This window comes from Pristis pectinata, chromosome 17 (assembly GCF_009764475.1).
Source record: "Pristis pectinata isolate sPriPec2 chromosome 17, sPriPec2.1.pri, whole genome shotgun sequence".
Classification (NCBI taxonomy): Eukaryota; Metazoa; Chordata; class Chondrichthyes; order Rhinopristiformes; family Pristidae; genus Pristis; species Pristis pectinata.
This window is the reverse complement of record NC_067421.1, coordinates 24,972,503-25,116,681: the sequence shown is the minus strand read 5'-3', so window position 1 is coordinate 25,116,681 and position 144,179 is coordinate 24,972,503. Positions and strand designations below refer to the sequence as shown.

The window sequence follows — 144,179 nt, the reverse complement described above, 5'->3', positions numbered from 1 at the left end:
AAGTGATAAAAGGATCTTAATATATCTGTGGCCAAACACCAACTCTCCAGTAATCGTCTATCTCCCTTTGAACTATGATCCAGTCACAAAAACATCACTTGTTATTTGCTTGTTAGAGTGTTATGAATATTAACTTCAAAAAATCTTATTCCTTATGCTTCCAAGTATACATGTTCCTCCCCACATTTTCAGTTTCTAGTTTCTCTCTAAGGTATTCAAGAACTGTCCCAAAATACTGATTGTTCCAGTTTTCCCCTATTTTTCTACTCTTTTTCAAACCCTCTAATCACTTCTGCTCTTAACCCTTTTGCAAGTGTGACTTTGAGAATGACAATGAGTAGGCAGTGGGAAGTAGTCAAAGGCTGAAATAGAGTAGGATTTGAAGTCGGGCTAACAGTGTGAGGAACAGAGAAATTAGGTAATGGGGAAAATGCAAGTTAAGCTGCCAGAATTTGGAAGTGCAGCTGTAACTGAAGCTTTTTTGGGAACAAATGCAGAATCAAGTCGGTTTGGAATGGAGTAGGGTTTTGGAGATGACATTAATATGAGCAAGTAGTTGGAAATAGCCTAATCCAAGACAGAAACTGTGGAAGCATAGGATAAATGGGAGATGCCATAGTAGAGAGCTGGCTATGAATGTGGATAAAAGCAGAGCACCAAATTCAGAAGACGGAAGTTAAAGTGGAGATATATATTCAATTTTGTTCAGAACTTCTCAGAAAATGAAGCAGTCCAGACCTTCATGCAGCCAGATCTTGACAACATTCAGTATGGGTTTATAAAAGGCAAGTAGCATTTTCATCACGAAGGTACCAGGCAATGCCCATTTCCTAAAAGAGTTAAACCACCTGCCAATGACATTACCAATGCCAAGCCACCCACTTAACATCCTGGGGTCAATGACCAAAATCTCAACCGGACTAATCATATAAATAAGGAGCAGGTTCGAGGCTGGGTATCCTGCATCAATGAATCACCTCCTGACACACCTAAGCTACAATAAGCAAGGTGCAAGTCAGGAACATGGTGGAATACTGTTCTCTTGCCTGCTTGAGTGCAACTTTAACAATACTCAAGAGAACCTCAGTGTTATCCAGGACTAAGCAACCCAATTGACTGGGACATTGTCCACCCTACATAGATACTTTCACCATTGTTGGCTTCCTGTGGCTGCACTGTACACCAGCTTTAAATGCACTGCTACTACTTACCCAGATTACTTTGAGAGCACCTCCCAACTGCACAACCTCTGTCTGCAATGTGATAATATTCCCATAGCAGGCTTATGGGAACACTATTACCTTCAGCTTCCCCTCCCAGTCACAAATCATGCTGACTTGGAAATACATCTGAAAACTACAGGTGAGAACACCATTATCAGGACATCAGCAGTTCAACAAGGCAATTTACCACAACCTTCCCAAGGGGAATAAGGGATGAGCAACTAATGCTGCCCTGGCCATTGACACCACAGCCTGTAATTGAATCATTCAATGTAGCAATAGAGGGCGTACAAAGAGCTGGCATAAACTCAGTGGGCTGAATGGTCTCCTTCTGATCTGTAACTATTTTATCATTCTGTACAGGAAGATAAATAACAGCAAGAAATTTAGGGTGGAATTTTAAAGGGAGGCAAGTTGGCTTTAATGTAGGAGATACTCAAAGTAGAAGAAACCAAAAAAAGAAAAAAATTGCTGTTTCAGCCTCTAAGATCTCACATATGCTCCAATATTTGAGTGATGCAAAATGTTAAAAATGTTTTCTCAGCAACTGATTTGCCAGAGACTGTTACAAATTTGTGAACACCTTTCTTCAAATGAGCAGTTGCTGACTACAAATCCAAGCCATTCATTTCGTCTCCATGACTAGAGTAACTGCTAGTTCTCCCTTACCCGCCCAACCCCCCCAGTTCAGTTCAAAGGTTTACACTCAAAACACTCACAATTTTTTTGCACATGTATAGCCAGTATTTTCCTGTTTTCCAGTAATTACACTTCATTTTATTGCAACAATATTCCCTGTCCTTTGTCCAAAACTGTATTTCTTTAAAATCCAAGCTGCTTTAATGAGTATCTATTTCAATGTGACCCTTCCAGTGATAGTTTCATTCTGTTGTAAATACGACCATGCAGTCATGTACACTGAGCAACAAAGCAATGTGTAAATGATGTAAAATTCTAAAAACTGCTCACAGAGTCACTAGAGGATACAAGGAGATGATAGAATATATACATTTCACATGAGGAATGTTTCAAAACTATGATATACTTGTATGCTTTATAAATACCTCTCATCGTGTCATTTAGATACTCGCTTATTTTTGCTGCATTTCAAAATGAAATACACCCATTTAATACATTATAAGACTGAGTGCAAGCAAAACAGAAATTATGATCTAATCTCTGACATTTCCAAAAGTCTAAAGAAAGAATTCTTTGGGGGGCATGAATTTCAGTTTATTCCCAAAGGAATGAAAAGAGCTGATTATTCCATTTGAGCCAAAATGTTCTATCGGAAATAGCATGGAAACCACATTCATGATCTTTTATAAAGAATGGATAAACACTTTTAAAAGTTTAAATGGTGATGGGGAAAGAGAAAATAGAGAGAGAGAAAGAGCACAAGCAATAGATCGGTGACAGCAAACCTCGATGCATTTCATCATGGATGAGTGTAGTAGGACGAATATGGTATTCACTAAGTGCTTCTCTTAATGGTAACATGGGGGGGAGGGTGGGGGGAGAGCAAATTGCTAAGAGATCATCAGGACCCATTTAGATAGTGTGGACTCAGCATTTTCTCACTGCACACCACATTTGGCATTATAATATGAAAAAAGTGTTGAAAACCTGCCATGACTGCTATCATTTCACAAATGGGATGGTTGGCAAAGCACTAGAAGTTTAGCAATTTATGAATGGACCTGGTTTTTTTTTTAAAAACACAAAATACCATCAGAATGGTAATAGCTTTTTTTATTCCGTAGTTTGAGAGTATCTTTCCTTGAGCACATTGCCAATAAAAAATAAATCCCCTTGCAATAATACTAAAATACTTACTGCAGCATCAACATTAGCAGGCGAGTCACTGTTGGGATCAGCTAGCATAGAGATGACACTGATGAGAATAGTCTCTACAGTGTGAATGGGTAGCCAACGTTCCTCGGGTTTCTCGTAACCAAATTTATCCTCACCAGGCTCATGCAGAATTGAAATGCACACATCACCATTCTTGCCAACTGTAAAAAAAAATCATTCATTTGAGCACTTTCCCAAAAAGTTTATTAATGAAATGTGAACAGTTTCAACAAAGGTGTGAAAGGCAACATCAATTCTACAGCTAGTTAAGTTTCAGCTGCATATAAATTGACATGCAGCTGCAGCTCTAATTAAACCATCGACAATAGCCACTAGAGATGTGCATGTGTTCTGTGCTTCGTTCTAAATATAGCAGTTTATGTAAGCTTACAAGAGCCTGTCGCAAAATACATCCATGGAAGTTTTCCCATAACATATCAGTTCACAGGTATCAGGGACATGATTCCAAAATCAGTTATAACTGCAGCAAAGTTTTTAGAACATAGAACAGTACAGCACAGTATAGGCCCTTTGGCCCACAATGTTGTGCCAACATTTTATCCTACTCTTAAGATCTATCTAACCCTTCCCTCCCACATAGCCATTCTTCTGTCATTCATGTACCTATCTAAAAGTCTCTTAAATGTCCCTAATGTATCTGCCTCCACCACCTCTGCTGGCAGTGCATTCCATGCACCCACCACTCTCCGTGTAAAAAAAACTTACCGCTGACATCCCCCCCCCCATACCTTCCTCCAATCACCTTAAAATTACGCCCCCTCACGTTACCCATTGTCGCCTTGGGAAAAAGTCTCTGACTGTCCACTCGATCTATGCCTCTTATCATCTTGTAGACCTCTATCAAGTCACCTCTCACCTTCCTTCGCTCCAAAGAGAAAAGCTCTAGCTTGCTCATCCTATCCTCATAAGATATGCTCTCCAATCCATGCAGCATCCTGGTAAATCTCCTCCGCACCCTCTCTAAAGCTTCCACATCCTTCCTACGATGAGGTGACCAGAACTGAACAAAATACTCCAAGTATTGGTCTAAGAAGAGTTTTATAGAGCTGCAACATTACCTGACAACTCTTGAACTCAATATCCCGACTAATGAAGGACAACACACCATATGCCTTCACCCTATCAACCTGCGCGGTAACCTTGAGGGATCTATGGATGTAGACCCCAAGATCCCTCTTTTCCTCAACAATGCTAAGAGTCCTACCACTAACCTTGTATTCTGCTTTCAAATTCGATCCTCCAAAGTGTATCACTTCAGACTTTTCTGGGTTGAACTCCATCTGCCATTTCACAGCCCAGCTCTGCATCCTATCAATGTCCTGTTGTAACCTACAGCAACCTTCTACACTATCCACAACACCACACCAATCTTCGTGCCATCTGCAAACTTATTAACCCACCCTTTCAAATGGGTTAATGTGACAGTTAGAAGCAGATTATGCTTCTTTGTCTGTGGGATATACCCAGAAGGCCAGACTATACTAATAGAGGGAGCACCTCTGCTCTTACCCTCTCTCCTCCTTGACAGACCAAGAACAGAGTTCCCCTGTCCTCATCTTCCACCCACCAGCTTCTGCTTCCAACAGAATTTCCACCAGGTTCAACAAGATTCTACCGCTAGACACATCTGTGCCCCTCCACTCTGAGATTTCAAAGGAATCGCTCCCCTTGTTACTCCCTGATCCACTCTTCTATCCCCATCAATCACTCCCTGTCTTATGGCACTCCCTTATGCAATCACAACATTTGTAATAGTTGTTGTTTCATTTCTTCCCTTTCCATCATCCAGGAACCCAGTTTTTCTAGGTAAAGCAATGATTCACTAGCACTCCCTCCAATTTACTGTACTGGTGATCAAAATGCAGTCTCCTCCATATTGGAGAACCCAAACAAATTTGGTGATTAAATATAGGTGCTCCACAAAGCAGTCTGCGGGAGTAACCCTGAGCTTCTGGTTGCCTGCCATTTTGATTCTCCATCCCACTCTGACCTGTCTGGCAGTGGCCTCTCATGCACCGTTACAACAAGGCACAATGAAAGCTTGAAGAACATCACCTCATCTTCCACCTAGGCACATTACAGTCTTGTGGACTTGATACTGAATTTCCCAACTTCAGGTAACTCATTCTTCCATTATGTCTATATCAGACAGGTCCTTTCCACTAGTTATCTATCTGTGGTTTTGGCTGTTTTTTCTCTCTCCATCAGTACAGTGTGGACTACTGGGTATTTCTGACAGCCATGCTATTAGCAATCTAAAACATGGACAAAGAAGAATAATCTTTTAACTGTCACATTAACCCGTTTGGTCTTACCCTATCAGAGATTTGTTCTACCCATCCTTACCTCATTTTCTCTGCAATTGAAAACTAACATTGTCACTTTCCCAGTTCTAACAAAGGGTCTTGGACCTGAAGAGTTTACTGTTCTTTTTCTTTCCAAAGATGCTGCCTGATCAGCTGAGTGCTTCTAGTTTTTTTTTGTTTTTAAGCCCTAAAATATATAGCAAGAACTGTACTTTATATACTGAACCTTAACTGTTAATTTATCGTTGCTGCAGAGTTTGTCATTATTAACCATGTGTAGCCAGTGGATTGCATGAAAAGTTTGTAGGATTTAATCCATCAAATAAATTCTCTCTCATGTAGATATCAACTTTGGGAGCTCTATGCTAATAACCAAGTCCTTAAATGGACTACAGCTTACACTCTGCTGCTACTGTTTGAGTGATTTAAATGGTTTCAAAATAAAACAAGACAAAAACTTCATCTATCACCTTATGGTTTAAAAACCGATAATTCAATCAATCATGATTTAATGTCAGAAATACACATTTTACCATTCGGATGCCAGATTTCTGTGATGAAATTCATCTTTGGCGGCCGCAAAGGATAATCATTTGGAAAAGTCAGGTGAGCTTTGAAGAATCCACCCTCACTAGGCAAAACAAATTAAGAATCATGATGAATAAAAACATTCCCCTTCTGACCAATATTTTATAAGATACTGCTTAATAACTTAACTCTTGACCAAGAAAACAGGAGAATATTTTCCTAATCAATTTCAAAGCTATCAAGAACATTACAAGGTTCTGTGTCAAGTCATATTAATCTGCCTCACAAGACAAGGAACTGTAAATAATAGTATCCACAGAAATGTTGTTGGAATATAAACTTACATTAAGAGACTATGCTGACTGTTGACATCCACTGATAATGCAATAAATTTAAAAATGTCCCTGGAAATGCATGTTACCTTTGCACAACCTTGGAACCCAGGAATTCCACAAACCATTGCATATTACTTAACAACAAAACTTGAGAACTAAAGGCTAAAATCTGATAGTTTATATATTCTCTTGAACCCTTGATTAAATTTTGTAGCCTTGTAATTTGTGTATGATCATCATTTCTAGATCGACAACCTGTTTCATTTTTAAAGAGACCAGCACAGTAAGACAAGTATATTTAAAGGGATTATCAGTGCCAAAACCTGTGTCAACTTACTTTAACAGAAAGTAGCATCTCATTTTTAAACCATACTATTAAAAAAAACTCCTGAAAAAGTCAACTTACTTTTCTCCTGCCCAGGACTCTGGGCAATAACTGACAGTTCAGAAATCTATGGAAGACAACATTACCTCACATCTGTTATTGTACTAAATGTTACTAAAGAATCAAGTCTAACCAACAGTGGAAGGAGTAGGAAGCATGTTGCCAAGACAGTGAATGTAAATCAGACCTAAAGTGAATGGTTGCAAACTATAGTTCCATCTACTGTGAAAAGTCTGCATTTATGTTGCACCTTTCACATTCTCAGATCATGACCAAAATGCTTTACCATCAACTAGTTGTTTAGAAGTGTAGTTACTTTTGCGTATGCAGACTGATTAAAGCTTCTGTACTTCTGCAATACTTTGCCCCACCCCCCTTTTCTTTCTGCTTTCCTTTAGCTAATTCATTCACTTTTATCTTAAATACATTTATAGTATTAGTCTACTTTCAACATATTTCCCCCTTCTGGAAAGCACGTGTCTGCTCTCAGTGCCTGGCTTGACCATCCTGCTCAATTCTATATTTTGTAAATAGAGTCATAGAGTCGTAAAGCACAGAATCAGGCCTTTTGGCCCAATTCATCCATGCTGACCATGATGCCTGTCTACGCTAATCCCATTTGCCTGAAATAGGACCATATCCCTCTACACCTTTCCTACTGAAGTACTCGTCCAAATGCCTTGTAAACACTGTAATTGTATCTGCCTCTAGCACTTCTTCTGGCAGCTTGTTCCATAATAACTACCAGCCTCTACGTGGAAAAACTTGCCTCTCAGATCTCCAAAACAACCACTGTGTCCTTTCCTTTACTGCATTAAACACATGATGTTGATGCAACCCGTTTGTTGTAAAAGCTGCACAGACTTGGAGAAAAACAAAGAAACAAGGATAGGCTATTCAACTTCTTGAGCCTGATTCACCATTCAGTTGCATCTTGGCTTATTTGTATTTCATCTCTATTGACCTGGTTTTGAAACTTGTTACCATGATCCAACCAATTATTATTATTAAAATTTCAAAACTTAATCAATATTACGAGTCTCTTACATGACATTTCAAGATTTCTAGTTTGTGAGAAAATAAGTGCTCTCTACTTTCACCTATTTAATGGTATAACTCTAGTTTTAACATCTGGCCCCAATATTAGTTAGACAAGACCTCCAGTCCACAGATTAGTATCAACTCTCTGATCAGTTCATACTCGTCCAAGTGATCAATCATTTCATCTCATATGATAGTTTTTTTTTTAAGTATAGCATCACCACAGCTAACGCTAAATTAACAGGACTGTAACTTCCTGGATTTTCCTGTCCCTTCCTAAATATTGATGTAGGCTTTGCAACTGTACAATCCCTAAATATAAAGCTTCGGAAAACAATGAGGAAACCTCCACAATTACTTCTTTTAATATCCGAAACTGGAAACTAACAGGTCCAAGAGATTTCTAAGACCCATGATAATGTTTTACATAATATAGATTTAAAATATTGATAAAGTCCAATAAGTTCCTGTCAAAGTTTTCGATCCCCTTGTATTGTTGACACAGCTTCCACTATGAAAATGAATACAAGGTATTCATTTAACACATTTGCTTATATAGTTTCTCATATCTGCCTTGGAGGGGTTCCATATCTGCCGTGGTAACACCATTTTATTTCAATATTCCATTTTTATAACATTTCAGTTTTTTTCTATCCTTTTTTCTGTTTACCACTCTATAGTCAATTTCCACATTTGAGCATTCTCTTTTAGCTTCATCATGCCTCTAACCTCATCTGTTAACCATAGTTAATTGCTTTTGCTTTTTACGAGTAGTATCTGTTTGTATTGTAACAAATATTCTAAATATTTCCCACTGATTGTGTGAACATTTACTCATTAACAGATCAGTCCAGTTTACTGATTCCATTTATTTTTAATCTGTTTGAACTTTGCCTTGCTTTAATTTAAAATCTTGTTTTGCAATTCCCCTTCACAATAATACATACATTCTTATTAATGGCCACTGTTCACAAGGCCGTCCTTCATCATGAGATTGTCAATTAATTCTAAGACCATTCCAGAAAACTATTATTCGAGAAATCTGTCCCAAATACATTCTAGAAATTTAATCAACTACTCAAACTGTGTTGCCAAATCATTCAAAAATTAAAATCTTCTATTGTAAGTGCATTGTTTCTATTTCTGTTGTACATACCTGACCCCTGCATTACTATAGTCAGGAGGTCTGTAGACAATTCCTAGATGTATCTTTTGCCATTCCCTGGTTCAACTGATAACATTTCTTAAGCAGGATTACCTGCCTGACTAAAAGTCTTTCATTTTTGAATACAGGAATTGTATATTTTATTGTTCTCCTTTATCAAATTCCCTGTCCTTTCTAAGACCCTGTAGCCTGGAATAGTAAACTTCCATCCCTGCTCCGCTTTCAGCTAGACTGTGAAGGCCATTAGATTGAATGTTGTGGCTCTAACTCTTTTCCCCCCCCACCCCCCTCATTTATGAGGATACAGGTGTTTGTCTGTGGTTCACTTGGACAACTGTCCCCAACCAGGAATATTTCTTCTCCTGGGAATTTTTGTGTTTTCATTTTTATACTTGTACTCTTATCCCTTCCTACATATTGTTAAGGACTCTCCCAACCTTGCCCCTCCATTCAATAGGTAAAGTCCACATGTTGCTTCTGTTAGGTTTTGGTTATAGTCCGTATCAGGTGTTGGTCATCCCAGCAGTGAAGAGCCTTCCTGTCCTACTATCAATAATCAAAGTTTCATTATCCTGTTTTCCTCATATTGCTCTTTCAACCAGCTTTATTTTCTTTATCTGTTTATTCCCAAGAAATAAAAGAAGATTTGCATTTATATAGTGCTTTTAACATCTTCATTGCATATCAAAGTGCTTCACAACCAATGTACTTCTGAAGTGGAGCCATTGTGATGAAGTAAACTATGCCATTTTGTACATGACTCAGCTACCAAAGCCTAGATTACAACATTTGAAATCTTGCTTTTTGATTTAGTTCCAAGTTCTTGATACTTTCTAAGCAGAGCAATATTTGTAACCACACTGATCTTCTCAGGAATGATTTGTAAAATTCAGGCATGTATGAAGGATATAGATGTTAAATTGAGAAAAAGTCCCTTCCATTTCACTCATCATCCTTTTTTATTTCAGTTAATTCATTTATTCCAAAAGTTTAATTTAGGTGGTTAACAGGCAGTTTCAATTTACGGTGTTACAAACTTACAAAAGAGTATCTGGCGGGCCAATGATGACAACTTCCCATCGGTATATGTCGTCATCATCTATTAATCCGGCAGAAAATCCATCCACTGGATTCTTATTTAGTTCTTGGGAGAAAAAACACACAAATGAAATACTGTAATAGACAATTTCAAATTAACCAGAAACCATGTTTTTGTATAAATAGATACTGCAAGTTGGTTCATTGAACATGCAAAATAAAACATGTGAAGTGGGTTTTTCCTTCATCTCTTGGGATGCTAAAGAGAAATAAAATTCATTTCCACTTCTGGATGCTGATTTTGGTGTTCCAATCCAATTATGAAGGATAGTTTTGGCCACGGCTATATCAAATCTTTATTGGGTTATTCTTATTTGTCACCAGTGATCTGGCTAGAGGCTAAGTTTTTGTTACCTAGAGAAGGCATTTTTGAAATATCAACATTTTAAAAAAGTTAGAAAAGGCAGAGTTATAAATTAAAAGTATTTCTGAAATATTCACTCCTTACCAGAAAATTAGTCTCTTAAATTCATGTAATATTTTTACAAATGTGATGGGGTTACAATTATATGTATGGAAAAAGAGATTAGTTTATTATTGTTGCTTAATAATCCATGCTGTCAGTTCTAATGTTTGTTCAATCATAGCTTGCACCCCTCCCCCAACCCTTTCTAGAGAGAAAAATAAAATCCTTTCTATGCTGCCTTCCCAACATCTGATTGAGGACAGACTAAACCCAACCTACATTATGTAAAATGCCCAAGCAACAAGGAATTCTAGCACTCAAATCTGAAACAAATAAACTTAAATACTCTTCCATTTCAACTGCTAATCCATAGGCCAAATACTGTAAAATTCCAAAAAATCAGCATCTGATTGTTCATGAAATCATGATTATCCAGCATCTGGCTTGCTCATTAGTCCAGAATGTGAGCAACGGGGGTGGGGGAGGTTGGGGATGTCGGTCCAGAGTGCAAGCAGAGCATGCAGCCAGAGCCACAAGTCGCTGGGTGTGTGGCTGGTGGTTATGGTACAGAACCCCAGAGATCATGAACATGCGTAAGTTTACAGCTGGAGTTGGGGTCCAGAATGCCTTTATATTTCCCCCTGTTTGAATTTGCTGGATTCATTGGGAAATTTATTATACCACTATGTAACATGTAAAAAAAAGAAATAGTGTGCTTGGACGTTAATACGAGTAACTTCCAAAAGTCCAGAAAACCAACTAGTCAGGCACCAAAGACCCAAGGGTGCTGAATTATCAGAGTTTTACAGTAACTGTCAAACTAAAAGTATGGATTTTAGCAATCTTATTTTACCAAAAAAATCTCAAGTACCACCAAACATCATCTAAAAACTATTTTAGTCCCAAAGTCATTTAATAACTGTAATTCAAATGTGGGAGCAATTAGTCAATGATACATGTTTCTGTGTGCAGTGTTCAAAGAACAAATCCCAGTCAGTAATCAGTAAGTTTGGCATTTTTCACAAAATCAGAAAAATGTGGAAAGTCTCTGCAGGTCAGGCATTATCTGTGAAAAAGAGAAACAGAGTTAATATTTCAGGTTGAAAACCCTTCATCAGCTTTGCTGCCAAAAAATAATGGTAGTGAATGGTGGAAATATAAAGCATTCTCCTTCTAGTTCTGTGTGTGATCTTTTGCATGCATGATCAGACCTCTGCAATAGGACATTCCAATCCACACAATTTGCAACTTAATCTGGTAGTAAACAAAAATATAAAATCTGATGAGTTGTTAAACACAATACAAATTTACATTAAAATTACAATAAGTTAACTTATTTTGTATAGGTCTATACACATGTAATTACACTTTAGAAAAATCAGCATAGAATTTTAAGATACCAAATTGTTTCAATTTGTACTGTTGTTTATCTAGAGGAAAAGGATTTTAACAATCTTAGTTGAATTACAAAAAAAAGTACCACCAAATATCATCTAAAAACTATTTCTATCCCATTATTTAACTACAACTTAATGATTTAAATAATTTGATTAGATTCCAGCCATAGCTATAAAATGCCCTAATTAAAAAAAACTATTCAACATGCTATTTACTCTTCTTAATGAACCAAGCTTTGCACATAAATTGGTTTTTATTTTAAGAATATTAATTTAGTTTTTAAGTATATTAATGATTTTTCTCTTTACTTACCATTCCAGCATATTATCCATGATTCACGGTAATAATAGAAATTGAAGGAAAACATTTCTCTAAAGCAGCATTTTAATGTAAACCAAATAATTACTAGTAATTCACACGTTAAAAGGATGACTATACTTTTGCCAATTTCTGACACTAATGATGTGAAGAACACCAAAGGAAATGTAATAATTCAGCTAACTAGGATCTTAACAACAGCCGAGTGTTCCACATACATTGGAAACGAATAAAAATCTGTTCTCTGATCAAAAATAAGACAAAAATATCCATTGCCCATATATTTGACAGTTCGCGGTTATGCAGTGTAATATTTTTCTACACAAGCAAATTACTGCAGATGCTGAAAATCTGAAACAAGAAAACAGAAAATGCTGATAAGGCTCAGCTGGCAACAATTGTGGAGACAGAATCATCTAACATTTCAAGTCAATGATCTGCCATCATCACATCTGAAAAGTGAGAGATAGCCAAGTTCCGAAATAACCCGAAACGTTAAGTCCATTTCCTTCTACATAAAATTCTGTCCAACCTGACAATTCTCTTCTTTCACACGCACTGTAATCTACAATCTCCCAACTTAAGATATCAAATGCACTAACTACAAAAGTATTCTACAAACATTAAAAAAACTGCAAGTGCTTAAAACATGTGACCATAACACGGACACTTGCCACAGTCAGTCTGTCATAATTAATGATAATGCGGAGCTGGGGAGGGGGTGGGGGAGCTCAGCATAAAAAAAAGTTACAAAACAATGGCTTGCAAAAATATCAGATGACAATGGATAAATGTGGTCTAAAAATTCATAAACAGAAAGGAATAAACATTAATAGCGACTGAGTGTCGAATTAAAATCAGTCGGGGGGGGGGGGGGGGTTCATGGGGTCGAAGCCGAACTGCGACAATCCTCAGCAAACTTTCCAGAGATGCTCGTACCTGCCAGCTGTTTCCTGAGGAGCAGAGCGGACTGGTCGGTCATTACTGAGGTCAGAATCAGCACAAATAAAGTATGACAAACACGTAGTAAATGTAAAGCAAGTGGGTGAGATAGATGGTCAGGAGCGCCCGCTCCACATCCAGCGGGCCCTCGCTACCCCCACCTTCAGGCTGAGGCCACGGCCTGTGAGGCTCCTCCGTCCCCGCCTCCCTCTCCGGCATCGATGTTGCACATGCGCCTTCCGCCTAGCAACAGCCCGGCTGCCCGCGCTGCGCCGCTTTGCTTCAACTGCCGCATCCCACCACCGTAACCCGCAAACCGGACGTAGCTGCGCATTTTAATTATTAAGCATTTTGATATATTATAACTGTCGCCTTGAGGTGTGTTTTCTCTTTCAACCAGCAGTTTATTTTTTCCCCTCAGCCGGACGTAGTCAATGTGACGGACGGTTCCACAGGCGCGGGTCGGGTACCTCAGACTGGTGGAGGCCCACAGCGCCATTTTTGATGTGCTGCTGTGGCGTCGGCTTCGTGCTCGGAGCTGTTAGCTGCAAAAATGAACGTTATCGACCACGTCCGGGACATGGTGGCCGCTGGCCTGTACTCCAACGTGAGACTACTCAGCAGTTTGTTGCTGACCATGAGCGACAACAACCCGTAAGTGGTAACTGGCGAGCTTCGCTTGTCTTCCTCCCAACTTTCCCTCGGCACCTGCCCTCTCTGTGGTTTAAAGTGTAGCGTCTTTTGAATCAAAAATGTTACGTCCCCTTCTCCTCTCTCGGTATTTCTAACCTCACCAAAAATTGACGTTCAAGGTTAAATATACCTTTGTCATAGAGGCACAAGAGACTGCAGGTGCTGGAATCTGGGGCAACACACAAAATGCGCCGGAGCAACTGAGCGGGTCAGGCAGCTTCAATGGAGGGGAATGGACAGTCAGTTGACGTTTCGGGTCGAGACCCTTCATCTGGATGGTCTCGACCTGAAACGTCGACTGTCCATTTCCCTCCATAGGTGCTGCCTGACTCGCTGAGTTCCTCCAGCACTTTGTGTGTTGATGCCTTTGTTGTAGTTGTCTGGCTCGCAAGAGCTGTTATTATCACTGAGTTGCGAATTGGGGATGTAGCAGTTTTTGTATTTAAGTCTTTGTATTTAAGTGTCCAAGGTCTTGTAGTACTGTCGCCTCTGAATTAGAATGGATTCAAGTTTCCATGATGCTGTAAACATTGACTGTCAGAACCCAATGTCCAGAAAATTATGAAAGTTATATTAGAAGATGTAAGCATGTAATCTGGGTTATGTTCATTGTTTGTTTGCACCAGCACATTGAATATGCCATCTACAGATCTCTCCTGGCAGTTTACTATCTTTCTGTGTATTTCCTTTTCGTACACCCTGCCCATCGTCTTTATTGATGGCAGAGCATTAAGCAGTCTTGACCCCTTAAATTTCTTCTCTAAATATGTGTTCCTGACCACTTTTCTTTATCGTTATGCCCCATCTGAAAAGCCTTTTTTGTCTGATTTAAGCTTTGTGTCATTTTAATTCTGACATGTCTTTTTTTTTCCTCTGTAAGCCTCTATGGAATGTTTCCTTTGCTAAAGACACGTTCTTAATTGAATGCTACCTTATTGGGGGGATTGGTCTTCAGATACAATGACAAACATTGAATGCCATCTGCCATTTCACTGATGTATAGATGTTAAAGAATCCAAGAAATTCTGGTACCCTACTTAACACCACAAAAAACCAGCTAAATATTTATCTCAAATAAGATATTATTAGTCACGTGTACATCGAAACACAGTGAAATGCATCTTTTGCATAGAGCATTCCGGGGGCAGCCCGCAAGTGTCGCCACGCTTCCAGCGCCAACATAGCATGCCCACAACTTCCTAACCCGTACGTCTTTGGAATGTGGGAGGAAACCGGAGCACCCGGAGGAAACCCCTGCAGCCACGGGGAGAACGTACAATCTCCTTACAGACAGCGGCAGGAATTGAACCTGGGTTGCTGGCGCTGTAATAGCGTTGCACTAACCGCTACACTACTGTGCCTGCCTGGGTTGCTGGCGCTGTGCTACCTGCTACATCTGGAAATTCTGAAATAAAAACAGAATGTGCAAGAAACACTCAGCAGGACAGCCATCATCTGCAGAAAGAGAAATAGGTAATGTTTCAGGCTCAAGACTCTCAGAAGATGGATCTTTGATCTGAAATGCTTTTCTTTCCATAGGTATTTGACTGAACTGTAATGTTAACTACTTCAGTCTGATTATTTCAGTTGCCTGATAACTGCTGCACTTCATATCAATGTATATATCATTCTCTTATTCCCCAAATTGTGCATTTCCCTAAGAATTCTTTAAAAAAAATCCTGCGGAAATTTCAGGAACTCTGGGAAATTCCTGGAGACTATTGGGCCATTGTTGTCTGGATAAAGAAAAATAACTGCAAATGTTATTATTATACAAAATATTAATAAGCACAAAGGAAAAATTCAACAAATTCTGAGATGTAGTAAGATGAATTACAATTCTCTTCTTTGTTGCCACAGCAAGATATTTGTATTCCCAGGCTTTTTATTCTGATTATTTATGGCAGACATCCTACCGCCTATGTTAATTTGGTTACCCAGGGACAGGGATCATTGTTGCTTTGCTTCTGAATCTGTTTTCAATGGTCCCTTCAGCTTTTACCTTGCAATCATTTTGTTGGTTTTCCTCAGCAGTGGGTATTTGTTGTGGGAACTAAATGGAAATTCCTGGTCTTGCAGCAGATCAGCACCAGCTCATGGAATTTGAGATGGAGCCGCACCATTAGGAGGAAATTGCAGTGATGAGATAAAGGACAGAATATGTCTTTTAAGAATTGGGGAAGCTTATGGAAAGGGAATGTCATTGCAAAAGGAAAGGAAGTCATTGTTCAGGTAGAAATGCGTTTGCCATCGTATGGGTTATGAGATAACATTCTGCTATGATCAATCATACAAAAGTGAGGAAAAGGTCCATCTGGTCCATCAGGTGTGTACACATGCGCAGGCACACACTGTATGCATCATTCTGTCAACCCTTAAATGTGCATTCCCCTTGCAGTTGCAAAAATCCTGTGGAAACTGGAACTCTGGGAAGTTCTGCAAATATGGAGGGTAATCAAATTAATCTCAAAGACTAACTGTAATCCATAATAGCAACAACAGTTTAATCCCAATACTACAAGTTGATTTCTCTTGAAGTTGTCCCATCTCTTTTAAGTTGTTCTAGCGAATCTTCACCCTGATGTTTCAGAAATCTGTTTTTGGATGGTGATGACTTTGAAAGAAAAGTATTTGCTTGTTATCTAACACACTATTTACCTATGATTTTATCTACATGCCTTTGTGTTTTCCATAACTACCTATCTCAAGTAATTCATTTAGCTTGATTGTGTCTAATACTTGCATTTAAAAAAAAAAGCAGTCTCCAAAGCATTCTGCACTATCAGTCCTTATGACTCTGGGCTGGATATCCTTGAGTTGCACATCCCTGCATATTTTCCAGATTCTCTGTATCATTCAATGTTTGCAGGAGTCAAATCATGGATACAATTCCAAGAATAGGTTTAATAAAGCCTTGTATACTGTCCTTGAAGGAATGCAGTATCCTCACTGACTCTTGGGAATCTTTAGCCCATAACCACTTAATGCCAAAGAAGCATTCAGGATGGTGTTGAGAAGCTAGAGCCCTTGCATGAGGGAGCACACAAAGGCTCCACATAAGGAGTGGGCCACTTCATTAACTATCCACCTGTCTGCCTCATCAACCCCATATAGGGAAGAGTCTACAGTTCCCACATTGGCTTCCTAGACCCCTTAAAACCATAGTGAAAGCAAATCATCCTTGACTCCAACGGACTGCCTAAGTAAAAGGAATAGAAGCAACTACTGTAAATGCATTATTCTTTAAAAACCTATCCAACAATGCTATTGTTTTCCATGTAGCTAAATCAAACATAAGGTTTTGAAATGCTATTATCTTCAGGATATTTTGGTTAATATGTTACCTTTAACAGATGTTTAAAACATTCAAATACATGTCTTGAACTTTCCATTCCTAAAGACACTGCTTTTGTCTACATTAACCAATGTCTGCCACACCAATACTTTCCCTTGTAATGTTTTGATTTGGACTAATATTTTAACATAAGCAAATTTAGGAATAGTTTTAATTAGGACCTCCTGAGCCATTAGTGAAAAGTTTAAACAGCAATGGCCCCAGTGCAGAATTTTGTACAACTCCACTCATGATTACAAGTCATTTAATTCTGTTTCTTTATAGCCACCCTGTTAAAGTATTTCAAATAGTTACCTATTTAGCATAACATGTCCTGTCATTCCCATATGGTTTAATTCTTTCCAATAGCTTTATCGGAACACTTATTGGAAATCAAGATATACAGGACTACCATCAATCTGGTCTTCTCCTGAAAGGACATAATCAGGTTAGTGAAGTAGGCCCCCTATGTTCTGATGCCATGGTGAGAAACCACTAAAAGTAGCCAAATTTCCCAAGTAGTCATAAAATTGCATTTTGTAACACTGGGCTACAACTTGTACCAGTCATGGACCCACAATTTTAAAGTCAGATTTCATCCCCAAAAGTAATGGAAACTGAAACCAGAATCTCCTTCCAATTCGAAGAACCAATCTGGAGCTCTATCCTTTGATTTCAATGGCATTTTGGGGATTTAAAAAAAAGAACTGGTCTAGCAGCACTAAAAGCTTTAAGTTCATTAATCTTTACTGTGATGATTTCTACACTTCTTTCTATTGAAGCAGTTTTTAGTTGTGCACCCATCTTGTATCATTGGGATTGTAGAGAATTGAAAGCATGCGAATTAACTATTTAAATCAAAGCATATTTTTATCTTTATGTAAAACCTGTTCCTCAAAACATAGTTTTTTGGCTTCTAACAGAAAGGAAGTAAGTACTTGCATTTATATAACCTTATTTTATGGGATGCCCAGAGTTCACTTTTGGACCATTAATGAACAGCCGATTAAAATGCCCATTCAAGCAGCACTACATTGTTCTAGTCTGGTAATGTGATCAATCATCACTTCTATTGCTCAAATTATTATCATGGTCAATAATCAAAATATATTATTTTGTGCGTTTTCTTTTCCATCTATCTGTCCCTTGGACTCCCTGCAATTGAGTGTGCAAGGCTGTTGAAGTAGAAATGGAGCTAATGTTTACAAAAAAGTGCCTGTTTCTAATTTCATCTGAAATGAATTTAAAAATCAGAATTGAGAAAATAATTTGCTTATCTGGGAAAATTTGTGTTTGTAAGCAGTTGTGATCTTGGTGAGCATCCACCTTCTCCGTGCAATATCAAAAGTGTCAATGAAGGTTGGAGGAAGTCTTGCAGATGCACTAATTTTCCTCTTGTTCTTTGCTTTTTAGAGAATTCTTCTCTCCAGTGCAGAAGTACCAGCTACTTGTCTACCATGCAGATTCTCTCTTCCACGATAAGGAATATCGTAATGCCGAATCAAAATACAAAATCGCTTTGCAGCAGAAGAAGGCACTGACTAAAACTACAAAAGTGAGACCAGCTGGTGGGAGCGCCCCTTCAACACCACAAACGCAGGTAGTGTGTAAAGGACAATAATTTTTAAAGGTATTTATTATGATTTTGTGTATTTGGAGGGGAAAAAGTACTCTGGATAAGGTTGACAAGAAAAGTAAAGGTATGTGCAATATTAGGACATGAGCAGAAAGACATTGAGCCGTGAAAATTTCTGATTACTATTTGAAGCCAATGAATTATAGACAACAATTCCATGCTAAAATGGTGTGTGTTAAGCAATGATGCTTTTTATAATGGCATCAAAATGTCCTCTATCTTTTGAAACAAACTAATTCTCTTCCACTAATAACTGTCTAGTTTGAGGCTAGTTATTGCATACGGAACTGCAAGTACTGTTTCAAACTTTGTGAATGGAGTTCACTGTAGTAGCATTTTTGTAAGTTTACAATATTAAACATATTGTTTGATACATTAATCCTTGGTGAAACAAACTGTTGAGAAAACTATCTTTAATGACTCTAGGGTATTAAAGTCAACATAATTGCAAGTCTTCTTTACTGGAGAGTATTAAAGGAAATTAAACACTTCAAATGTAAAACACAGGCAAATTATATAACCAGGTGTGCTATAAAGATGTAACATCTGCTGAAGTTAAAAGTACAGCATAAAGAAATGATAAAAACTGGTGTCATGCAATCCAGCCAGGAATAAAATATAATGGTCATGATGGTGCTAGTTATAATTGGAAATTGATATCAATTTATAAAAAAGCTTTGCAAGAAACCAATGAGAGATAACCCTTGAATGCAAATGTATCCCAAAGTGTAAGGCAAAGGAAGGAATCATTGTAGCAGCTAAATTGCTTCACACTATGGACAGCTTTTTTTTGTTTCCCCCAACATCTCAACATTAGTTTATTAAAGGGCATTAGCACAGCAGCTGTTGTTGCTGCTCACAGTTCCATCAACCTGGGTTTTATCCTGATTTTTCAGTGCTGTTGGTATGGAGTTTGCATGTTTTCTTTGTGAACGTGGATTTCCCTGGGTGTGTCTCTTTCATCCCACATCCCAAAGACATGCTTCTTTCATTGTTAATTGGCTACTGTAAACTATCCTTCCTATAAGTAGATGGTAGGGGAAATCAGGAGGGAATTAATGAGCATGTAAGTGAGCATAGGTTGCAGAGAAATAAGTGGAGGAATGGGCTTCCTCTGAGCTGGTATAGACTTGATGGGCTAAATACCTTCAGTGTCATAAGGAAATATAATAATTGATCAGAGATTTACATGCTATACTAGCATCTCCTTCATCATGAATACCTCTTCAAAATACTTCTGCCTTAATTTGTAGCTAAACTCCTTCAGCAAACCAAATTTGATATAAAATTGGCTTGCTCTTGGAAGGCAGAGGGTAGTGGTGGAAAGGTGTTATAGAGTCATAGAGTACTACAGCACAGAAACAAGCCCTTTGGCTCATCTAGTCCATGCCAACCTGATCTTCTGCCTGGACCCGGACCATATCCCTCCAAACCACTCCCATCCTTGTACCTATCTGAGCCTCTCAAGTGTTACAATTGAACCCGCGTCTACCACATCTGCTGGCAGCTTGTTCCACACTCGCACCTTGTTCCACACTCGCACCACCCTCTGAAGAAGTTCCCCCTCAGGTTTCCCTTGTATATTTCACCTTTCACCCTAAACCTATCTAGTTCTAGTCTCACCCAACCTTAGGGGGGAAAAAAAGCCTGAATGCAGTCACTGTATCTATACCCCTCATAATATCATATACCTCTACAAGATCTCTCCTCATTCTCCTGTGCTCCAGGGAATAAAGTCCTAACCTATTCAACCTTTCGCTATAACTCAGGTCTTCAAGTTCTGGCAACATACTTGTAAATTTCCTCTGCACTCTTTTAAGCTTATTGATATCTTTCCTGTAGGTAGATGACCAGAACTGCACACAGTACTCCAAATTCAGCCTCACCAACATATTGTATAACTTCAACGTAACATCCCAACTCCTGTACTTGATGAAGGCCGAAGTGCCAGAAGCTCTCTTTATGACCTTATCTACCTGTGACGCCACTTTCAAGGAACTATGGATTTGTATTCCCAGGTCCCTTTGTTCTACTGCACACCTCCAGAGCCTGACCATTCACTGTGTAAGTCATACCCTGGTTTGTCCTCCCAAAGTGCAATACCTCACAATTGTCTGTATTAAATTCCATCTGCCATTTTTTAGCCCACTTTCCTAGCTGGTCAAGGTAATGTTGCAAACCTTAACCTTCCTCACTGTCCACTACGCCCCCAATCTTGGTGTCATCCGCAAATTTGCAGATCCAGTTTACCACATTATCATCTAAATCATTAATATAGATGATAAACAACAACAGACCCAGCACCCATTACTGCGGCATACCACTAGTCACAGGCCTCCAGTCAAAGAGATAACCATCTATCACTCTGGCTTTTCCCGCTAAGCCAATGTTGAATCCAATTGGCTACTTCATCCTGAACACCAAGCGACTTAAGCTTCTGGAGCAGCCTCCCATGCGGGTCTTTGTCAAAGGCCTTGCGAAGGTCCATGTAGACAACATCCCCCATCTTTCTCTCATCGACCTTCTTGGTAACCTCCTTGAAGAACTCTATAAGATTGGGTAGACATGATTTACCACACATAAAGCCATGTTGACTATCCCTAATCAGGCCCTGTCTATCCAAATACTTGTATATCCCGTCCCTTAGAATGCCTTCCAATAATTTACCCACAATTGACCTATAATTTCACGGTTTATTCTTAGAGATTTTCTTAAACAATGGAACAATATTAGCTATCCTCCAGTCCTCTAGCACCTCACCCATAGTTAAGGACATTTTAAATATCGCTGCCAGGGCCCCTGCAATTTCTGCACTAGCCTCCCACAAGGTCCTTATCTGGTCCTGGGGATCTATCCCCCTTCATTCACCTCAAGATCGTCAGCACCTCCTCTTCAGTAATCTGGATATGGTCCATGATCTCGCTACTCTTTTGCCTATGGTCACTGTGTCTGTCTCCAGAGCAAACATGGATGCAAAAAATTCATTTAAGATCTCTCCCAGCTTTTTTGGCTCCATGCATAGATGGCCATGCTGATCTTCAAGGGGACCAATTTTGTCCCTTGCTACCTTATTGCTTTTAATATAGCTATAGAAACTCATGGGATTCTTTCACCCTGTCTGCCAGAGCAACCTCCTATCCTCTTATTGCCCTCCTGATTTCTCTCTCAAATGTTCTCTTGCATTTCTTATACTCCTTAAGCACCTCATTTGATCCTAACTGCCTATGCATGATATGTGCCACCTTGTTTTTTTTCCCTTTACCAGGGCCTCAATATTCCTTGATAACCAAGGTTCCCTAAACCTGTTAGCCTTGCCTTTTATTCTAACAGGAACATACAGATTCAGTATTCTCAATATTTCACTTTTGAAAGCCTCTCACTTACCAAGCATCTCTTCGCCAGAAAACAGCCTATACCAATCCACGCCTGCCAGATTCCTTCTGATGCCATCAAAGTTGGCCTTACTCCAATTTGGAATCTCAATCTGAGGACCAGTCCTATCCTCCATAATTATCTTGAAACTAATGGAATTATGATCAGTAGATCCAAAGTGTTCCCCTACACACACTTCTGACACCTGCCCTGTCTTGTTCCCTAAGAGGAGATCCAGTATTGCACTCTCTCTAGTTGGGACCTCTACATATTGATTGAGGAAACTTTCCTGAACACATTTGACAAACTCTATCCCATCCAATCGTTTTATGGGAGTCCCAGTCAATATGTGGAAAATTAAAATCACCTACTATCACAACCTTATTTTTCTTGCAACTGTCTATCGCTCAACAAATTTGTTCCTCTATATCCCCACTGACTGTTGGGAGGTCTATCATATAGTCCCATTAATGTTGTCATACCTTTCTTATTCCTGAGTTCCACCCATATTTTCTCAGTAGATGAACCCTCCATTATGACCTTTCTGAGCACTGCTATGACACCGATGAGTAATGCCACCCCTCCCCCTTTAATTCCTCCCTCCCTATCACGTCTAAAACATCGGAACCCCAGAACATTGAGCTGCCAGTGCTGCCCCTCCTGGAACCAAGTCTCACTAATGGCTACAACATCATAATTCCACTTGCTGATCCATGTTCTTTCGTCTGCCTTACCTACAATACTTCTCACATTGAAATAGATGTCTCTCAGAACATTAGTCCCACCATGCTCATCAACCTGTCGATTTCTGTCTTTGTTTATAGGCTTAGCATCTACTTTCCCCACAGCCACTCTACTTGCTGCCCTGCCACTCCCAACCCCTGCAATCTAGTTTAACCTGCCCCCCCCGAGCAGCACTAGCGAATCTTCCCACAAGGATATTGGTCTCCTTCCAGTTCAGGTACGAACCGTTCCATTTGTACAGGTCCCACCTGCCCTGCAAGAGAGCCCAATGATCCAATAATCTGAAGCCCTCCCTCCTGCACCATCTTATTAGCCACATGTTAAGCCACTATCTTCCTATTTCTTGCCTCACTAGCACGTGGTACGGGTAGCAATCCTGAGATCACCACCTTGGAGATCCTGTCTTTTAACTTAGCACCTAACTCTCTGAACTCGCTTTTCAGGACCTCATCACCCTTCCTGCCCGTGCCATTGGTACTGATGTGGACCACAACTTCTGGCTGCTTAACCTGACCCTTAAGAATGCTGTGGACTCAATCCGAGACACCTGTGACCCTGGCACTTGGGGGGCAATGTACCATCCGGGAGTCTCATTCTCGTCCACAGAATCTCCTGCCTGTTCCCCTAACCAATGAATCCCCTATCACTACTGCACTCCTCTTTTCCCCCTCTTTCCTACTGATGCACAGAGCCAGACTCCGAGTCCTGGCTGCTGTGGCTTTCCTCCGGTAGGTCGTTTCTTCCCCCCCAAACCCCCCCCCCCCCCCCCCAACAGTATCCAAAATGATATACAAGAAGTCCCCGATTTATGAACGCCTGACTTACACCTGTACTTACGAACCGAGGTCGGTTCGTAAGTGGGCCCGGCCCCCGATCCTGCCATGGCGGCAGTAGGCAGTACACCTTCTTTGGCCCAACCCCAGGCCAAGTGTGCATATGCGGCTGGGGAACCCTGGGCCAAGTGCGCATGCACGGCCACGATCCCCGGCCCAAGTGCTCATGCGCGGACACTGTTCGGAGTTACGTTCAAAATCGGGTTACTAATAGTCTCAAAAATGGAACTCGTTCGAAACCCGGGGACTTCCTGTACTTGTTATTGAGGGGAACAGCCACAGGGGTACACTGCACTGACTGCCTATCCCCTTTCCCTCTCCTTACAGTCCCCCAGCTACCTGCATCCTTCAACCTAGGTGTGACTGCCTCCCTGTAACTCCTGTCTATCATCTCTTCAGTTTCCTGAATTCTCTTCCTGGAGGTCTGTGATCAGTGGTGTTTTGCAAGGATCAGTGGCAGGACCTCACCCCTGTACATGATGTATATAAATGATCTTGATGAAAATGTAGGTGGTCTGATTAGTAAGTTTGAAGACACCTCGAAAATTGGTAGAGTTGTGGATAGTGAAGAAGGTTGTCAAATGACTGAGCAGGATATAGATCAGTTGGAAATTTGAGAGAAGAAATGGCAGATGGAGTTTAATCTGGACAAGAGTGAGGTGTTGCATTTAGGGAGGTCAAATGCAAGAAGAAAGCTTGGATTGTTTTCACTGGAGTGTCGGAGGCACAGATAAGATAGAGGCACGAGACTGCAGGTGCTGGAATCTGGAAAACAAACTGCTGGAGGAACTCAGTGGGTAGAGCAGCACCTGTGGGAGGAGAGAGATTCTCAACATTTCAAGTTGTGACCCGACATCAGTGCAGAGGGAAGATAGCTGGTATGAAGAGGTGAGCGGGTGGGGTGAGATGGCTGATAGGTGGATCAAGGAGGGGTGAAGAATGATGGGCAGAGGTAGCCAGGAGGGGGAGGGATGGAGTTGGGAGATGGTGATAGGTAGAGGCCAATTGTGGGGGGGGGGGGGGGGGGGTGGGGGGGAGGGGGAGATGTGAGTAATGGTGAAGCTAGGTGGGAGATGGGAGGGTGATGGTGGAGCCAGGCTGAAGGGTGATAAGCAGGGACATAAGGGCTACAAATGCTGGAGCCCTGTCTCACTCACCCCTTCTCTCCTCTTCATGCCAGCTATCATTCTATCATTCCTTTCCATTCTCGGTCCTGATGCAGGCCTAGACCCAAAAGTTGACACATTCTCTCTCCTCCCCCCGCCCCCCCCCCCCCAACGAATGCTATTCGACCCTGTGTCCATCCAGTAGAGGTTTTAGGTGAGAAGGGTGAAGTTTAAAGCAGATGTGGGAAACAAGTTTTGTTTTATTACACAGGGTGGTAGTTGTCTGGAACACACTGCAAGGGGAGGTGGTAGAAGTAGATTCAATAGTGACATTTAAGACGAACAGGCAGGGAGTTGAGGGGCGTAGGCCACATGCCGGCAGATCGGATTTGTTTAATTTGGCATCATGGTTGGCATGGACATCATGGGCTGAAGGCCTGTTCCTGTGCTGTACAGTTCTATGTTTGTTTCCCAGCATTTCTGTGAAAAAATTGTTTGTGAAGACAGAAATTCTTACGTGAAGACAGAATCAAGCTATTTGTTTAATTGCTTTCCCATTTTTGTTCCCTATTATAAATTCTCCTGTTCCTGACTGTAAGGAACCTAAATTTATCTTCACAAATCTTTTTCCATTAATACACTTGTAGATGCTTTTACAGTCCATTTTTATGTTCCTTGCAGACTTACTCTCATTTTCTTCATCCATTTTTGCTGAATACTAAACACTTCCCAGTCCTCGACCTAGCTACTTATTCTGGCAATTTCATATTACTCCTCTTTGGATCTAATAGTAATCCCTGCTTTTGTTAGCTGTGGTTGGGTTACATTTTTTGGTGCAAAACCACAAAAGAAAAAACACTATATAACTGTTGTTCCTACATTCAACCCTTAAAATATTAGCCATTGCTTATCCATTGTTGTGACCGATGTATCATAATAGGTCACTTTTCACACCTTCATGATTTCCTTTATTTGTTCTTTTCCCATCTTGATGAAGAATTCTATTATGTTAACTAACCTTTTCTCATTCCACAATACTACCCAATCTGGTTGGTTTCTTAAGATACTGGTCTTACAAAAACGTTCCATACACGCTTCAGGAATTTGTCGTCTACAGCATTATTGCTAATTTGGTTTGACCAGTCTATGTTGGTTGAAGTCTCCCATGATAACTATAAAACCCATGTTACACCTCCAATTTCCTGCTCTTTGCAGTCCCCTACATTTACCACTTCTGTTTGGAAGTCTATAGACAACTCGCATAAATGTTTTCTGCCCCCCGGTGGTGCTTAACTCCACCCAGACTGGTTCTATATGGGGGGAATTTAAATAAGAGAATGATAATTTTAAATGTGGGCCTTGGGAGATTTATCAGCAAGATGATCTCAATGGGACTGGACTAAGCATGAGGCAGAAACTGGCAGTCTGATGATATTGGCTTTTGTCATTATGAGGATATAGGGTTAGAAGCTCAGCTGGGATCAGAAGGGATGCAGTGGTTTCACCCAGTCTGGTTGAAATTCTAGTCCAGGGCAGGATAGAATTGGAAACATGGCATTTCTCAACCCTCTGCCCCTCTCCTCCCTTGCCCCCCCCCCAACCTCCTACCCCCAGAAGTACAACAGTAAAACAAATGCTTACAGCTGTCAATTTTTATTTTTGGTGTTAACCCATAAATTGCCCAATTGTTTGAACTCTTATTGAATGTTTGTTGGCTTGAAGTATATTTGTCTTAACTTCTGTACTACCATTACCTCTCTGTTAACAAATTATAATTTCTACATTATAATGTAATAAAGTTTATAATTGTATCATACTATAATTTTACCAACAGGGCTCCAGTATCTTGCCCAAGTGACCATTCTTCATTTGTGGAGCTAGTAAACAGCATTTGCTGTCAAACCTGATTTTTTTTTCCCTGACACTGAATGCAGACTTCCACCAGGGGTCAATGTAAAGCTGAGGAGTGGAAATTGCTGATCATTTTAAAATGTGCCAAGGCTAATTGTAGCACCTTGGTTATTAGCCTGACTGATAATTTGCAGTCTATGCCAGTTTGATGGCACACTGTCTGCTGGTTTTACCCAGTAGAGTGACAAGGGAATTGAACCTAAATTAAACTTTCACTTCTTTTGAAATTTTTAGAAATTCATAAATGCCATTGGTTGTATAAAGAAAATAGCAGTTATCACTAATGACAATAAGTGCAGAATATTTATTAATAAACATTGCTTGTAAAATTCACATCCAGTTGTCTTAGACTGCTTATCTATTGTATGCGTGTGCAGATTACAACAAATGTAGACAAATTATTTACCAGTATAGGTTAAGTTTGGCATCATAAGATGGCACTTTTACTCTTTAAAGCACTTTAACACAATTGCTGTCAGGGAGTTGGTCATAAACTAAGGTTTATTAAAAGGGCTTGCTACTGCTCTATTGCCTGAACTAGAAATCCCATTTTGATGTGCTGGACATTCATAAAAATGGAGAAGTGAAAACATATGTTCCTTTGATTGAATAAAAGGTGAAACATGGTGAATATGAAAGTGGAAATCCTGGCAACAATCTTTTATAATTGTACAACTACAAAGTGATCAGCATAAGAATAAGGTTAGGCCCATTATGTTAATAATGCCTACTGCATTTTGTGTATGTTTGTTGATTCTAAAATACTGTATGTATTAGATGCAACTGCAGTTTTCACAAAATGGTTCCAAATTATTCAGAAAATCATTGGAGGCGATATATGCTTCACAATGAAGAAAAAAAAGAGGCTTTTCTAGGGCACTGTATATTCTGAGCTGCATAAGGTGATTTATTGTGAGACTCAAACTGTGTAACAGCTGGAGAACATATAAATTATAGAAGAATGAATTGTATATAACATTCTTATTTGTATTCTAGTGTCTACCATCAGAGATTGAAGTTAAATATAAAATGGCTGAATGTTATACAATGCTGCGTCAAGAAAGGGATGCAGTTGCAATACTGGACACTATTCCTACCAGGCAGCGTACTCCAAAGGTTAACATTGATTAGTTTCTTTATATAATAACGTTTGTGGAATTTGAGTAAAATGTTAAACAGAATTTGCCTCCCATTTACTAATTATTGCCAACCTAGTTTAAATTTTTATTTAATGTTATTTAAATTGAAATGTTTTTTTATATATAACATATCAAATAGGTTTATGGAATTAGTTTGGAACCACAGTTACTTTTCCTAAATGAACAATTTTTAAAGAATGATTTTACACTGCTATATATTTTAATTTTGATTCCATTTTTTAAAAAAAGACTTCAAAGTTAGGAGCTGGGTTGATTTGGCTTCCTGATTCACTTATAACATGGTTTGGTTTTTGAACTATTAATCTTGTATTAGATTTTTAGAATATTAGTACTTTTTTTCCTCATGGCTATACCTGAAATTATTCTAGATGGCAAATTACTTTTATTACTGACTCTTTTTCTCTGTAATATAGATTAATATGATGTTGGCCAATCTGTATAAGAAAGCAGGACAGGAGAGGTCAGCTGTAACCAGCTATAAGGAAGTTCTACGACAATGTCCTCTGGCTATGGATGCAATACTAGGTAGGATTTTTTTTAATGGATTATAATTGTTTACTTGTACAATTGACAAGCTGGGGAGAAATGGAACTGAGAGCTAGTGGGAGAAGTTCTGATTAGGAAGACAGACAGAATGTATTCAATACTGAGCGTGCACATGTAAACTGTAATAATAAGAGTTTTTCACTTGTTTTATAGACTATTGCCACAGCAATCTATTTTCCCATAAATTGGGGGTTGGCATGTTGGCTCTTCCTAGATCATATAATGGTGATCTTTTAGTGGAAAAATACTTTGGGTAGAAAATACTTTTATTCTCAAACACTTTTTTTTGTAATTTTGGAAACTGGATATTTGGATCAAATTTTGATCCTTTTAGGAATGCAAAATAGCTATCTAAGTTCACCTTGATCTCAGAGTCAATACAAAATGGAGGGAAGCCATTCAGCCTGCCGAGATAGCATTATCTCAATGTAAGACCATTACAGTTAGTAACACTTGCCTTCCCTTTCCTCATAGCTCTAATTTCTTTTCTATTAGATACTTATCCAGTTCCCTTTTGAACACTTAAAAATGTTAACTTTTAACAACTTAAAAGTTGAACCAGCATTGTACCACTGGGATCTTTACTCTTTGATGTATACATTAATGACTTGGATTTTGTGAAACGTCAGCATACATCTTTCACCTTTACAGATGCTGCTTGACCTGCTGAGTTCTTCCAGTGTTTTTTTTTGTTTCAGATTCCAGAATCCCAGGATGTTGCCTGGGATAGTGTCCCAGTTATGAGGAGATACCAGATGGGCTGGATTTATTTTCCTTGGAGCTGAGGGGGAATTTGATAGAGGTGTACAAAAATTATGACAGTCATAGATAGGGTAGATGGTGGTAAACTTTACCCGATAGTAGAGGTCTAGGGAGACAGAGGGCATAGGTTTAAGACGAGGCGTAAGAGGTTCAGAGGGGATACAAGGAAGAATTCTGTTACCCAAGGAATGATTGGAGTTTGTGGTGGAGGCAGAAATTCTCCCAACATTTGAGAAGTACCTAGATGAGCACTTGAATTGCCAAGTCATAGAAAGCTATGGACCAAGTGCTGGTAGATGGGATTGTCTGGGTGAGTACTTAGTGGTTGATATGGATAGGGTGAACCAAAGGACCTGTTTGTGTGCTGTATGACTCTGACCTGTCCTCCACTGCTACCAATAGGAGTACATTCTGGAACTTAACCACTTACTGTTTAAAGATACTTTCCTCGTGTCACTTCTGTTCTTTTGCCAGTCAAAGAGTGTATAACCTTCAGAATACATGCGTTTCTCTACACTTTTGGTCTAGTCTGTTTTCCCTGTGAAATTGACCTAGGTTGAACTTCTCATTCCTTTTAATGTATCCACCTTGTAGTCATGTGTTATTGTTTGTCCCAAAATGAATTTTGATTTGTACTGGCCCCCCATTTAGTGCTCAGGATGTATTTTCAGGAACAAGAGCTAATGGACTCTATGTTAAAAGTGTTCATAACAGCATTTATATAAAGAGAGATGCATTACAGTTGGTGCTGTTATGCTGGGAACCTGGCACAAACCCCCTGTCCGCTCTTTTGCTGCACATTGGCCTGCCAGGTATGTGGCAGAAATCCAGCACTAAATCCAGCACCCTGGCCAGCAAGGTCTCTTTTTCCAGTAGAGCTACACTAGAAATTTCATGTTTGGATATATTTCTATCTTGAGGGTAAAATGTGGCTCGGACAAGGTACAGGCAGACTCTCTTCTAAAGGGGATACTTTAATCCAGTCAAAACCAATCCGATCTTGAGAGAAATGTGGGGTCATCTTAAAATCACTGCAGAAAAATCCTTTTTAACATGCTTACAAATATTAGAAGGTTTTTAAAAAAAAAATAAAATGAAAGCCAAAGGGTGCTCAAATAATTAAGCAAGAAACATCTACCTTGTAAATCCACAAATAAATTGCCTTTCCTGTCACTTCCTCCAGGCCTGCTGTCTCTTTCGGTGAAGGGTGCAGAGGTAGCATCTCTGACTATGAATGTGATTCAGAGTATTCCAAATTTGGACTGGTTATCTGTTTGGATCAAGGCATATGCTTTTGTTCACACCGGTGACAATACCAGGGCAATCAATACTATCTGGTAAGGAGCTGTTTTATACTGTACTTCAGGGTCCACTTGTGTGTGTATTAAAATATTCTGCTCCTGGTTGGTGTTTTATGTATGTCTCCACTCAAGAGGACATTCCAGTTCTAGAAAATTATTTTACCTTTTAATAACATAATGCGGACAGTTGGAAGTTGGCATGGCTTAGTCTGCTTGCACTTTTATTTTAAATGAGCATCGTGCCCATGAAATCATTTCTGGAAAGAAGTGATGCAAAATGAGATGTTAGCAAGGATGTTTTTTTGTAAATGTAATGGATAGGTTTCTAATCCCTGCACTGTAATTAACAGCACACTTTTACAACCATTTAATCCACAGCTCCTTGGAGAAGAAGTCATTATTGCGGGATAACGTGGATTTAATGGGAAGCTTGGCAGACTTGTATTTCAGAGTGGGTGACAACAAAAATGCCATCCTGAAGTTTGAGCAAGCTCAGATGCTGGATCCATATATAATTAAGGGTAAGTAACATTGAAATAGATACAAATATATTTGAATTTTCCAGTTGATTAAGATAATCACTAGCTTTTCAGTTCACTCAATAATTATAGTTCTAAATTTTGCTTTTAAAAAGGATGTCTAAATGTTTGAAGATTTGATGAGGGTTAAATTGGTATTTAGCTGTATATTCAGAGACATTTGCATTTGTACAGTGACGTTTATGTCCTAAATAATGAAGGAAACTCACACAATATTTGCACTGCCATCTCCCTGAAGTAGCGATGTGACCAGATAATCCTGAGACAAATTGTTTGAGGGATAAATTTGACTAAAATTCCAGGAATAAATCCCCAGCTCTTTTGAATTAGTGCCATAATATCATTTACGTCCAAATGGGATGTTTGGTTATTAGCTCATCCTGAAGACAGCTCCTCTTGCTGCACATCACTTTGGTAATGCAAAAAAAAAGAGTTTAAAATTTTGTGCACATGCATCACCTTAATTTCTGGTGTGGTTCTTGAACCTACAATCTTGAGTTTCAGAAGAAGTTGTGACTGATTTCTTAAACTTAAGCAGAAATAAAGTTTGGATGTCCGCTGGGCATTTGTTACAATATAGCACTTTGTAGATCTGGAATAAGTTGCTGAACAAGCATGATGTGTATAGTACTTACCTAATAGAAGCTTTCAAACAACTATCTCACTTTAGGAATGGACGTCTATGGGTATCTTCTGGCAGGTGAGGGCCGACTAGAAGATGTTGAAAATTTAGGTGGACGTTTATTCAACATCTCCGATCAGCATGCAGAACCTTGGGTTGTCTCAGGGTAGGTATTAATGTTTTAAAGTTTTGCAACAAGAAACAAGGCATTCTTTCAGGTTAATAGATATCTCGATTAATGGTACAGTGGGTAATTTGTATTTGGGTAATATAGTCTTCACCATTGCTCCCATAGATTGTTATACAGATTCTCATGTGCTTTACTTGTACAGGTTTCATTGATGAATGAAAAATGGGTATCTAATTTTACATTTTCCAGCTGATCTTGGGTGAAATCTCAGTTCATCTTGACCTACGTGCTGGAGCTGAGCTACATAAGACCATGTCCAACTGTTTAACCCAACTCCACCCCAAATAAGGTTTTGACAAGTAACAGCTTTTTAAGGTTTTCTTCCCTCTCTTGCTCTTCGGCACAAGCTTTTTGATGCCAACTAATGACACGAGAGAAATGTCTCTTTCTTACCTAAATTAACATCAACATTAATCAACAGTTTTCACAATAACTCAGTAATTTCAAGGTCACCATTACTAATATTAGCTTATCATTCCGTAATTGCTTGAATTTAAACTCCCCAGCAGCCTTAATGGGATCTGGATATCCAAATCAAGCATCTGGATACTAATCCAGTGTCTCAACTACCTTGACACAGTACTCATTTACTACCACATTTCCTACTTTGACTTTGAAATTACTTAATGGGCTTTAAAGTATTTTGGGCATCCTGAAATAATACAACATGTTACTTAAATGTATGTTTTGTTTTAACTGAACTTTGAGGATTTCTGGAAAAACCAGGGGAGTACAGTTATGCTGGTGGGTAAGAGCTGGAACAGTACACATTGCATTTGGAGACGTGTGAAATTGGTGATATTGACAAAACAACTCTGAATCAGCAGTGTTCCACTGACAACAGGAATGCTTCAGGACCTGAAATGCACACTGCTGTATGTAACTAATTTATATAGCAAGGCAGTGCACGTGGACAAAGAAAGTTATGACTACCACTTGCAACATGTATCTAAAAGTGTGTACCCATTTGTATACACTTATTAACCACTTATAGGACCATTACATTACCATTTTGTTCACATTTTGGTAGGTCGGCTATGACAAACGGATGGCCGTCAACAATCTTCTCAAACACTGGCTTCTCAGCTGTAATTTTGTTTTGTAAGTGTGAGAAAGGCAGGTGGATGGGTTACAGCACAGAAGATATTGGGCTGGATCAAGCACAATTTAACATCAGTACAAGTGACAATAATAAACCAGTACCAATATCTTACTCCCTGCACTAATACTGTGACTGCACTTGCATCCTTGAGGATCTGTCCCTGAATTGCTCAGATGTTTTTTTTTGATAGTTTCCCACTGTCAAGGATTTTAAATGTCTCTGATTTGTAGATTTTAAAAATGGTTTGAAAGGATTTAAATAATAAACCAAAAAAAATTACTTTTAACTCCTAAGTGCTATAAATTAAAACAATTGTAAATGCCTGCACCTGTCTTTTTCAATCATGTTGGTGACCCATTCAAATTGATGAGATTATGCTGGTGGAGTAAAACTGGGAGGTAGATGTGAAGTGCATCTGGTTTTTCAATTCAAGTTGTTTGTGCTGCACCCTGGATTTGTTACTTATTCCAACAGCAGAGTAGGAGGTCAGATGTGTGGAAGTTAGGAGCAAGCTGAACGGTGCACTGTAGTTAGCAATAAGTTCTCAAAGGAACCATCAGCAAAAGATAAGTACTTTACAGGTCATTAAGTTCTAAGGTAGTAGCCAAGTGTAATGAATGAGAGTCTTGCCAATACTTGAGTCAATGAAATGATTATTCAGACTTTACCATTTCTGTATTATTGCTCTGCTCATTGTTAATTCTGGGGAATTTAAAATGGGTCACTTCATCAAGGAGACCTACTTGTGATTCTAACATTTTCTGATGTAACCTGCCAATTACAAAATCAGATAAGTAGTGTGACAAACTTCTTCAATTACAGTGCTTATTCTTGCAATTAAGCACTTATTTGTAACCCATTTTCCTCTTGTTCTCTTTTAATTTTGATTTTTCTTAAAATTTATGGAAAATTACTATCAATATTGAAAATGTCTCAATATGTTTCAGAATTTTAAGTGAATGTTAAGGTAAAGAAACTAGTACAAGAGAAAGTCATAATAAGATTGGCATAAAAGACATCTTTGAAAAAACACTAAGATATAATGGAGACGAAGTAGTCTTGAGGGAGATCCAAAATGCGTGGTCTAGGGCCCTGAAAGCAAACTTTAAATTCAATATGAGAAAAAGAGGATAGTGTCTAATAAATGGATAAGTTGACGGGCATTACAGCTATAAGAGCGGGAAAGATGATGAAAGGATTTGAACACAATACAAATAGGAAAGTTGAGAGCTAGAGCAGGTCAATGAGGATAAGGTTAACTGTGAGCAGGAAGAAGCAGTGTGGGTTTTAATTTTGTATGAACTGGTTTATGAATGAAGAGTAAAGGAGGGTGCAAGGAAGACTTTGAAATAATTTAATCTGGAGCTGATCGAGGCACATGTAAAGTTCCAACGCACATTGGGTCTGTGATGGACGTTGTCATGAGATAAGAGTACTTTCACCACATGGTTGAATTGAGCCTGTGAGTTGTCTGATTCAGTCTGTGATGATGGTCTGGAAGGGATTAAAAGCATTGTGGTGGCTGGGAACAGTAGGTTTGGTCATACCAATAATTATTGGCAAGAAGGTGGATATTTTACAAGAATTTGTTTTAGACTAACAGAAGAGGTGAGGGTAAGCCCCTGAGAATCCAGAAATAACACAAAAAAACTCTGGAGCTTTCTCGAAGCATGCCCTTTTCATTTTCCCAGTAACTCTCATTTCTTCCACTCAATGTAGTGCCTAATGTATCCACAAACTCTGAGAGCTCCTTATTGCTAAAATGTCATGATTCAGTCCATACAGCTAAAATATGACATTTTGGGCATTGCAGTTCTCGTGCTGTTGCAAGGCCCGGCCCATGTTGCACATTTGAATTCATTTTTACTGTGAAGTTGATTTGACCTGATAGGTGGCAGGTCAGATGATTGGACAAAATATTTTTTAAAAATGCAGCAAATATCCAAAAGATTAATGAGTACAGAAGAACTTAAAATACAAAACAAAGCCGGCTAGAAATGCAAAAACATAATTCTTTTATAAATATCTGTAGAAACTAACTAGGTTTTTCTGGAAGAAAGTGAGTCAGAGGAATTAATAATGGAAAATAATGAGAGATGAATCAAGCTGGTATCATTCTTCAGTCTTCACTATAAAGGATGGAAGTAACATCCCAGAAACAGCTGTAAATTGGCTATTGGAAGGGAGAAAGAAAATTTAATAGCTGCCAGGAAAATGCTACTGAGCAAATAGTTGGAGCTGTTGGCTGACAAGTTCCTGGGTCCTGGCAGACTTCATTCCTAGAGTCTTAAAAGAAGTGGCTTGTAAGATAGTTTTTTTGCATTCGTTTTAGTTTTCCATAATTTACCAGATTCTGAGAAGGTTCATTAGATTGGAAAATAGTGAATGTAACTCCTTTACTTGAAAAGAGAAACAGCAGGAAACTACTACAGTGCTGCATACAATTTTGGTCTTCACATTAAGGAAGGATATACCTACATTAGAGGCAGTGCAGAAAAAGTTCACTCAATTGAAGAGGTTGATATATGAAGAAAGGTTGAGCTGTTTAGGCCAATACTGATTGCAGTTTAGAAGAGTGAGATGTGATCTTATTGGAACACGAGTGTTTAGTTGACAGAGTGGATCCTGAGCGGATATTTCCCCTACTGGGGTATCTTGAATCAGGGACATATTTCATAATAAGGACCAGCCCATTTAAGAGGGATAAGAAGGAATTTTTCCTTTGGAAGATTGTAACTTTTTGGAATTGTCTAACCGAGAAAACAATGGAGGCAGAGTCATCAAACAGAAGACTACAGGCCCAATTCAGGAAAGTAGGATGAGTATAGGTGGGTGTTGATAGCCAGCATGCACACTGAGCTTATAGGGCTTGTTTCCATCCTGTATTACTCTTATGACTCTACAGGCAGTTACCATCTGTCATAAGGAAAACTATTGGAAGCTATTATTTTCTAGATGTTCCAGATGGGCACTTAGACAAATTCAAGATGATTGACCAGAGTCGACACAGTGGATACAGGGCCCTGTTTCTGTTATTCTAGACTCTTACGGTTTTGTGAAAGAGTATCAAGTTTGACCAAATTATTGGAGTTCTTTGAAGAGTTAACTTGTGCTGTGGATAAAGGGTGGTTGTATAAAAGCTTTTGATGAGGTGCCACATCAAAGATTACTGGGAAAACAAAAGCTAATAGTTTAGGAGGTAGCGCCGATGTGGATAGAGGACTAACGAGCTAACAATGACTATGCCTTGATGAGTGTTAAACCTGATTAACACAATATAACCAGTGGTGTGCCACAGGAATTAGTCATGTGGCCTTGTTACAATTTATATAAATGATTTGGATGAAGGCACTGAAGATAGTTGCTGGTTTTTTTTATCATGACAAAAGAAAGATGGAAAAATAACTTGTGAAGAGGATATAAGGAAGCCACAAAGTTAAGTGAGTGGGCAAAGATCTGCGAATGAAGTATAATGTGGGAAAATGTGAAATTATCCATTTTGACAGGGAAAGTACTGGTCATGAGTGGCCTATTTTGCTCCTAATTTGTATGATCTAGTCAAGCAACCATAACATGACTGCAGAAAGCTTTACTCAGCCCTTGATTTTGTATTTAAGTATATAAAAACTTTACCACAGTCACTGATGTGTTGGAAATGTTACCTCTGACTTTTCTATGCCTTATTGTCTCTGCAGTTATCAATGTTTGTACAGCAAACGATATTCACGTGCACTTTATCTGGGAGCAAAAGCAATTCAATTGAATAGCAACAGTGTGCAAGCCTTGCTATTAAAAGGTGCTGCTTTGCGAGCCTTGGGCAGAATCCAGGAAGCTATTATACACTTCAGAGAAGCTATGCGTCTCTCCCCTTGCAGAATGGATTGCTATGAAGGCAAGTTATTTCTTGACTTATTCTTGTGCCTGTATGATGAATGTTTTCAATTCTGCCCAGGGAAATTGTGTAACAATCACATGTAAGTAGTGAAAAGTAGAACAGCTCAGAATTATTTTGATTTGTTGGCTTTTATATTATTTGAAATTGCAGCATTTCAGTTGGTTTGGAATTTAAGTGGCCTTAGACAATTGAAACAATGCCACCAGTTATCTGATTCTTGTATAGTTGCACCCTCTTTATTTTAAAAAAAGACTTTCGTGTAAACATTCTTCATTAAAGAGTTATTTTAAATTTGTTAACAAATACTTGTCCTCATTAGGCAATCCTTTTGAGGTCAAGGATAACTTTGTTCTGAAGTGACTAATGAGTCCAATGAGAGGTCTACAGATGGCACAGGCGGAGATTGATGGGATGGGTTGTTTGGATTGCTTTGCATTTGGTCTTAGCGTGCTTCCATTGGCAAGACTCGTGCTTTTCCTCGATGCTACTCTTGCCAGTTTGAATGGTATTGGGCCAGGAATTTCCATGAGTTGGTGAAGATATTACATAATTTTCAAGAATACTTTGAGGATGTTCTCAAAGTCTTATGTCCTGGAAATTGCTTGCCATCATGGAGCTCAGAGTGTTCTTCAGACGTGTATGTGGCTTGCCCATTGAAATTGGTTGAGTGTAATCAGAGCCTTGTGGCTGGGGATGTTGACCTGCAAGAGAAACTCCTGCGAATTGATGTAGGAGGATTTTGCAGAGAAAGTTGTGGTAGTACTCCAGCATTGGTACTCCATTTGACTCTGCCTTGATCAGTGTTGAAGGGTTGGCGCGATATAACCAGTGGTGTGCCATACGAATTAGTCATGTGGCCTCAACTTTGTTACAGTGTGTATATCAGAATCTGGTTTATTACCACTAACGTGTCATGAAATCTGTTGTTTTGCAGCAGCAGTACAGTGCAAGACATAAAAATTACTATAAGTTACAAAATTAAATAATGCAAAAAGAGGAATAATGAGGTAGTGTTTATGGGTTCATGGATCGTTCAGAAATCTGATGGCAGAGGGGAAGAAACGGTTCCTGAAACGTTGAGTGTAGGTTTTCAGGGTCCTGTATCTCTTCCCCGATTGGTAGTAACTCGACCAGGGCATGTCCTGGATGGTGGGGATCCTTAATAATGGATGCTGCTGCCTTGAGGCACTGCCTCTTGAAGATGTCCTTGATGGCGGAGAGGGTCATGCCCCTGATGGAGCTGGCTGAATCTACAACCCTCTGCAGCCTTTTGCTTTCTAACTTCTCTCTTCTCTTCCATCGGGTAGAAGATACAGGAGCCTGAGGGTATGTACCACCAGACTTAAGGACAGCTTCTACCCCACTGTGATAAGACTATTGAATGATTCCCTTATACAGTGAGATAGACTATGACCTCATGATCTACCTTGTTGTGACCTTGCACCTTATTGCACTGCACTTTCTCTGTAGCTGTGACACTTTACTCTGTACTGTTATTGTTTTTTTTACCTGTACTACATCAATGGACTGTGTACTAACTCAATGTAACTGCACTGTGTAATGAATTGACCTGTACGATCGGTATGCAGGACAAGATTTTCACTGTACCTTGGTACAAGTGACAATAATAAACCAATACCAATCCTATGCATTGGTGCCTCCATACCAGGTAGTAATGCAACCAGTCAGAATGCTCTCCACTGTACACCTGTAGAAGTTTGCAAGAGTCTTTGGTGACATACCAAAGCTCCTCAAACTCCTAATGAAGTACATGCTGCCTGTTTGATTGTATCAATGTGTTGGGCCCAAGATAGATCATCTGAAATGTTGACACCCAGAAACTTGAAGCTTTTGACCCTTTCCACCACTGACCCCTCAGTGAGGACTGGTGTGTGTTCTCCTGACTTCCCCTTTCCACAATCAGTTCCTTGGTCTTGCTGACATTGTGTGCCAGGTTGCTGTTGCAACAACACTCAGCCAACCGATCTATCTCACTCCTGTACGCCTCCTTGTCACCATGCGAGATTCTACCAACAGTGGTGTTATTGGCGAATTTATAGATCGTGCTTAGCTGTGCCTAGCTACACAGTCATGAGTGTAGAGAGAGTAGAGCAGTGGGCCAAGCACGTGTCCTTGAGGTGCACCTATGTTGATTGTCAGTGAGGAGGAGATGTTATCACCGACCTGCACTGACTGTGGTCTCCCAGGAAGGAAGTTGAGGATCTAGTTGTAGAGGGTGGTACAGAGGCCCAGGTTTTGAAGCTTGTTGATTAGTACTGAGGGGATGATGGTGTTGAACACTGTAGTCAATAAACTGCAGCTTGATGTATGTTTTGCTGTTGTCTAGGTGCTCCAAAGCAGAGTGGAGAGCCAAATGAGATTGCGTCTGCTGTAGACCTGTTGTGGCAGTTTATATAAATGTACTCCAGAGCTTCAAGGTGCTCACTGTAGTTTGTTCATGTCTATGAAACATACAGGAAGGCAAGAACCCCTATTGCACAGTAGACCAGTAGGCTGATGTCAAATTGGAGGCTTTAGTCTTAAGACACGTTTGCCTCTAAGACTTCCAAAACCTGTGCTCTGCACTGGAGGCAATGATGTATGGTTGCTTTAGTTTGCAAGAAATGATCCAAAGTGACCTGGGCCTTGTCGTGGATTTTGATTAGCGGTGGGTGACGCAGTGTTGTGTGGAAGATGCTTAATGTAAAGCCCTTGTACATTTTTGTGGAACTCTGTTCCAAGTTCTGTCTATGTATGGAAGTTGATTACTGACAAAGAAATTTTCTTTTGTTTCTGGGGTACAGATGATAAGTATTGAAAAGTTCCTGGTAATCTTGTAGATTAACTCCAATCCAGTAGGGAACTTGTTGGAAGTGTTACGTACCAGTAACAAAAGAAACACACTGAGTCATGTGCTAGAAACTATTTTGTTAATGACTACTTATGATAATAAGAAAAATAAAAATGTTAGATATTAAACATTAACCCCAAAAACTAAACCCGAAGTGTGTGTGGCAAATTCCCAAACTCCCAAGTCCAGGAATAGTTTTCAAAGTTCAGTTCAGCAAGTCATCAGGTGAAACGTGAGCAAAGGCTTTTGCAAAACCACCATTGACTGAAGAGAAAATGTAGAGAGAGTGGAGAGAAATTACAAAATCCAAATGTTCCACAATGGAACCCATATGACACCTCAGTCACTGATCTCCACTGCTTAGTTCCAAAGTATCTGCCACACCGAAAAGCATCCGAGATGTGGCCGTCCACAGAAATACCTGTTTCCCTCTACAGGTTAACGACAAAGTGGACTCCACTGGATTATTCCAAAAATCCATACGTGGATTATAGTGTGTGAGACAGTTATTGTTTTTCATCTATCGATACAGAGACCAGCAGGCAGTGTGTCTCTCTCCCTCTCTCTCTTCTCTGACTGAACCAAAATGTCAGCACGTCGTTATCTCCTGTTGTCGTAGTAATGATGCCACACACACAGACACACACACACTACTGTACTATGTCTTAAAGGGACATTCACCAAATAGTAACCTAATCCGTAACAGAAGTAAGATGAAGTGGTGACGAATGACACTGCCTTTCTTGACTGCAATCTTCACCCGGATAGCTTTTAGCAGAATGTAGTCTCCTGTTTTTCCTCTTGGTCCTCCCAATCCCCAGGAATTAATCTCAGACCTGTTGCTAGGTTTTGTGAAAGGAAAGGCTTGACCAATTTATTGACTTCTTTTGAAGTAACATGTGAATGTACCATACCTGGATTTCCCGAAAACATTTGATAAGGTGCCTTATCAAAGGTTATCACAGAAAATAACTCATGATGCAGGATGAATGCTATAAGATTGGCTGGCTAACAAGAAACAGAAGGCGTAAATTAGTCTCTTTTCTGGCCAGCAAGCTTTAGTAAGTGATACCTCACAGGGTTTACTGTCAGGGCCTCAACTTGTTGCACTTTGTGAATAACTTGTGGAAAAAATGTGAAAGCTCTGTTGGTATGATTGCTAAATTTGCTAATGACAAAGAGAAAATAAGTTGTGAAGAGTATACAAGGAACCTTGTAGGTTAAGTGAGTGGGCAAAGATCTGGCAAATGGAATACAAGTAAGAAAATGTAAAATTGTTTCTCTTTTTGGCGGGGAAAAAATAAACAGGATGAGAGAATCTGGATGATCTAGTGCATTGGAAAGGCTAGACTACAGGTACAGGAAATAGGAAAGCTAACAATGTTATAGTTTATTACAAGGGAAATTAAATACAAAAGTAGGAAGGTATGTTTCAGTTATACAGACCATTGGTGTGACCACAATACTCTGCACAGTATCAACCTATTGAAGGAAAGATACTAATGCATTAAAAGCATTTTCAGAGAAGACTTACCAAATTAACACCTGAAATTTTAAGATTGCCTCATGAGAATAGGTTAGACTTGCTAAATGTGTATTTGCTGGACTTTCACGGAAGTGAGAAAGGATTTGATTGAAATACAAGATCCTGAGGATGGGTGTAGAGATGGTGTCTTGTGGGAGAATCTAGAACTAGGGGGCACGTGTTATAAATAAGGGATTGTCCATTTAAGATTACAATGAGTTTTTTTTGAGGGTTGTGAGACTCGAATTCTCTTCCACAAAGGGTAGTGGAAACAGACTTGGATCTTCTAAGGCAGGCCTGGATAGATTTGTGGTGGTGAAACATTACCAGATGTAGGTAAAAATTTGGAGGTTACAGTCGGATCAACCATGATCATATTGACTGGTGAAGCAGGCTAGAGGGGCTGAGCAGCTTACTCTTGCTGTTAATTCATACATTTACATATATTCAGTTCTCATTACAATCACCTTTGCTGCATATTAACTGCTAATAGCAACCTTTTCTCCCATCATTCACAAAGGTGTCGTACATTTTTCTTCTAGTGGTCCCAGTTTCATGAGCTGCTGCATTCTCAGCCGCCAGCTCTACTCAAAACTAATCTCAATTGATTTCTATCACAGCCTGCTGACATAGACATCAGAGTCGAAATGTATTTTGGTACCATCCAGGAACACAAGTCTTCCTGCCTCATCCACACAGTATCTATCCTCTCCTAATGTTTGCTGACTCTGTGGCCTAGGCCCTGTTCCATTTTTCTTTCTTGTATTTCCCCCAATGGTAAAGTATATTCAATACATTTTAAAGATGTACTTTTTTAATCTAATTGTTTTTATTCCTTCTCCGGCACCCATGTTCTCTCCACCATCCTCCCTCAGTTCTGAGTAAATTCTGCATCCTCCACTTCCCCTGAAGCCTCCATCATCCTTTGCTCAACTCTGCCCTCTGACATTCCACACATCGCTTTCATTGCTTAAAACAGTGCCTTTAGTTATAAGGAGATGGTGATGAGGGATGCAAGAAAGTGATCTGAGACAGCGTAGTCCTGTTTTGCTGAGTCTGCTATCCCAGCCTTGGCTGAAGATATTACTTAGATTCTGCTACTTGCAGAAGGTCAACTGGTATATAATTTTTTTTAAAACAAATGTCTTTTAAATAAAAAGCTAAATTATTTTATGGGCATCATGAAGTGAAAACAATTGAATGTATAGCTAATTGGTAATAAGCTTATTATTATATGGATACATTGAATAGATTATTTAACCCACTTTGATTGTACTGTCGTCTTAGAGCTAGCTGTCCTAATCCTAAATTTGTTATTTTCATGCTTTTTAGTACTTTCTTCCAATGTTCTTGATGATCTTTGCAAAATGCATTCTAATCTTCTAACCCATAGTTGATGTAATTTGCTCATGGTTTCACTGACTTAGTACTTTTATTTTCCTTGTCAGTCAGAATTTTGAACACTCGTAGATCTTCCTCTCAACCTGTGTTCCAGTGAATATTGTCCTAGTTTTTTTAAATGTCTCATCAGGGACACTGTCCTATTTTAAATGCATAACCTCAAAAGTGAAGGTAAAATATCGTGGATGAAGTAAAAACAGAATGCTTAAACTCAGCTCATGAGGCAGCACCTGTGGAGAAAGAGAAATGGTTAATGTTTTAGATTAATATCTTTTCAACAGAGCTGGAAAAAGATGGAAATTTAAATAGTTATAACAAATGAGGAAACAAAAAGGAAAAGTGTGAGATGGAGTGGAGGGATTAGTCTGATGTCTTGACTTCAATTGTAAATTCTGCTGTTGCCATTTAGGCAGACTCATTCTACGTAACTTGTTTAACATCATCCATTTGCATTGCTCATTATACATTTTTGTCATTTAACTCCTAGTTTGTCCAATTCTGATGAAGTCATTGACCCAAAAGATGAACTGTTTCTCACTCCATTGATGCTTCCTAATCTGCTGAGATATTCCAGCTTTTGTTTATATTTTAAAAGCAGAATATGCAGTTATGTCTTCAAAGTATTAACTTTGTTCCATCACAATCTTAGACTTTAACTTCTATAACACTTTTTCCTATTCTACTTTTAAACATTTTCCCCCAAAGATGCATTATTTTTGCACTTTGTATCTATAGGACTAGTTGAATGCTATTTGGCTTCAAACAGCATACGTGAAGCAATGGTAATGGCAAATAATGTTTTCAAAACGCTGGGTCCAAATGCCCAGACCTTGACACTTTTTGCCACTGTTTGCCTGGAAGACCCGATGACACAAGAGAAGGCAAGAACACTTCTGGATAAAGCTCTGGCACAGAAATCTGATTATCTGAAAGCAGTGGTCAAAAAAGCAGAACTTCTGAGTAAGATATGTCTTTTTAATTCCTTTTCATTTTGTGTGTGTGTGTGAGAGAGAGAGAGAGAGAATCATTCAATATAAGAATAGGCAAGTGGTTGAATATATGCTAAACACCAGATGGGCACAAGTAGAGCATATTGTATTTTTAGGTGTTCCATTATAAGCACCTTAGAAGGTGCTGCTGTAATTCAACATTACATTTCCTACATCTCCAAAGGAAGTTTTGTTATTAGGGAATTCTGGAATGTGGAGTTTTTAATCATTACAGAGAAAATTCTTTTTGAAATTTAAAAGTTTTTAATACATTGTTCCTGCCAGCTGGCAAATCAATAAGCAGATACAGATTTGGAGCTGGTGATAGAAAGAAGTATTGTATCTTACACCTTTAATGTCCTCAAGCATGCTTTAAAGCCAGGAAGTTGCATTTGGAGATTAGTGATTTTGCTTTGAGCAAATAAGGTGATGAGTTGTCACACAACAAACTTTCACTTGGTGATGTAAGTAAATAGTTAACCTGAATTTGTTGTAGTAGACATGAGGGAGAAATATCGGCAGGAATCAGGGTAATTCTTCCCACTCGTCTTTTGAATTGTTCAGAATGATTTTTTTCATCCCTCTAAAGAGCAGATATTCCCTCTCAAGAAAGACTGTATCCCCATCAGTACAGCACACAGTTAGCATTCCACTGAAATGTTGAACTAGATTATGTGCTCAACCACTCTGATAGACCTTAAACCTATGAGCTTCTGACTCAAAAGTGACATTGATCACACCAAGGAAAGGTCTAGAAAGAGTCTCAAAGAAATTCTTTCAAATACATTCATTGGAACAAGATATTTTTCCCTCAATGCACAAAAGTGAAATGGTAAAGTTTTTACAGGAAGATATGATATAAAATGAAAGGATAGTGGGACTTATAGTAAATGCTCTTCATGAATGAATTACCAGTGCTGCTGTGGACTATTGTCCTTTATACTGTAAATTCTATGACCCTATTTTAAGATATGAAGATATACAATTCACCTACTTGCAAGTTTATGCATAAAATTAACACTTTATAGTAACTTTCTCCAGTATATGAGCAATTGAGAAAAAATGTAGTCTTTAGACTAAACTATTGATAGGTAGTGCCTGAGGGAGAGCTGATAATTTATATATTTGTCTGTTTAGAAAGTAACCCGCATTTCTCTACATTTCCTCGAGAGAATTTTGGGAAAATTGCAGCAGGAACTTGACAGGAATGTTCATTTTTCTGGAAATTGCTGCCCAGAATATTTTTTCAATTTTCTTAAAAACTTTGCCCACTAATCTTTTAGCATTTGATGCCACTACATAATGGAACAGTTATTCTAGGCTAAATGTGCATAGATATACTGTACAAATATAAGAAAAAAGTCCAAACTAACTTTGTATTGCTTAATATTAAATTTTTATAAACTTAATTTGTCATCTGTACTCCCAATGTTTTGTGTTAAGCCACATGACCAGTAAAAACAAATGTCATACTAAATAATTTTTAGCAGAAAGGGATGGATTTAATTACCCAATGCTGGTCATGTTTAACATTGCATTAGAGTATCATTGTTTTTAGTCAGGTGAAGGATTAAGTGCACTGATTTTTTTCAAATAAAAACAAAATCAAGTTTCTAACAAATCTCCCAAGAAGATAGTAAATTCATAAAATGGTTAATTCTTAATTTCAGTTAATCCATCTGAGAGAGGTTGGAGCAAAAGCAAAATGCTTCTCCATAGATGGGAAAGGAAAAGTAGAGCAAATGAAGCACTGCATCTCCTGTAGTCTGTTTGAAAGCTGCACAGCCTGAGAACTGGTGACTCACTCACCCAGTGTTGGCTAATTGAAGGGATGGTATGAAGAATTTGCTTTAAGTAACTTTATATTTTGCACTTTGAATATTTGAAGATTACTAGTTTACTAGTCAAGTCTTATCAACTTTTTAGGCCGTGAACAGAAGTATGAAGAAGGCATAGCTCTTCTGCGAAATGCATTGGCAAATCAGAGTGTTTGTATTCTGCATCGGATGCTTGGAGATTTTCTTGTAGCTGTAAGTGATTACCAGGAAGCAATGGACCAATACAGCATTGCATTAAGGTACATGAGTAAGAATGTTTCAGTTGCTGTCTGCTCTTATACTGGCATTTTTTGGGTACCTTTTAATTGGTTTGTAGAAATTGTACATGAAGTTGGGCACATATGAATTAAGTACAGTTTCTGAAACAAGTTTAGATTGAGCATATGTCTGACATCTAGCCTCATCTGGTAATTTTTGAGCTTGGTGAGCAAATCTGGGAAAAGTAGAGGAATATGCATTGAGTCATGTGCAAGGCAAAGTTTTAAGTGACAGAAGTTTCACACCTTCGTCCAAAATATCTTCAAATTATGCAATTCAAAAGAATTGCAATCAGGTATCAGTTATATTAAAGTGCTTTTACTCAATTTAAATAAGATTTTTCATTCATAAATCAATTTCTCCTTTATAATTTAAGATTAATTTGGTTCTTGTTCATGTTAAGAGTCAGTGCTCAAGATGTCCCTGATGTCTGCTCTGGCTTTGAACTGCATGAAATTATTTCTCCTCTTTGTGGGGTTCTGCTATATACTTCAAGGTGGGATGTTCAGTAGGGAACTTGGTATATGATATGATAAGCTGTAGACGTACCAAAAAGGTTATGGACAGTGCCAGGTTTGACTGTAATGTTTCCCTGCTGAATAGCTCATTGATATTCAATTTTTGTTTTCTAATGTAAAGCCTAGAAAGAGCTATTGCCATCTATTGAGCCATAAATTGGCATAAACTGCCATTTTGAGAGGAAGACTAAAGGGGAATGTAGTGGAAAGAGGTTTGAGGGTGAGAAAGGAATCTTTTGTTATTACCTTTGCTTTCTAGATTAATGTTCTATTTGGGTTTTGCTATACCCACAAAATGTAACTGCAAATGTAACTTCTGCAATTGACTCACTAACAAGAAAGCACACCAGTGGCTCCAGCATGCTTTAAGGCACGAAGGCTAGGGAAATTCAACATGTTCCTGGTGACTTTAATTTTTAGATGCACCATAGAAAGCATCCTATTTGGATGCATCACAGGGTATGGCAACTGCTCTGCCTGCAAGGAATTGCAGAGTGTTGTGAACGCAGCCCAGCACATCACACAAACCAGTCTACACTTGTTTGAGAGCACATCACTAGACTTGAGGACAACTTCTATTCCACTGTTATCAGACTCTTGAATGGACTTCTTACATGCTAAATGATGAACTCTTGATCTTCCAATCTACCTCATCATCACCCTTGCACTTGTCTACCTACACTGCACTTTCTGTAACTGCAACACTATATGTTCTTTTTGACTACCTTGATGTAATTACTTAATGGTGTGATGTCTGGATGGCACACAAAACAAAAGCTTTTTACTGGATCTCAGTACATGTGACGATAATAACATTATTCTGTACATCCTTTCAATGAACATTTATTTTGCATTATTTAAAAACTTGTTCCTTTTGGTCTTTGTTATTCTTGACAATGGAGATTGGAACTTTAATCAATCAACATATCCCTCCCTTCCTCCAAACTCTTTATGTTTTGACTTAATTTCACAAGTAGAATTGGACCTCATTCTTTTTTTCCAGAAAGTAGAATTTCTAGAAATAACTCACTTTCTTTTGCAGCCTAGATCCCAATGATCAGAAGTCTTTAGAAGGAATGCAGAAGATGGAGAAAGAAGAAAGTCAGACAGAAGCAGCACAAGAGGAGGATGTGGATGATATGGAGGGTAGTGGAGAAGAAGGAGACCTGGAGGGGAGTGACAGTGAGACTGCACAGTGGGCAGACCAAGAACAGTGGTTTGGCATGCAGTAAGAAAAGCACTGAAAACTTCACAAATAACATGGGCCTCTTCAAATGAACTTTCATGTTTTCTGTTATCCAGCTGCCTTGGACTTTATAATTAATTATAATCATTGCTTCATGATACCGAAGGAATATGGTCAGGAATCTGTTATCTCATGTTGTATTTCTATTACAAGTGTACATTTTTGTACATCTTATTTTGGTTTACAAAAATACTCTTGCTCTCCATAATGTTTTATTCAGACCAGTTAACTAACGCAATGACAGTTGACTGGGCTGCTGTGATCTTCATAATACTTATAAATTAAACATTTCAATGTGAGACTTCATTATTCAAACTTATGAAATCTACAGAGTTTTGGGTAAAAAGAGTTTATATGAATTAAAGCCAAACTAAACTCAATGCTGAAATATTTTGCTAATTTTCTTCATGAAAACTTTAAAGTCAAAGTGGGATGACTATGAAACATTAAAATGCATGAATCCTGAAGCTATAGAGAAAGTGATTGATTTCATAAATTTGTGTTCAGATATTTAAACTATTGACTACTGTAATTTTTACCTTGAACTGAGTTTTAATGGAGTTTTCCCATTTGAAGGCATCAATTTTTTTTTCCCAATGCCCTAAAGGTTTTGAACTATTCTCAGATCCATTACCAATTAGATTTTTACTTTGAAGACCCAGATTTGCTCTGATCCTTGGTGCTGGCTAGCTCCTTTTGCACCATGCAAGAATTAAATTTGCACACTGCTGTATCCAGTTTCACCAGACATTGTGGATCATATATAACTTATTGTTTGTATTAAATCCTTTTGACAGCTGTGATGCTTTGTATGCTGTCTCACCAGCTAGTTCTTGCAATAACTGTTTTGATAACTGTATTGTGTATTTTGTAAAGAATGGAGGTAAAATGAAATTTTGCAGTACTAATTAAAATGTATACAATGTATACACTGTAGTAGTGAGTATCATTGTATATGAAATGCATGTTTTATTTCCTTTAAATAAAAATTAATGTCCTCCTTTGTTAGTAGCTACTCTTTTTAGTTTTGTAACTTTTAATTAGTATACTGAAATTGGCTGATTTGTTTTGGATGTACATCATTGTCTGCAAGGAATTGCATTTCAAAGTGTCTGTCAACTTGACTGAATCTCTCTCTTTGGTTGACTGCTAATTCATCCAATGTATACTGGTGAATTTGAGTGGTATGTTCATAAAGCCCACTCATAAACTAAATAAGTACTTCGGCCACAAATCAGTCACTAATTTTTGTTTTTTTAAAGTCATTTCGGTTCCTAAATTCAGTCAATGTACATTTTTTAAAAAATCTATTGTATAAACTAGGATACATATCTGGGTCAAACACTTACAGTAGGTTGCACTCAACTGTGCCCTTAAACTTTTCATTTGCCCTCCATCTAACTACAGCTAATCTTCCTTTAAGTTTCTTGCTTTGTGTTTTCCCTTCTGCTTGGCAAAGCCCACAACCTGTTTTAATATCTGACCTGAGTTTCTGAACACAGTGTCACTTTTTGTAGCCTAACATTCATTATTTGGCTGTACCACTCCCTTGGCAAGAAACCTACCATAAAGTAGTTCACTGTACCTTATCACAAATCTCCTCTCTGAAGAGCTGGAACATCTAATAATTATGCCTTTATTGAAGCATAAATCTGACACCAGCTCACCCACATTACTGCAATTACACTGAATGCAATACAATGTGATGAACTCTGGCTTCTTATCTTTCATGACTTTTTGCTTGCCTTCAAATCTTTAACAGAAATCATTTCATACCAATGAACCAGTGTAATTTTAGATTTTGTTTTAAGAAAATCTGCCTCTGGTACTGCTGTATCCTGGTTCCAATCATGACTTGGTGGTGAGGAACTTCCTATATTTTTTGTTATGGATTTATTTACCAGGATATCAGAACTCAGTTGATTAGCCAGGTCATGGCAAATCTTTGAGGTCATCATCAATCATTTTGGCATTTATATAGCACAGCAAAACTCCCCAGAAACTTTAGCACAGCTAATACATCCACCATGAGAAGTAAAAGGGGAAAAATACAAATATTTTGAATTATTTTCTACAATGAAAGATTTGAGATCAAAATAGGGAAAATAGAGACTATAGTACTAGAAGAGGTTGCATGAATTGTACCCAGAATGTGCTTACATCTGTTAGATTATAATCTAAATTTGATTACATGCAATGAATTTTGTCGTAGTAAAGCAGTGCAAATGGGTTAGCTTAATAAAATGGAATTGTTATATTGTTCTTTAGAGTATTTTTTTTGATGAATTTAAAGATAGGGGCCTGTACAGTTTTATTAATTCAACCTAAAACCTGATTTATCACAATGTTTGTTATTTTAGCAAATGTGAAGGCTGACCCCTGTGAGTAATGGTATCTTATTAACATCATCAAATAAGTTTTAATTAAGAAAGAACTTGCAGCCATTTAGGCATCTATTATGACCACAGACAGTCCCAAAAAGCTTCACAAACAGTAAAATATATGGTAGTGTCACAAACAGTGAACAACTTACTTAATAGTTTAAATTACATGGAATAAATATTTACCCTGTCCATCTTCAAGTTGTGCCAGTACAACTTTTACATTCACATTAAGCAGCAGCAGTTTAAATCTTCTGAGAAAATGGCAGGCTCACTAGTGTCTGGCTGGATATGTGCTCAAGAAGATTTCAAATCCACAATTTCAGATATCCAAGAATACTAGTCCTGATAATGAAATAGTCTTAGAAATATAATTATGCTTTTAAGATTTAAAAAGTTGTAAAACATTTAATTCATATTAGTTGAATTGATTTAATGACGCATTATAGCAACAGTCCACCTGCCATGTTCTTTAGCTTTTTGTGGCATCAGAAATTCCATTCCAAAGCTTAGATTGAACTTAGTCTTCAGCTTGCAAATAATGTTGGAAAAATAAACATTTTACATGAATTACATTGCATTGGAAATGTGGCAAGTTTTGTTATGGAATTATTTTTGAATCTTAAAAGAAGTCTAAACTTATTTCCAAGTTTTTGTATTTTTGGCAGTGTTGAAGAGAATCACATTTGTAAATTCCTTTATTTTACCAATCCTCATTTTCTTAGTGCAAAATCAATTGGACAATTTTGAAAGTAGAACCAAAAATTCCAGAATGATTTGCCATGCATAGCTCATATGCATCTATGCACAAGCATAACTCTTTTAGATTAGATTACCTGAAAGCAAAGTGAGTGAACATTTAGCCCTTGGTTACCTGCAGGCTGCCATGTTGGGATGGCTAATTTGTTCTCATGCTTGATACCAAATTCCCAAAACAGACTATTCCTAGCTCTATTGTGGGAGGAGAGTACCTGGTGCAGAAAAAGATTCAAGTATGTGTTTAAAAGCTTTGAAGAAATGCAATGTCCCAGACGACACCTGGGAACCTTTGGCCCATGGCTTCTAGAAGTGGAGGAGCAGCATTCAGGACGATACTGAGAACTGCAGGGTCATGCACGTGGAGCCCAAGAAGCCCTTTGTAAGTAGCAGAAGGACCAAACTACTATGCAAACTACCCACCCACCCTATTAGCCACTTTCTGCCCCTCGGTGGAAGATATTAGACCAACAAAACTAACATGGAAGCAAGTCACCCTCAATCCTGAGGAACTGCCTAAGAGGAGACATTTAAATACATTAAAGATCCTGTACAAGATCCAGGATCTCATGTTAATGTGAGAATTGGAAACAGCAAGCACTTGAGGGCAGAAGGTGTATTGCCAAGATAGAGAACTACCACACTGTAGGCTTGTAAGTAGCATAAGGCTTGTAAGTTATAACATGACTCTCCAAAAAATACACAGAATGTGACAAGGAATACCCTATTAAAAGTAAGAACAGGCTACTGGCAACATAGTACAACCAAAACTATAAATGCAAGCTGCTGTCATCTATTAGAATAGTTCTTTCAAGAGTAAACATATCCAATTTATCAGGAAATCAGACCCCTGTTTATATTGGTTCACTCAACAAGGCCTATTCAGTGCTCCAAGCAATTTTTAAACTATGTTTTGACGTGTTGAATTGGAATTTTAAAAAAATCTGAATGAGGTCACTGCCAAAATAGTGCCTTAATGTTATATAAATTGAGTCCCAGAGGACAATGCTGTTCAAAAACTTAATCCCATGGAGAATTTTTGAGATTAATATGTTCTCTTGCTAGATAAGTAGCTGCACTGGTCAATGTCCTATATTCCACTAATAGTCCCACCTGGGGAGATTTCAGAAATACAGCAACAGATTTTACAGTTCAGAAATGCCGAGGTCTCAGCCACACCTATCACTGGAGACCAGCATGACTATTTGTCCCCAATGTGGACCCTGTGATTATACCCACATTGTTTGGTTGCACTTAGGGAACCACATGCAAGATAAAAAAAATTTCACATAGGATAGATCACAGTTATTAACTGAATCCTTTCATTTGTAAGCACTTGTACTTTTAACATGTGACTTGGAATGGAGGCAATCAAAGAAGATTGATCATGTGACATCCTATCAAGACAAGTTTATTATCATGTGCACAAGTACCGTGAGGTACAGTACTTGTTTGCAGCAACAGAGACAACACATAATATGAATTACACAAATTATGTATATACTTTTTATAGTCAAATCCTGGTGCTGAATATTTTTGCTTGTGATTTTGTGCTGCTAGTTGTTCAACAAGTTTTAAAGACTAGAGAACTGTGAGAGTAACAATGAGGGGAAACTGAGGGACCACTTACCCACTCACTCACCTCACTGGGGGATTGTTTTTTTTTGGCTCCCCTTCCACCACCCCTTCCCCTCTTCCACACCCCCCCCCCCCCTACTTTTAAGGGCTACTTTTATGAACTGAATGTACTATGTCATCTGACACTGATACATTGTTGTACCAGCCACTGCTGTTTAGTCAAGAGTTACTGCCTTCAATACAACTTCTGTTGACCACGTCATCTCTGCTTTGAAAGCAGCAATACTAAAGAGCCCAGTTAAATCTGAATTCCAAACTTAACATCAGCTGCTTTTCAAAAGGACACTTTTTCCTGAAGATTGTATCTAGACCTAGATCAATTTTCCTGCTGGAGTGCAGCAATTACTCTTTGCTGAGAATGTTGTTACAAATCAACCAGCTTACCTTGTCCAGTTTCACTGATGTTTTTCAAGAGCTCACTTTGGCACAGACAAATTGCTTTCAAAGATTTACAATTAAATTGTTCAATTCAGCATCCCTGCATGCTGATTGAGAATATAACCTCCAATGAACTTTTGACACTAAAGCCTGAGGGGTTGTTTGGAACAGAGCACTTGGCATTTTGATCAGCAAATCAACAACATCTAGATGATGAGCATTCTCTGTTCCTTCTGAGATTCCTGGAGCAACCCTTTGCTCACTCTGCTTCTGGAATGCTTCAACTTGCTTTGATTTAGCTTTCAACCCATACACTTTCCATCACAAAACTGTCCAAATTCACTTCTAAAATATTGCCCAACACTGCTCCTGCCTTCACGCATCAATTGCTTTCCATGACCATATTATTGCTTCCTGTTCTATTTATTTTAACTCTCACCTGACTTTAAACCTGTAAACTCACAACTTTATTGCTGATTTATTATTCCGCAGCAATCCTTTCCCCATTCTGCAGTGGCTCCTGGTCCAACAAGAAATTCTCAGGCCCAGAAATCTCTTCATGACATTGCATCCATGACTTCTCTTGCTCTAGGCCGTCATTCACCCTTTTAAAATTTAGCCTTTTAAACATACCCTCTTGCAGCTACTTCTAAGGCCCTTCTTACTACTCATCTATATGACCAAACTCCCAATTCCACCCTTTCAATATTTCTTATTAATGTAATGACAAAAAAATTGAAGGATTTTGGTTCATCTTTTGCATTAGAAGCTGTATTTTAATTACATACTTTTGCTTTTGAATGAATTGTATATTGGAAAATTGGGTGGGAAAAATAATGAATCAATGATGCACCACAAGATGGCAGTGTGGGGCTCTCACAAGATTGCATGCACCAATTGATACATATAGAATGCAACAAAGTACAATGCAAAATATTGGGGATGATGGAAACATGAAATATAAACAGGAAATACTGGAAATACTCAGTAGGTCTCTGGGGAGAGAGAAATAGAACTAATTTTTCAGGCTAATGATTTATTTTATCAGTTTTTAAAACAATGGCCATTAATTCTAGATTCTCCCAAGAAATATCCTCTCTGCATACATCCCTGTCAAGTAACTCAAGATCTCATATGTTCATTCAGGTTTACTCTCACTTTTCTAAAATCCAGCCTGTCCAACCCTTCCTCACAGGACAATTTGGCATTTCAGGTGTTAGTCCTGTAAGCCTTTTTGAACTACTTCAAATGCTTTAATATCTTTCTTTAAAGGCGGCAACAATTATTCAAGGATGTGCTCTTAACAATGCTCTTTTGTTACTGAAGCATAATCCCCCTACTTTTGTATTCAGTTGCATAAACATTAAATAATTTTCTATTAACTTTCCAGATTACTTGCAATACCTCTACACAAGACCTCTGAATTGCACTCCATGACTCCAATCCTTTGGCATCTCAGAGTTCTGTAATCTCTACCATCTAGAAAATGTGCTCTCTTTTTGTGATTGCAGCCAGATTGGATAATTTCACATTTTCCCCCATTGAACTCTATTGCCAGATTTGTGCCTACTCATTTAATCTCTAAGGTATGCTTTCATCTACCTTAGCAACCACATCGTCAATGCATTCATCTAAATCATTTATAAAAATTGTCGGGAGTTAAGGCCTCAGCACCAATCCCTGTGGCACACCACGTTACATCTCATCAACCAAAGAACCTCCTCTCCCTTTCTTGTTGGCCAACTAATCTTCACCCTCTCTAGTATGGTATCTAGTACACCATGAGCTTTTATTTTTTGCACTAGCCTTTGCTGTAGCCCCATATCAAAGTCCCTCTGGAAAGTATAGTACATCTACCAGTTCCCACTTTACGCACAGCATATGTTACAGTTCTGCTTATCAAAAGAATTGTACATTTTTGGAAGGGGCACTGTGAAGGACAATAGTAATTCCAAGTGTAATACTAATAAGCTGCATAAACTCCACAGTTTGAAACACATTAAATGATTGCGACACAAGAGATTCTGCAGATGCTGGAATCTGGAGGAACATCCACACACCTTCACCAGCCCTGGTGAAGCGTCTCAATCCGAAATGTTGACTATTTCCCTCCAATCGATGCTGCCTGACCTGCTGAGTGCCTCCAGCATTGTGTGCGTGTTACATTAAATGTTTTCAGTGTAGTAAATCAAACACATGTTCAACAGAGAACATGTTGAGGAGATGGGGTACATTGAACTTGCATTTCTATATCATCTTCAGTGCAGAGAAAGTGTGCCAGGGTTCGCCACAGTATAGGAAACTCCCATTTCCTATTCAGCACTGAGCTGTTCAATTGCATCCCGGAGTGACTCATCACTTCAATTACTGAGCTTAAATGAAACCTCAAATTCAGGATTCAGTTTAGATAACCACTTTTCTTGTCTTGCTGATTATGTGCACGACTTTCAGAGAGACAAATATAGACAGTTTTTGAACAAAAAGGCTAGTGAATAATATACTCCTTTTGTTGCCATAGATAAATCATTTTCTTATTGCATAACATCATTCTAAGATGGCATTTTATTTGTAGATAATTTGGGAATGCATATGCTGAAGTGCTATTGGTTGATATGTTAGGGCTTTATTTAGTTCATCTTATCTACTGAATGTGTCTTCTAAATCCTGCTGCATAGTGATTAGGATCACTAAGATATACTCTAGTTTTCTTGTGAAATTTAAATTTAAGAATAGCAACCCAGTACCTTCAATTAATGGTATCAGAGGTGGTGGTATTAGGAGCAGTGACTAAGAAGCTTGTCAAAAAAGTAGGGTTTAGGGATAAATCTGAACATATTCAGAATTTCTAAATTGAAGACCTGGTGGACTGGGAGTTAATGGTGGACAAGAAGATTTTGGATGAGCTCAAGTTTAAGATGGGAGGCAAGTCAAGAAAGCAATGGCATAAGCGATCTTTAACTTTAAAGTTTGCAGTAGCATTTTACCATTGGCAGAGATAGGTTATGGCAGAGAGCCGCTGAGATGGGAGAGAATACCAGGGCAGTTGGAGTACAAAGATTGAGAACCATCTGATTCAACCTGTGGGAATTGTAAAATGAGACTATTTTAAATAAAAAGGTGGCCTTAGGATTTAATGAGGAAGTTCTCCATGAACGATACTTGACAGCAAAAATTCCAGAATTAAGAAAATGAACGTTGCAATGTGAGGGGAGATTGTTGGATTCAAACTAGGCAAATTGTCTTCCTATCCATAAATTTAATCCCAATATTCTAATTATCATTAGACCTGACTCATACACCTGTCTCTGAAGTAGTTGCATTCAAAGAGATCCTTTGCCACTCTTAGATTATTACAAAGCACATTGCAGCCAGAGGAAAATCCTTAAAGGTTGCTCTAATTTAGGAAGTGCAGCAGCCCAATTCATGCTGCCACAACAGTTTGGGGGATAAATACTGGCCTGAACACTGGGGAATAATCCTCTGCTCCTCTTCAACATGCTGTCATGTAATATTTATATCCAGCTGAGAGAGTAAACTTGGCTTTGGTTCAACATCTCATTTAAAAGAGGGACCTTCACATGGCAGTGCTCCCTCAGTGCTGCAGTAGAGCGTCAGACTAAATTTTTGAACTTCAACCTGCAGCTTTGTCTTTCAGAAACAAAAGCTCTACCAGCTGACATGCAGCTTATAGTGTCTTCCACACCTTCAGAACAGACCAGAGCACTTCACAGCCATTAAATTACGTTTGAAGGATAATCATTTGGAGCAGCCAACATGCACACAAGCAAAGGAAGGTCTATAAACAGCCAACAGAGAAACCAGTACAATGGAATTCCTCTATAACAAGTGTCACAAGATCTTTTAAGGTGTAAAGGGTCTTGGTTTAACATCTCACAAAAGACAACATACCCTCAGTACTACATTGAAGATGCTGCCTTAACCACATGCTCCAACCCTGAAGTGAGCCTTAACTATACAGCTTCCCAACCAAATACACTGCCCCCAAACCAAGTTTACACCATGCGGGATGCTTAATCCTCAGTATGTGATCCTTTTTATACACGTTCTACATTATTGGTTTATACTGTGGGAGATCTTTATGCCAGTGCCCCGTTTGAAAGGGCACTAACTAGTCCTCCTCCCCTCCATCATAACAATGAAGTATATATCCAATTCCCTACTTGCACATTCTTCCACAATCTTTACAGGCATTGTGTTCCAGACCACAACTTTGTTTAAAACACTGAGCGGAAGTTGTTGCCAGTGGCAAGACACCCATGCAGCTACAAATTTCCCTTTTGCTGTTCCAATCTTGTCAACTTGAGCTCTCAACAGCTGAAGAAAAAATTGGCAACCTCTGCTTTTGTCTGGAGTCAAACTTCAAAAAAAATGGTATATTACTGAATGTCATTGACATTCAAAAACTAGTAAAAGGAATAAAGCATTCAAAATTATATTTCTAATGATATTAATTGATACATCTAAAACACTTAAGAACACATCTAAACAATAAAAGAAATTCAACCAATTCAAAAATTGTAAATAAGTTACTGACCTTTCTCTCTCACAGATGGTCCTCCCTATATACAGTAAATGGAGATAGTATTCAATGTGCCAAGTCTAACCAGGCACAGATTCAGTGGGCAGATTCCCCAGAATAAATGCTGCAAGTTTGTACCCTGCTGCTGGACTTCATGCTGTTCAATGTTGGATTGGAGTCAAAGAAGTTGTTGATTAAGGTCATCCAGCAAGTTTGGGAATTCCTAATGTGTGTGGAAATCCTGAAGTCGGTGGCAGAAAAATGCCATAATTTCCATGCAGAGCTGCTGATATTTTCGTGCAGGCTCCATTTTTTTCTGGAATATTTATTAATGGCAATCATTATAATCATTGCCTTTACATTTGCAAGTGTTTTCTCTTTACTCACTCCTATCCAAATCCTTACAGAATTTTACTACCTCTATTAAATCTAACCTTTTCTCCTCAAAGGAGGAAAAACAAACGTCCACATAACTGAAGTGTCTCACACCAATCCTGTAGTCTCTTCACATCTTCCCTCTGGTGTGGTGCCTCATTGAACACAATACTATAGTTAAGGCTAACAGTGATTTGTAGAGTTTTGTACTGTCTCTTTTTATTACAGCAAAGCTTTCTTGTATATTCTCTTCACTGTTCCCTGCCATCTTCAAAGATCTGTTTACATACACCTTAGATTTCTCTGCTCCTACAACCCCTTTAAAATTGCACTGCTTAATTTGGGATTTGCATACAGCAAAGTGAACGAAGGAACTGTTTTCCCTAATAACTCTTAAGAAATATATTATGAGGAGTATGGACATATGCCTGTTTGCCTCATTGCAACGAGAATGAATAGAATGCAATAGATTTAAACTCCTGCTTACTCCGCTGCACATAATTCAACCTCATCTCACTCTTCCAACCAAGACTTGTATTAAATATCAGTCCCTTTCACCAATCTATATTCTGTGAAAATCAGTTATTATTCTCACCATTGCTTACTAAATTTTTAACTTGCATGCAATCTGCAAGCTTTGAATTTATGCTTTGTATACTTGAATCCAAATCATTTATGTCAAAATGAAGTGTCAAGAGAACACTACTGTACATATCCCCCCATCTGCAAAATCACCATTCACTATTACTTTTCTTTGTCCTTCATCCAAATAGGTATCTATAATTATCACTTTGCAAAATCCCATGGGCTTTAACTTTGCCTCTAAGGCAATAACGTCATTAAATGCCTATTGAATACCCAATCAACCACACTATCAAATCTGTTACTTCAAAAGAGCCCAAAGTTAATCAACCATTATTTACCTTAAACAAATCTGTACTTCCATTATTAACTCTTTGTTTAGACAATGCAGACATTGTTGACAATTTAACATTATCCATGCCTAGTGATTTACTAAACAATTTCAGAGGACCGTTGAGTCACATTGGTGGATCCAGAGTTACTAGGGCAAGGAGGGCAGTTTCATGAGCATTCACGAACAGCATTAGTTTTTATAACAATCCACTAATTCCATGGTCATCATTGCTGCCACTGACCTTTTCCCCCCACATTTCCAGATTTTATTTAAGTACTTGAACTTTAATTCCCCAGTCGCAATGGTGAGATTCATGTTCCTGAATCAGCTGCCAATTCTCTGGCCACTGGACAAGTAAATTAATCACTTTGCTACTGTCTTTCACAGTTCAGTGCCGATTTTGTCCCAAATTATTGGCTTTAAAAAGCAAATTAAGGACTAATAGACATTATGTCTTAGTCCCCATCACCTCACCTTTCTCACCATTCATTTGGAATGAAACTATAAAGCATCAGTCACTGATCCACTTTTAATTTTGAAGAGTTATAGGAAATTGTCAACAACTTGATGTGAAAGAGAAATAAGTTAGATCAGCAGTCATTTTCAAAACAGTCTTGAGCTTTGAACCTGGACAGCACTTTTCTTTTGTAGAATCCACAGTACATCAAATGACTTCAAAAGCACAAGTGAAAATGGCACATAAGCAAACCCTTACCAAACTTCATCTTCAGTTACGTCAGTTACTGCAATAAGCTGGTCTTTTCAAAAAACTTTTTAATCAATTGTTCATTTTGATATCCTTGTGTAGATGCTAATGGCACAGGAAAAATATAATCATATTACATTTCCTTGCTTACTATTTAATTTCTAGTATATGTAAAAAGAACCCATAACTTGCAAGCAAGAACTTTAAAAAAAATGAATTAGTGTATTATTTTGTTAATAATGGACCCCAACTGACAATTCACCATTATAGTCTTTAATCCCTTTCAGTAGAACATTTTGAAATAAAAATAAAAATCACATCACAAATTGCTTAGGGTAAAATGGGGGGAATATTAGATGTAAACTTTCTTAACGAAGGTGCATCAGATCTCAAAATTAAATACTATACATAAGACATGGCAAATTACTTTCATTTCTAAAACTACTGCATACACTGATGTGTCTGAATATTCTCTTTTATGTGGCAGTGGAGCAACAACTAATTTAACACTTAAATGTTGAAACTAAATAACTGCATCTGGGGTAGTAGACTGCATCACCATGAAACATTTTTCACATTTAATGGGTTGCATATTGGGTTGTTAAAGGTTGCATTGTCAGTTCCTGATAACCAGAGCTACATATTGCAGAAATTCTTAATTTATGTCTGGATTATATGTTGCTTATAAAGATATCTGGGTTTACCAGCTATGTGTAAAAGATTACATTTTTCATGGACTCATTTGGCTTAAGTATTAGATCCAGTGCCACAAGCTTCAGAGTTGCGTAGGAGTACAAATCTGCACCACTTTTGTGAGTTGATTAACATAACTTCATAAAGCTGCCTTTCTCCGTATTTCTTGATGCCTTTAGTCATCAAAACTATCACTCTCAGATTTAAAATTAGCATAAACTGTACATTGCAGACAGATTCCAAATTTATACCATTCTTTCCTAATATCTGAAAGGCTCAGCTCTAATTTTTAAACTATGCCTCAAGTTCCCAGACTTTACAACAGTAGAATAGTTTATCATAAACATCTTGAACACTTCAATCAAATTTGCCTCTTTGCCTCCTGAATTCCAGGGAATACAGCTCTGGTTCATGTAATCTGTCCTTGTCATCTTACCCTTAGCCCAGGAATTATTCCGGTAAACTAACACTCTCACATCGCACTCTGGTTGTGGCAGAATGCAGACATACTTCAGCTTGAACTTTATATAGCTGTACCCCATTTGGTCATTTCACTAGATGTGAAGCCCATTATTTCATTAATTTTTGATTATTTTTGCACCAATCTATGATATGCTGCATAGTTCCAGCATTTTATTTTTACTTACGGCATTTTAATGATTTTTATTCTTGGACTAAGTCAATCCACTGTTTTAAGCATTTCATATGCAGAAGTAATATTGTCCTATTTTTAAAACCTAGAATGGAAGGCTACAATATAATCCATCTGTCACTGTCTGTCCATTTATTTATTCTGTTTATACTTTTGTAATACATTCGAGCTGCTGACAATGCAATCTACTTATTGCATTGTCAAATTTAATCATGTATCTTTCTATTCTGTGCATGTAATTTGTAAACTTGGCAGATATTTGCTGCCTCTATCGCTCAGTGGTCAAATAGGCCCATAAAGAGAATACTGTGAGACTGAAAGCATGCCAAGGAATTACTTAGACATATGTTATGAGCTGACAAGGTTTACTTTTTAAATATGGAGCTCTCATGTACCATGTCCTGTTATATGCATTGCATGCAATTTGTCACTTAGTATTTACACATACTGCAACTCAGTATTAATTGGTGGCTGATCAATTCAGTATTCAACACAGATCTCATTGCACGATTGGGTGTTGTTTTTAAAAAAAGGCACAAGTGAAAACAAATGTCCCACCATCCTCAGTAACCTGCTTTATGCTCTGCTAAAACTATTTTCCAATAGCCACACTTCATCTGTCAAATTTTAAAAGAAAACATTGGACAGGGAATAAAAAAACCTCTCCATCAGATTTAAGACAAATTTAAACCGATTAACCGCTTAGGTTTTGCTCCAAATCAGCTGCAATTTTGCTCATGCTTCCAAGATTTAATAGAAGAAAAGGCAGCAGTATTTCCATATAGACATATAATAGATGTGTGAAAATAAAACTTTTTAAACATTTCTAGTTATGAGGTGGGAATGGATTGTTCATTTTCCAAATTTTAATTAAGCAAAGTAATTGGATGAACAATTAAAATGCAGGCTCATCTAAAATTAGCAACTCATTAAAGTGACAATGACCTTTCACCTGTAAATTCAAACTCGTCGGGGGGAAAAAAGTGTCCTTATTACATGCAAATTTAAAGAAAATGTCTTTAAAGTCAAGATTTAAAAGTGCAGGCCCAAGATTATAAACCTGGTGCTACAATAAATTAGAAAAGTTGCTGTAGACCAACATGGTCTTAATGACCACAGATTCACTTTTCACATATTCCAAAATACCATTAATGCTCTTATCCTTTTGGGTAGCACAATTTTTACATTTTACAGGTTGGAACATTAAATTCTGTTCTTGTGCATTAGGATGCACTTTCGGCCACTGCACATCTAGGTTTCCCCCATTGCACCACGTTTTAAATCCCAGTTTCCCCATCACACCGCACAAAGCATCTCCTCACTCCTTTTAGCTCCACGCTTAATGCAGACCCAAGGACTCCCCGGAACACCACAATCCTAGAGCCTGGCAAAGCCATTGGCACTGCACGCATTGCAATTCTATGGCATATTGTTCCAAGTGAACTTGCTTAAAAAGTATCCTCTTGGAAAGAACTATTACTGGAATAGTTTATAGCATTTGAATTTTCAGGCAGCTGTTGAGTCAAATTTCCAAGAGTCCAAATTGTAATTTAAAACTCGGGTTCAATGATAACACCCTATGCATTCACTGCTTCCCAAAAGCCATTGGCTACAGGGCAGACAAAACAAAATGAAGCCACAGAATAGAAGTGCAGCCAACTAAGACCTACTGCCACATCCAGCCCATTTAATCCTTGCTACACAAATGATTTAAAATGAGATGGAGTGTGTAGCTCTTTGTGTGAGTGAAAACTTTTTTGAAAAACAAAAAATAGTTAAATAATGAGCAAGATAGTCAGGATGTCAGGTTTACTTTTAAATGAATGTTTCACTGGAATTTATTTTTTTAACCACTAACTAGTTTCTGACTTCTGATTTGAACTTTTCCTAAGTGCCACCACTTCCAAATTGAAATGTATGGAAGTTCACTGATCCCAGAAAATTCCAGCCCAATATATCACCCGATTACTATAATTCCCCTAGATGATTTCTTGTTGAAAGGTACAAATTAAAAAATGGGACAATCTCTTTCCATATAGTAGCTGCCATTTGTATTCATTTGGGATTGCAGGGGGGCCAGGTGGTTCCATTGTACTTAATTTGCTGAACATAAGGTAGATTGAAAAGGCATGTTCAGGTTAACTCCAGAAACAAGATTCTTACTTCACCTCTTCAGTTACTAAACAGAGGGGTGGGATCATCACCATAAGCAACTTCATTTCAATTTTTTAAATGGACATCCACCACAAACCACCACACAGGTATCAAGGCAAAAACAGTCAAAAAAAAAGATTTTGAGGAGGAAAGGGAAAGGCAGTAGAATGGGAGGAACAATTCATACAGGAGAGGGGGTAGATGACATGTAGTGTTGGTGGAGGTTACAGAAAAAGAGTAAAGGTCTGGAGGACAATTTTAATTTGATTTAGATAACTGGGAGACAATCAGACCAAGGTCAGCAAATGGAAATTGGTAAAAGGATATGAACAGCAAAGGTGACAGAATGCATAAACTAGTATGGTGATATGAGAAGTAAAAGCAGGTGGTCGTTGGTATGGAATATGCATTTGGGATTGAAGGGGTAGGAGTGTGCTGGAAACAGTTGGTATTTTGAGCAACTGCCAAAATGAATTCAACATTAATCAGAGGCAAGAAATTTGTACTAGTTGATTAAAAATACACAGATATGGCACAATCATAAGTCTTATCAAATCAATTATTGCATTTCTGCATACTTAAAAATTAAAACTAAAAACTAAATATTTTGTGCATCATAAAATCAGCAAGATCTGATCTCCCCCTCCTCCACTCAACTCAAAATGTCATGTAATATAATGGCTGATCATTTATTTTGTTGTTTGATATATTTCTCTCTCAAAACCACTGAGTGCTTTAATGGGCGTTAAAAGGTTGCACGTACCTCAGGATTTATGTTCAGTCCAACTTCCAGATTGGAACCTTAGTCACGAGTTTTCAGGATGAAATATAATAAAAACAAATCCAAATTCTTCATGCTTATTTTGCATGTCTGGTTTACAATGCATTTATCCATACTTTGAAGTTATTCATCAAGTTGAATTTAACTGATGTAATTTTGTGCTCCACTTCTCCAAAATATAGAACATTGTTGTCAGGTTCCACTATTTTCTTTAAAAATACCAGATGGAGGTCCTAAAACTAGAAATAACTAAACTAGGAAACCCTTTACAAAGGAATATGTAGAAATAACCCAAATTCTCCAGAATTACAAGGGTAGAGCATGACATGGGATTCTGTCCATTACCTGAGTAATGCAGAACAGAGCCAAAAGGAAGAATTGAGCATCATGGGTCTTCAGATAATCACCAATTGCTCCATACTTTAGTAAAATATCAGCAAAATGTGGAGACATCCTTATTTAATACATTTTATCATAAAATGAATACTTGAACCAACTGAAAAATTAATGTAATCTTTCAGGGATGTTTATTGACCTGTACTTCAATTTCTATGCCAATTCTGTAGAATTCTGAACAGGCAATCCTACTTTAACAATGTCTCATCTTTCCTCTATAAAACCCCCCACCGCCATTTTTAAAAATCACATGAAGGAAACATGGAAGAGATTACTATACTTTGGTTTGTGCTTAAACAGGAAATATCACAGAGGATATAATGTAGAGTAACTTTATTTACCTGAATTTACGAAATGTGTGTGTTGCATGTTACAATGTCAGCACTGAAATAAACATAGGATCTTATTTAGTTTTCAACATTAAACATGCTGTTTTCTGGCAACTGACAGGTTCTTGTTATATCTGCATCACAATATTCCTAATGCACTAACAGTTCTGTTAATGCAATACAACTTAAAATTGTTAAATTACAGTGCAAGAAGGAATTCTCTCATTTTGCCTCACATCAAAGAGAAAAAAAAAACTTTCCTTAGAAAAAAATACATTGAAGTTATGAAAGTGTCAACCTACGATGTAATTTACAGTTCAAACATTCATGATTTGTATCTTCTCTAAGTTTTCCATAAATATATTTGCATTTGTACATAGCCATTTTTATAAAGTAGTTCTTCGTTGTCCTGATGACCTAATACACAGACTCTGTTACTTAACAGAAGGCGTGCATTTCCATAATGTACAATTTAAAAATTCAATAAAATTTTACACACAGATGTGGGTCCTCCACGGTGGTGACTCATCATTTTAGCAAAGAACATTTCTTCTCTGGGAGTACTGTAAAGTTCATGAGGATGTATTGCACAAATGTACAGTTTCTCTGAAGTCCTAAATTTTAAACACACTTTTCCTCCAAATAGCATACTATCGTTGCACATTATACATGCAATGGTCTTGGTAGTTGTGCTTAAAAACACACATGCACGCGATAACAAAAGAACCTTAGATTTCTGAAAATTGTTATAAGGGAATTACTTGTTCTCCTCTTCATCTTCCAGAGCTGTTGAGAAATTGAAAAAAATAATCAGCTTAGGGGCTCAAATAATGCATTTCTTAAGAGTAATCAAGTTTGCTCTGGGAAAGCAAGCAAGCAGAGTGCTGGACACTGCTTACTGACAGTGACAGAAAGCAATTCCAATAGAAGATGATATACAAGCCATTCTGAGGAATGTGAATCATATTTTTTTTAGAACAGGCAATTTCTGTTTTGTAAACACTTAAAGCAACCGTGCTACAGGTAGACATCACGTACCAGGTTATAAAGGAACTGTGAAAGTGAATGAAACATGCACACAAAGACTTTCATTAAAACTGTGGGGGTGAAAAGAATGACAGAATACAGGCACCATGTGCAAACACTGCTGTTAAATACCGTTATCCGGTCGAAAGCAATGCAATTGGAATATTGAATTTCACCACCCCCCACCCCTCCAATCGATAATAGCTTATATCAATTTCAGCATGTCAGTTCTTCTGTAGATTTTTCTTTATTATCAAGCTGTACACGTGCTTTTTCCATACTTCTATTAAAATTTGTTCCTTTCAGCAATGTGTAGTCAAATAGGCAGTGCTGAACGCCATCTGCTGGACATTGTGTTCCTCACCTCTCCACCTCCTCCTCCCTATGCATAATAGAACTAAAACAAGAATTGGTCAATGGAGGTTCTAAGGATTGAATGTTAGCCCTATCACTCCAGTCTGAACAGTGATGTGCCCTGTTTAATTCCTCCCCAATGCCACGCGAGTTGATTCTCTATACACTATAGACTTCAGTTGTCCTCAAGTTTCTAACTCATTCAGTCTGATCTTGTTCTCAGCTGACATCCAGTATTAATGACCTGGAACCCTGACAGATTTTCTTCATCAATAGGCATGTGGAGAACCTAAATGTCACTCTGGTGAAATCAGCACATAATGGAGATTGTAACAGAATATCCTATTTTCTTGTATGCCTTAGAATAGCTAAGGCAAATGTGGACACTCAATGATAGGAACAAAGTAAATATCTGCAAGCAACATCCTTTCCACTTTATTTTAGAATATTTCTTAAAACAGGATTCCATGAAAAGCTGTTTTGTGTTATTCCAAATGCTTGGTCTGTTCCTATTGCCTTTTATTGAAAGACAAGGGTGATTAAAAACCAATGGGTAATATAGACCAAAGTAAATTTAAACAAAGCTGTAATGAAAGCAGAGGGTTCTATTTCCCCTTCCTTCTACTCCTCCCAACTCTTACACAAAGCAAAAAAAGAAAGAGGCTAATAGAAAGGTACATGTTTAAATATCAAGAAAGATACTGCCTTCTTACAAAATAAAGAGAAAATGCTGGAAAAACAGCTGATCAAGCAGATTCTTTGGGGAAAGAAAAGCAAAATTTCAAACGATGCGTAAAAGAACTATAAAAAGTTAGAGTACAAGAATAAACGAACAAATAATAAAGAGAATAACAGCTTCTACAAGTATATGAAAAGATGTGCCTAGGCACTGGTCCCTTACAGGAGATGGAGAAGTTAATAATGGGAAATGGCAGTGATTCCAAATAATTTTGGTTCAGTTTCCATGGTGGAGACACTAAAAACATCCCAATGAGGGGGTTACAGGGAGGGTGGAATGTAATGCATTTGGACTTCCAAATGCATTTGAAAGGTTGTCTCATAAATGGTTACTGCACAGGTTAACAGCACAGAGGCTGGGGATAATATACTGGCAAACTAACTTATAATAAATGGAGAGTTGGGATAAATGGATCATTTCCAGATTGGTACTCAGGAAGCTGTGGAATGCCTCAGGGATCAGTGCTGAGGACTCAACTATTTGTACTCTATGTTAATGACCTGGGTGAAGGGACAGAGTGTAAAGTAGCAGAATTCATTGACAATACCAAAAAAGGTAGGTTTAGCAGGTAGCGAGGAGGACAAAGAGCTTCCAAAGGAATACAGGTATATTAAAATCAGTGGGCAGGAAGTTGGCAGATGGAGTATAATGTGGAAGAACGAAAAAGCAAATTATTTAAAGAGAGTGAGATTACAAAAGGTTGAGAGTCAAAGTATATGAAATAAAAGAATAGCATGCAAGTACTACAAGTAATTAGGAAGGCTGATGGAATGTTGACCTTAATTGCAAGGAGGATACAAGTGAGGAAGTTTACATGGAACTTTACAGGGCCTGGTTAGCCTGTAGTTGTAATACTGCATATAGTTTTGGTCTCCCTATTTAAGAATATTTTATTTGCATTGAATGCAATGCAGAAAAGGTTCACTAGAGTGCTTCCTGGGATGAAGGGGTTGATACAAGAAAGTTTGAGTATTGCCCGAATAGTTCACTAGAGCTTAGAAGGTTGCATGATTTTTACTTCAATTCATAAAATTAAAATTCTAAGGGGGTTTGACAGACTGGATGCTGAGAGGATTTTTCCCCTAGTAGGGTGATCTAGAACTAGAGGATATAGCTTCAGAATAAGAGTTGGCCATCTATAAGCAGACATGAGGAGGAATCTCTTTACTCAGAGCGTTGCAATTCTTTGGATTTCTATCCCAAACAGCCATGGAGACGAATCATTGAATATATTTCCAGAAGGAGACAGACAGACAGATATTTAAACTACAAGAGGGTCAATGTGCATGAAAAGAGGTGCTGAGGCCAAGATTCAATTAGTCATTGGCAGAGGAGTCTTAAGAGGGCAATTGACCATTCCTGCTGCTCTTTTATTGGTTCTTAAAGAGATTCAACATTTCAGCTGATTGACCTTTTCATTAGAACTGCCTAGTCTACTGAGTATTTCCAGCATATACTGTTTTTCTTTGATTTACTACATCTACAGTTACTTTTGTTTTTTGACTGGATCCATAGAATTGTTTTCATTAAGCAAACATGGTCCATGGGAGATGCTGACTTCACAAGTCACTAAATAACAAACAGTCCAGGTCTAGTTTTAAAATTAGCTCAAGAAATTCATCTTTACGGTTCAGTTGGAGTATTGACAATGTTGCTGTTATAAGATGCAGATGGCATTCAGAAGTGAGGGACGGCCTAATTAAGGTGCCACTGTCAATCCTTTAGAACCTCACATTCACACTGGGATACATCTCAATTAAACGAGAAAATGGTCCATTATCATAATTTTGAGCCTTCAGCACAAACCCAGTGTAAGCACTGAGAGTCATTTAGTGATACATGCCATCTATGTTACCATTTAATGCTGAAAGCAGCTGAAGAAATGACTGCCCCTTTTCAACTGTAGAATGTTGAAATAAACATCTTGCAGTAAAGTCAAGTTTCCTCTTTAAAATTACTCTTTTGAAACAAAAAGCTATTATTTTTAGTTGTTAAAAGATCTCAACTGCTTTCATCTGATTTCTCCATCTGGATTAATGTGTTTGAAAGCGAAGTGTTAACGTACAAGCATGCTGAAGGCAGTCTGATCCAGGATTCAGATACAATCACTATTTGTACATTCAAAATGTATAATTTACAGTACACTACCAATGAACTACTAATTGTATAACAGAAATATCTAATCCTAAACAAAGATCACTTCTTTCCAGAAAAGTACTGCATTAATTAATACATTAAATTTCACAATGAAAGAACTAAATTTAAAAAATAATTTCTACATGCTTTAAAAGATCCATAAAATCACCTGTGATGATCTAATATACCAGAATCCTGGACTAAACTCAGGACAGAGATCCAGAACTGGAATGAGGCAATTACAAAATGTAAATATACTCACTTTAAATGATGGTTTTTGGAAGGCATTGAAGAAAACACCATTGTTAGGTTTGTTAACACATGTAAAAACCACCTCACTTAAATTTCACTTTAGAAAACATGCTTTAGAACACTATTATCCAACATTTAGATTATTACAGCTGTAATAAGTTAGTATGATGATAGTATGTTAAAATTTAATTTTAGTTCTATACATTATGTCAAATGAGTATTTGGTTGTGTGCTACTTACAGCTTGCGTCTACATTTTCTAGTTTTAAAATATCACTGTTGCATGTTTGTGCTCAGCTTTAGCATCTAAACATAATTAGCTTTCAGCTACTTAAGTGTTTTCAAATACACATGACTAAAATATTTCTTCAAACCTTGTTCAATTTTATGTGAAAATTAAGAGTCTAACAAATAAGACCTAAAAACAATAAGATCCAGGGCTTTTGTATTGCATTTGAAGGAACTATGAGTAGGCCTGGTTAAAAGAGACATTGAGAAATTCTTTTCTCAGTCCAAAATATTTTATTATTTTTCTTGACATCTGAATTAACCCTCGACTCAGCAACATTCAAGGTGAAGTGGCAAAAAGCAAAGAAATCTGCTAAGACCATTACAATATACAATTAGTGCTTTAAATAAATATTCTTTAAACTTACTGGGAGAAAAAAAATTTTAAAAAGCAATACGAGGCTGTGTGAAGGAATGTTGTGGGCGGGTGGGGGGTGGGCTAGGGTTGGGGGAAATAGTGTGTTCTGCACAGGGACGTATCAGCATACCTCAAGCAAGGTGGGACTGCAAACATGATAGAGTTGAGAACACAAATGATTACAGGAAATAAAACAAAGAGCAGGCTGAGGTAGCAGTACTCTGCTGAGTGCAGAAAACGAGGAGTTTGGACTAAACAAAAAAGGACAGAAGGCACAAAGTCTAAAATAGAACCCAACCAAAACAGCCATGAGGTGACAACCTATGGAATTATTTTTAAAATTTTTTCCAAAGAATTTAACATTCTCAAGTAATTGTTCCACATCTTTAGCCAAAAAAAATACATCCATTGGCTCACTGGTTCTTAATTTATACACAAAAGATGAACAAATTAGTAAACAGAACACATCTGTACATGCTGTTTCATCTACAAAAACAAAATACTGCAGAAAATAGTATTAATCTCTGTACACGTCAATGCACAGCTCGATTTTTTTATATAAGTTTTTTTTAAATTGTGTAAAAATCAATCCTGTTTCATTTAAGTTCAGGAAAAAATATTAACTTCATCCATACATGGGTTCGTATGAAATTCAGCAGAAACAGACTCTTGGAATCAGGTGTTTAAATGATAAAAATTTTGGTAGAAGTTAATCAAATGCCATGTCTTTTCCACGAAACTATTCCACGACAGCTCTATTTCAGTCAAGACCAGAACATTTCAGCAAAATTAGTGTCTGTACTGTAAAGCCAGATAACCAGAGGCACAGAAATGAGTACAAAAGGCCAGGAAATCCCCTCTGTACATGCTGAGAAACCACACTGTTTGCCACTAGGCAGAGTATACTCTTTACCCGGTTCAAGGTAGTTACGAGCAATAAATTTGAGTGTCTCATCCAGCAGAATGACGGGTAGAGAAATTTTCAGGACCATCAGCCACTGTGTTACATCTAATGGTGTAATTTGAAAGATGAGCTGAAATGAGAAAATAAATGTCTGCTTTACTCTTTAGAGACTTTATTGAAATAACTCAAAATGAAGCAATGAACACAAAACCTAATTTACATTCCAATTACGAATACGCAGGCAATTATAATGAGTCTTATTTGGGTTGTTTTAAAATCACACGCACACATGCTCCACTGTTTAACTCTTAACACTCCTCTCTTCAAATTATTGAAGTCTAAAGCCAAGAATAAAACTAAAACTGAAAGGTTACCATTATAAAGACTGGCTTGAAAATGGGATGGAGACTGGTTGTGGGAGGGGAGAAGATTTTAGACAAGTTTCCTATCAACTGCAGTGAAGTTTAGAAAGGGTAAATAGTGCAAGGTTGCTTGACAAGAAAAAAAAAGCACCAACTAGTTACCACCAGAAGAATGAAAGATGCAAAATTAGTTGCTTTTCTTTAATAATGATTTAGAGAATGAAAATACTGTGACACAGGCAATGAAAATTACACTGGAAAAGGACTGAACCTTTACAGTTAAAGAGCTACCATTACCTTGGGTATGATGAGCTTTATGTAACAGTAGCCTTAGTAAGAATCCATAGTAAAATGTTAAATTTTTAAAATTCTTTACCCCTCCTCTCCTGCCCAGAAACTACACAGCAAAACAAGAATAAGGGTCTAACATTGGAACAACAATCTGCACCTAGCAGATAGTTTCCAGATTGGGAAAAGGGTTAGGTTCTCCAAGATTGATGAACTGTCCACTTAATGATCAACTACATCTCAATACATGTATTAAAAATGGACTGTAGTGAAGAAAATGGGATGTTTTATACATCAATATTGAATACAAAAAAGATGAAGTGGTAAGCTAATCAAAGAGAATCATAATGCCAAGGACAAAATAGAATAAAATGATCAGAAATCTGAACTAGGAATGTATTCATTAGGAGAGGAAGGATTAAATAAAGAGACAAGAATTGAACACAAGTGCTCAAGATTATGAAAGGGCTTGATGAAATACACAGTGAATTTCTGCCAGCAAAACCCCTAAGCTGGTGCTGGAACTTCTGGTAAACCAGTTTGTAAAATGCTATTAGATGTTGAGCAGCTATGGTAACAGAGCTGATATTTGTGGGAATTAGATCAGTATGAGAAGCATTCAAGCATCAAGGGAAGAAACAAGGGCAATAGTAATGACGTGCTAGCCACTTAGGTAACAAAAATTGTTTGGAAACGTAGCTTGCATTAATATTCTACAGACCTAATTTGTGAAGTATTTGCCGGCAAAATAAGTTTTTAGAATATTCCAGAACAAAGTATTGAACTTAAATGTTGCAATCATTTTTTTTAAGAAAATAATATTTATAAGAAAGAGGAACACATAACACCATCTGACTAACCGGTAGTGGCTCCACATATAAAATGAGGAAGTGAAGAGACATGGACAGGCAGATTGAACCCAATAACCAAATGTTTTCCCAAGGAGGCATCTTCAATAGTGACTGGTTCTCTGATAAACTGAAAGAATAGAAATATTATAAAAGTCACTCCTAAAAAGCCACAGCTGCTTAGATTACTTAGATTTAAAATAATCCCTTTTCCTTACTAGACTTGGCTGCATCATTAAATGCACCATTAACAGGCTGGTTTAAACGTTATGAAATGCATGGAGCACCAGGAGACAATGGAGTTATTTATAGATTTTTAAAGAGTGAATTTCCCAGCAAAAAACTGTAGAGTTATTTTTAGGCTGCACGCTTCATTTTCTAATGGAGAGGACTTCAGTCCCTTTAGGTTTTGTTTAAAATTAATTTGTTGGATACAGCGTCACTGGTCACTGCAGAGTCATTGAGCCATAAAACACAGAACCATTCCCTTCAGACCACCATGTCAATGCTGACTATTGAACACTAGACCCTCAGCCTTCTATGTCTGGATGATTCAACAGCTTGTCTAGATGCTTCCTAAATGCTTCTGCTTCCACCCTGTGTGAAAAAAATTCCCTGTTAAATCCCCTCTAAACCTCATACCTATGCCCTTTTTTAAATAGACACCCCACCATGGGAAAAGGATTGTTACTACTTATCCCTCAATTTGTCTACATCATGTCACTCCTCAGCCTCCTCCATTCCTGGGAAAAGAAATCCGGTCTATCCAATCTCTCCTTGAAACTGCTCCAGTCCATACAATATCCTGGTGAATGCCCCCTGCAGCTTCTCCAATGCAATCACATAATTCCTATTGTTTGGTAACCAGAACTGCAGAGAATACTTCAAGTGTGGCCTAACCAATGTTTGCTAAAGTTTAAACACAACATCCCTGCTCTTATATTCTATGCCACAGCTGTTAAAGGTTAGTATTCCTTCATCGTCACTGTATTTACCAGTGCTGCCACTTTCAGGGATCTATGGACTTGCGCTATAAATGGTAGGGTCCCAGCCTAGGGAGTGTTGATGATCAGAGGGACTTGGAGCTGCATGTCCTACCTTTATTTGAGCTTCCAAAATGCATCATTTCACACCTGTCAGGATTAAATTCCATCTACCATTGCTCTGCTCAACAGCCCAGCCGATCAGTATCGCGCTAAGCTGAAGACAATGTTCCTTGTTATTTACAACATCACAACTATCACAAAGCTTGCAATATAGTGCCCACCCCATTCTGAACTGAATGGTTTGCCAATAAAGGGGGGGGGGGGGGGGGGGGGGGGGGGGGGGTAGAGAATCACATTTAGACCAGACTAGGTCAAACGTGACCAACAAATTTCCTTTCCTACAGCAAATCAGTTTTTACAAATCAGTGATGTGCTAGTTTCAGGGGTACCAGTACCAATACTTTTATTTTAAAACTTCAAGATTTGTTCTATTAAAATAAATTACATTCTCCAACTACCATTACAAGATTTGAGTTCTCATCTCTACAGCATTGGCTGGGTCTCTGAATTACTAGTCCAGTAACATAACCCCATTAATATAACTGCCTCCAAACAGTTCAGCCGAGGGTTTTGCCAGCTAGTCCAGTTCTAAATATACAATAAATGCACAATGACTAATCTTTCAAGGTTTTGCTATTGAGAGCCTGTGGAAACACCTAAACATCGTGTAATGTCTCCACCGCACTCCCACCACTCCTCTCAGCCAAACAAAAACAACCACTTGTGGGGTTGATGAATCAGATTCTTATTCTTATATGATACACAATGCATATCAATCACAGAAAAGGAGATGAGTAAACTCCAGTGTTTTTTAAAATTAATTTTAGAATTAAATGTCACTTCACACGAGCATAAATTGATAATTAATTCTAAACATCTGGAATGTTAAACGATTGTTCATATAAAATAGCACAGAAAACAGACGGAGGATTCTCACAATTCACAACTTACACATTTGATACTTATAGCATTTTAAAGTGGCACATCCTAGCTAAAATAACCAACTGTATTTACCTACGGAACAAATTTATAAAGCATACCCTTGAAAGTGATGCATGCCATAATTATATATACTATTTATGAACATCAGTAGATCACTACAGTGTTCAATTACCTGCTTCACCATGACAAACTGCATATATTTTAACATAATTATGTTTTTACTTCCTACAGTAGTAATTATAAGCAGAAAGCACAATCATTTCAAGGTGAGAGAGCAACATTTCTAACCTGTTAAGAGCATTACACATCTCAATGGTCACCAACACAGAGAGTGCCATAGTCATGGGATAAGGAGATTCAAATATTTCACAGTCAATGCCATCAAAATCTGGGTTTTCTGGATTGCATTGCAAGAAATGGCTCTACAATAAAGCAAAGACATGATATAACAGAATGAACAACAAAGCTATTTTAGACTTCTAATGTTTCCATAGGCAAATGCATTTTGCCATATCACATTTCTCTATATGGATAGCAAAGTTTCTGGCTTAATCTATAGTCTGATACAATTAGCCAGTTTCAGCAATGTGGTTAAGCTTGGCTTCCTTGTCTTAATACTTGGAGGGAGGAAGGGGAAGAGGGGGAAAATTATTTGTAACCTTCTCTTTATTATCCAGTGACATGCTAAAATCTATGCATAACATTTTTAAAAATGGCACAACTGATGCAGAGGAAAGCCCATTAAATGTTTATAATTTAAGCTCACAGAAGAATAAGTTGCTTGGGTAAAGTCCTGGGAAGCCACCTGCATATGTCAAACAGTGTCCCCTCATGATCTTTCAATTTCACCAATAAAGTAGCAAAATGAATTCTAAATCATAATCTGTTTGGGAGAACAGGCCTTTACATTGTGTGCCTCAGTTAGAGAGCACCAGAAGTACATGTGGTACAGGCAGTATTTTTGAATTTGCAAACTGTTCCAAATAGTTTTAGTTTATTGCCTCGCACTGCAATTGCATTTTGAGTGCTTGAAGATAAAATTACTATGTGCACTGTTAATCTCCAGGCAAAGAGTACAATGAAGAGCTTTCATATTAAAAATATAACTAAACATTACCAGCTGGTAGTAAGTAATCCTGGGTCCATCTTCAGCAGCTATAAACCACCAGGCAGCAGCACCAACTGTAGCAGCTCCTACATAACCTGAAAATAGATGAAAAGATAAACCAATTCCAATAAAATCATTTTAGAAATACTAGATTTCATGTTTAGTTGACAACATAACAGGTACTACAGACCTTGTAACATTGCAGCTAGACCAAGATGGCCTATTTCCATAAATGCAAAAAACTACTGTGCTAGAAGTACTAAAATCAGGATCCAATGCATCAAATTCATGTAGCAATGTTCCTAGGCCAAAGGAACTCTGGTGCTGAAAGACTTCAGCTTCAAAAAGAAATATGGATTTCTTCGATTCATAAATGGAGAAGGAATTTTCTTTTTTTTGAGGGAAAAGGGGAAGATATTCTGAAGGGCCCTTGGTCAATAACAAGCTCCAGATACAAAAAAGCTGAACTTTATGATCACAGTGCATTTTTGAAACAAAACTTAATGGTTTGAGGAACTTTCATTCAGGTTTATTCGGAGGTGAAGTTTACCACTATTAAACCCAAAATAAAGTTAATAAAGCTCTTACTGGCTGATGGTGAACCTTTGCCCTTTCTTAAAAAGTACTCACATCCAATAGCCATATAGCGGAAGAAAAGCCAGCCACTGATGAGGGGTTCCTTAGGACTGCGTGGTGGTTTGTCCATGATGTCTAGATCAGGTGGATTGAAGCCTAGTGCTGTGGCAGGCAGTCCATCCGTCACCAGATTCACCCACAGAAGTTGTACGGGGATCAAAGCCTCAGGAAAGCCCACAGCTGCTGTTAGGAAAATGCTGTAGGGAGAAATAGTTATTCTAATTTCTATCAGTCCAACATATTGTGTGTTTAAAGTTACCCAAATTGTACTACTTTCTATTAGTCTTGATTTCAATTTAAGTTACATTTATGAAAGAGGACGACCAATCATGACTACCTGATAGACTCACTATTATTGAGAATAAAGAATAAGATAATAGATTGTCCATACTTTTAATCGATCAATGAAAGAGCCCTCTACAGATTAATGCAGTACCTTGTCCTGGTCTCTGTTCATAACAAATTCTGAAACTTGGATCAGGATTCCACATATTTTTCCCCATAGCATTAGAAACAGTACAAGAACTTAGTTCCTATAAATATTTCTCAGTGTTCAAATAGTGGAAATGAAAGAGTAAGTTCAGGTATATTTACAAATCACCAATAATATGGGACCATTTCAAGTATTCCAAAGACAGATCAGAATTAGCGCCATTATGTTTGGTAAAGCCAGGGTTTACCATTCCTGGTTCAGCCTCAGACAGTTCCTAGGCTGAAGGATGGCATTGGTAGCTTGAATGAATTTGTTGAATTGGATGAGTGGTAATTTCATCCTGCTGTTCAGCTGCAGGAAGTTACTACTCATCCAATACCCAGTGTCAGACAGGGAAAGAATTGGGAGTTTAAAAAAAAGAGGGCAAGGAATTGCTAACCAATTTGTAGAAACTGACGCTATGCTTTCAGATGACGTTGCTGTGGGTTAGCCCGTAACCGAGAAATAGGAGGGGGACTAGGATAGATCCTTATGGGACACTGGAGGAAATGGTATGGAGTAGGAAGCCCTTGAAGGCAATTCTTTGGTTCCAACTAGACAGACAATAAAACTAGGCAGTCCCACTCAGTTGGATAACAGAGGAGATGGTGTTCTAAAAGCTGCAGGCAGGTTGAGAAGGGGGAGTGATAATTACAATTGTTATATTCAGATAAAAACAATTTATATAATATAGATAAGGATTATTTCTACATTCATCCATATCATTTCATACAGTTAGTTCTCCCCCAGCTTCAATGCAAATAAAGATTCCACAACACTATTAGGAGAGACACAAAGTGCTTGCTATTTAATTAGCAAGACTGAAAAGCGCAAGTTAGATTATTAGGCTTGCAATATACTTCTATTAATGAAATAGCCAGAAACAGGAATGATAAAATGTTTATAGCACGATCTCTTTCTTACCAAACCACTTCCCCAACATTGGAAGAGATGAGGTAGCGAATAAATTGTTTCATGTTGTTGTAGATAGCACGACCTTCCTCCACTGCTGCTACAATCGTTGAGAAGTTGTCATCTGCCAGTACCATTTCAGAGGCAGACTTCGCTACAGCGGTACCAGATCCCATGGCAATTCCAATCTCTGCTTTCTTTAGGGCAGGTGCATCATTCACACCATCACCAGTCTAAAGAGCCAAAAAAAATCAAAACTTGATGATATAAAAATAACTGAGTTTAGGAACTATTACTTACAATATTCACTGGTTAAAAATTAAGAAAACAAGCTAAAGACAAACATACTGAATATCTGAAAGCTTTCTACTAGGATCCAAATACTTTAAAGACCAAAGTGAGGCAAAATATCAAATATACAATGTATAAAAACACAATAGGGCATTATTTCCCTGTTTTCATTTTGGACGGGTGAACTAGGCAGACATAGGGCAGAGGAAGTTTAAAACGTGTACTTATTTGATAGGAAGAGTGGACAGTGGCAATATAAACTAAAGTGGTTGCAATTCTAAAGGTGAGCTGCTACAGAGCAAGTTGACCCAGCACTGCAATGAACCCTTCAGCACTTGAAAGGAGATAGTTCTCATAGGCCAATGTAACAATTTAATCTATTCCCTTTAATACCAAGAAACAGGGACAATACTTTCTAAAACAGTCAAGTATTTACAAATAGTCTAAAAATATGAAAATAATGAATAAGCTTTAACTTGGTAAAGAGTACTATTAGCACAAAACAGGTCCTAAGAACCTGACCCCTTCCAATCAAATTTCACAAAGACATGGCTGGAACAAGGTCCTGGATGCTAAACACCAGGAACAGGTCACCCAAAAGCCTTTTTCTTTAAAGAACTGAACCTAGACTGCAAGTATTATTTTACCAAATGGAAATCACAGTCAAGTCCAATGCAACCTCTTCACACTATGTCTCAGCATGGAAACATTCAGTAGAATTTACAGCTTGGTGATCAAGAAAAGGAATCTTGGCTGAATTTCTCTTCTTCAATCCTGTGACATTGAAGCCAATTCCAGTATCCCTGCTGAAGTACACTCAATATACAAAGATTAATTACCTTCAGAGTCACTGTCACTCACTGACAAATAGCTGTGTCAATTCCACAATCTAACATTCAACAATTCTGAATAACCAGTGTCCTCAAAAGTGGTAAAAGCATTTTGAACACTAATTTAAACACTAATTTCAAATGCATTATTCAGACTTGAATTTTTTTTCCTGCTAAATGGCCACCATCTTCATGAAAATATTCATGAAAGTTTATTTAAAGGATGGAGGGTCAGCAATGATTTAGTTGAATTACAATGTGTAATCAACTATGTCTTAATGCAATAATCAAATGTAGAGAGTATGGGAAGTTCATTTATAAGTACATTCTTCTCCCTGTGAAGTCATTCCCTTTTTGTCTGCAAGATAAACATTGAGTCACTTACCAGAACTGAACTAAACAGTCTAAAAAGTAAAACAGTGAAAGAGTTATTGGAAACTGGAGCACTTCAAAAGCTACGGTTCTTACCATAGCAGTGATTTCATCGAATGCTTGCAAAAACTCCACAATCTTAGACTTGTGGGAAGGTTCTACTCGAGCAAAGCAGCGAGCAGTTAAACAAGCCTCTCTCTGGTCTGCTGGCAGAAGTTCATCAAACTCACGGCCAGTAAAGGCCTTTTTCTCAACATCTTCCCGTTCTCCAAAGATACCGATACGCCTGCAAATGGCTACAGCAGTGCCTTTGTTATCCCCAGTGATCATGATGACACGGATACCAGCATGTCTGCACATCTTGACTGAAGCAGCTACCTCTGATCTTGGTGGATCAAGCATACCAACACAACCAACGAACGTAAGGTCAACCTGAAATGGGAATCAGTGATTTTATGAAACAGCCCATTACACTTATCCAAAGATTATTAATATCACAATGTTAAACTAAGGAAATGCTTACATACATGCATGTCAACCCTTATTTTTGGCACAAAGGAAAAGTAGATTTTCAAAGTGTCTAAAACCTTGAGTGGCAACCTATGGATGACAAGAGTTTAGAGGGATATGGGCCAAGTGCTAGGAAATGGGAACATACATCTTGGTTGGCACAGACACAAATGGGCCGAAGAGCCTTTTCCATGCTGTATGACTATTTAATGCGACTCTAATTTAATGTAACAGAATTTTTCAAAACCTGACAGGAACTGATTTATTGGACAATACCCTATCACTCTAGGATTCTTCAGTATGAAGTGTATCCCATCTCCTTTACCCTGCAACTCAATCCAGAAATCTTTGAAGGTAGATTGGCAAAAGCCAATGGATTTAGAACTTGTAACTGGGAGGCATAACCCAATCATCTAGTTAATCAACACCAGACAGTTTAGTGGCCAAGAGAACAGTCAGTAAGGACCATTCTAACGTGATTTCAGAAGAGAGTGTTTGTACAAATATTCTACTTTGATATGTAAAAAGCCTTCCTAGTTCTGGTGGTATTCTAAAATTGTCTTACAAGGAACCATACAAATGGCTTACCTCATCACATTGCAAGGTTATCTAGAGCTGGCTACCAGCAATTACATTCAATGACAAATTAATCAAATTTTCTAAACGACTGTATAGCTACCTAGCCAGAAGGGCATATTTTAATTCTAACAATCTATTGCTAGGCATTATCACACTGGAATCATCTTCACTCCAACATGATACTTTATTTATCTGGAGAAAGTACAAAACCAAACACACTCTACACCCTGCTGACTGTGGTTCTGAAGGCCTATCTACAAATTAATGTTATCAACAGGACCTGCAGGTATTAACGCTGGACATTACATCTAAATCATATCTTCATGATCTGCACCTGAGCTGATAAATCCATTATGACACCTTGGAACACTGACCACTGTAGCCCATTGGTTACACAAATGTTCAATTTAGTCAATAACATACAGTGGATTCTCAGATACTCATGAACATGAAAATCATAAAACCTAAGAGCTGGAATCCATTCAGGACACTCCATTGAGTATTTGAAGATAAAGTGAGAGAATTTCAATGCCCAAGTAGTGATCTTTCTCCAAGGACACATTTGACTGTCAAATATCTATAATTAGTGCACATTTCCTTTTTAGCACTGGTTAGAAGGTGGTCTTTTTTCCTGATGATTACCAACCTCGTAATTAAGGAAATTTGATGATTCTTCCAAATTCATATCTTCCTTCCTGATTGGAGTATCGCGTGTAGCCAGGGCCAAGCAACGTAGCGTGTCCCTGCCAGTACCCCAATCTTTCACGACACTCAAAATCTTCTCCTTGACGGGCTTTGTGAGGGGAATTTTAGTGGTTCCAATACGAACATAAGTACATCTATCAATCACACTCTCAGGAGCACCCTACAAAAACAAGATACAGTTACTATATCTTCTTGGCTGCACTGAACTCACCATTCTGAATGATTTTCTAGCAGTCTGCACTCTGAGCTGGGGAAACATATTCACGATCAAAAGCTGGGTTTGAGGGGACTAATTTTAGGCAGTGATTCCATCATCAGTACTAGGCAATGGCTGCAGGCATACAGTCTGCTCCAAGACATTGCTGGGACAATGCAAGACTAGAATTCATTCAGCCAGTTTATGTCACTACTCAGCAGCAATGATACCAATACAATTTATCCACAGTGAAACCAAACAGTAGAAGAACAAGACTCAGAAGGGAAACAAAATAGAATAAATTTCAGTTTTACCTTCACAAACATCTTGTTGCCAACAGATGAACGAGTGGGCTTGTTAGGTGAACAATACACCGACATAGATTTCCGATCTCTAGAAAACTCTAAAGTGAACTCTTTCTTCATCAGTTGTCTGATGACCTGGGAATAAAAATTTGGTTAGTTTTCATTTATTAAATAAAATGCTAACAAAAGTAAACCACTTCAAAATTAAAACTTACAGTGCAGCAAGCATTAGCACGCTCAATCTTGGATAGATTCTTCAGTTCCGTGTCAAACACATTCATCTTCTCAACCAGGCAACAGAGAGCAGTCTCTGTGGCTTCCCCAACTTTCTCATATATTCCTTTAGTCTAAAAATGCAGTTAAAATTTATTAGACAAATCATTTGAAAGAAAATCAAAAACTTTGCGCCAGGCAGAGAAAGATTTATTTTGTTCATGTGAGTGGCAACAGAACTACATTGAGTAATTTCTGATGTTACTGCACACAGTACTCTTCCCTTGAGTCAAAATCAAAGATGCATTAGAAACTTGAATTATAATACAATACAATTACCATCAATTCCAATTAGATAGAGAAGTGTTTAAGTGAGATTTAATGCTGATTTATTAATGCCAAAGAGACACATTTAGATCACGAGACAAGTGCTGACAAAGAACAAGTTGATATTGCAAGTCTCATCAGTCTCCTAAAGGGCAAAATAAGAAACTTTCAGCTAATTTTTCCCCTATTCATTGTTTTAAAATTTGCCTAAGATTGGCAAGGTTCCATCATCTTTGCCTTGATAGTACATGTAAGCACATTAGTCATGAACTTCAAAAATCAACCAAGCATAAACTTTTACAATAAACACACCTACACTGCACAACTCCCTCCCAGAAAAAAGTTTAATTATTTTTCCCCTTCATCTATAAATGTAGTCTGTCTCACTGCAGTTAATCCTGGCCACCAATTTAAAATTAACCTTTAATTAAATTAGCTACAAACCCAACATTCCCTGAATCTTTTTACCTTGTCTGAGACATCATTCACTTCTATGCCTCATGTTTATTCCCTTCTTGTTCCATCCTCCTCCCCATTCCAGCTCTGACCAGCAGCTGGTCCAATACCCCAAAATGCAATGTTATGGCATAGCATTGAGCAATTAAATATCTGATTCATACCTCATTAAAATCCAAAGAAGAATCATTGCAAAGTGCACAGATAGTTGCTAACTCAATAAGGCCATCATATTCAGAACATTTGATCACTCTGTTATCCAGTTCCCTGCAAGATAGAAATTAAACGTAACTATACAAAATATTTTATCCAATTAAGGATTTGTATAATTGTGTAGAACAGTGGAGACAGATTTGGTATCACAATCTTTCCTTTTGGAAAACACAATGAGTTAAATGTTTCAAGGCTCTTCAGAAGCCATAGTGACACAATAGAGAGAAAGAGAGGTAAGTTTAGAAAGAGGCAAGGAGGAGAGCTGGGATAAGAGTGAGAGCCAAAGGAGTGGGGAGGACAAAGAGAGGAAGTTGGAAACCAGGATCAGAATTCTAGTAGCATGGCTCTGGTAAGCAGGAACTGGTGTTAAGCCACAAACAATGGTGATCAATTAACCATTCTGGACAGGCACAGGCTGAGCAGACCTTCCAAATGTTCCTAGATTGAAGGGTGGATTCAAGAGGGCAGTCTGAATTGCTTTATTGCAGTTAAACAACAAAAGCAGGGCAATGCATTTCTGCAGTCAATGGGTGAGGCAGGGCAGTGCCCAGCAATATTATTAAATGGAAATATGTGATCTCAGTGATGTTCATGGTGGTACAGCTATGTTGTCAGAAAATAATCAGGGCTGCATAGAAGCTGGTTTAGTCTCTGACAGCTGCCAAGGGAAAGGGAAGGAATAGCTTTCGAGGAAACAGTTCGTGATGGGAAACAAAGGTAATGACTTCAGTCTTCCCAAAATGTAGTCAGGAGAAATTTCTGCCCATCAGGTAAAGAAAGAACTTAATAGACAGCAAGAGAGGAGACAAGCGAGATGGTGGGGGATGTGAAGAGGTGAAGCTGTAAAACAATAGAGGTGATGAAGCAGAAAGTGTTGACATTGTTTTTCTCCATCACCTCTCCATTTGTTGTCTAGCTGTCTGGGGTGCAGTCACCCTTTTCCATTATCTATCCAAAGGCAGAGAATAACCTACAATGGGGTTCTCTCCTTGTCCCTGTACAATCATCTTTGGTGTCAAAGAACGAATTCTCGAGGCCCTCTTATTTCTCAGCTACATGTCGTCCCTCTGTAATGATCTTGGAAAACCAATCTCATTTCCATGTGCACGCCCCACCACTTCCTCCATATATTAACAGATTATAAAGGACAAGGCAAGACAGATCATTTTGTTAGCATCACAAATAATTACTTTTGCAACAGTGATTGGAATGATTCAATGAGTCCTGGGGAAAATAGGCATAAATTTGAGAGACCACCACTCAAAGACTTGAGAATCTCAACACGTGGGGCAGTGTTGTCCAATGCCCGTGGGGTGGGGAGCGGCAGTGGTCAAGAGTTTTTTTTAAATCATTGGGGGGGGGGGGGGGGGTGAAGAGGTTGAAGAGGTTGAGAAGAGAAGTTTTAAGAAAATGAACATGGATTAAAAACAAAACAAAATATGTACAATTATTTTAATTTCAGACCTGCAAGATCACGTTGCAGCACCGATTTGGTTAACATTTCTATTTCAGCTTTTGAAGCAGTATTTTCATTTCAGCACAGCAACATGGTTATTTACATTGAAGTGCTACTGAAGTTAGCTGCCTCATCCACTGTAGTTAATTACATGCAAGATGTGCCCCAGTTATTTTGGACCCTTTGGTGCAAATCAGGCAGAGTGGCTGTGGCTATGCTGACTTATTGCATCACCCCTAGGGAAGGCCAGAGTTTCAAGAATATATACAGAACTATGCTCATTGCCTTCTGTCAGTGATAATTTGGGAGAAGCAAACGTGACACGTTCATTACAAATCAAATGTATTTCTGACAACCATATTTGTAAGAAGTCAGCTTGATATTGATGCAATAATAGTGAATTAATATTCCACCTCAGCTAGTAAAAAGTAAAATTCTTCAAGCCTAGCCTACTGGCACTGTAGGAGTCCTACATAAATATTTCTCTCATTAATAACTAGAAATCCACTGCCACAGACAAGATCAGATCGGCATTGATAATGGCTTTTTAATTTACAACACATGATTCAACTCAAATTTCATTCCTGGACATTGCAAAAGATCAAGACAAATAACATTTAATATTTAGTGCTGCTTTCATATAATGTTAACTTGCAAACAGCAAATTTTAAATAGTCAATTAATTGAAAAAACCATGAAAAGTAAAAAAAAAATTAGTTTTAGGACATTGTGCTATTTTTCTAGAAAGGAAGATTTCTAGAAAAATAGCACAGTTCCTAGAAATTCCAGGAAAATTTCAAGTTGCATGCACCAAAATACCAGCCAGCTGGGTAGGCTGTCTGGAGTGTACTTTCTGTTACAACAGTATAATAATTGTTTCCTCTTTCTGCATCAATGTCATTCTTCCATGAGACAAAAGGTTGAGAATACAATTCCCCCTCCAGAGACACAAGCATCATTACTAGACTGATACTTCAATATAGGATGGAATGCTGCACATTTCAAGATGCTGCAAATTCAGTTGTGACATTGAACTAAAACATTTTCTTGCCCTCCAGAAGAGGTGTAAAAGATCATATGACACTGAGCAACTGTAGGAGAATTTTTCCACTGTCCTATATTTCCTTTATCGAACATCACATTTAAAAAAAATCTAGTTATTATCTCATTGTTGTTTGTGGGATCTTACTGTGATTCACTTCATTACATTAGAAAATACATTTTATAAGTACCTCACTGGCAACGAAGTTATTTAGGATGCCCAGTTTCTGTAAGGTGATAGACAAATGCAAATTCTTTATTTTTCATGGGATGGGGTAGACATTATGGCAACTTCATTTGAAAATGATTTTTCATTTGCTTGGCAATTTCTATTAAACTAAAAGCGAGCACCACATTAGAATTAGTAAAGAGTGATCAGCCAGATTTAAAACACTAACAGTGTTAAAATTATAACAACCATTTTCAATTCAAATCATTAGTGTTCAAAAATAAATTTAAAAATGGCTAAGATTTTGGATTTAGGTCAAGGCCGATTTACATGCATTGACATAGATCCCAACCCCAATAAATTGGCCAAATCCAAAACAAGAGAAGTGGGAAGTGTTCAGAAAGGAATATAAACCAATTCAAAAATCAGTTTATATCCAAATGGGTAAACGCTCTATCAAAAAATTCCACAGCTATGGATGACTAAAGGGACAGGGTAACATGAAATTAAAACAAAATAAAGGACAAATCTAGTACAGATTTTGGCAATTGAGAGGGATGCAAAGAAATGACAACAGCTTCAAAAGCTGCAAGAAAACCAAAGTTTAAAATGAAGCCTGTGTGGAAAAGAGGGGCACAAATGTTGAATCACTATTTTAATGACAGTATTTACAGTGGAGAACTAGCAAAGAACATTCACGTAAACTGACAGAGGGTTGCCAAAGTTAATGTAAGTAAAGTAAATAATAATTAATATAACAACAGCACTAAAGTGTGGCAAGTATTTAGCACCAGATGGCTCCTGACCCAGGATTTAATAGTAGATAAGAATACTGGCAGATAATTAGTATATCAACAAAATTCTTCTGAATCAGGAAACTGTTCTGAAAAACTACATACATTGTTCAACCATTTCAGAAAGATAAAAGTGGGAAAGCAAGCAAACTATAGATTAGTTAGCCTAATGTCTATTGCTAGGAAATGACTGCAGTTCATAATTAAAGGAGAGAATAATTGAATAATTTACTCTTCCAGCAATCAGAGTATTAGCACAAACATGAGAAGGGCAGGACATGCCTGACAAACCAGATTGATTCTTTAAAAAAATCAAGAGAACAGGGGAACATCATGGGAGCTCAGAAGATAGTTGATAAAGATCTTCATAAGAAAAAGTGAGGCAAAGATAAAGCTTGTGGAATTAGGACAATTTATTGACCTGGTTAAGAAATAGGCTGAGCAGCAAGAGGAAGATAATTGACTTGTATTCAAATTGGCAAGATACAACAAGCCACATCCCGCAAGGATCTATGCTGGTGCTGCAACTATTCACTTCATTTATTAACTTAAGATAGATATCCACATATCCTCATTAACTTATCTACCAGATAGCTTCATCAACAGCTTATTGCCATCACCCTATCAGAGATATTCTATCCCTTCCCCATCATTTCTGCAACAAAACTTGTTTTCTGCCTTTCCCAGTTCAGAGAAAGGATCCTCCATCTGAAATGTTGACACTATTTCTCTTTTCACAGATGCTGTCTGACCTGCCGAGTGTTTCTAGCATTCTTTTTTAAAATCCACATATATCAGTACGTCAGTGATAAAGGTAGGCAGAAATGTGATAATTTTGGATGCCAGCAAGAAATTACAAAGATAAATTATCAATTTGAAAGAAAATAGATAAAGTCATGACAAATTTCCATGTAGGAATCAGTGAGGTCATCCATATTAGGTTTAAAAAGTATTTGCTAGTTAAAAGTTAGAAGCAACCGAAGTTGAAAGAGTTAGTGGCACATTTACACAAATCATTAAGATATATTGTACAATGAATAAACTTATGATACAGCTATACAAAGTCTGGGTTAGTTCACGCCTGAAAAACAGAACAGTTCTGGCCACCAGAGGTTGGGGCTGGGATATTATTGGAGGGAGCGCAGCTTACAAGGTTACACAAATTAGGGCTGTGTTCATTTTGATTAGTTTGACTAATGTTTCAAATGTACTAGGTGGAACTGAAGGACAGAAAAACTACTGCTGGTTGGGGAATCTAAGAGTTAAAGGCTATGGCCTAAAAGTTAGAGCTGGACATTATAAGAACAAGGTTAGAAAATATTGCCAAATGCAGTGAAATTTAGAATTCTTCTAAAAATATGAATTGATGCTAGGTCACCTTACAAAAAGTTTGATAAGATTTACTAAAAGTAATAAGGTACACAGGCTGGAGTTACTTTACAAACCTTTCAGAATGCCAGAATATTGAACTGAAGAGCTAAATAGCCTACTTCAATCCTATTTGACAAAAGCCTTAAAAATACTACACCTAGTCAAAAATATCATCTAAAATTAGCAAAGTAGGTGGAGTCACCTCCAGAGACTTGTTGAAATATGCAGCCTGAGTAGAGACTTTATTGGCTTCCATGGTCACTGGTGCAGAAGTTTCAAGTCACAGAAATATACATAATATACAGCCACAACCAAATAATCTAGTCTTCCCTGGATTTTGTCACTCATAATGGAGAGCTGGTGTGAAGATGTGTGATTAGGTCTCCAATAACACAAACGCTGTGTCCTGTTATTAGGCTAAGACAGTTCTTGGTAAAAAGAGAACAAAGATGTTTTGTATCTTGTTTGCTTCACTCTATCCCAAAGAAAATGGCATCACATTGCTGGCAATCTCGGCAAAGCCTCATCAGTAGCATGCAGTCAAATATCCTCCATTTCAGCCTCATCTATCCAATGCACACATTTTTTTCTTATTGCAAAAGTATAAAAATGTGCACACATGCAAACACTTCAAAAACACTTCTAAGTGTAATAAAGATCATGACAAAAAGAACTGACCCATCTTTCTAAACGTTTAAATTGCTGGTTGAAAAAGATTTGAGTATGTGTACTTACACTTGTCCCTCGGGACTATAGGTGGAGCCACTGATTGTGAATTCCTTCAGCGAACACTGATCACCTTCAACTTTGTCAATAATGAACATCTAGGAGAATGACACAAAGTAGCAGACACTCTAGGTGAAGAATAGCACATCAATTGTTGGTCACTGCAAATTGAAATGGCTAGCAATATATAAACTCATGTTTCAGACAAGAGAATTGTTCAATAGATGAACTAGCTTTACATATGGCAGTGTTGTGGAAGGATGACAGCAGACCTGAATAATGTCTGCTGCATTGTTGTCTTGTATCTGAAATTTTTTACCATGCAATAAATGAAGTTTATTCTAATCCAATATGTACAAAAAATATTTAAATGCCTCACGACAGCAGGGAATGCAGTCAATGTATACGCCAAGAGATTCCGCCCCCCCCCCGCGCAGCACAGGACTAAAGAAATCATACTCCCAGGGGAGTCCATTTTTAGTCCACGAGGCAAACAATCAGGTTGTTTTAGCAGCCAATTCCGAACACCTGACAGCACACATAAATCCAGCACACATCCTACAAGCTGTAGGAGACATAGCAAGGACAAATACGTGGAACTTATTTGAACTCTTCAAACTGTTTTAACATTGCAATATTTAGCAAAAGCCATTTATAACAATTGCTTTTGTTAAAAAAAATTCAGGCTCTTAATTGCTTCAAACAAATTGGCAATAAAGGTAAGACAGCTAATTACATTTACAATGCAAAATGTTAATCATACAACAGATAATTAATTTTGATAAAGGTCTGAAATTCATTTCATCATGACTTCACATATTTGCATGATGCCACTGAAACTCTCCAGAGAATATCACACAACCCAATTGCATACGTAATTGTAAGACAAAGGGTTTAATGCAGATACTAGAAGACGGGTAAAGATTATGCAGGAAGATAAATGTTCTGAATACAAGACAAAGGATTGAGGTGCTTTTCTTGCCACTCCATCAAATTATTACAGCAGGAAGCAGCACATTTTTCTTCATTTTAAATTTGAAAATGTTCTTAAATATGACTGTAAAAGCACTTACCCTGCAGACAGACATCTGGTTTGTAGTGAGAGTACCAGTTTTGTCAGAGCAGATAACAGAAGTACAGCCCAACGTTTCAACAGATGGCAGACTACGCACAATTGCATTCTTCTTTGCCATACGCCTTGTTCCCAGGGCCAGGCAGGTAGTTATAACAGCCGGCAAACCCTCAGGAATTGCAGCCACTGCCAAAGCAACTGCAATTTTAAAGTAATAGATGGCACCACGAATCCAGGAGCCCCCGTGTACAGGGTCATTGAAGTGACCAATGTTTATGATCCAAACAGCAATACAGATCAACGAAATAACCTTGGAGAGTTGTTCACCAAACTCATCGAGCTTCTGTTGAAGTGGAGTCCTCTCCTGTTCAGTTGCTGCCATTTCATCACGAATTTTGCCAATTTCTGTACTTGTACCAGTAGCAACAGCAACTCCAATTGCCCTACCAGCTGCAATGTTTGTACCCTGAAGTTGAAAGAAAAAAAATCACTGACATGAAAACCCACAAAATTTGTGTCCACAATGCAAATTGCACAGGTGTCTGGAAATATTAGTTTGATTACCATTCATAAAAGGATTAAGGTTTCAGCTGAAGCCCGACATCAGAACAATTCTGCTTTCTGATTTGCTGATTAACATTTTAAATATTCTGGAGATTTTCTTTTCATCTTTACCATTTGTCAAACAGATAAAATTCAAGGAACCAAGAAGAATGACTGGCCCAGCTGACACCAATTTATGTATTCAGTTCATCTGGCACATTTACAAAGAAAACTGTTGAAAACATTATTTATCCTTGAGAACAAAAGTTATGAAAGTAGCTAATCTTTTCCCTTGGGTCAGGAGGCTAACGAAGAATCTGCAAGGGATGGAGGACCTATTATTTCCAGGTGACCTTCCCTCACTCCTTATCCAATGTCTTTATACAAGGTTACTCCTAGTTATTGGTAAAAGGGGCAGAGTACGAATACATGGGTGAATGAAGATCGAACAGTTTTACTAACAACAACAGACACTTTTCCCAAGATGGATTAAAATTGGCTAGAAATCCATACCTAGTCAGTGGCATTGAAATCTGGGTGCAGTGTGCACTGTATTAACTTCAAATGTGTGAATTTTGGGAGGCAGACTAGAAATGCACCAACATAACAATATAGTGGGTTTAGACCAAATTGAACAGGGATGAATTTCAAGGCAAATATTCCTACTAAATTTTTGGATTAACCGAATGAAAAACCACTACTTGTGTTCAGACATTCTTCCCTCCCAAAGTTTGTCCACAAAATTTAATTATTTACTTAATTGAGCAGTTTAAAAACAACACTAGCGCATATCTGGTACTCATTTCTCCTCCCCACCCCCCAAAGGCTTTTGAGTACAAGACTATAACATGGGGCAGCAAGACCAACCACTCAAAGACGACCTATTAAACTGTGTCACTGTCCTTGTGTAGAATTTAAATCTGTTGCTTTGAGGTCATGAATTCATTCTTTGGCTTAAACCTGAAATTAACAAATACTGGCTAAAAATATTTTTTTAGATGTGCCTGGATTGCTCAAGACCAAACAGCAGAAACTACTTTTATCTAAGTATCTTTTACATTGGACTTCCCAAGAGGCTGATCCCTGTATTCACACCACAAGAGCTGTGTCCAAATCCTGGTAAGACTTCCTGAATAAAAGTGCAAACTGAGTAATGGTCTTAAATGTTTGAACCAATGTATATTAGAGGCAGTTTTAAAATAATTGGATTAAGTGGCCCACTGAGGTAAAAAAAAGTTTAGATAAACTCCCGATTGCTCCCATTCCTCCCACATCCAAAACTTGTGTGGGTTGGTAGGTTAATTGGCCAAAGTAAATTACTCCCAGGGTGTAGGCGAGTGGTAGAATCTGGGGGGAAATGCAAGAAAAATAACATGGAATTAGCATAAAAGGGTTCTCCATGGCTGGCACAGCCTTGGTGGGCCAAAGGGCCTATCTTTATGCCACATGGCTATGATTCTACCCTTCCACTGCACCACAGAATCAAAAAAATGTACAACACAAGAAGCCATTCAGCTTATTGCATATGTACCCACCATGGTCTCCAGCCGAATCTCACCTTCCAACAGGTGATGGAACTTCAGCTATACATTTAAATGGTAAAATTACCTTGCTCCTGAAACCTGTTGACCAGAACTATACAAGCTGTGATTCAAGTGTTGTATACAGTTCTAGCATAATTCCCTTGCTCTTACATTCTAAACCTTGGCTAATATAGAATAACATTCCTTATTTTAAACCATTTTCCTGACCTGTCCTTTAAGGATTTGAGGATATACACTCAAGGTTTTTCTATTCCTTCATGCCTCAGTAGTTGTTTCCACTTAACTTTTGCCAATTTACTCCTCAGCTTAGTAGAAACGCTCTTACTCCAAGGGAAACCTTTACTCTGAATTTATATTCATCCTTTCCAATAAATAAGCCAAATCTAACCGAGGTAGGTTCACCACCACATTCCCAGCTTCATTCTGTAAAAAACTAAAATCTAAATTGCTTTGCTGCATTCTGGCTAATAAAGTTCTCCCTAATGCAATTTGGGAACTACACATATTCTATCCCTTTTTAATTGACTCTCTCCCAGTTAATGTTAGAGAATTAAAATCTTCCATTATTATTGCCAAAGCACTTTTGCACTGTCAAAAAATGTTACAAACTTGCCCTTAAACCTCTCTTAGACTGATGGAGGTTTACAGTACCCTTCTAACATCCATGATTGGGCTTTTTATTTGTTTTTTTTAATTCAACCAATACAGCCTCACTTGATGATCCCTCTAACACATTATCCCCTTTCTGAGCTTTGCTCAGCTTCTCATCTCCTTGCCCTGCTAGTTTATATTCTCCTCATGCAAAATTTGGCCAAGACATTTATCTTGTCCAGTCAAGTCTGTACTAGCTTTACCTTCCTCAAAATCAATGCTAACACCCTAGGCCTCCAAAGTCTTCCCTCTTGCACCATGTCTCCAACCATTTAATCATCTGCAATATTCTCCCACTTCTGGACTTATCAGTACATGGCATCATAAGTGATCCTGAGATTACTACTTTTGAGGCCCTGCTTCTAAACCCTTACCCTGACTCCTTAAAATCTGCCCACAACACCTCTCTCCTTTCTTCCTATACTGTTAGTAACGTTATGGTCCACAACCTCCAACTGTTTACTCTCTCCCTGTGCAGAACATTCTGCAGCCATCCAATGGTATCCTTCTCTCTGGCACCAGCAAGGCAACATATCATCCTGGAACCATGTGACTGGAGAATCCTCTTTCTACTCCCCCCAACTATAGGATCATCTATAATTACTGTCCTCTTGACTTTTCTCCTCACACAACCAAACCACTCATGGCGTTATGCTCTTGGCCCTGGCAGTACTCCCCAGAGGAACCCCCTACCCTATTAGTATTCAGAGCTGAATACAAGTTACAGAGCAAGATGTCCTCAGTATTCTCATGAATTGCCTCCCTGCTCCTTCATGTGTCTCCGACTGCACTCTCTTCAGCTGCCAGATAACCACTACCTGAAAGGCTCTATCCATAATCTCACAGATGGTCACACTGACACAAACTGTTGCTCAAACTCTTCAGCTGACATTTCCTGAATATATACTTATCCAGGATATGGGAAGCATCCTAGAGGTTTCAAGTGGTATAGAGTGTACATTTCACAAGTCTGACTTGACCTGACATGTCTCTTTCTACATAGGTCCTTAAGGAGAACCCTAAATAATTTTAAAAATATGCATCATAGTCCTTGCCTCAAAGTCCCTCACTCAAAGTCTACACTCCACACATACTGCAGTCAAAGAGCATAGTATATTGTGTATTTGCAGAACCCACAACAGACTTTTATTCCCAGATACTGCAAGTTTGGAATTAACTGAAATCAGCTGACATGTCTTTGCCTGTTAATTAACTGAATGCCTTGTAGGCTGCTTATAGTTTTATTTACTACTTTCTCATCACTGCAAATGAAAAAAAACTCAGATTAAGAAAAATCTAACACTAAAGCTCAATCAAACAAATATTTAGAAGAACTCATGTACTCATTCTGCAAAGTCTACATTCTGTAGAACTGCATTCAACAGGCATTTGCCAAAACAGCTTTATCCCAGGTACAAATTTGAGTAAACTGACTTCAGTTAACCATTTGTAGCTGGTTATCTACAAAACTAGGTGCCTTGCAAGCTACTTGGGTATCACTCCTTACAACTTACAAGTAGTACCAACTGGTTAGAACTCAGATTTAGAAGGCTACATCTGCATGACATTGTGTTTCTGTAACATGATGAAATAGAGTTGTGGGTAGCAGCAATTTAAAGGCCAAGAGGAATGCACACGACAATTAAAATCTCAAAATGGATGGGTTCTTTCCTGTCCCCTCTAATTTGCTTAATTTTGTTTTACTGCAGATACGCAGTTTAGTTAAAACACATATAGACTTGAACAATCATACAACTGATATTGCAAACCAATACAAGCAGCCAACATTCTGCAGACTCCAACCAGATTAAAATCCATTGTATGAGTTTATGCTACATTGTATTATCTAGAATCCACTACCATTGAGGGGAAAACTGCCATACACTTTGGCTATTTAAATATAATTAGAGTCCAATGAATAAAGCACATGTATAACTGTTGGTCAACTGTGGTCCCTCAGAATCAAGATGACAAAGGAAGTTTGGTGGATCTTCAGATGACTGAGGAACCAGATTCTGGATGCACATGTTCTGCAGCAGTGGGGCAAAGTTGTTGTTCAGGGAGTGGGATTTGCAGCCCCTGGTTGGTTCCTTCCTCTGCCACTGCTGTTCCACCTCAGCATCAAGTCATTGGGCCTTGATATGCCACAACCTTGATGTACCAGGTGGTGCCTCATCAGGCAGTCAAGACCTTTCCTCCTCCCAGTCACTGGTGCTAACTCCATGCTTAAAGGAGTTCTTGAGCATGCCTTTTTACTACTTCTTTAGGCCACCTTTTGAACATTGGCCAGAGAGCTGGGAAAAGAAAACTAGGCAACAGAGAGAGAGTATTTAGCAACCATGAGTGTCCTATCCATCAAAGCTTATTCCTCAAGAGGAAGGCTTTGTTGCTGATGGACACAGCTCCAGAGGACTCTTGTATCAGTTCAGTGGTCCTCCTATTTGATGCTTGGGATCAGTCACAAATACTGCTGGTGAAGCTCTCAAGTCAGTTACGCACCAGTAGGAGAGGAGGGTAATCAGCATGACATCCCTATAAACCTGGGACTTCGTTACTGCAGCCTGAAGAAAACATCCTGGCACAGTTCTGGTGGACTTGTTCATCAATAGTAGCCGGACTAAGGTCAAACAAGATTGTACAATTCTTCTCACCTTGTTCACCATCTGCCAGACTGTCATTATTCACCTTATCTGAGTTGATGTTATAATCTACTGTGTAAAGGCAGGAAAATCCTTTCCCCACACACTCAACATACACAATAATAGGAAAATAAAACCAAAAACCAAGGTTCAAACCTGCACTTTATCCTTACTCACTTAGCACAACACTCTTACCAAAGCTTGGAACAAAATTACTACACATCCGTAATGGAACAAGAGGGTCACTCATTTCCCAGCAAAATTAAAACACAGGAGGACTTGTGTTCTGCAATTAATGTTCAGTATATATGGACTTTTACTGCCTCCTACAATATGACTTAACTACTATCAACTATTTCAGTGGTTTTCATTCCCACAACACAAAATTAGAACGCTGCTCTTTCACTGAGAGACTTGTTTACAAACCAGCTAGAGGCAATGAAAGGCCCCTCTGTTGACTGTTGGAGCCTTTTAAAAAAAAACATATTTGGGTAGCTACAATTAAAGTCCCAAGTGAATGAAATCCAAAACTGTAACAAAATGAAGACCAACATATCTACAGAATGAAAATATCATACAACATATCAAGTGATTACCAGAGTGACGAGGACCCGTTTTTATACCAGTGGCGAAGGAAAGATTTCCTGTCCAACTTGGTTTGCATTCAAGTTGTGAAAACTTGGAGCAATTGAATAGAAATCTACAATTCTGCTTTGCTCTTGAATGACTCAAACATTGATAAGTTCCTATTGATAACTGCTCCTATTTTACAGTTCATTGAAGTTAAATATTATTTTGGCATGCCACCAATATTTTATTTTTTATTATTGCTGTAGAAATATGTCCCAGTGGACAAAACCATTGAAAGAGCATTACAAAACAACTACTTTAAAGTGACTCCAGTGCTATTTAATACAACAGATCTTCAAATGTAGACCTTGTAGCAAAACTAAAAATTAATGTGCCTGATTAAGGCTAGCAATTGGGAAGATCATTAAAGATTTATATGTTGCTGAATGGCATACCTATTTAGGAGATGCTGCTGATTGAGAGAGACCGGTGTGTCAGGAACTGGCAAACACCAGGATAACACAGAAGCATAACAAGAAAGCAATTTTTAAGTTTCAGTTGAAGCCAAAAAGATTTCTAAAACAAACGGTACATGTCATCATTTTCATTCCCGTTCCTTGAATAAAATGCAGCACCAAACATGCACATTTTTAAAAAAATGGTAACAAGCACATTATTTGAATGCTGTCCAAAAGATTATGGCACCAGGTCAATCCTATAGTAGCAAATCCTGAGCCAAACCAATGAGGGCTAATGCCAAGAAGTGAAGAGCTATCCTCTTCACGCTACGGAGTGGTTTATCTCTGTATGCAAAGACAGCAATGTTAAGTGCAACAACTATTATGTACCATTGATTTCCATCTACTGCAGCAGGAATATTTTAAAATCAGACTTCAGTTCCACACAAAGTCCCAATTGCTGAAGTACAGTAGCTATCCACACAGAATTATGGTAATTGGATAATTTCAAAATAATTTTAAAATAAAATGTGTAAAAATACAATTTAATGGTGAAGAGGCATCAAATTGGATTGCTTCAGACCAAGTGCAGCTCCATAAATTCACTTTCAATTAGTATCACAAATTAAAATAGTTAATTTGCTTACTGAAAAAAGCATGTTCTTTTTATCCTGATTCACCGCACGAGGGTCAGGGACAGGGTCGGTGTGTTTAATGATCGATACAGATTCACCTAGGGATGAGAACATATACAGAAAAGTATTATGTATCTGCCTCCTTGATACAAGGTCTCCTCTACTAGATGCAATCTGCACTGAAACACAAAATCACTGCAACCAGTTTAAGCAGACTTCAGCAACACACCTTATAACCACTTTGACCAAATCATTTCCTGTCCAGAGGGACTGAGTCTTCTGTGAAAAGTTGAAATAATTATTGAGCAATGCTAAATCCAGAATAACTTATTTCCTCCCCCCCCCCAAAAAAAATTACATGTTTAAAAAAAAGGGGAAAAAACCAAATTTTTCTTTTACTTGCTTCAGAATTACTGACAATTTATTCTTGGTAAAGTACTTTGCTTAAAAATTTGAACTACAATGATTTGAATGAAGCATTACACAAAATTAAGGCTACAGTAATCATTAATTGAATTAGAATAAATATTTAAGTTCCAACTCTTGTTAACAGCCATGCAAACTTGTTCTTTAAACTGCATTTCTGCACTGGTGTACTTGCATCTCAACCAAGTATTTTGTAGAAGATTGCATTCACTAATACATCATTTATCTCAGCTGTCCTAGGGGGTGGATTAATTTAAATAAGAATCAAATAATCGTTTCTTCTAAACTTTAATCCCGAAATAGGGAAAGATGTGAAATTCATTACCTCCATTCACAATATATTCTAGGCAGTCACCAAAAAGAAACCCCAATGGCAAAAAAAAGTGTCAGTGAATCCAACACTTATTATTCACTATACTAATTCTGTTTTATGATCAAGTGGAAGCTGTGGGGAAAAAGAAAAAATCTGGTGCACCCCAATCTCAGAGTAAAAAGCAAGAGTCTTTTTTGAATATCCCAAAGTTGAACTTACAAGAACTTCTTGGTCATAACCAATTAATTTGAAGCAAGCTCAGACAGTGATGAGTCTTGGCACAATATGGTATCTTCAAAGTTAAAAACACAACTGTATGGCATGTGGACCCAACATTTATTTGGAATGTTTCACAGATGGTGCTATTACTGGATCTTTATAGGCACAATTCCAATACACATTAAAATCCTGTCACTACAATATTTTAACTTTGCAAAAGATCACAATACAAAACAACAGTTACCAAAATAATGCAAACTGAATTTATTCACAAAAGTCATAAAATTAAACTACTTATAGTTGCAAAAGAATTTCAACACATTACCGGTAAGAATAGATTGATCTACTCTTAAGGTTGTTGACTTGATTGCCGTCAGTCTGATATCAGCAGGGACCTTATCACCAACTGTGCAGAGAGAGACAAAAGGCCATTAAATTTCAGACTATATCTGTGGTCTCCTTACAGCTATAAATAGCATGTGGTTAGGTAATTTCTGTATCCGATACCAGAACACAGGCACACAAACGCAGCCATTGCAGAGGTGTTAAATTTTTGAACCTACTGATTTTTAAAAAAAGATTTGCATTGAAGCTCAATTTTCCTCATTGTCTGTAAGTCTTAAGCATCCCAGAACATTAATGAAAGATCATCCTGGTGCCCTGACCAACTTTCTCCTCTCAACCTGAATCAGAAAAGCAATAAGGTCAAATAGTGTTCAACCCATTTCAATTTTACGTGGTCTTGCTGTATACACAACTACTCAACGTCAACATATTAAATTTGAGACCTGATAGGGAAGCTTATTGTCCCTCTTAAATGCAGGCTCGTCTTGCACTTAAAATCTAATAATCTTCTACATGTGTAAGGTTGCAACACACACCCACCTCCCAAAAGTCTCAAGAATAATGTAAACATTTTGTATAATACATTATATCTGATCAAAAATATTCAGTTTAATTATCATCCTACATTAATATACAATCACGTTATGTGATTACTAGACAATACAATTTAATAAACAAAGCTCAAAAAATTCAAGAAACTATAATACACTTTTTTTTGGTAAAAGCAAAGCATTACACACATGGAATTGCAAAGGAAGAATTGCAATACTATGAAATGGAAGATGAGTAATTGTTTGAATCTTATGACAATGTTTGAAGCAACACAGTTTTAGAGAATGTGCTCAAAGCAAAGGGCCTAAGTAAAAGATATTAACCACCACTGATAGAACTGAAGGGAGTGGAGGAAAGCAGCCACTGACTCTCCAGAGAAAACAATCCACGTTTATCCAACTTCTCCTCATAGCTCTCTCTCTCTAATCTAGGCCACATCCTGGTGAACCTGTTCTGCACCCTCTTCAAACCCTTCCCATCCTTCCTGTAATGGGGTGACCAGAACTGCACACAATACTCCAAATGTGGCCTAACCAAAGCTCTATACAGCTGCAAAATGACTTCCCAACTTTTATACTCAGTACCCTGACTGACCAAGTATACTGTACGCCTTTTTTACCACCCCATACATTTGTGTAGCCACTTTCAGGGAGTTATGAACTTATACTCCAAGATTCCTGTACATCAATGCTCCACAGGGTCCTGCCATTTACTGTATACTTTCCTCATATTTGACCTCCAAAGTGCAACACCTCACATCTGGATTAAACCACATCTGCCATTTCTCCACTGATCTACATTGTGCTGAACCCTTTGACAACCTTCCACACTATCCACAAAACCAGAAAAGAACTCAAGGAGGGAATTAGGAAAGCCAGAAGGGGCCATGAAAAGTCCTTGGTGATTAGGATTAAAGAGAATCCCAAGGCATTCTATACAAACATCAAGAGCAAGAGGATAACTAGGGAGAGAGTAGGACCACTCAAGGATAAAAGGAGGGAACATGTGCTTGAAAGCAAAGGATGTAGGTGAAGTCCTAAATGAGAAGGACATGGAGGATAGGGAAATCAGTGCAGAGCATGCTAATTTGTTTGGGCATTGAGATAAAGGAGGTTGTGTTGGATTTCTTAAAGAACATTAAGGTGGTTAAGTGCACAGGGCCTGATGGGATATCCCTCAGGTTATTGAGAGAGGCAAGAGATGAGATTGCTGGGGCCTTACCAATAGCAAATGTTGTTCCATTATTCAAGAAGGGAAACAGGGATAATCCTGGAAACTAAGACTGGTGAGTCTCACATCAGTGATAGGAAAGTTACTGGAAACTATTCTTAGGGATAGAATTTTTGAGGAGTATTTGGAAAACCATGGCCTAATTAGGGAGAGTCAACCTGGCTTTGTGTGAGGCAAGTCGTTTCTAACTAACTTGATTGAGTTTTTCAAGTAGGTGATGAAGGTGATTGATGAAGGTAGGGGCTGTGGATGTTGTCAACATGGATTTTAGTAAGGCGTTTGATGAGGTCCCTCGTGGTAGGCTCATCCAGAAGATTATGATGCATGGGATCAACTGAATTGGCTATTTGGGTTCAGAATTGGCTTGCCCATAGTAGACAGAGGGTAGTGGTTGATGGGACTCATTCTGGCTAGAGGTCTGTGACTAGTGGTGTTCCGCAGGGATCCGTAGTGGGACCTCTGCTGTTTGTGATATATAAATGACCTGGATGAAAATGTAGATGGGTAGGTTAGTAAGTTTGCAGATGATACGATGATTGGTGGTGCTGTAGATAGTGTAGATTGGCACATAATACAGCGCAATATAGATCAGTTGCAAATAGGTCCAGAGAAATAGCAGATGGCGTTTAACCCGGCCAAATGTGAAGTTCTGCACCTTGGGAGATGAAATGTAACGACAGAGTACACTGTTAATGGCAAGACCCTTAACACTGTTGATGAGCAGAGGGATTTTGAGAGTCCAAGTTCATTGCTCCCTGAAAGTGGCTACGTAGGTTGATAGGGTGGCAAAGGCAGCATATGGCATGCTTGCTTTTATTAGCCAAGGGACTGAGTTCAAGAGTCAGGAAGTTATGCTGCAGCTTTATTAAATTCTAGTTAGGCCACATCTGGAGTATTGCATTCAGTTCTGGTTGCCCCATTATAGGAAAGGTGTAGAGACTTGGGAAAGGGTGCAGAAGAGGTTTACCAGGATGCTGCCTGGATTAGAGGGCATGTACTATGAGAGGCATAGTTAGAGTAGACAGCCAGTATCTTTTTCCCCAGTGTTGAAATGTCAGAGGGCATGTATTTAAGGTAAGAGGGGGCAAGTTCAAAGGAGATATGCAGGGCAAGTTTTTTAAAAAAGAAACTGAGTGGGTGCCTGGAATGCGCTGCCTGGTGTGGTGGTCAAGGCAAATATGATAGGGATATTCAAGAGGCTCTTAGGTAGGTACATGAATGTGCAGGAAATGGAAGGATATGGATATTGTGTAGGCAGAAGGGATTAGATTAGTTGGGCATTTGGTTACTAATTTAGTTATTTCGGCACAACATTGTGGGCCAAAGGGTCTGTTCCTATGCTGTACTATTTTATGTTCTAATACCAATTTTTGTGTTGTCCAAAATATTCATCTACATATTTGAAACAAAACCAGAAAATGCTGGAAATACTTAGCAGGTCAGGCCACATCAATGGGATGAAAAACAGTCAGCATTTCACATTGGAGATCATTCATCAGAAGTGTAAAGGAGACAAAAGAAGCTCAATAAACTGGGAGGGGAGAAGGAAAAAAAAGAGGAATGTCTCTGATAGCGTAAAACCAGGGTGACCATAGGGATAACCATGTTTACCGCTTATCTGGTCAATGAGTGAATGGGACCAGTTAGAGGGTGAGAACATAGACAAAAGACTCTACAGTAAAGAATGTGGGAGTCTTGAAATGCAGAGCAGGAGGACAAGTCCGGCAGGTCAGGCGGGGCCTGTCCTCCAATCTGAGAGCGGAAAAAAAGGGGAAAAACAAGTCAGACTAGTATTACAGATAGGTGACTAATACAGACCAGGAAATCAAGTTACCCAAAGTTGGAGAATTCAATATTGGGTCCAGAAGACTGCAACATGCCCGGGCAGAAAATGAGGTGCTGTTCCTTGTGTTTGTTAGGCCTCACTGTGACAGTACAAGGCGGCTACAGATGGTGATCAGAGTGGAAGTTGGGGAATTAAGCTGGCAGGCAACAGGAAGCTCAGGGTCACCCCTGCAGACTGAGCCACAAAGCAAATCACCCTACCCAAGGTGGAGACCACTTCATATTTGGTCAGCTGATTTTTTTTTGAAAGGAGAGTTAAGTATGGAGGACAGCAACTAGAACAGATGTAGCAAAAGTTTCTGAATCAGAATCCCAATGTTATAAGTGTGAAACTAAGCAACCTTTCTGACAGTCAGCCTCTAACATTTAAGATTCAACTCAGGGTCAAATGTTGCCAAAGTTTTGCATGGCCTGGTTAAACTAACCAAAAAGCTAAGGTGGGGGCAATGTTAACTATTAAGCAACAGAATTTGTGGCAGTTTATGAGCAAATGCCTGTAGATGATGGTACCACAGCAGAGCACGTAGGCAATGGAAGAGATGAGGGCCTGGGATAGAACTGTGTGATAGCAACATTAGAGATATGATAGCTGCAGTTAGCTCCGCAAGGGCAGTGCCAGATCTGGACAATAGAGACCAAGGAGAAATGAAGGGAGATGAGGATAGGCCTTCTAGAAGGAAAAGGTGATGGCATTGAAGAGAAATTGCAGATTAACAGAATAAAAGGCTACTCCATAAGTGGGGGAGTTATTTGAAAAAGTTGAAGCAGATTTCTGGCTCCATTTCAATAGCTAAAGAAACATTCAATTTCACATATAACAACATTCCACCACAGACTAGAAGATTTTCTGGTTCTAGGAGTTTTGGTGTAGGCTAGGAGAAAGCATGAATACCAGTAGCAATACAAATCCTACCTTTGTGAGCACAATTAAAATTCAACCCCACAGCAGGACTATCAAAATTTATTATGTCTCAAAAAACCCAAAAGATGGATGGATTCCATGGATACCTCTGGAGGCAGGAAAGTCTTGGGCAAAAATAAATGTGTCTGAAGTACATGCATTAGTTTCCAGAGGACCAAGCTGTTAGGGAAGTAATTGGTGCTTACAATGGCCTCTGTACCAAAGGCCTATTTTAGTGGAAGATAGACCTGCCAGATACAATTGTGAACTGCAAGTTCCCTTTGGTTTCTCTAGCTGTTAAAAATGTTTCTCCATGGTATCAATGGCATTGCACCTTAAATGCTGAGCACTCAAAACACTGCTTCAAAACCAGTTTTGCACACAGCACTAAATTTACTTCAAACAATTCAGCTTGTTCTCCTCCCAAAGACCTTATTTCTTCCTGCCTTAACTATTTTGTTCTCCTCTTGTTCATTCTCTTTCCACTTACATCCTTGACACCACTGATGCCCTCTGCCATGTTGAGTTTCCAGGTCACAAATGGCTTATTTTCAGCCTGCATCTCCACACCTCTATCCTGGGATAGAGGTGGAAAGGTCCATTTTCACCATGAATCTCAACATCTCTATCCCAGGATGGCCTGAGGGCCCTTCATTTCTTCCTTGAAATACAGGCCCATCTTCTCCCCTCCACCACTACTTCGCTCAATGAACAGTAATTTCTTTAATGCCACTTGCTTCCTCCAAATCAAAGCTGCAGCTATGGCAATTTGCATGGATCCAAGCTATGTGCATCTCTGTGGGATACATGGAACACTCCTTGATTCAGTGCTACTCAGGCAACTCCCTCTATCCTCAATACATTGATAACTGTATTCACAATTCCACTTCAGTTTTTGTTCTCCCCTCCTTTGTTCTCACTTATGCCCTACTTGTATCTCCTCCAGGCAGATAAATTGTGATTAACAAGCCTTCACACTTTCAGCTAAAACCACCACTACCTTTATTACTCAGTCTCCACCTTATTACAGATTTCCCCTTCATTCTCCCCAACCCTACCTTTTCTCTGCAACTCATGTCTTATAATTCTGAAGGATCTAAAATGTTCATCATTTCCCTATCTACCTGTTGAATATTTCCAGCATTTTCATTTTTTGATTTCAAATGTCCAGCATCTGCAGTTTTTTGAATATTGTATAAGGATAATGTGCTATTATTGTAAACCAAATGCATTCCTTCCATCTCAAGTCACTAACTAATAACCCAAGGAAAAAATATAAAGCACAATGTTTTAAAGAAATATTATGAAAACAAATATTAATTAACAAAGTACAAAGCCAGGAAGATTGACATTTATATCCAGGCTGGACAAATGCATGGAGGTGCTAACAGAAGGCAAATTTGGTCAATTGGAATTCATCCATCTAAAAATACATCACTTTTTGCAGCTGCCAGAGAAAGCTGCCAGAACGAATCCAATAAAAAGCATGCTCTGCTTCCTCACAAACACAAAATTCCATCAATGGTTCACATGCCCGCTCCTCCAAGGTCACACAAACATGGATGGTATACAAAAGTCGAAAACAAAGATGATAAACTCACCTTTTCCTCTTAATGAACTGAAGGAAAGATATTAAAGATTATATTTCCCCAAGGAGAGCCACAGAAAGCTTCCACTATGAGTGCTCTTACTTTTGTAAGAAGTTTTGTTAAGAGTGATGAGAAACTGCTCGTGATGGGGCCCTGAGGGAAGTGTCAGGAGCTCAGACACGATCACAGAAAACCTATACCTGCATCATTGCAAACTGTCCTGCAATGCAGATGTACATACCTGTGTCAAAGTTTTAACCATTAAAGTAATAAAGGAAAAAGTGGAATCTTGTATGACTACACTGCAATGTAATTTTACAACTTAAGAATCTTGAAATGATTCAACACCTAATCTAGTGCAAGCAGCAGCAAAGGTATAAAAGAAACAGATCCTCACTACTACCGATTACATATGGACATGCAAATTTACTTTCTTCAGTCCCATCGCCCAGCCAATATGTAGAACAATAATTACATTCTCAATCACCCAACATTAGTAAATGCAAATCCAAATCATATGTAGAGATCAAATGGTGACAGGTCCCAAAATGTTAGCTGTGTTTAAATATTCACCTTTAACCTGCGAGCTGGTTAAAGAACTACATTAAAAAACAAATGTTACTTCATTCCAGCTTAGAAACCTGGGATTCATAGCATACATGTCTAAACACTTCAGACTAGATCAAAGTAAAATCACAATATTAACTCTATAACTGTGCAGCTTAAACCTGCACAGGACTTGTACTGACATATTACAAAAGGGCATTCTGTTTTGCTGGTATTGACATGAAAGTGAAAAACAGTGCTTTTGAAAATCTGGTTCCCATCTCAGAGGTAAGTGGGCACTCTTCACTCTACTGCAGAATTAAGTACATCACTAAAGTGGCTAAATCGCCTTTCAACACTCTGCTGGTTTCACCCTGCAATGACCCTCTTTCATCAGGTGCTAAATAGAGCAAAAATTTGGATTTCAAAAGCCAGTCCCCTATAAAAATACTCAAAATATAAGACCAGGTATGCAATTTTTTTAAAAAAATCAAATAATGAAATAATATTAATGAAGCTATTAAATTCTTAAAGGGAATTGGGGACAGAGTTCAGTGAACACTAATGTCACATTGGAAGATTAGCACCATCAGCTGCTACATCTGCAGTACAAAATGTCATTTGCATTATGTCATAACCAGTACAAAGCAAGCACGAACCTCAAAGCAACTTCCATTACCCAGCACCATTAAAATGCTGCAATCAGTAGATCTTGTAATAACTATATTTACAAACATCTGATTTAGAAAACTCAAGATTCAGAAATAAAGCCTCTGCCAATCAGCTTTATGCCCTGCAAAAAATTTCCCCAATAAGGTCAAGTTGCTTATTAAGCTACTAAATAAGCATCAATAGCATTTTTCAGAGCAATTTCTAGTCAAAATTTTAACTATTTTTGATTCAAGAGATTACAATGAATTAAAAAACTGTGCAATATAACTAACCATATATAGAATATACATTTTTACATATGTTTCTATCTTTTCTTTGATGGCAGTTACTGGATGAAAAGCTAAGCTAAGCTTCTATGCCCTTGAACAGAGAACAAATAGCAATACAGACAATGAGCACAGCCAAAAATGGGAAAACTATTTGCATGTGCTCCCCTGATGTCGCAAGGAGCTTTAAATGTGGACATATGATAGCAGCTGGTTTCCAGCAATCACAATTCCATAGGAGCAATGGGATGATGCTTTGCTACATAGTTTTAAGCTGTAGTGACAATTGCTCCAAATGTATTTTCTAACTTACTTTTTAAAAATGTTAAAATGCTTAATCTTACTGTGCTTAATACTGAGCATTAGACATCCTGCGGCTCTGTAATTTTTGTGTTGATGCTGGATACATAATTTAAGATTTGATGCATCTACTCAGGCAAGCTTGTAATAAAAGTGACAGGTGACTGAATTTTTCATCTTGGGTGAGATGACATTACTTTCCTGAAGATGGTGACAAACAAAATAGGTTTAAAAGAGAAAAATTATACTAGTTAGAGGAAATCGGGAATAATGTCAAACAACTTTTGTTTAATTGCTGAGTTTTAAGACACATTCTGTACTGGGAACAAAAGAAAATACATTGGAATATTGTTATACTATGTGGAAATAAATCAGACTATAGTAGCTAGTGAACTCAATTTTTATTATTGCTATTGACTTCTGCAAGAAAGTAGAAAAAGATATGCAAATAGATTGCAAGATTTACGCTCCACACATTTAGATGCAATGATTTTAAAATGAATCAATTTTTAATAAAAGCTCAAAGCTAGATTCATAGATCAAGATAGAAATTCAAAAGGGAAATTAGACCATGCTGTGGTCCATGCAAATGATCCCACACAGTGGTTGAAAGGAGTATCTTTTTGGTAATCTTTATGCACAGACAAAAGAATTTTAAGTGACAAGCAGATGACAGTATGGATATCCAAGAACTGTACTAATGGGACTCTGCATCTGGAAAAAGCACCAACATGTGCCCTACAGTTGAGACAGCACTTGTTTGATGAGATGCAATTGCTTTTCATTAAAGGCTGCAAACATGCTTGAAATAAGGTTTCCCATAAGTGGAAATGGTTATTCATCATAACAAAATTAGAACAGCAGCTGGTTTTGTTTGGACTAGACCAATATCACCTGATGCTCCTTCTCACCAATTCTGCTGCTTTCTTACACCCAGCATTCCTTTATAACGAAAGTGATCATAACGTTTTCCCTAAATTTGCACAAGTTATATTCTTACATTGCAACCCCTATATTCAAAGTTGGTTTGGAATTTAATGTACACAACACATCAGTTAGGATTCTTTGCATACTGCGGGACTGAGCATACTTCAGCAGAGTGCCAATCAAGTATGTGCAATATTGTCAGAGATGCTACTGGACTGTGGACTTGAGGTCCTGGTGAACAATAACAACATGACACTATACTAATATTTAGGTCAATGTTCTGAGCAACATTTGATTATCAACAGCGAGAAAAAAAAATCACACAGCTCCTTGATTACTTACTGAATGTTCATGCAAAATGGCTGTTGCATTTCCTTACATAATGGATAAATGTTCACTGGACTGTCAAACTGATTCATAGTCTGAAGTGCCAGAAAGCCTTTCAACAAATTGTTAAGTAAATACATGCAAGTTTAAGGAGGCAGAATGACAGAATGAAAAGTGGCTTTCCATGTTGAGATTCTAGCTTAGTTCAGACTAATGCAATGAGCCCTTCGCCATTAACATTAAGCATCCACGTCTTAAGTGGCTGTAATCCCATGGTATTAAGATACATTAATTGGCACTCAGGTATTAAGGCTGCAGAAGTAGAAACAAAGCATGGAGCCATAAAGGAAATCAATCACCAATTTCTCAGATACAAATCATCATTAAATGCTTAATACTAAATATATAGTTAATTTTGCAAAGTTAAGGATTTTATAAAGTTATATTTACATAGTGCTTTTCATAACCAAATGCTCCACAAACAATTAAGTGCCATTACTGCTGTAATGTTACAGCCAAGTAGCACATAGAAAAGACCCACTAAAACAATGGTGGATGAGAAGCCCATACTAGTCCAGCAACAGAAGAAATTTCCTGCACCGTGGAATCAATTGTATCCACGTGAGAGCCTCAATTCAATGGCTCATTTAAAATGTGACAACTACAGCATTGCATAATCTGCTTGAGTGTTGAAACAAAGCCCAAATTATGCATTTAAATCCCTGGGGATGATCCTAAACGCATGAAGTGACTCAAAAATCACTACACTAAGCCATAGATGATGCCATTAACGTTATTAAAATGTATTGGATGTACACAACAATTGTCTACTGGAAAGGACCATAGATAATGACGTTGTTATGGCAATACTCATTGAAAAAGCAAAGTGCATAGTTCAAGACCTATTTGGATTGTTCAGTTGATGTCAATTAAACCAAGGCTTGAGACCCACATCACTGAAAGCAAGCCAAGAATATTGATTGGCTTCAATGAAAGGTAGTTTCAAGCTGAACATGACATTATGCATACACTTTCAAAATTGACCTTATCATTTTGATTATCTGGGCAGTTCACTCACCACAAACTGCATTGTCTAATGATATTAAGATTGAAATGTACTATGCTGAAAAGTACAAGTACCATGAGTTTCTTCTACATTGTGGAGCATAGAAGGTAGGGTACAAACTGGTAGATTTTCAAAATAACTTCGATACAATTGCAAACAACAAATACGCAAGACTTGAAATAATTAGACTATGCTGCCTGAAGACAAACCATACAGGTGCCAAATTAATATTCAGCACTTGGGAAAAGGAAAAGCTACAAGTCGCAATTCTGTCAAGTCCTAGAGTTAATTGAGTAGCAGCAGATGTTTGGGAACAAGCTTCGCGTCATGCAAGTCAAAAATTACCCAAGAAGTTTCTATGATTTCCTAGCTTGGAAAGGCCATTTACAGAAATTATACCAAAAATGTATCAGAAGCAGCAAGGAAATAGCAACAGACTGAAATAAAAGCAGAAAATACTGCCAATTCTCAACAGTATAGGTAGGTACCATATATGTAAAGAGCAACAGTTAAAGTTTCAGGTCCATGAGTCTCGAGGAAATATTTTCGACTTGAAGCAAATTCTATTCCTCTCTCCATAGATGTGGACTGATCTACCAAGTATTTCTACCATATTCTGTTTATAGCATTTCAGATTCATAGCATCCACTGTCTTCTGCTTTTATTCATTTTTTTTTAAATGCATGATGGAACCGACCTCAAATTCAAAATAAAAAATGTAATAAAATTAATCAAGATTTAAATATGTGACCTAGATGCAAAAGACCAAAAAGGTGGAAGGAATCCCTTCCCAAACTTCTGTCAATCTCACTTTTGGCCCACCTGCCAGCCCATAAGCTCTTCAATTCCCAGTGTGACCAACTGATGGCTGTTGCCAGTTAAAAGGTCAATGTGGAGCAGCAGCTGAGAGTTTGGCAAGAGTGAAAACTGAGAAAGAAAGAAACAGCAAATGGACAGAGGGAGAACCTAGAAAAGTAATTGAGACAATGCATCCATTGTCAAGCAAACAAAAAAAACCTGTCAACTATTGAGAAGGAAAAGTACATACACAAAATGAAGTGAAAATGTTTGCAAACAGACTAATAAAAAAAACATACATCCTTGCTAGAGGCTATAACCACAAAAGTGCAATATTTGAATCTTAAAAAAAGCATGGTCACCATCTCGCGAGATCACAGTAATGCCACGGTAATGGAAGTAATCCATTGGACTCTCCCTGCAACTTCAACTCATGGGGCTTGGTCCAGAGTGACAAATTTGGGGTATAATTGAATGCAGATGTGGATGTGTTTAAGTTATGCTCCAGCATTAATAATGCTAATTAAACCATATCTGGAGTATGGCAGGTAGTTCTGGACCCCACAACTTCTAGTCTCAGGAGGTATCCACCACACATTAATCAAAATGACACTTGTAACCTTGTCTCAATGTCTTTAATACCTTAGATTAACAAAAAACAAAGATTTAACATTAATAATGTCTTGGCATCAATTGCTGGTTAACAGAAGACAGTTCAAAATTTCTATCACCCAATGTAGATATTTTAGTCTAAAGCTGAGTTTAGTCTAAGTCTCTAGTCTAAAGCTTGGCGTGGCTTTTAAGGAGTGAAGTTAGAAAATACCTACACATTGGGTGGTAGAAGTTTTTGAATTCTCTTCTGTTAATGGCAATTGATGCCAAGATATTGTTAATATTAAATCTTTGTGGGTTTTTTTTGTTAATCCAAGGTATTAAAGTCTTTGAGACAAGGCATGCAATTGGGCCACTTGATAATCCTGAATGGCAGAACGGACAGAGGCTCATGGTATTACTTTCTCCCACGTACCTTGGTTTTGACAGATTGAATCATTGTGGTTTCTAATAGTAATTTTCCTGCCCTATTCATAAATTAAGAAATGAAAAACACAAATGTACAAAAGACTGATCTGTGACAAATGGTGACATACTATATTACAGACCATGTGACTTCTGATTATTGCTCTAATTAAACTCCTTAACATAAATCCCTGAAATTTGCTTAGGAATTTAGCTGAAATATGTTTTGGATCTTTGGGCTTGGTGAGGGGGTGGGGGAAGAGAAATTAAGTTAGAAAAAGAAGTCACATTGATCCATTTGAGGAAAACTCAGGAAGATGGAGTAATGGAAACCTACATTCCTCATCAATCTAGGAATGCATGTGAAACCTTACATTCCAATGTTTTAGTGGTTATAAACTCCAGCCAACACACTCCAAAGTAACAATTTATTTATGAATAAACATTTAAAATGGGCAATGGAACAAGTCTACAGTTATGAACTAAATCTCTAAAAACATGTTTGCAAATCTAAATTTGCCGTTCAATGCAGTAAAAATCTGACATTACCATATCTTCGTCATCTTGGAACACTTATGTAAAAAAATGCAGTCTCTACATCACTGTTGCAGTATTTTTGTATTTTAGTAGCTTGACATTTTGTTTAGCACTCACTGTGCTATCAATAAATCCCTGATGAGGCATCAGATCTATTTGAAAGCACAGCTCAGGTATTCTACGAATCCAAACAATGGGAATCCAAATCGGTTTCTTTCATCAAGGCAGAGCTTAATCTAACTAATTAACCTCACAAAACCTGAAAGCATTTATTCTGTTCTATTCAGTTTACCTTTGGAGAGTTTCAATTCCAAAATACCTTCAAAACCATCCTCTTTAGAACACCCCCTTACAATATTTGGTTGCTTCCCTCAGATTTGCTCTTTTCTGCAAATGTGATACATGATATGCGATACTGATGCAATCATAAACTGCTATTATTTTTGTACTGTGTTCTGTCAATTACCAAGATAGTTCTCCATTACTTGCAGTGACACACAGATGAAACCAACTAGGCAAATGCTTCCGGCACCATCTCTGGTGACAAAGACATTCACCAGGACACACAAATGTCATTGGAAGGCTGCCTAAAATCCCAGACCCAGAGACGCACCCTGCTGCTAGGTACTAAGCCATTTCCCTACATGGGAAAGCCATCTACAGTCAGTAAGGCAAAGGATGTCACACCACACACACCTGCTTAAATACTGCATCAAAGTACTGAACATATTCACTTGTACGGCTAGGATTTGAAAATATAAGCAATGAAAGGTAGGGTCCTAGGGAGTATTGAGAACAGGGGGACCTTGGCATACAAATCCAAGAATTTCTAAAGGCAGCAGCACCAAGTTAAGAAGGCATTCAAATTACTTGCCTTCATTAGCTAGGGCACAGAATATAAATGCAAGGTTATGGTACAGTTTTATAAAATATTGGTTAGGCCACAGTTGGAGTATTGCATGCAATTCTGGTTGCCACATTTTAATAAGGACATGACTGCACTGGAGAGGGTGCAGAGAAAATTCACCAGGACGTTGCCTGAAATGAAGTGCTTCCGTAATGAGGCGGCACCGGATAGGCTGAATTTGTTTTTCTTGGAGGGAAGGAAGGTGAAGGATGACCTTATAGAGGTTTAGACAATGAGGGACATAGATTGGGTGGATAATTAAAGCTTACTTTCCGTTTCACTCTTACTCAGACCTATAGGGGTCACATGTGGGGTCTCAGATTCTGCAGTAGGTCTAAACTAGTGCAAGATCTGAGAAGTGATTCTCCAGCAAAAAATACCAACGAATTTCAGCCAAACCACGTCTCTCCATGTGAAATCCACTGGCAACATACTGAATCTGCAAGGCCAGGACATCCACTCATGCACATCAAACAGGGAAGTCTTGAATTTTACCAGAACTATTTGGGTCATTGTAATTGAGCAAACACATGGATTGCTCTTTAGTTTCACAAATGGTTTAATGAAATTAAAATAATTTTATGATACCATCTGGTGCATCACCTTATGCAAGTCAAGGCAAAAACTGTGGACTTCTGCATGAAAAATTCATGACCATTGACTCAAGTAGTGAGAAGGGATAAGGGTGCATGAAGGTTGAGGACTTGGCCATGGTAGTTAAGTTACACATCAATGCATGGAAGGTTTGATGATCAAAAACAAATCAGTGCAGCAGACTTCACAGGAACTGCTGCTCAAGAAGAACATTGCGTTTCTGTATTCCTCACCCATGCCTAGATTACCTCTAGACTTCAGTATTCCTGCATACTATTGTACAGCTTCTTCTCACTACCACTGGTAAACTTGAAGTTATTACTCCCTGTATTCTACTACATCTCATGCTACCATTATTCCCATGTTTATTAACAGCCCTAAGCTGCTGGTTAAAAAAAAATGACCTGTTAAAATTTTCATCTTTACATCTTCACACACACCACTTTCTCTCTAATCCACACCAGCCTTGCAACTCTCCAAGACATGTGCATTCCACCAATTCTGGGCTCTCCACCAGCCCCACAACTGGTCTCCCTACATTCAGTTGCTAGGACTCAACGCTCTGGCATTCCTTCCCACTTGCAGCCTACTTCACTTTTTCTCAATGCTCCTTAAAACTGGCCTCTTTGACCAAGTTTTTGATCATCTGCCCTAAAAATTCCATAAATGTTCTATGTCAAATTCAGTTGTCAAACCATATAAAAACATTCCTGGTTGGGGGTAGAAGGGAGGAAAAACATCACAAGACAGTGCAAGAGAGCAATGCCATAAAAGGTTTTACATTGCACCTAATTCCTTACTCATGAGGAGGGACCAAGAGAGAGACTGCTAGCCAAATTGAAGTTTCAAAATAATGGGAAAGCCCCAAGTAAAGCTACATGCTGACAGTGCAATCAAGATCATAAAGGAAAGTCCAGTGAAACATGAAAGTTGCAGTGAACAAGTAGATAGAGCACTGGGTTTTTGGACAGCAAATTAATCACAGCAGGTTAAGGTTATGCATTAAAGGAAAGCAAACTGATTTATATTAAAATTGGGCCAATAAAAAGCAGCTGTGTCAGAATAAAAAAAAACAAAACGCTGTAAGAACTCAGCAGGTCAAGCAGCATCTGTGGAGGCAAAAAGTGTAAGTTGACATTCTGGGTCAAGAGCCTACATCAGGCCAAATTTCCACAGATGCTGCTTGACCCATTGAGCTCTTCCAGTGTTCTGTTTTTTTGTTCTGGATTCCAGCATCTGCAGTCCCTTCTGTCTTCATACTACTGCAAATTCTCTGCAGTCTGAAGAGGGTTCAACAAAGCATGGAGCAAAGCCTGGTCTAGGAAGGAGCACGAAAATGTGATGCAAGTGTGAGACCACTGCACAGACAAAATGATTCCCCCAGCTCCAAGGAACAAAAAAATTGTTCAAAAAAAAAAAATCAGCATTTTACCTGAAATGCTGCAAAAGTATCTACACAGCCTTGAAGCATACAAGTTTCCCAAAGCAGTGATCTTCACTGCAGGCCTTATTGCAATTTTGGGGAGGAATACAAACTCCAGATGTTGACTGAAGCTCCCTTTGGGAGACCCATAGCATCAGATTCTTGAACAGCCTCAGTACGAATGTAGCAGCTGTAATTAGGTTCACTGCTCATGAGATAGATAATTCCAAGTTTGAACTGGTCATTTGCTGGTATCATCATCAACATAAGCAAGTTTGTTAATTTTGTAATGTGGAATTGTCTGGAATACCATCCCAAAATTTAAATGCTCTCTCACAAATAAGTTGGTGTGGTATATTATTCAGCTAGTTTATCCTTGGAATATTTACTCAAGTTAGATTCCACCCATTTTTGTACACTAATACAAGGCTGCATTTAGCACAAATCCCCAATGAGGTCCCCCTACACAAACAATTTTTGCAGAATTGACCAAAATCCAATGTGAAATGGCATTAGAATGGTTCACACTCGGGGAAAAAATGCTAAAGTGGGACCTGTGCGGTTCCCAATGAGGCTTCACCCAATTTTATGCATCTCCTGACTTGTCTGTACACATGCCCACACAACCGTGGATGAGAAAACGGCTGCAGGGGAGAGGAAGACAACCCCACCGTCACTCCAAAGGACAGGAAATGAGATGGATGCCAGAAGTTCCATGCACCTCAGGGGCCAGGAGACCCACCAGTTCACCATAAGAGCAGCGTGGTAGGTAATGGCAATAATCAAAGTAATCCAATCAAGGTAAATCTGAATTCTATAAGCAACACGCCATTCATCAGAAAATAGAAAGGCATTTCAGCAAGTCACTGAAGTACTTGGAGCAAGAATTCATGTGTTACATTCAGTGGTGGACCTGCAGACAGGATTTGAGGGGACTTCACACAATGGCTGAGCTCTGATAATTGGTGTACTTTTGCTCAGGGATTGCCACATGCAGGAGGTCACTTAGTTTGCATAGGGAAATTCAATTTTGCAGACTTATGGAAATAATCACTGTTTGGGTCTGGAAAACAGATACAACTGCAGATACTGGAATTTGAAACAAAAACAGAAATGTTGGAAGAATTCAGTCAAACAGCATCTGTGGAAAGAGAAAGAAATCGGTTAATGTTTCGGGTCATTGATGCTGCTGGACTGGCCAAGTTTATCCAGCATTTAGATAAAATTATCTTTATTAGTCACATGTACATTGAAACACAGTGAAATGCATCTTTTGCGTAGTGTTCTGGGGCAGCCCGCAAGTGTTGCCATGCTTCCAGCGCCAACAAAGCATGTCTTGCCTTACAACAGGGCACATTACAGACCTCTGGAGTAGACAATGAATTCAATAATTTAAGACAGTTTTTCCAGAACTGACCAATTCTAATGACAGACCAATCTTAATACGAATTCTGCTTTCCCTAGATATTGCCTGACCTGCGGAGTATTTCCAGCATTCTGTTTTATTACAGATGTCTAGCATCTGCAGTGTTTTGGCTCTCAGTTCTAGGACTGTTTTTTCCCTCCTGTGTTTATTCATCTCCTTCTGTTAACATCCCCTTCAAACAAATCAGCAGCAATCAACAAGCTTTCAGCACCCTCTCCAAGCTGGCACCATCATTTTTGTCATGTAGTGCATCTATAATCACAGACATTCCCTGTTTCTCCCACCCATAACCCCTCCTTTTTCCTTCTCTGCATCCCAACTATTCTCAGTTCAGTTTCTGTCCACAGATGCTGTCATCTGCTGAGTATTTCTGGCATTTTCTAATTTTAAATTAAATAATTCTTTACACATGCAAGGCCTGGGTCACCTCTCAGATGCACTAGCCAGCCCTAGCAAGGCCTGGAAAGACTCCAAGATGAAGTAAGAGTCAGAGGAAGCAATCTTGGCTCAATAGCACGGTCAAAGGTGATTGCAAAGACCATCACATGCCTCAGAGATGACAGTCTTGCAAAACAGAATGAGAGAGTACATTGTTCAGAGAAGTCTGGGTCAAATGAGCCTTCTCTGATAATTCAGGGGAGTAGCCCCTTTGCATGTCTTTGTCTCCTTTCCTGAGATTCCATTCCACCGAGTGACCATGTAGTAATGGAATGCTGCCAGCAGCGTTGGCCCATGGAAGGAGCATCTCACCAGCTGACTGCTGGAAAAGGCACTCGTTATTTTCAGTACATTCTAGACTTTAGAAGTTATCTTGAGCAACCTGTATTGAGTTCTGAAGATGTACCATCAAGTCTCCCAATGTCAGTGTCACACTAGATATTGGACAATAAAAACAGCAGACCAATGGTCCTTCTCAATATTCCCATTGTCAAGGCACCTTAGGATCTTGTGTTTGAATAAAGTTACCTCTCATTCTTCTAAAGTCTAAGGAATACAGACCCAAACTATCTAGCCTCTCGAGGCTAAGCCACTCATCCCAAGAATTAACCTGGTGAATCTCCCTTGGACTGCCTCCAATGTACTATATCCCTGGTTTTAAGCAAGGGGATCAAAACTGCAGAGTGTTCCAGGTGTGACTTCAACACCCTGTCCAACTGTAACAAATCCTCCCTATTCTTAAACTCCAACCTCTTCACAATAAAGGCCAACATATCATTTGCTTTCTTAGCTACTTGTTGGACCTGCCTCTTACTGAAGTGCATGATCTCACTTCCCCACATTGAACGAAGCTTGGCGACACTTGCGGGCTGCGCCCAGAACACTCTACGCAAAAAAAGATGCATTTCACTGTGTTTCGATGTATGTGACTAATAAAGCTATCTTATCTTAACTCCATTTGCTAGGTTTTCACCCAATCTATCCCGTTGAAGAATCACAATGTCCTCATTACAAAACACCTTTCCACCCATTTTTGTTATCATTGGCAAACTTGGAAACCTTACATTTTGTTCCCTCCACCAGGTCATTAATGTAAATAGCAAACAATTGAGAGCCAAGAATGGATCCTTGAGGTATGCCACTACTTGCTTTCCTCCAGCCTAAAAAGGAGTCAGCTCTGTTTTCTACACGACACTGGATATGCAGGCATAAGAATGTCAAGAAGAACCCGATCAAATTTTGTTTCTGGCACAACTTCACCTGGAAACCTTATCAAGTACAATCTATTCTGAAAAATAAACAGGTGCTCTGTGATCCAATTTCTAGTGTGCGATTCCTGTGAGCAACTCTATTCTCTGCCCAATGTACAGCCATTTCAAGCATACTTCATTTACTAGTAGCTAGGTGGTGAACTACTTTTGGTGGTGATCATACTGACCTCTCCTAGTGAGCTAAAAATAAACTACAAATCTTTGGAAGTAGCACGAGGTTAGAGAGAGTGAAAACAGTTAATGATGGCAGTCAGGATCACAAACATCTAATACGAAATGTTTCTGAATCATGCTGCTGGCAAACTGACACCAGACACTTGCCTACTGGGAATAACCTGGTACTGTGGGAAATATTCAATGGGGCTTTGAAAAGGGAGTAGAATAAATATTGAAGCACACAAAAAAAATTACAGAAATATGTTGTACCTTTACAAGAGGAGGAATGGAGGACACATCCCAGGATGAAGCAAGAGTAGATTGGTTAAGTAGGAGATTTATGCATGCATTAAAAGGGCAGCATCTGTGTTGTCCCTCTCCAAATAACTTGCACTGTGAAATTTGACAATATAAAATAACAAAAAGTGCCTAATTTTTAAAATAAATTTTTTAATTATTTCAATGTTATGAAGTCAGTTGTGCAGCAGGGGCACAAAAGCACATCAAACATGTGAGGAACCCATTTTTTTTACCTGGCTGTCCATCAGTCAAGTGCTAAAACAGCCTACTAGATTAATGCTGCATCAATGGGTCCACTTTTTTTTTTCTGACCCATGGCACAAACATTACAAAATGCATATTTCTTTAAGAAGTTAGTATAGGGAAATAAGTGTAAAATAAGATTTATTTCGAATTGGAATAATGTAATAAGCACCCTTGTACACAGAAAGTGTTGAACTAAAAGAAAAATCTGCAGCAATTGTTTTAGTTAACCTTTTTGGTCAGTTTATTGGTGACGGCGCAGTTGCTAGAGCAATGCTTGTTTACAGAAAGATTTTTCCTCTAGCATGCAGAAAAGGGAAACAGCTGTTTGAACATAGCAGATTCTACTATTACTAAATAAGGAGAGAAAAGTTTTGATAAAATTGTGTCTGATGGACAATCTCACAGCCTGCAATCACGAGGAATATCAAAACAGGCTGCACTGGCTGTTGCAAGTGACAAAAGAAATGGTGGTAAATGGAGTTCAACATGATCCTTTCAAAAGTAGGGTTAAGGAAAAATAAGCAATGCAATTGTATAGCAAACTCTTATGGCAACAGAGTAGAATAGGAATCAGGATTTTTAAGTAAGTGGGTCATTAAAATCGCCAGTTCAATAAATAAAATGTTCAGAGGCTTGCAAGTCATACACTTGGAGTTATATACCCAAAAGTTGGATCTAGACTTGGGCGAGATCAAATGTGCAGTGGTCTTCAAATTTTGTTCTCTATACTAGAAGACAGATGTAGAAGTAATGGAATAATCCATGTAAAGCAAAACAACTTAATCAGCTTGGAAGACAGTGGAGGAAAACTCTCCATGCTCAGGATTTCACCTGGTAATAGGAAGCAGCTTGATTGAAGACAAAAGTAGGATCCAGCTAAATTTAGAAAGGCACAATATTTGGTGACTACTGGGAGTTTAGGGCTGCGTCAAAAAAAGGACTGTGGTGATAGAATTGAACAGATCATCATTAGAGATGGCAGTCAAAAAGTCATGGTAGATATTTGAAAGAAAATGAATTTATTTTTGTTAAGGAAAGATCAAGTACTAAAATTAAAGCAATACAAGTATATGGACTAGAGTAATGTATTGACCTCGAAATATTAACTGGAACCCACTTCCTGATCCTCTGCCTCTCTCCTCCCTTAAGACACTCTTCAAATTTAACCTCCATCCAAATGCTTAACCATTTTATTAAACAAAATTTGATGCCAAGTCACATCTTTGAAACATCTCACTAAAATAAAGAGCTATACATTTAACCTTTAAATGCTGAACATTTAAGAGGCATTTAGACAGACATGAACAGGTGGGGAGTAGAGGAATACAGACCATCAGCAGGCAGAAGACGTTAGTTTAGATCAGCATCATGGTTGGTACAGACAGAGTGGGCAGGAGGGCCTGTTCCTGTGCTGTATACTGTACTATGTTCTAAATGCTACTTGTTATTTTACATACATGCTTGTACTTCAATGAACAAGCAGGATACACAAGTCCTTGTTTAGACATCTCCCTCCCTCCCACCCCCCCCCAAGTATTTGCATGTCATTAGGTAGAAATTTTAACAACATTCACCATTTGATGGACAGTGCAAGAAAATGCATAATTGGAAGTGGCTGATTTAAATTTAACTTGCTTATTCGTGAAGCTCTAAACATCTGTAAAGCCTACAAAATAGAAAGTGCATTAAAATTTATAATTTATCAGTCTTTATTGATACAAACCCAAGAGGTGAAAAAGGAGGGAAAAAAAGAATTGAACAAATTCAGTCCCTGCACAGTTGCAAAAATATTTAATAATTAGAGATAGGAGCTTGTCCTAGATCAAATTTCTTTCAACACACAATTCAGCTGCCCAAAAAATGGACTGAAGAAACCCAGAGTACAGATAACTACATCACAATACTACTAAAACTTTGCATATTCATATCAAGGAGATACCTTAACTGGAGACACTATTGCATTTGGGAAATCAAGTAGCTTGTGAAATTTGTCCCAGTGAATCTGAAAATAGCTTTGATGAAGAACCTGTGACCAAATTTCATGAAAAGTAAAACTTTCAGTTAGAAAGAAAAACAGGAAAACATTGCAACAGGACAGTTCTATGCACAAGGACTGATTAGGACACATGCCAGCTGTTGCCCCTGTACTGGCAATTTCACTGAGCTTCTTTATTTCACAAAAAGACAGATAGATATTCTTAATGATTTATGACTTGCAGTGGTAACCAAGTAGAATAAAGTAGTAAGAAACATGCTTGTAGTCTGTCAGGTAATTATGTACTAGCTAGAAGTTATCTGGTTAACTGAAGTCAACTGGCTCAATTTCTGGAACCGAGCAAATACAATTTGTGTGTTTTGCTAAGGCACGTCATGTTTTACCACAGCATGAAGTGTAGACTTTGGTTAGTAAGGAGTTGATGCAAGGAAGGGGCAAAAGTTTAGCCTTCTACCTGAATTAATTTGATTTATCTCTTACGTAAATTAAGGCAGGGTAGGGCAGGACACGTGTTGCAGCTGTAGTACATGCAACCATTGTGACCACATCTGCAGTTCAAGGAACTTCAGCTCAGAACTGATGAACTACAGTGCATTAGGGAGGGGGAATGTTACCTGGATTCTGTTCCAGGAAACAGTCACAGCCCTTGGAATAAATACTGTAGAATTAGTTGGTTAAGAGGCACAGGAGCATGCGACCTTGCATGAGGAAGGTACAGGGATCCAGAGGATAACAGTTGGAGCAGCCTCAGCCCTTGCATATCCAGCAGGTATGATGTCCTTGCAGTGCATATGGCTAAGAACAGAGATTACATGGAGAATGAGCAAAGTGACCACAGCACAGTAGTAGAAAGCCTTCACATTGGAGAAACAGAAACAGACAATACAGTTAGCAAATAGTATTCTTTGCAGCCATGAGTGCAAGTCGGACAATGTTGTTTGCCAGGTGCCATCCTCAAAAGGGATGGAGAGGTACTTGGGAGTTGGAGGGAAGATCCAGTTATGAGAGTGAAGAGCGTGAGAGGCTAGATGGAGGGTTAATGATTTCTCTGGCTGAGTTGTCAAAGTATCAACATAAGTAGTTGCCCATACATGACTAAGTTGAGAAGAAATTTATTCACCACCACCCTCCCTCCCTCCCCTCCCGCTCCCTCCCCACCCCCCCCCCCCGCTCCCCCCCCCCCAGCAAGGTGAGTACCTTTGGAATTCTTTATCCAAAAGGGTTGTGAAGGTTCAGTCATTTCATATATTCAAGACATGTAGAGTTTTGGATGTTAATGGGATCACAGGGCATGGAGTTGGTGCAGGAAAATTAACACTGGGGTAAATGATCAGCACTGGTCTTATTAACTGACAAAGTACAAGCATCCACCTGAACAACTGCTTCTTATGAACGGAGAGATGCCAGAAAAATTAGTAATACAATCAAAATAACTCGAAGTAGTCATTCTTTACTTTGTTTCTGATCACACATCAAGTTTTCGTAACCGTTTGTTTTCTCCCTCTTCCTACTCTCCCAAATTCTATCATGTGCACATTTCAGTTACAAACTGCACATTAATCTCATCACATACACAAAGGATACACTGAATACCAATATCCTAATGCTCTTCAACTAAATATTTGCACAATTCTATCACAGCAAAAGATAAATGGAGGAAGGCAAATTAAAATTAAAACCCCACTGGGATTAAAACCTCCATTAAGCACAATTAAATATTGGTAAAGCCATAGACACAGCTTCCTTTTACCACACATTTATATTAAAAGTTGCAGTTCAACTTTTTGCAAGATTCATTGGAACTCCCCCTTTCTCCTCTACTCTAGCTGAACAAATACTACAGACAATGGTTTGTTCCTCCTTAAGCAGCTGGTTGAAAATAGAAATTATATTTCTAATTCCACAGTCTTGGATTCTGTCCTACATTTTAAGCTAGAAACCCAGGATGCTCAAGGTAAACTAGTACTGATCAATTATTTTCTTTGAGTATACATCATTCAGTGTGATTTATTTAACAGAGAATTTTAATATCAGGAATACAGCTACAACATCTGTGTCCTTGGCAGTTTTGCTTGCCAGTCACACGTTATCTTCACTGAAACAAACATAGCAATAGGCAGCTAATCATTGAGACATCATATTACATAGCAACAAAAAGGTTCTGCAGTCTACCAGGAAAAGTATTGACCAGTTAACAACTTTGAATATTCACTGTTAGCCTCTATGCTGTGCAACAAACAATCCAAAAGCTAACTGCTAGTAGCACTTACATTCCCAACTAAAGATGTAGATACTCCACCAGACAATCATTATTCTTAAATGGGAACATATGAACAGGAATAGGTCATTTGACCTCTTAAGCCTATACTAACTTTCAATTAAATCATGGCTGATCTCCAGCTCAAGTTAATTTACAGGCCATTCCTTCAATATAGTTGCTTAACAAAACTACCTCAGTCTTGCACATCTCAAATGACCCAAATTTTCTTTAGATGTAGGTGTTGTGGAGAAAACACTTCCAGATTTGCACCATCTTTGGAGTGAAAGCATTTTCTGATTTCATTCCTAATTGGCCAATTTTATTTATGCTTCCTTCTTCTATCTGTTGATCTTAATAATTTAAATATTTCAACTCTATTTTTCAACTGAAAAATTCAAAGGAATCAAAATTAAATCCTGTCCTCTTAACTCAATCTTTTCATCCCCAGTGTAAAGCCAGTGAACTTATGTTACCCACAGCCAACATGTGTCTTGATGTTCAATATATACAATTGAAGGCTACCTGAGATGGCCTCTGGGCAAGCAAAGCATCATTATATCTTCCTCATTTTATATTCCATTAATCATATTTTTTTTAAAAACTTGCACAAAAGGATTTACTGTTTTGTGGACAATAATATCTAAGTATCTTTGTTCTTAATCTAACAGCAGTAATAATATTTTGATCTGCGACAGATCCAAAGTGATGAATTATAATCACCCCCACACTGAACTCCATCTGCCACAAATTTTGCCCATTCAATTACTTAGATTGTCATCACCTTCTAATTTATTGCTCTTATCTACACAACTTGCTGTGTATTATGTAAACCATTGCACAAAACCACACAACACAATCTATCTTAGTCTATTCAGTATCTTAGTATATTCAGTCTTGCTATGTTTAAAACATGAACATGAATCAAGTCTCGTTAGATTCTAACTGCAATAGATTTGATGTTGCTGTGTGTACAAACAAATGGCAAGACAATATACATGCGCACTGGATGTTGGACCACATTGTTTTATTAAGGAAAAGTTTCAAACACATGATTATCAGCATTTCAAGAGACTCATCAATATACTGCCTTTAACTTACCTGCCACTTCCACTATATCTCCAGGGACAAGATCTCTGGCCTTGATCCGTTGTACACTCTTTCTGTCTTGCCGATAAACCTTTCCCATTTCAGGTTCATATTCTTTAAGGGCTTCAATAGCATTTTCTGCATTCCTTTCCTGAAAGGGCAGGTGAGAAGTTGTTTGATATTTAGAGAGTGTTGGAAATAGATTTTCAGCATTTGTACCTATACTTCAAATGCTTTTTCTTTGTTCCACATAGGGAAGAATCGGGAACCGATGCCCAGTCACTAAGGTTGGAACTCTATAATATGGAACAGTGCCAGCAAAAATAACCACAGAAGCATCCTTCTCAAAATACATCCTCAGCCGCAACTGCTTTTGCAAGTGAACATGAATTGGGAATACAGAAATAGCCAAGAATTATAATGGACTTCCTGTAGAATCTAAAAATAATTCAACTGAAAATATTATTTTCAATCCAAAAGTGCATTCCAATGTATCATTTCTCAGGACCATTGTTCTTACAAGAACTGGTGATTCAGATTACGAAAATGCTGAATTTGTCAAATCAACTTAAGTTTCACCATTCACCAGTTTACACATCCACCTTCATAAGATATGCTTAATTTTACCATGTCTGCACTGAAGGCTAGAACAATAATCCTCTCAACCAATGTCATTTAATTCCAGCCATTATTACATCCTATTTGCAGGATCTTCCTATGTGCAGACTGACTGCTACTTTTCTTGCGTTTAGAACAGTGACTACAATGAAAAAGCAGCTTATTTGTTGTAAGCTGCTTTGATGGATCTAAAAAGCATGATAACGTATTTTTTTATTATCAAAATATTACTTTTAACAGTTTGTTCTGCACCTTAAAACATGCTTAAATAGCAAGGATATTTTGAACTGCTTAACACTTTAGACAACTCATAATACATGGAATTCAGTGCCTTCATCAATTTTTACATCTATGCACCATAAGAAAGCATCCTATCCAAATGTATCACGGCTTGGTATGGCAACTGGTCTGCCCATGACCACAAGAAACTGCAGAGTTGTGGACACAGCTCAGCACAGCACAGAAATCAGCCTCCCCTCCATGGACTGTCTACACTTCTCGCTGCCTCAGTAAAGCAGCCAGCATAATCAAAGATTCCACCGACCCCAGACATTCTCTTTTCTCTCCTATCAGGCAGAAGTTGCAAAAGCCTGAAAGCGCGTACCACCAGGCTCAAGGAACAACTTCCATCCTACCGTTATAAGACTACAAGATGGACTCTTGACCTCAATCTACCCTATTACGGCCTTGCACTTTGTTTACCTGCATTGCACTTCCTCTAACTTTAACACTTTATTCTGCATTCTGTTATTGTTTTACCTCTACTACCTCAATGCACTGTTGTAATGAATTGATCTGTATGAACAATATGCAAGACAAGTTTTTCCACTGTATCTCAGTACAAGTGACAATAATAAACCAATTTACGAATTAGTAGTAAAAAAAACTGGCTGCCTCAGTATTTCATTGAATGGTGCATATATTCCAAAATTGTACACACAAGGCAATAGTGAAAAATTGGCAAATTTCTTCATTCTTTCATTCTCAGTCTGGATAGCAGGATTGGCAGAGATCAAGAGCATTAAGAAAAACATTAAAACAAAAACCTGAATGATCCTAGACTCAGAAGGAATGAAAGGTAAGAAATCTATTACACATTCTACAAAAAAAATATTAAAGATTGAAGGGAAAAATGAAAACAAGGAGAGCTCTAAGGCACCACTGCAAGTTGGTAATGCCTGAAGAAAAAGTTTCCAAATAACCCTCAGCTCAAGTGGAATCTACTTTGCCAAACATTGTGACATAGGGTGGCAATGAGCATGAGCAAAAAAAAACGGATGTACACTGATATCACTTCTATGTTTTTTCATATTATGGCAGTAAAGTCTGCAGAAAATGCTCTATATTTGTTATTGCCCAAGTAGTCTTACAGAATTGAAAACATATAGACATAAAGCTGTTAGTACCAATGTTATGAGATAACAATAGACTTCTACAAAAAGGACCTTTTAAAAGAAGTCTTGGAGTGCCTTTCTAGAAATGTACACAAAATGTAAAGTGAAAGTTTACCAGTCAAACAATATTATCAAACCATTTTTCCCCAATATCCTTACTAATAAGCTGTCAGTCAAGAGGACAGAGACCGCCTTCCTGTGAATACAAACAAGACTTCTCACACATGCATAATAAAAATGTGTGAAGCAAGCTAAAATAATCAATTCATTGAATTGAAACAACAGGTTCCCCTTTCCCATCTCAAAGCAATGCAATGACAATTACACATTAACATGGAACTGGGATACCAAATAACAATTACAAAATAACAAGCAATTTTAACTCCTGTATTACCAGAGACAAGTTAGAGTTTGTTAGAATTATATTTTGACATTTGGTTTCTAGGTACGTCGTAATACAAATCAAGCCACATCACTTAATCAAGTCATCAGGTTTACTATAACATTAAAACATGCCAAATAATGTTAAAGGAGAAAAGTTAGCTTCTGTGCAAGATCAGAGCAGATGTGGAAGGGAAACTGGCCTACTTTTATTCCATTAGTAATAAAAATGGGTCGTCATTTTTTGTGTTCACATTTCACATTTACAATATGATTTCCAATGTACGAGCAAAGAACAGCAAACATCCAAGAACACAAATTTGCACACTTTTGGTTCATTTAACATCCATCTACTTAAAACTCAATCAGATTCATGGGTCATGATAATTAGATCTACCCACCTAGCCATCTGGGGTCATATGGCAAATCTTATAATAGAAATGCCCCAAAGCACCTCAATGCCAAATAAAAGTGGGAATGCCAGTACCACACAATAGAGTCAGAGTCACGCAGCAGAGAAACAGGCCCTTCAGCCCATCACATCCATGCCAAATTTTTACCCAGCTACACTAATCCTATTGGCTTGCATTAGGACTGTATCCTTCCATGCCTTGTCTATTTAAGTGTCTTCTTAAACATGTTAATTGTATCTGATTCCACCACCTCTCTGGCAACTCATTCCGGTCATCAACCACTCATGTTTAAAAAACCCTCAAGTCCCCTTTAGAATTCTTTCCTCTCACCTTAACCCAATACCTTCTCGTTTTTGATACCCCAACCACGTGAAAGACATCCTGACTATCTACCCTATGCCTTCTATAATCATATATACATATTTCAGGTCACCCCTTAGCCTCCTTCACTTCAGGGAAAACAAGCCCAGCCTATCCAATCTCTCCCCAATAACTCAAGTTCTCCGATCCAAGCAACACCTTGCTGAACCTCCCCTGCACTCTCTCCAGTACATTCACATCCTTTCTACTACATGGGACAAGAGCTGCACATGGTCCTCCAAATGTGGTCTCACCATTGTTTTGTAGTTGCAATGTAATGTCCCAACTTTTATATTCTATGCTCTGACCCATGAAGTCAAGCATGCCATATGCATTCTTCATCAATTTATTGACCCGTGTTGCCATTTTCAGGGAACTATGGACAAGGTCTCCAGGTTTCTCTATTCAAATTCCTTAGTGCTCTACCATCTACAGTACCTGTCCTACCCCATTTGACTTTCCAAAGTGCATCATCAGGCATTTGTTGGAATTAAATTCCATCTGCTAATGCTCTGCCCAACTTTCCATCTGATCTATATCCTGCTGTAGCCTTAGACAACCTTCCTCACTATTCAAAACACAACCAATTCTCATGCCATCTGCAAATTTACTAATCATGCTCCTACATTCACATCCAAATCATTAATATAGACCACACACAGCAAAGGTCCCAACACCAACCCTTGTGGTACACCAATAGTCACAGACTTTCAATCAGAAAAACATCCTTCGATCACTACCCTCTGCCTCACCCAGCCAATTTTGGATCCAATTAGCCAACTTGCCTTGGATTCCATGTGCCTTAACCTTCTTCCATGTGCTGACCAGCCTACCATGCAAGACCTTGTCAAACCAAAATCAAACCAATTTGTCAAACCAACAGTAAATAATAAGCGATTTTAAAACATAGCTTGCTGAATTTTCTCAAAGCAATTGAGAATTCTGCACTGAACTCTGGGTCATTAAACAAATATTAATTTTAGAATGTAAACAAACTGAAAGGTTAAATTGAACAATGTTTGCTCAATGTCTCAATTATTTGTAATGCAAATTTATGCACCTCAATTTATTACATCTCAAATCTTGCTAGACAACATTAATATGTACTTTGATGCAACCAAACCTAAGCCACAGCGACAGTTATTCCCCAAGTGACTTTCAAGACCAAGTTATTTAGGGAAAAGATCCAATTGCTTCAATCATTTGCAGAACTGGCAACATAATATGCTGCAGATATCTGTGTTGCAGTAGATCCAATTTATTGATGAATAGATAAAACATTGAGTAGAAGACTGATGTTCGACCTATTGCAGGAAAGATGCCCATTCTGCCCATCATGCCAGTGCTCTTCAATGACACAATAAAAAAAATCCTCCCTCCCCATTTCAGTAACTTGCGTAACTGGAAACAAACACTGTGGCACAGACCCAAGACTTATGTTCTATCAATCCACCTGTCTCATTCATTGTATTCTTCCCGAGCCATGCAGCTACAACATGCTTCAATATTTGCTGCAAGGTTAACATCAGATGTTTTCCAAAATTCCAACTGCATTCTGTTTAATGACACAAAGTTCCACTCAAACCAGTTAAAATTAAAGATAACCCATGCTTATTCAACATAAACTGCTATAAATGTTCACCTGTTTCCAACTGTGAACTCTAAATGTTTACCTGCACTTGAGCCAAAACAAATTGTTCTACAACTTCCTGGCTTATCCCTTTTTTGAACATGTGCAATGACATCATGAAAACAAAGCCAGACCAGATAAGAGGGGACTTTCCTTTCCAGAGAGTCTTCTGCCATGGAACAAGTTTTTTGGTTAGCTAAGGTTTGCAGGTGAGATGCACTTAATGGAACCTGTTTTTAAAAATCACTCTATGGTTTAGGTAGAATATTTTGAGAACTGTTTTTCACTTAGTTGGAATGGGATTATTTTTCCTGAAAAAAAATTAGGAATGTATGCAATTCCTCTGCTGACAAGTAGGTACAACTGAGATCAAGATAGTTATCTGCAACATGACAATGAGGCAGGCCCTGTAGACCAGATGCTTTTACCCTATCAGTTTTGCATATTTGTATTACTTATAGAATGTGCAAAATAAATTTCAGTCTACATGATAGTTCAGTTGGTTTCCCCAAAAATGTCATAATAAGGAAGGTGAATAGTTACAAACAGGAGCATTCTGTTAGCTAAAATATCTGAACTTCGTAATATCAGAAAAACTTAACAGAAAAAAAGTTGCAAATACAAGGTTTATGACACAATAAATTTCTGCCATAGTTTTCAATCTACAATCTCCCCCATGTGGGCAAATTCTAAGTGTTGAAAATTCAGAGTGTGACTCAGTCCCCAAGAAACCTTGCATTACCCTGCAATAAACTTCTGCTCAAACATTTGGATAGATAGGAGTGCAGGATGAAAAGAATGGATACAAAGAAAACAAGAAACCATTTCTCTATTTGCACTTGAACACTCAAATGCGTATCAGTAGAAGTAAACATGGAGAAAGCTTGGTTGCAGATCAGCAAATTTACATGGAAAATAGGATGATCAATATAAAATGAGCTACTTAACATTCCATAGAGACAAGAATGAATATAGATGCAGCTCAAAATACTAGAGCTTAATGGTGTCCTGCTGCTAAACAAACCTGAAGCCAGTCCCTAATGTCTCCATTGCTTTTAACTATCTTCTACTTCCTTAGTTCAGTGGAAAATTGGCCATTCAGCCCCCAGCCTGTTTCATCATCCATTCAGGTCCTGACCAGTGAACACAAGCTCCATTGACCTACCATTCTCCCTTGATACTTCCACTTACAATAATCTAGATCTTTTTACAATTTTTTTTACTCACTGGATGTTGACATCACTGGTAATATCAGCATTCAATATCCATCATAAATTTCCCCCAAAATGAGAAGAGACAGTTAAAAGTCAGACACATTGCTGGGTCTAGAATCAAACATGGACTAGACTGGACAAGAATAGTAAACTTCTTTCCCTGAAGGTCATTACTAAACAAGATGAGATTTCATGGTAACCATCCCTAGATCAATGATCCATGCTTTAGTGGCAATTTACCTACCATGCTAATATGTCCATTAAATTACCAAAAAGATGTCAGAATAGAATTGATCAGAACTTTTCATAATTTAGAAAGAAATTTTAAAAGCATTATGAAATTGCCCCAGGAAAGGAAACAATTGAATATATTTCTACTCCAAAATTTTTGTTTCAGGTGGCAATGCTCATGGATATCTTTATTTTAGAAATGACAGACAGAATGAATAAAATGGGGGCACTTCAATATTTTATTAACAGAAATTCAATAAAACCTCAGTGCCTTTGCACTGATGTTTTTCAAATTAAAAGGGAAGCTAAATATTCCTAAATATGTGCATAGTGAAGTGAATTCTAAGATATCACCTACCTGCCAAACACCAACAATAGCATTTGCTATTAGAATTAATAATATTACAAAAGGCTCCACAAAGGCAGTTACAGTTTCTTCACCTTCTTCAAACCAAGCCAAAACCTGCAAATGAAGAGATATAGCTTTGTGAAATATACCATTTGCACAATATGCACTAATATAAAGATTTTTTAATTTGAATATATCAACATATTGATTAAAAGCTTTTCCTCACTCTATTTACTGAAAACAAATACATTGCAAGAATGTAAACTGCTGCCGTCCAAGTTCAAAGATTTTTAAATAAATGTTTGTAACTTTTTTTGTTGCAATGCATTTTTTGCATGTATTTCAGTCGCTAAAATGGGTTTAAAGTATTTGAATGCATACAAGAATTAAGAATACATTGAAGGCCAATTCTTACAGGTTCACTTTCAAGACCATTCCCTACATTCAATTTGAACAATTATACAAGATGAAAAATTGCTTATAATCTGTACTGCATTGAAAATGGCAAGTTAAGAATGTTATCTTATGTCAGTTCCATGGTCCTGTCAGCTCACAGTAGTTATTTTCAAAGTGGTTACACTTTAAAATAGAAATTAAAGATCATAAAATCAATACAAATTCAATATTCTCTAGTAAACTGGGTGTCATGGAAGATGACAAGTTCATTTTTAACTCTAAATTCTTCCAATATTAGATTTTTTATCAGAAATATATTCCTCCAGATAAATTTAAAATTTAAATAGGAAACTTGCCTGGGACATGTGCAATTCACTTGTTAATTGATACTAACATATTGAGGACTATTGTAACTTTTAAATTGCTTGCATTATCAGTGCAAAACTTACACTGAATTTACAAGAATGGAGTTCCTGCTCAGTTTTGCCATCAAACTCTTAAATGCAGGTGAAAGTTCAATTGCAAGAGCAATCTATAAAGTGCAGCACGACACTGTTCTAGATTTTGGCCAATGGGGTTTTAGAAAAATTGCCGATTTAGTTCCGTCAAATTTATTGTGATCCCATGCTCACTAGGGAGCTCCATAAAAACCAAACCAGAATCCCACAAGTCTTCTGTAGAATTCAAACTCCAGAAATAAAATTATCAGCACTACCCTTTTAAAACATGAAATATAAATGGCATAATAAAAACTCAAGAATAAGAAGGGTGCCTATGAATTATTAAAACCACACAAAAGCATATTGCAAATTCCATTTATGACTCCTAATCACCAAGTTTCTGACTGCAGCCTCATGATAAACATTAACTACGGCTTCTCCAGAAGAGGAAGCGTTACTACTTTTAGTAATGACAGAAACTATCTATCCACTTTATAGGTTACGGATCAGTCATTCATGTAGATAAATGTGAACCAGGCAATGAAATACCAATCGTGCAACACAAATCGAAAAGTAATCACTAAACTGGAATACTGCTTGCGAAGGCAATCTTGCAGCCCTGTCATAATCTTACTGCATCAAGCAGTCTCTCCAGGGAGAGAAACTCCAATGAATCATGCCATGAGTAATTTAATTGCCTCTTAACCAATGAAATGAGAAGAAAAAAAAACAGGAGACCTGCACAGGTATACGTGGCCATACATGCCCAGAAAGCAAATAAAATGCAAGTGAACAAGGACTGCAGCAGACTAAGGACACGTGTTGGGAATATTCCTATAAAAGTACAAAACTGACCAGAGTTGGGCACTTCCATATTCCAATTTACAGTTTTACATCATCTTAAGTCACTTTCTGATACAATACCTCATTTTGATTGCCCTGCCAAATATATCTGGGGAGATCTGTATGACATTCATCATTAAACTCAAAACAGAATTCTTATGAACTCACATTTTTATATACAGGAACCACGAATTCTAAATAGAGATGATATCTAAACCAAGACTTTTTCCACTGAACGCATGTGCACACTCACCCACCCAAAGCTAAACTGATTAGATTTGTGCACTACCTACCCAATTTCAATACTCTTTCTATTGCCACATGGCTGCTTATCTTGATTCAAATCTCAATTCAGCAATTCTAGATTTTCATTTCTGACCCAATGTTTCCACTATTTCAGAATCTTATTTATTTTCAAGGAATGGATGGAGGGAATTGTTGCTGAATGGCTGCATAGTGACATATTCAAAATATATTTTTATTTAATGTCACACTTACTATTGATTTGACATAGCTTCATTTAAAATGTCATCAGTGACTAGCAGGCAGACCAACTCATTAATTTTGCCCCTTTAATTTCCTTCCAAAAGCTAACTCAAGCCAAAACATTACAGCATAATCAGTGAAAAAAATCTGTTTGAATCCTTTGGATGCTTAAACGTCATTGTTGCCAGTATATGTTCTCTCTACCTACATGTTTAATGCAAATATTGTCTACATATTTACCAAAGAAACATTTTTAGTCCCTAATTATCTGGGAAATGACTGTTGCCTTCATAGTAGGGGCTGGTGTTACACAGGCTTCATTTTTTCAAATGAACCATTAACAAATTCGAGGGTAACACCTGATTAATGTGTAAATTCATCAGTAAGACATCTATTCAGATTATCAGAGTTAAGTCTGTGGTGACATCTTTGACTCCCTGCTCCAAAGGGTTAACAACCTCTATTTAGTACCAGTAACCTTCATATCTTCAAAACACCAACATCCCAACTGCTCCATGGTAGCATCGAACAAAATTATACTGAGTCAAAGATATTAGGATAAAAGTAGACATTTCAGAGCTTCAGGGCTAGAAGGATTGCAAAGTCAGGGAAGACCAAGACCAAAGTGGAGTTTTAAAATAAGCATGGGAAATTTAAAATTGAAAAATTGCTTAATGGAGAGTCAACACGGGTGAGCAAGTGAAAAATGGTGGTACAAATTACAGTAGGGGCTGCTGAATTTTAGATGTCCTAGAATCAATAGAATTGAAAAAGGAGACCACCATGAATGCTTTGGAATACATATTGAGATAATGAAAGGTGTAGAAAAGCCTATGAAGCACCTTAAATCTAAGAATTTCAACACTGTAAAACAAAGCTTTAAAGTACACTGACATCCGTCTCAAATCCAGACTGAAGTAGTACAAAATTCCCTGGATGACCTACTACCTTAAAAGGTAACAAGCCAAAGCACAGGCAAAAACCAACAATGGTTAAAGCCTCTCAAAATTACCTTAGCCAAGTAAAACACAAATGTATACAAAACACAGTTAAAGGGCGACATCTTAGGTATCATAATTTATGCAGAGTAAATTTGCCATGTATAGGTTTGTCACTTCTACTTGGTAAATATTTGAAGCTAAACTCCTGACAAAGGACATTGGTAATATGCACTTATCTACACGTGTGGATGTAGAAAAGAATTAATAATTACAGCCAGGCAGCACTAGCAGGGTGTTGTTTAGATGGAATCCAGGTATAAAACCAACAGTTGCCATATAAATAAGTGCTTATATATAGTTTGACCTCTAAACATTTATTATATTACAGAGGTACAGCTAGAGATAAATGGATGGCTTAAAAATATTAAAACCTGAACAAATATAACCACCCATAAACAAGTGCACAAACAAGGCTAGGAATAAAAGCATTTACACATAACCTACAGAAAAATGAAGAACATTCTTGAGCATCAAGCCATAACATTTGTTAAAATATTCACTTCCTTCACCCATCTCTGCACCAGAAATGCACCAACTGAATATGGATTTATTACATTCATATAAATGCAATGAACAAACCTAAGATACAATGTCATTCTTTCATATCAATATAAAAAGTCAATTTTAAGAATTGTATATACAAAGTTTCTTTACCTTTCTCCACAGTAATGTAAACCTGCCACCAAATCTCCTCCAACACCAAAAATAATTAACTGATAGAAATTGAAGGGGAATTAAGGCCGACCTAAACCACAATACCAAATCTTGCCAACCATGGGACAACCTGCTGCTGAGATCTCTGACCTCCCTCTCTACTTGTCCTAGTTCTTGCCACCTGCCCACTCAATCCCAGACCCATGACTCACCTGCTTCTGACCCCACGTACCAAAACAATCTCATCCCAGGAATGGAGAAATGTATCAAGGGATTTGAACTTAAAAGGTGACAAATCTTTTTAAAAAGTACCATTTTTTATATATATATATATATATATATATATATATATATATATATATATATATATATATATACACACATACACACACACATATATATATATATATACATACACACACACATATATATAATTTTTATATATATAAAAAGTACACACATATACACACACTTAAAAACTAAGCTCTCTTCCATCCTTTACCCTGTCCCAAGAAACAAGCACATCTACTGACTTTCACAAGTTGTTGCAACTAATAAAAGTAAATATCACTTTTGCAAAATATTACTGTCTTGTCTGCAATTCATCTGCAATTTTTGAGTTCATCCTGCAATTTGGGTAGGACCTCAGAGGACCCTAAACAACTTTGCTGCCAATTTCTCTTCCATGTGCCTCAAGGCATTGAAGCCTATAAGCACATTGAACACAATGGGCACTACACTGCAAGGTAACTCTGTGCAACTTCAACATCAATTAGAAGTTTAGTACTGGAATGTTCCTTTTGGGCCAAAACAGTGGAAAGCAAATATTGTAACTTTGCAGCAAAAAAAAATTTCATAAACCCACAATGCTCCAACCAGTCATCTTTTTCCTAAATCTCTACATAAAGGATTATCTGACAATCATTCAAAGCTGAACTGATGGGCTTTAGTAATGGTAAAAATGGATTAATTTAACCCTAGGTCAAATCTCTCTACTCGAGTCAGAAATCCAAGTGGGATAAGTGTCTCGTGGGCTAAAATACAGATTTACAACACATTTGAACAGACTTTCCATTCCACCACAACTTCTATCAGTTCCTAGCATAGATCCAACTATTAACATTTAGCATCCTTTAGTTGATGATCAGCTTTGACATGACTTGAAATGAAAAGGCAAGAACATTTTCAGCTTTCCATTTGTTACACAGAAGGTAGAGCTCCAAATTATTTTCTGAAATCCCAATTGTATTTGAAATACTGCATATATTGGCTAAATTTTGGTACTACAATTCCCCTGGACTTATTTGTCAGAACCTTGATTACAGGTCAACAGGATGTTTCCTTGCATACAAAGTAATTAGATCAAAAATCTCCAGGTAGCAAATTAGATCCAAAATTCAATTTAGGGAGATATTAGTTTCAACATCTACACCTAATCCTAGTTATTATTTAATTCAAACTGCAATAAAGGCATTGCTATCAAAAAGCTACCAATGTACTGGTTTCCCCCCCCCAAAAAGGAGTTAGAACCCCAACATCAGAACTGCAGGAACCTTACACAAGACCACCACTAATGCCAACCTGTACTACACATACTAGTATTGGTAAGCACCGTCAACTGTGGAACAATTTACCACATTTTACTGTTGTTCAAAAGAAACAGTAAATCCTAAAAAAGATACCAGTATCCCTTAGATCATAAGCATCAAAAAGAGCCAGGTAAACAACTTAGGTACAGATAACAGAGTGTAGAGAGGGGTACAGAGTACTGGCATAGTGCAAGCATAAAGCACACAGAGGAAGGCTGGGTGGGGGAGAGAGAGCAAAGGACTGCTTGCGGCAGGGTGGAGAACTAAATGTTAAAACCTGTTTTTTGAAGAGCCACAGAACTGTAAAAAAAATGATTATTACTTCAATGATACAATTCATAAAGGTTTGACTTTCAGGGTCTGGGCCTTGATGGCAAGACCAGCATTTATTACCCATGAATAATTGCCCTTCAGATGGTGGTGGTGAGCCACCAGCTTAAACCACTGTAGTTCCTCTGGTGGAGGCGATCGCAAAGGGCTAATGAGTAAGAAGCTCCAGGAACTAGACCCAGAAACAACAAGAGACTGGTGTATACTTCCTAGTCACAGCAAGAAGAGCAGAGTGACCTTGGGGTGCAAGTCCATGGCTCATTGAATGTGGCTACACAGGTAGATAGTGTGGTTAAGGCATCCTATGGAATGCTTGCTTTCATTAATCGAGGTATTGAGTATAGGAGTCAAGTTATGATGCACCTCTATGGTTAGGCCACACTTAAGAGTACTGCATGCAATTTTGGTCACCTCACTCTAGGAAGGATGTTGAGGCTTTAGAGAGGTTGCAGAGGAGGTTTACTAGGATGCTGTCTGGATTAGAGGGATGCTGTCTGGATTAGAGGGATGCTGTCTGGATTAGAGGGCACGTACTATCAGGAGAGGCTCGGCAAACTTGGGCTGTTTTCTCTGGAACGGTAGAGGCCGAGAGGTGATCTGTTGGAAGTGTATAAAATTATGAGGGGCATAGATAAGGTTGTCAAGCAATGTCTTTTTCCCATTATTGAGCGATCCAATACTAGGGGGCATGCATTTAAGGTGAAAGGGGCAAGTTTTTTTAAACTCAGCGTGGCGGATGCCTGGAATGCATTGCCTGATAGGGTGGTGGAGGCAGATTCAGTGGGGGCTTTTAAGAGGGGTTTGGATGGGCACATGAATGAGAGGAAAATGGAGGGATATGGGCATTCTGTAGGTAGAGGGATTAGCTACGTTGGCATAATATTGTGGGCTGAAGGGCCTGTTCTATGCAGTACTGTTCTATGTAGGATGGCATTCAACTTAGTGAGGAACCTGCAGGTGTAGTGTTCCCATGTACCTATTGCCCTTGTCCTTCTTGGTGGTAAGGGTCGTGAGTTTGGGAGGTCTTGCCACAACAGTCCGGGCAAGTAAATGCAGTGTATTTTGTAGGCGCTGCTCACTGCAGCCACTGGAGATCAATGGTAGTGGGAACAAATATATGGTGGTTGATGGGCAGGCCAGTTTGAAATGGATGGTGCTGAGTTTCTGGAGAGTTATTGAGGATATTCCATCATGCTTCTGACCTGTCTCTTATAGGAGATGGAAAGGCAAGTCACTCACTGTGGGATACCCTGCCTCTGACCTGCTTTTGTAGTCACATTATTTATGTGGTTGGTCCAAATGAGCTTCTGGTCAATGGTGAGGAAACCTTTGACAGTTATGCCATTGAATACCAAGGATAATGCAGTAATGTGTTTTTGTGTGCTACCCTCAGTGGAACACTGTTCTTACAAATAGCCCTTGCCTCAAGGTTGCTGGCTTCATTTACAGACTGACTCATTCTTTGTTCAAATTTTTTTGAGTTGAATACATTGTTTTGCTCCTTTCACTTCTGTTCCTCAAGTGATAATTGCCAAACACGATCTGCACGTTTTCCCAAAGAACGATATTTTCAAAAAAATTGTTCTGACTTTAAAATCTTATTTTTTCCCTCCCCTTTATCCACGTCATTAAAATCTGACTTTGTTCAATTTCATCCCAAACATCTACGACCAAAACAACAAACAGCATTAGCTCTTTATAAATGAAGATAGCCAATCTTTCTCTTTAGCAATACCAATGTACTAGTTCACCTTTGTACTTCAAATATTCAAATTTTAAGGAACCAGTCTATTCCTTTAAAACATGTTTTCTGTGAAATTTTGTTCTCCACCAATACCCACTGTAATCAGTGTCACTATAAAAGCAGCTGCAATTGTTTTTCTCAATAGATGGGTATGACATACAGACACCACAAACACACTGCCAACATTAGTTGGTCTTAACCAGAATGATAGTAAAAGGTCCACAATTAACTCTGAAAATAGAAGTCAAAACCAAGTCACCCTCTGCAAGTGCCAATGTGCACAGAGCTCAGTTACACCGGGTTCTGCAATTAAATGGTCTATCAAGTTAATTGGATAGCACAGTGATACAACATTAGTGTTGCTGCTGTAAAATCCAGTAACCTAGCCTTAATTTCAACTTTGGGTGCTATCCGTGTGTAATATGCACATTGTACTTGTAAACACATAGGTTTCCTCTGATGTTCAGGCTAATTGGCTACTGTAAATAATCCCACAGAGTAAGTGGCTGGAGCAGAATTAAGGGGAAGTTGATGCAAGACAGGAAAGGGAAATAAATGGGGGATGGAACCAATGGGGATGCTTAGACTGCCGGCATAGATCTGTTGGGCCATGTCATGACAAAGCCTGCTCTGCCTTAAACTGTAAACCCTCACTCTCCCCACCCCATTTCTGAGGAAGGGTCCCTGAACTGAAAGATTAACTTGTTACTCTTCCCACTAATGCTGCTTGACTGGCTGATTTATTCCAGCATTTGTTTTGAGAGCTCACATTTTTTTTGTTCTATAATTATGAGAGGCCTATACAGAGCAGATAGTCAAAGTCTCTTTCCCCAGGGTGGAAATGTCTATTACTAGAGGGCATATGTTTAAGGGGAGAGGGGGAAGTGTAAAGATTTGAGACTTTTTTTAAAATATAGAGTGGTAGGTTCCTGGAATGCACTGCCGGGGAGGTGGTAGAAGCCGATACAATAGCAATGTTTAAGAGGGACTAAGACAGACACATGAACAGGCAGGGAATAGAGAGATACAGACCATGTGCAGGCAGATGGGATTAACTAGATTGGCATCATGGTTGGTGCAGACATGGTGGGTCAGAGGACCTATTCCTATGCTGTTTTTTCAATGTAAAACATGAAATATGTAAATAATGATCAACAAATGGCCACTTGGGAAATGCTCTGGTAAATGCTCATCAGGATATCTAGGAGGAAAGAAAACTGAAGTAAAATGGCGAGGAGTGGGAGAGCAATAGCATGGTCTTCCTCACCAACTTTTCTTTCTCCCCTAGAAAATCCAGGAATAGCAAGCAGAACAAGTTCCATCCAACAATAGAAAGTACAATTTAGAATCATTACTAGTTGAAAGTCCAACACACAAAACAACTGCCACACCCCAGCATAAACCAAAAGTACACTTTGATTTACATAATGTCTGCTTTTCAGTTCATTTTTCAGACTTAAACACTTGAACATCACATTCTGTGTCTTTAAATTTTTTTTATATAGCTTTGTGAACATTCCTGATATTTAGTAAATCTTGCACATTGCATCAACTTCTGTAAACCTATCTACAATACAATGAGCTTTCAATAACTTGCAGCTTTTGCCCCCTTTTCATATGAAAGCAAGCACATTTGTGCATGAATCTGACATTTCCAGCCTATTGTGCCTACACTGTTTCCAGCACCACTACTGTCCAAAGAACCTTGGCCCTCCGTCATGTGTTACCTCAACCAATAGCATTTTGACTGACAGTTCTTAAACTGTAAGGAATACTGCTTGTACTCAAGTCTCTTGACCAATGGGACATTATGTCATTGTTCAAAGTAATTAATCTCACTAAGCATATATTTTTAAAAAAGGTTGGAAACTACATTTTATTTAAACCAAAACTTGGGCATCAGTAATAATTTCATCAACCCAAAAAGAGCTCAATATACTTAACCACTCTTTCTCAGCATTTATAATTATTAACTGAAACAGTCAATTAATCAGAAACCAAAATCTCACATGAGCAGGGCAACCAATTCAGCTTTGGGACTTGGAAATTATACACCCCAATTCTGGTTTTGTGATTTACGGGTAAACCACATCCCCTGATGGCATCAAGGTTGTTCAGAAATGGAAACATTGAGAGTTGGGTATTACACTGATGTGACGTATATAAATCAATGAGAAATGCTCTCCACTCGTGCAAAAATATTCAAACTAATTTTCCTGCAAATGTTTAAGATTTTTGAACAATTTGGACAAAATGGACAAAATTAGGTGTGCAGCAAGATATCCAAGCTATTTCAGTATTTAATTCTCTTTTCATAAAGATGAAACAGTACTATTAGTACATGCATGCAAATAATCTCGAAGATTGTTCTTGCATCTTAAAGTGGTAACTGATAACTACTTCAATTAAAACTTAATTTAGCAGAACATTTGGTACTCACATGTGTCTAGAACATTTATTTCTGTCCGCCATTCGGTAACCATTACAACAAGTACAGCTACTGCATTAAGTACTGTAACCTAATCCAGGACTGAACATTGTTTTCTATTATTGTCATGCCGACCCAAAAACCATTTTAACTGGCGTGCTATAAACCTTAAAAGTCAAGGAGAGAAGAGATACCACATATGTCCCCATGAAGGTCACTGGCCAAATTTGGTCAGTAGAAGTGTATCATCCTTGCAGACATCAGTCTTGTCCTCGTCAAAAAGCTGCAATTGTCACCTTACTTTTATCAAGACAGACCGGTCTAAAATTCCACACACCATTCCATGCATGGTTACTGTACAAGGCTGTAGATTAATTTGTATTCAGCTCACAGGACTGAATTTCCTAATAATAAACCTATATAAAATATACACCACCACTAGGTGGGAGTACAATTGATACAATATGTTTGTTAAAATACTCACAAATGATATACAAGCTGCCAAGAGTAGGATTCTGACCAATAAGTCTTCAAATTGTTCTAACACCAGCTCCCATAACGATTTGCCTGCAGAAAAAAATGTTAGTTCAACATTTTAAAAAAAACTATTCTATATTAAAAAAATAATGATGCCAAGAATTATTGCGATCTACTGTACCTTCTTCTGCTGGTAGTTCTGTTAATGAGTGACGCCGCCATGGAATATGCGAGAAAGAAAAAAATGTATTAATACGTGCAAAATCATTGGACTTCTGCACAAGGGCAAAGTCACACTTGGAACCATAAAAATAAAACATTTAAGACGACGAGTATCCTGCGATCATTGCACATCGTAGTTAAGGCTGAAAGAGGCACTTATAAAATAAAGCTGGAAGCTTGCCGAGCTAAATGCTTTACTATCATTCCTTGCTTGAACATAAATTACAATATTTGTATAATAAGCAAAATTGGCGGTCTGTGGTTTTGGTTTACAATGTCGAGAAAGGTCTGTGATGCCCGACATCTTTTTACAAATAAAAAAATAGAAAGACATTTTGGATTATGCTTCATCCCCAAGCCCCTGCCACACACAAAATGTGACTTTCATACAATGTAAAATTCAGGGACGGCGGTGAGTCAGCCATGTTCTGCCTGCCTCGCGTACAGATGCCGGCTTCAACATTGCAATCAGGCCCTGATGCAACACAAAGAGAAAGGCAAATACAACTTTTAAGAAAAAAAATACATCCGACGCATCGAAAAAAAAGCGCAACATCGAGAATCGCTGGCGAGAACCATCCCAGCCACCACATACCATTCGGTCCCCATCTGTCCTTGTGTTTCTTGACTTGCTCCAAACTAAGACCCGTTGTCTCATTGACGTTAAAATAGGCTAAAACTTCATCCACAGTCTTTGTGTGAGCGTTCTCCATGATTTCACTCCAGGTTTCCTTCCTTTACTGTCACGGTTTCTTGTCCGGAGAGGGGAGGGAGGGAGGTTGAAAGGAAGGCTTTCTTCCTCAGGAGAAACAAGCCGGCACACACTGCAAGGGAGGAAGACAAATGGGCAACCTTGTGCAGGGAAATTAAAGAAAACCTGAAAATATTTCTTTGTCCTTTTCTCCCCCCTCTCTCTGCGATATGGAGATCAGTGTCCTTGTCTTTTAGTTGTATGTGGGGGGTTGGGGTGTGTGGGAGGTTATATGGAGCGAGGAGCCGCAGTATCTGGACTGCGACACGGTGGGGAAACGAGCTGCTCGCCTCTGTTGCTCGACCGGTTCGATCGCAACGCCTCGCTCATCTGAATGGAAGTGAGCGGGCAGGCGCTGGCAGCGGCACGTTTATAACACTTTAGCGGCAGGGGCCTTTTTCACGGCGGTACCTCGAGTGGCCGCATGTGGAGAGAGCTCATTGGACCAAGTTACCATCGTCAGGACCCCGACAGAGCTGACGTCTCTCTAGCGGCTCCTCCTCATGTTCCCGAGTTCCCGGGAAAAGCAGGCGAGCGGAGTCGGAGCTGCAAAGGGATTATGTTCACCAAGCCCATTGGCAACTGTGACATGCAACGGTATCATTTGTCTCAGGGTTTGCTCGTGGTTACAATGAAAGAGATACTATATATAAAACTCTTATATAAGTGAAGAGGGAAGTAATTTAACCCATCTAGAGTTACGTAACTTCAACTTGTTTCTTTTGTCACAGAGCAGGTGTTTGCATGAATCCTATTCGACCCCCACCCCCTCCATTGTAACCGGAAATATATTTCATTAATGTCAGAGCTAGAAGGATTTCTCACTTCCTGAATTACTGTAACGAATCCCTGACTTTCGGTTTTTTTTTGTGGGAGGTTTTTTTTGTGTCCGCCTTAAAAGGCAGTGAGGTAGCAGGCGGGCTGCCTTAAGTGCATTGTCCTAAGGAATATCCAACGTTTTCACGTCCGTGACCATTTTCTCTGCTCCTCTCTTTTGGGCATGTTTCTATCATGAGAGGATTCATTTGGCTGCCTGACCAAAATTCCCGCCTCCCACCACTACCCTGGTCACTTAATTCTCTTTCACTTGCTGTTTCCGTGACATTTATTGCAGCAGTGTAGTGATTGGTCTTCAAACGTATCTTGTGGCTTTCTTAAATTTATTTCACTTTACAAGATCTCGGCCATTACTGCAAAGCCCAGGATTTATTGTCCATCGCGTATTGGCCTTGATTTGTGGTGGTGAGCTGCTTTCTTGAACCGCTGCAGTCCTGGTGAAGTTACTCCCACAGTGCTGTTGATCTACCAGGATTTAGACCCAATGGCAGAACAGTGCTGTTTCCAAGAGAGGATGATGTGTGAGTTGGAGGGGAATCTGAAGGTGATGGTGTTACCATGCAGCTGAAGCCATGGGAGAGGAGGCCCTGTTGGAAGAGCCTAGATGAATAACTGCAGTGTATTTTTTAGGCAGTGAATACTGTAGTAACTGCACAGCAGTGGAGGAACCAAAAGTTTGGGGGCAGTGGAAGGGGTACTAATCAAACAGTTGTATGGAGTTTCTAGATAGTTGTTGGATCTGCACCTATCCAGTCAAGTGGAGGTTATTCCATCAGACTCGTGCCTTAAGTAAATGGTGGAATGGTTTTGAATCACAGTGTTTATGTGACTGTTCCATTGCCTGGAATCCAGGGAGAGCTGACTAATTGAATACACAATTGGCTTGATAGTAGAAAGCAGAGGGTGATGGTGGAAGGTTGTTTCTGGGACTGGAGGCCTGTGACTAGTGGTGTGCCTCAGGTCGGTGCTGGGCCCATTGTTTGTCATCTATATCAATGATATGGATAAGAATGTACAAGGCATGGTTAGTAAGTTTGCAAATGACACTGAAATAGGTGGTATAGTGGACAATGAAGAAGGTTATCAAAAATTACAGTGGGGGTCTTGATCAGCTGAGTAAGTGGGCTGAGGAATGGCAAAAGGGGTTTAATTTGGATAGTGTTGTATTTTGGAAAGTTGAATCCAGGTAGGACTTTCACAGTGAACAGCAGGGCCCTGGGGAGTTTTGCAGAACAGAGGGACCTTGGCACACTGACCTTCATAAGTCAGGGCATCAAGTATAAAATTTAGCAGGTCATGGTGCGGCTGTACAGGGCACTGGTGAGGCTGCAATTGGAGTATTGTGTACAGTTTTGGTTGCCCTGCTATAGGAAAGATGTTATTAAACTGGAAAGAGTGCAGAAAAGATTTACAAGGATGTTGCCAGGACTTGATGGACTGAGTTGTAGGGAGAGGTTGGACAGGCTAGGACTTTATTCCTTGGAGCATAGAAGACTGAGAGGTGATATTATAGAGGTGTATAAAATCATCAAGGGCATTGATAAGGTGAATGCACTTAGTCTAATTCCAAGGGTTGGGGAATCGAGAGCTAGAGGGTATAGGTTTGAGGTGAGAGGGGAAAGATTTAAGAGGAACTTGAGGGACAACTTGTTTACACAAAGGATGGTATGTATGTGGAAGAGCTGCCAGAGGAAGAGGTTGAGGCTGGTACAATAACAACTTTTAAAAGACAGTTGGGCAGGTACATGGATTGGAAAGGTGTAGAAGGATAATGGCCAAATGGGACTAGCTTGGATGGGGCATCTTGGTCGGGAGAGTTGGCCTGAAGAGCTATATATGCTGTATAACTCTATGCCCCAGAGCTTCTGGTCAATGGTACCTCCCAGAATGATGTTGTGGTAATAGTATTGAATGACAGGGGTAGGTGGTCAGACTCTCTTGTTGGAGATGATCATTGCTTGGCATTTTTGTGGCATGAATATTAGTTGCTACTCATCAACCAATGCCTAAATGTTGCACAGGTTTTGCTGCACATTGGTGTAGATTATTCTATTTGCATAAGAGTTGTGAATGGAATTGAACATTGTGCAATCATCAGTGAACATCCCCACTTCTGAACTTGTGATGGAAGGAAATTCAGTGATGAAGCTGCTGAAGGTGGTTGGGTCTAGGACACTATCCTGAGCAACTCCTGCAGTGATGGTACGACTGACAATCTAAAACCAAAAAATACTCTTTTTTTAAAAAATCCAATAAAATGAAATGCCATTTTAAATGCAATTTAAGGTACATGGGAGGAGTGGAAGTAACTTGAATATTGCGTTGGTATGATTGTATCAGCTAATGTGCTGATTTTACCTATTTACACAGGTCATTTCCTTACCAATATGACATGCCAGCTTGAACCAGCTCACTTTCATCTCAAATGTTGCACGGTGGCCATGTTGCTGGACTAGTGTACAGAGGCCTGAACCATTAGTCGACAAGTTCAAATCCCCCTTAGCAGCAGGGAACTTAAATAAATTTGAAATAAAACATTGGTATCATTAATGGTGAGCATGGAATCTATTTGTCCTTTCTGGATGGTAAACCACTGTCTTTATCCAGTCTGGTCTATACATGACTCCAGACTTGCAGTGCTTTGATTCCTAATCTCTTTTCTTAGTTGGCAGAATACCAGCATTGCAAGCAATGTCCACATACTGTGAATAAATAAAGAGGGAAAAAAATAATTTACCTGACTTTACCAGGGTACTGTTTCACAGGTACTAACCCCGTTGTAGGTTGCTCAAGTCCTCGTGAGTCTCTGGAATGAATCCCTTCAGGTTATTTATCCACATGAAGCTAATCATGTCTTCATTTAAAGTCCACACACTAATAGTGTTGCCATTAGGAATGGAAATTCTGCCTATCTTATCCTGCTCGCATTCCCTGATCTTTTGTATTCGAAGGTGAACTACAATTAGTTAACTTGGTAGGTACACTCTCGGGGACAAACTTTGGAACCATTCTAGTTTGCGCATATGGGGCAACTACAACAATTTGTACTTTTATAGTGGCTTTAAGGTAAAACATCTTGAGATGCTTGTGTGAAACAAACCCCTTGTAATGTTTTGTTTAAAGAATGTAAAAGGATTTAAATTTATCTAGCACCTTTCAGAAATTTAGGACATGCCAAAGCACTTCACATCCAATTAATTACAGCAGAAGTGTAGCTACTGCTGTCATGTCAGAAGTGTGGCAGATAATACCTGCATGGCATAATTCCATAAATAGCAACATGGTAATAGCCAGATCATTTTTTAAAATTTATTCAAGGAATGTGGGCTTCGCAGGCTAAACCTGCTTTTAATTGCCCATCCCTAGTTGCCTTTGAGAAGACTAAGTTTGATTGAGGATTAAATATTGGACTGGATAGTGCTGATAACTCCACTTTTCTTCAATAATTGTCATGGAGTCTTTTCCATCCACCTAAGTTTAACTTCACATCTGAAAGATGAAACTTCAGACAATGTAGCACTTCCTTAGTATTGAACTCTGGTATCTGTATAGATATTTATGTGGGATGAAATTTGACGCTTGTGCCTTGGTGTGCTATCAACTGAGTTACAGCTGCTTCAAAGGAAGTACCTGAAATTTTGTTCACTGGAGCATTACCAATTATAATGCAATACTAAGCCACAAGAGATATTAGGGCAGGGGAAACAAAATCTTTGTCAAAATAAGAGATTTTAAAGAGTATCTTAAGAGTAGAGGAAGATATTGGGGGAGAGGTTTAGGGGCATGCATGTTTGGAGGCAAGCCAGGCTACAGTTAGAATAGGTGAGTCTAGATTTTACAAAGGGATGAATGGGTTAAAATGCAGGCAGAGGAATTTTAAGATGAGCTCAAATTGTGGAGCATGCAAGGGGATAGGTCAGTCTGTTCACTATTGGAATTGTTGAGTCCAGATGCTAGAAACCTATCACTGCTCTGCTTTTCCCTCCTAT

At 38.3% G+C, this 144,179-nt stretch overlaps 3 protein-coding genes across 6 annotated transcripts in view; 1 reads left to right on the top strand and 2 right to left on the bottom strand.

The window, feature by feature from the left end:
• ube2g1b (ubiquitin-conjugating enzyme E2G 1b (UBC7 homolog, yeast)) overlaps positions 1 to 13,272 on the bottom strand; it is a 21,044-nt gene extending 7,772 nt beyond the window's left edge. The window contains exons 1-4 of one of the 2 annotated variants that reach the window (XM_052031749.1): positions 13,182 to 13,272; positions 9,900 to 10,002; positions 5,938 to 6,035; positions 3,060 to 3,238 (exon numbers count right to left, since the gene is read on the bottom strand). In XM_052031749.1, coding sequence (XP_051887709.1) covers positions 3,060 to 3,238; positions 5,938 to 6,035; positions 9,900 to 10,002; positions 13,182 to 13,239 — 438 coding nt within the window. In that variant the 5' untranslated portion in view covers positions 13,240 to 13,272. Of the gene's footprint in view, positions 1 to 3,059; positions 3,239 to 5,937; positions 6,036 to 9,899; positions 10,003 to 13,017 lie in introns of both variants that reach the window. The other variant, XM_052031750.1, reaches the window with a different exon arrangement.
• Positions 13,272 to 49,792, top strand: anapc7 (anaphase promoting complex subunit 7). 2 transcript variants are annotated; one of them, XM_052031746.1, is made up of 12 exons: positions 13,272 to 13,342; positions 13,442 to 13,674; positions 18,461 to 18,647; positions 27,646 to 27,765; positions 28,223 to 28,334; positions 30,301 to 30,454; positions 30,797 to 30,939; positions 31,628 to 31,745; positions 36,567 to 36,763; positions 43,279 to 43,503; positions 45,459 to 45,609; positions 47,189 to 49,791. In XM_052031746.1, the coding sequence occupies exons 2-12, from the start codon at positions 13,574 to 13,576 to the stop codon at positions 47,376 to 47,378; spliced, it is 1,698 nt and encodes a 565-aa protein (XP_051887706.1). In that variant the 5' UTR covers positions 13,272 to 13,342; positions 13,442 to 13,573; the 3' UTR covers positions 47,379 to 49,791. The 2 variants fall into 2 exon arrangements, with proteins under 2 accessions (XP_051887706.1, XP_051887707.1); XM_052031747.1 differs by lacking the exon at positions 13,272 to 13,342 and adding an exon at positions 17,417 to 17,495 and having other exon boundaries at positions 13,393 to 13,674; positions 47,189 to 49,792.
• Positions 49,793 to 63,866: 14,074 nt separating this feature from the next.
• On the bottom strand, positions 63,867 to 139,750 carry LOC127579167 (sarcoplasmic/endoplasmic reticulum calcium ATPase 2). Of its 2 annotated transcripts, none has more exons than XR_007957642.1 (21): positions 139,198 to 139,750; positions 138,562 to 138,579; positions 138,388 to 138,470; positions 128,002 to 128,106; positions 121,415 to 121,553; positions 96,707 to 96,787; positions 95,436 to 95,521; positions 88,385 to 88,849; positions 87,321 to 87,409; positions 81,706 to 81,808; positions 80,761 to 80,892; positions 80,555 to 80,680; positions 79,986 to 80,204; positions 78,347 to 78,682; positions 76,770 to 76,990; positions 75,368 to 75,570; positions 74,747 to 74,832; positions 73,918 to 74,051; positions 71,654 to 71,771; positions 68,605 to 70,273; positions 63,867 to 64,873 (listed from the first exon to the last, which is right to left on the bottom strand). XR_007957642.1 is itself a non-coding variant. In XM_052031775.1 (21 exons), the coding sequence occupies exons 1-21, from the start codon at positions 139,313 to 139,315 to the stop codon at positions 64,845 to 64,847; spliced, it is 3,012 nt and encodes a 1,003-aa protein (XP_051887735.1). In that variant the 5' UTR covers positions 139,316 to 139,750; the 3' UTR covers positions 63,867 to 64,844. The 2 variants fall into 2 exon arrangements, 1 of the variants encoding a protein (XP_051887735.1); XM_052031775.1 differs by having other exon boundaries at positions 70,153 to 70,273.
• Between the last annotated feature and the right edge of the window lie 4,429 nt (positions 139,751 to 144,179).

Bases quoted from the DNA above. Each gene is read 5' to 3' on its own strand.
- anapc7 (XM_052031746.1), top strand. From the start codon at position 13,574: ATGAACGTTATCGACCACGTCCGGGACATGGTGGCCGCTGGCCTGTAC. The intron at 30,455-30,796 runs GTAAGGAGCTGT...TTTAATCCACAG, and splicing joins AGGGCAATCAATACTATCTG to CTCCTTGGAGAAGAAGTCAT. The intron at 31,746-36,566 runs GTAGGTATTAAT...TTGTCTCTGCAG, and splicing joins GAACCTTGGGTTGTCTCAGG to TTATCAATGTTTGTACAGCA.
- LOC127579167 (XM_052031775.1), bottom strand. From the start codon at position 139,315: ATGGAGAACGCTCACACAAAGACTGTGGATGAAGTTTTAGCCTATTTT. The intron at 128,107-138,387 runs GTGAGTATTTTA...CTTCATTTGCAG, and splicing joins TGGCAGCTTGTATATCATTT to GTTTTGGCTTGGTTTGAAGA. The intron at 80,681-80,760 runs GTAAGTTTTAAT...TTTTATTCCCAG, and splicing joins GTGCTAATGCTTGCTGCACT to GTCATCAGACAACTGATGAA.